Genomic DNA, 144179 nt, shown 5'->3' on the forward strand with positions numbered 1-144179 from the left:
CAACTCCTTTCAGTTTAATCTTTTGTTTGACGGTCTTTTTTTCTTGTTCTATAGGGATTCAGAAAGGTTGATCCAGAACAATGGGAGTTCGCGAACGAGGAGTTTCTCAGAGGACAGAGACAATTATTGAAGAATATTTATAGACGAAAGCCGATCCATAGCCACTCTGCAACAGGACAATCAGTGGCTCCATTGACCGATTCGGAAAGACAGGAATATGAAGAGGAAATTGAGAGGCTAAAAAGGGAAAATAACTTGCTTCATTCATCAGCTGAGAATCAAGAGAAATTTAATCAAGAATATGAGTTTGGAATTAAGTCTATGGAACAACGTTTACAGAACGTTGCTCAGAGACAGGGGAAATTGATATCCCTTTTGGCTAAATTACTCGAGAGACCTGAATTTTCATCTGATCTTATTCAATGCGCTAACAATAACAACAAAAAGAGACGGTTATTAGTGTCCAATTACTTAAGTGAGGAAGAGCATGCAACTACTAACTCAATAGTTGCACCAAAATTAGACTTTGAGATGGTTAAAAAGATGGATTCTTCAATCAATTTTTGGGAACGTTTTCTCTATGGAATTCGGACGACTCCAACAGAAGATCAAATGTTTGATTTTGAGCATACACAACCTTTACCTTCCCCGGTTGTTATACGCGAAATGGATAGTTCATCTGATGATTCTGGCAAATGTATCGATCATTCACCATCGCCTTCAAGGGATATCCTATCCTCGCCTGAGTTAGGAGGGGGATCATCGAGTCCTGTCATATCATCAATTTATGTCAATTTAGAATGTCAACTTAAGCCATCCGATCAGAGTAATTTGATTACTGATGTGACAAAAAATCAGGTTGAGGGTAATGCTACTAAAACATCTGAATCAGTGTCAAACTTGGGTAATGATGTTTTTTGGCAACAATTTTTCAGCGAGACGCCTGGTGGCACTGAGCCACAGGAAGCTCAGAGCAAGGACGTTAACGAATTAACATGTAATAGCAGGTTAGCAGAAAACCATAGATATTGGTGGAACCGCGGTTTTAATGTAGAAAATCTTGCTGAACGAATGGGGCATCTTAGTAGTCCAGCAACGGGAAACTCATGAGTTGATTCACTGTTTCCATTGACATGTATTACTATTGCTGGTTTATTTTTATTTTTTTCAGTTTTGATTATCTGATGTCACATAGCAACTCTTGCTGGTTTGTTGTGTAATAAATAACAGATAAGAGTTCCTAGTCCTGAGATCACTCACCACTAGAAGTTAGATGTTAGCAATTTTTTTGGCAACTTTTAGTGTAGACGTTACTTGTAATTATCCAGGGACTAGAAGTGTTTTTTGGGAGGTTAAAGCTTCATTTTGCAACTGATTAAGTCATAACCATATCCTTAGTTATATGGCATCGAGATCACATAAGAGTCTTGCATCATGTATATGTGTTCTACAAATTTTATACATCTGGAGGTAATTTAGTTGGCGGCTAGTTATATGATGAATAATAAGACTGGGATTATTGGAAATAATTACAAAATAAACAATCATATACATGAATTGTTACGTAAGGATTGCCTACTTTAAGATTATTTACACTTAAAAATTAATCTTATCCATTGATAATACACATTTGTCATATTATATTTTGTACAAAATAATAGACAGTTACTAAGTGAGGGACCAAAATGCAAAATTTAATAATTATTGGTTTCATGTGCCTTAACTAGCTATTGCAATGTTCAAAATCAAATGTAGTTGATAATTTAGGGACTAAAAGTGTAATTATACAGTTACTTACCACCACTTGTTTCTATAAATATTTAGGGAACCCCAGTGCATTCATTTTCAAAACAGAAATGTGGCACATACAGAATGAAAGAACATAAATATCATTCAAAATAATTTCTACCTACTGACCTTCTACGCAAGCAAATTAGAGTTATTCCAAAATATTGTTGAAACATTTCATAAGCAAATTTAACTAACAGCTTGATTTCTTATATAGGACAATCAAACTCAATTTTGATAGGAGCAATAAAAATCAAACCGGAGATATTACTTCTAATCAAATATTCGTGAATGAAAATCGAATGAATATAGGAATACTAGTCAAATAAAATAAAATAGGAATACTTGGAAAAAAAGAAGAAGGTAAAATCTATATCAAAGCTGACAATAGAAAATGGAGCACTCAATAAGGTCTTAATAGAAAAAGTAATAGATGCCAAGAGTTAGATGTAGAAAGTAATTGTTTACACTAGAAAGTAATTGTTTACTTGCTATCAAATTTCTCATAATGGGCTCGTTTGGCATGCAGGGTAAGGGATAATAATTCCAGGATAAAATGTGATATTATTTTATCGTGCGTGTGGTTGGTGGGATAAAGGATAACAATCTCGTTGAATATCTCGACCCATAGAATATCCTTATTTATCTCATCCCGCATACCAAACGAGTTCTAAGTGCAATAGGCGAAGAGAAACACGTGTACATTTCTCGAATGAAAATAATGAACAGGAAGAAAATTGGTTAATTTGACAATCCATATAAGAAATTTATCCTCTTAAGATAAACGTTACCTCCGAATACACATGAAAGAAAACTTTACCTCTAGATACACATGAAAGTACTTTTTAAACTTTTATTCCTTACGATATATTCTAAATTCGTTTAAGGTATTGACATCCATTAAGAAAATAATCTGATTGTATACGGGCAAAACCGAGGGCAAGGGTATCCTCGGTTCCCCGACTAGAAATTTAAGATCACGATGGTCGTTGCTGAATCGGACGAAATCCAATCGAGGTCAAGGTCAAGTGTTGGATCGTAGTAAGATCGAGCACATCTGATCGAGGGTCACTGAGTCCGGTTGGAACTGAATATCGAGATAGGATGAGAAGGCGGTTAACAATGATAAATGAGGGTCCGAAATATCCGCCATCAGTCGGATATGGCGGCGCCGATTTTGCTTGCCAGTAACAGAAGATTTTATACCTTATTTAGACTTGTAATAGGATTAGGATTCCTTTACTATATAATGAGGAGGACCCCCTTTTTCTTTGGACCAGTTCTTCATACGCATAAACATACTAAGCAATACAATTTGATTCTAAGTGTTTATCCATCTCTCTAAGTGTTCTATCATTGTTCATTCCTTAACCACTGTAACACGAGCCCGGTTCCTAGGGCCCAAGCCAACCGATTGATTAATATATCGTGGTTTGATTGTTTTTACTTGCACTATTATTTATTGCTTTATAGTCATTCGTATTAAATCAAACCGCATATTCTTTGCACCTTTTACAAATTTAATTGCTATCCATTTTAAGGGTAAACAGTTTGGCGCCCACCGTGGGGCCCAGGATAATAGGGGTGGTTTTATACGAATTTCAATAACGCACGTTATTTTACGCTTGCTCTTTGAAGTTTGCTTTCAGGACTATTCAATATGTCACACTCTCACTCTGTTAACTTTCATGCTGAATCAAGCCACCACGAGAAAAATGACAACGGGGTACTTCACAATGACGTGCCCCCAGTTGATCCAAACGAAGTTGATCCTCACTCTCAAAACGCTGTGAATACTGACCGGTCATCGGTACGTGACACGCATGCAGATGAAGGCAACGGAGCCACATTGTAGCAGCTCAGGAATCAGTTAGAACTGTCTATGGCACAATTGCAGGCCCAAAAAGCGGTCATAGCTCAATTACAAAGCCAGAATCGAGCGCCCAACGCTGTTCAGTCCGAACAGACCGAGGAGACAGTCCCGAGGGAGAAAAGGCCCATTGCTGAGAATAACGGGAACGGCCCCGGGCAAATCGCCGAACTGATGAGAAAGCTTGAAGAGTTAACAAAGCGGGTAGAGAGAAATGATAAGAAAATGGAAACTTATAATTCGAGGGTCGATCAAATCCCAAGAGCAACTCCGGTATTGAAGGGATCGGACTCCAAAAAGTTTATTTAGATGTCTTTCCCCCAAGTGTTGCGCCGAAGTCGATCCCGAAGAGATTCTGAATGCCTAATATTCCTAAATACAATGGGACCACCGACCCGAACGAGCATGTGGCCGCATACACATGCGCTGTCAAGGGCAATGACCTCGCAAAGGACGAAATAGAGTCGGTATTGCTCAAGAAATTCGGAGAGACCTTGTCGAAAGAAACAATGGTATGGTATCACAATTTACTCGAACATTCTATTGATTCTTTTGCTATGCTTGCAGATGCCTTTGTCAAAGCTCATGCTGGAGCCATAAAAGTGGAAACGAGGAAATCGGATCTGTTCAATGTCAAGCAGCAGGAGAACGAGACACTCCGAGAGCTTTTGGCCTGATTTCAAATAGAGCGTATGGATCTACCACCGGTAAAAGACGATTAGGCCGTTCAAGCGTTCGCTCAGGGACTCAACCTAAGAAGTTCGATCACATCTCTAGAATTGAAGCAAAATTTGGTGGAGTACCTAGCAATCACATGGGCCGATGTACATAATAGATATCAGTCAAAAATCAGGGTCGAGGACGATCAATTTCTGAGGAACGCATCGAAATCGTTACGACCGTATAGAGAACCCCAATGAAGGGAAATTGGGCCCAAATTGGGCAGGACCATGTAGAGTCATCGGCATAACTGAAGGTTCCTATCAGCTCGAGTCTGAAAATGGAAAACAACTTCCAAACGACTGGAATGTGGCGCACCTAAAACGATACTATTGCTAAGGTATGAACAATCTTTACCTTTCCATTCTTTTAAGTCTAACCATGAAAGCATACTTCGAAGTGGACATTGAAAGCAGCACAATGAAAGTCGAGAAGTCATAGACTTAGGACTGAAAGCACGTGTTGCACTCTTTTTCTCTTTAACCGGTTTTATCCGAAAGTGGATTTTTCGGCAAGGTTTTTAATGAGGCAGCGCCATACAACGTGCTACTAAAACTAAGAAGACCAATCAAGAACCGGGGACTGAGGACTGCCCATGTGATACGCTCAAATTACACCTATTAATGGCGTAAAGCGGACGTTGTCAAATATAGTAACCCAAACAAGGTTGGGGTCGAATCCCATAGGGAATATGGAGAGAAAAATGTACTAATTATTTATGTAACTAATCTCTAGAAACTTTAATTTTATTCTGAATAGTATAGAGGAGAGATTTGGTTTGTATTCGCTATTTTGAAGTATTTGGAATTTGTTTGGATTTGGAGAACCAAAGTTGTGTCCCCGCGGTGATTAGATGTTATGCTATGGGTATCAATATGATATATTTCTAATGCGTCGGGGTTTTGTATGCACTTAATCTCTAATGCACTTTCTAATATTTTTCAATAGTTAGAAAGTATTTCTTTTCATGATTTTCCCAAATGTAGAAAAGTTGTAAGTAAGATCGATTAAATATGTCAAGTAGAACTCATCTTATCCCTAAGTGAGTTCATTAAACGAGGGTTAGCGCCCCGAGTCCTTGTTATATTATTTCAAATCACACCCTAGTTTATCTTTCCAAATAAAATAGGGTTTGTGCATAAGCAAGTGTTTGCAACCACTAACTAATAATGAATGTGAGAAATAATAAAACACATCACAACCCATTATATATATATATATATATATATATATATATATATATATATATATATATACAATGTTAGACACCCATTACATAACACCCATCATTTGGGTCCACAACTTTGATTAAGGAAACTACTCACACATGATGGTCTCAAAAGTATTAAGCAATAAATGAGACATAAAGCTTACAAAGTATGATAAAGATGATGGAAAATGGAATCTTATTGTCTTCACTAAGCTCCAAAAGTGGAGTAATCAATGCTCACCCACCAATGGAACTTTGTTCACGTGCATAAACTAAAAACTGGCTGCTAAAAATAACCTAAAATGTTCTTTAAATAGGCTCCAAAAAACGCACAGCAGCGACTGACAAAATTGCCCCTATAGCAAGATCGACGGACCGTCGATCGTTCGACGATCCGTCGATTCCTCCGTCCTTTGTATCTTCAGCAATGTGATCCATTCGACGGTGTCGTCGACCAGTTCAACGCTCCGTCGAGTATTCCGTCTTGCTCTCTTCTTGTTGACAGATCTTGATTGACGACACAAACGACGAAGCGTCGATCAGTTCGACGCTTTGTCGATGTCTCCGTTCTTTGTCGTCTTCAACTAAGGTCATCACTGGAAGAGCGAGCATATCGACGCTTCGAAGGACGATCCGTCGGCTGATCGACGGGACGTCGATTCTTCATTTCTGGCCAATTTTTCCTTTGTTCTTTGTTTTTGCTTTTGGGCCATTGTTTTCCTAAAACACAACAAAAACATATTAACAAGAACCAGACTTACTTGAAAACAACCAAAATTCATAGTAAAAAGGCGTCGAATGTGCCACAAATCTGCGGCACATCACCATATCGGATCAATAGTAGTCGAGCCCTCACATTTCGGACTCCAGTACTAGCGGACTATCATACCCTGGGCAAATCGATACCTATTCAAAGCCAAGGCTTGAGCGATAAGATTCGTTTTGTAAGGGCCAAACGATCAATTGAATCATGCCTGATTAGTTCGTTCTTGTCACGACAACTATTGTAATCTTGTCTCCGGTTCAATTAATAAAGGAAAATTCTCGAAGTATCATTTTAGTTGTTACTATTCCTTTTGCATTAGAATTATATTTTATCGGATCCCCAAGAGTCCGATGTATAAAAACCGAAGGTTAAAGCCCAAATTATTAAAGACTACGGTCTAAAGTCTTAAAGACTACGGCCTAAAGTATTAAAGACTATGGCCTGAAGTTTTAAAGACTACGGGTCTAAATTATTTAAGACTATGACCTAAAGTATTAAAGACTACGGGCTAAATTATTAAAGACTAAGGGCTAAATTATTAGTTAAAATTAGTAAAAGCTGCAGTGTAAAACATCAAAGATTATGGTCGAACAATAACCGAGGCCTTAGAGACTTCGATCTAAACACATAGTGCAACTCGGAGACGTCTGAGTATGCAAACATGAAAATAAAAGCTCGTGCATATTCAACAAACTGCCACCGGTCAGAACTAAGAGACCACCGGTGTCAGAGTTATTTCTAAAACTTTTTGCCGAGGCAACATTACACATCAGTCTGAATTGAAACTGGATAGCTGATTGTTATAAATCCTAAGCAGAAAGGATAAATGAATATCGAACAAGGAAAGATATCGAATAAAGCCAAACAAAAACTTTTGTATATATATCCAAAATATTTACAAAGGCTCGGAAAACAGTCTTGAGCTTAAAATGGCCCAAAAATTACATATAGACAAAAAAAAAAGGAGTCTAAGGCTTTTAAGCTTGTTCTTCGTCCGAGTCAGCATCATTGCCAGACTCCTCGGGCTGATACTTAGCCTTCGCCTCTTTCTCGAGCCGCTTGGCCTCCTCGACCATGGCTGATACATCTGCTCCCCCAGCTTGGACTTCTTCTAGTGTCTCCCTCCGGGATAAGCACCGCACATATTCAGCCTTGGCGCTGCTCCGAGCCTCAGTCGAGTCAACATCGACCTTGTACTGAGCCAACACCTCATCAACATCGGAGAGTTTCTCAGAGTCCTGGTCGAGTTTGCGCTTCATCTCGATATTGTTGCAGCTAAGAGTGTCACACTCTATCTCGACCGAAGTAAGTTGTGACCGGAGTTCTCCATTAAGCCTAGACCATCTGCCGACCTTGTCCTCTGTTACCCGAAGCCTCTCTTTGATCGATGCCAAATCCTCCTTAAGGACATCTCTCTGAGGAAAAGGCGTCCGTCTTGCTTTTGAAGGCTTCAAGTTTAGCCTTGAGTCCGTCAAGCTCGGACCGGAGCTAGTCGATCAGGGTTGGTCTCTCCTGGGCCTCAGAAGTAGTGGCATTAGCTTCAGCTATTAACTGATTGTTGTAAGCTTCGAAAATCCTTACCTTCTCGGCTAAGAGGTCACGATCTTCTCGAGCCTTCTCCAATTCTGGTTGAAGGGTGGAGGGGTCGGGCATACCCCTGATATACTTCTCTCGTTATTCGTAGAGTCGTTTGTACAACTCTGTTTGTTGGGTCTGCTCTTGGAGCCTGACCTCGAGATGGTCCACCTCCATCCTCAATCGAAGGAAGCTTTCATGATGAAGCACGGAGGCTTAAAGTAAAAGAAGAAGTCAATTATCAGGATAAAAGGAAGAAACAAGAACTTAGCATAAAAATAAAAATAAGATGAGGCATACCCATTTAATGGCTTGCTGGGCCTCGTTAAAGAGACACAATTCGTCGACCTCGTTCATCTTCTACAGGTCCTCCTCGGACGCCAAAACGGGAAAATAACTGGGCACTCCGACTGGACCGGAAAACATATTCACATCTGCCGGCACCAGAAACATAACCTTCTTCATATGGTTAGGATTTGCACTCGGGGCAGGGAATTTCTTCTCTAACGGGGGTCTAGAGGTGACCCCGAATGGAGCGGCCCTCCTAGGGACTGTCAGGTGCCCAAACCCATAGTAGTCTTCTATAGCACCGACTTCCTCACTGTCGAACAGGTGGTCGATGGTTTGGTCGAAAGATCGGGATGGGTCCGTCGGTCTCTCTTCTACACCGACGCCCTCGGAACGGGCAAATGTTTGGCGAGGTGACGACTCCGGTTTGTGTGTTGTGGCCTCGGCCAATATAGATACATCCCCAGCCGAATGCAGTAAATCTTTCTTCGGAACAACAGCAGCAAAGTCTTCTTTGAGGCCCTGAGTCGGAGAGAGCACGATGACAGTGTCCTCGGGGACTTCCATTTCTTGGTCAGTAGTTTCCATTACTACCGATAATGGAGCAGTGTCCTTCGAACTTTTGAGCTCATTGTTGGTGTTTTCCAATTCTTGGAGGCCCAGATTGATATCTTCCGAGAATCTCAGTGGTTGGACCACAGAGGATAACATAATATCCTCGTCCTTGAGCCTACTCTCGGTGGTCTTTTGAAAGACACTCCTTTGGACCTTGAACACCATCCTCCTTTTCTTTTTGCCCTCAGTAAGATCATTGGAAGGATCAGGTGACCATCTTTTTCTCTTTACGAGTTTTTCCTCCTTTGCAGTAGCTTCACCCTCGGAAGATGAGCCTGATGCATCAGCATCGGCTCTTCTCTGAAGTATGGTGGTCTTCGGTAGGCCTGCAAAGAAAAAGAAAAAAGGTGCTCGATTACTAACGATACATTGAGCAAGGAAATAAGGAAGATGTTGACACCCAATTTTGTCCCGCCTCTCCTCCGAAATACCTATTTACGCTTCTAATATTTTGATAAAAAATTAAAAAATATATATTTATATTTTACTATAATTATTAGCCTCTTATTAATACCCACTTTTTATTATTCTATTACAGTTACTATTATTATTATTATCACTATTATTATTATATTTATTATTATTATTATTATTCACAATTTTTATCATTTCGGCATTTTACCAGATTACGCCCACGCATCGCATTTATTTCGCACAGTTAAACGACAACGTTTATTTATTTTTAAAATACTATTGCACGGTTATTACAACGCCATTTTTTATCTGAGCACTAATAATTGCATATTTTATATGAAGTAATATTTTAACACAAGTTATTTAAATAGGTCTTTTATTTAAACGTAGTAGCCCAATCAACTCATACTATTTTCGGAACAATTCACAAAAAAAAAGTCCACATTTTAATTTACCTGACACCATTTTAATTTACCAGCCCATTTTAATGCCCAATCCATATTTTAATTGCCCAGCCCATTACCCATTTAAACCCGGTCCAGCCCACACCAATACCCGGTCTAGCCCAATACACCACCCGACCCGACTGGCCCAAACCCATTTCTAAACCTAAAACGCCCCCCCCCCCCCCCCCCCCTTTTTCTTTCCTTTCTCATTTTCTCCGCCGCACACCCCATTCCCTTTCCTTCCTTCTTCGCTCCTCCTCTCTGTCTCATCTCCCCCCCCCCCCCCCCACTCTCCTTCCTCCCTCTGCTCCCCACGTTACTTCTGCCACTCCCACCATACCCTGTCCCCCCACGTTTCTGCCTCCCCACTTCTCTTGTCTCCCCCACGCCACTGCCACCCCCACGCCTTCTTGTTCCCCATGCCACTGTCACCCCCACCATGCGTTGTCCCCGCTTCCTCTTTCTTTTCTTCAACACAAAGGTCAAAAGACCTATAAAAATGGTGGTAGGGTTGAATCGAAAGGGGGGGGGGGTTTGGAAATCGCGGAAATTCCCCAAGAATCGAAGTTATTGAACCGTCAAATTTCCCTTGAGAATACGAGTCTTTGATTGTTCTAGTTCTTCTTTAAAACACTGGTTTGCAATTTTCTCGATATCGTCACGAAATATCAAATCTGGTTCTGTTCTTGCTTCGAGTGTTCGTTCAAATTTGAGCACACACGATTTCGAATTTCGAAGTGTTTCGAGGTATATCGGAAGCTCGAATCCCATTTCGCTGCACCCGGAGAAGGTAAACTTCCTTCCCCTTAAATTATTTTAATATTCGTTGTGAGCTGTTTTGCTTAGTTGTATTTCAGCTTTCGTTCGTAGTCATTTTAGTTGTATTAAGCATGTTTAGTTCTGTTGAGTTCAGTTCGGGACTGTTGCAGTTTTCATATTCAAGTGTGGATTAACCGGGTGCCTTAAGTTCATCTCTGTTTGTTTATATGTCCTTGAGTTAATCATGAGTTATACGTTTGCCTGGTTGGAACTGATCAGTTAGGGAGATTTTACCTGTCGTCGGGTCAAATGAAGTTAAACCTGCTATTGGTAATCTGTAGATCTTATTTGATATTGAAGTAGCCTGAGAAGGTTATGTTGGTTCTGTTCACTGAATCAGGATCCCATATCGACTCATAATTTATGAAACAGGGTTAGTTTAAACTTCAATAATGTAGGGGGGTTTGCCTAGTCCAGTCTAGTTTGCATATATCATTCTAAATTGGTCTCTGATATCCAAATTCGTATGATGAATCACTTGCAACTTTGTGGTATATTTGATTAAGACCTTCTGCCTGATATTTCAAACTGCGGCTGTTTCATTCTTATCATGTTATACTTTCCCCTTCTTTCTCTGATATTTTCCTCTGTTTTTAAGTAGCTGGTTCATGCTCCCTATTAAATAGGAGTCCAGTATGCAAATCTGTTTGTTTGTCTGTGGTGTGTTGTCTTTTGAGTGTTTGTCGCAGTATCTTAAAGTGATGTCTTAAATATGCCAACAAGTTCGAAATCTGCTGCTGTTTGAGTATTCTTTATCATCATAGATAGTGCATTATTGAACATTTTCTTAAGTCCGAATATGGGTTCAGCTGGTATTAGTGCGTTTAGGTGTATTGGTGCTCTCTTTGCTTTGTTTTGCTATTTGATCCTGTTGTCCCCTGTTTGGTTTATATTTATAATCCAAATGCTCAGTTGGTATTCAGTTTAGCTTGGCCCAGTAACCTTATGCATATTCCTATTTTTAGTTAGCTTAAGTTTCGTTTTAAAATACTTAGACATTCATGTTAATATGGTTTAATTTCCAGGCTGGTAGTCAGCAGAATCTGCCTATTCATGCCTTAATTCAGTTTCAGATGATTTTTAATCTTATTAACATGTTTGTGTTCATATGTAGTTCATGTGAATATACTAAATACTCATGCCTCTGTATGACTGCGATGCACATACCTATTGTTAGTTCCTTTGTCTTTCCCTTTGATAAGAATATAACTGTGGTGGTTGAATATTTTGTTGGAAGTTCCTAAATGAACGAAATTTGGTAATGACTTGAACATGTTTTCATTTAGGAATAAGAAATACTTTGGCCCTTTGGTAATCTGCATACATAAGTCTGAAACTGTCCGTTTAGGAATGTGTTTTTTTTGTCCTCTTAGATTTATGCTCAGTCTGCAAGGTGTCAAGCATGTGTAGATTGGTATGTTGGTTTGGTTTGAAGCACATAAGTTGACATGACAGTGCATGAATTTCCTTTCCTTTTGTTTGCATTTTTTGAAATGTGCCCATGTTGGCTTGTTTCCTTCTATTCCTCATCTAGTTTTGTTTGTGGTATGATATACCTCTAAGTATACATAGTATATGAGCCTTAGTATACACCGAGTGTATACTGTACATTAGTGTATACCTTTCAAGTATATCAAGTGTACTCTGAATATTATGTGTATACCAACCTTTGTATATGTCCAAATTCTATACACGTCTAAGAACAACGAATGCTACACTATTTGATTCTGCCCATGTTTGAGTATCGCCTGTTGATATGTGTGTGGTGGCTAATTTGTGTATGCATGGATTATACTTAAGTATACGTAATATATATATATATATATATATATATATATATATATATATATATATATATATATATATATATATATATATATATATATATATATATATATAACCTACGGAGTTGTTTGAATTTATACTTTTACATGTTTAACCTTATTGATCGAATACTAATCTTTCTTTCATTTTCTTTTCGCATGAACCTCGCATACGAGTCCAAAGGACTCATCTCCTTCCACATTGGGCGTTGGGCCAAAAGCCCAACGAAACCTCCCTCGCATCAGCTCTGTCCGCAGCAAAATAAAATGCTGGGCCAAAGCCCAAACGAAAAACAGCAGCAGCAGTTCTAAAAATGGGCTGACCCCCCCCCCCCCCCCCCCCATTAAATTATATCTACTCCTTTATTTTATTTTATTTTGTGCATCTAATTTGTATTATGCAACTAACCCTTTACTTTGTTTTATTCTCCTAATTTAGACGAATCTTAATGAATTAGTAGTTTTGATTTTAGTAAGGGTTAGTCAATCTAAGGAAAAACTAATAATTAGTCTCGTAAGTTTCATTTTCTTCTTTTATATTGAATTTATTCGAAGTATTTATAACATTTAGGATGATTAATTTTCAATAGCATGAAATTCACATTTTTTTGAGTCAAAGGAATCATGTTTTATTATCTTAGGAATTTCAAAACGTCACTAACACGCAAATAGGAATTAAAGAATATTTTGTAGACGTCTTAAAGTTTCATCCAAATTATGCATACTTTAGTCAAATGTAGTTAACAAAGCATAATCTCGTATTTCCAAAGCGCGAAGCCAATTAATACATAATCGTTAAAGTTGTTTCAAATAGTTATCAAAACATGTTACAAATTCGCATTTTTATATATTATGTATAAATTTTATTTCAAAGAGCATTATTATTTAAGGCCTTAGCAACATTTTATAAGTTTATCTTAAATGGCATCTGAAGTTTCCTTATGTAAATTACTATATTTTCTACAAATCTCATTCTAAATAGCATTCTTATTGAAAAACCGTATCAACTTCTATAAGTTTTAAAATAGCATTTAAAATCCCCTTTCATGTAAATCATTATATTTTACTTAAATCTTATCTTAAGCGTCATTATTATATTTTTATAAAACCTCAGCAACATTTCTTATATTTTATAAACTTCAGCAACATTTCTTATACTTTTTAAAATTTCAAGCATCTTATTCAATCTAATTAATTAACCTAAGTTTGGTCGGATAACAGTAAGTTAACGGATTCTAAAGGATGCCTAACCCCTTCCCTTTAGGATAATATAGAGCCCTTGCCTAGAATCATACTGGTTAAGCAGACCATTAACAGAGGTTTAGTTTTAACTTTACCTTAGTTAATGTTTAGGTGTCCTAATTCACCGTTAAATTAATTAGGTGGCGACTCCTTTAAACAAAATAAATAGGAATCACCAATACGTCATACTCCTAATTCAATCCGGTTGAAATGGGGTGTAACAGAAGATATTGGCCTAATGTACTCACCGTGATGAAGAGTCTCCCATCTGTTTTTTGAAACTAGCAGCCACTTGCACTCGACATAAGTAAGCTGGCTACATAAGCTCTCGATCCAAAGATTATATTTTTGAATAGCATTAAGAACTTGAGGAGTGGCTGCAAATAAAAGTAAAATTTACGGTCTTAAAAGCGCGGTACCGGAAAGGTTTTCATTTACTTGGAGGAAGATGCACTTACGCTTTGGGTTCCACTTCTCGAGAAATGAAAGCTGATCGGAGGGGATGAGGTCCTCAGTCCTCACACGGACGAACCTGCTTTGCCATCCTCGATCCCTATCCTCGTCGATGCACGAAAAGGGGCCTTCTTAGCTTGCCGAGTGAGCTTGATTAATCCACCTCGAAATACTCGGGGGCTGTATAATCGGACGAGATGGTTGATAGTGAAGGGCTGCTTCCCCTCGACCGTAAAGTAACGGAGAAGTGTTACAATTCTCCAAAAAGGAAGGGTGAATCTGACCGAGACAGAGGTTGTAACTCTTGCAAAATTCTACCACCACCGAATCGAGGGGGCTAAACGTGAAAGGATAAGTGTAAACACTTATATACCCTTTCATATACGTCGTGATATCCTGATTGGGGATCGGGAATGATAATGTCTTTCCCTTTCCAGCCGCAATCTTCCTGGACCCTTTCGAGTTTATCCGGGGTAATGGTGCAAAGATATTTCAACACTTTTTCACCGCAATCTCCTTGCGTCGAGGGTTTTTCAACTTTAAAGTCATTGTCCGATGAGTAGGTGCTGGGAATAATATCTGATATGGACGGTTCCGGTTTAGCAGCCGAGGAAGTTCCCTCGGTACCGGAGGCCGGAGCTACATCTTGGGGTTTAGTTTTTGAAGTCTTCGCCATTTTTCTAGAAAATAACAAGGATTTGAGATTGGAAGATGAAGATATAGGGAAGACTAAATGAAGATGCGAAGAAAATCTGGGCAAAAAGAATGAATGTATGAAGGTATGAAGATTTGAAGGTTTTGGAAATGGATTGAACAATGATGGTAAATTAGAAGAGCTTGAAAATAATAGTAAAAAGGTGAAAGTGAAAATTTTGCACTTTTATACAGTGGAACCGAGACGGTTCACATTCTGTAACTGTCGAGGTAGCCTATCCGGACTTGACGCGTGTCCGGTGTCAGAACGATGTGACTGATGCGACGTTTGGACTTATCAACTTGCCTGAAGCTTACAGAGGAAGGAACCGAATCGGATCAATAGTACTCAAGCCCTCGTACTTCGGCTTCCAGTACTAGGGGACTATTTGTATACTGGCAAAACCGAGGACAAGGGTATCCTCGGTTCCCCGACTAGAAATTTAAGATCACGATGGTCGTTGCTGGATCGGACGAATCCCAATCGGGGTCAAGGTTAAGCGTTGGATCGTAGCAAGATCGAGCACATCTGATCCCGGGTCACTGAGTCCGATTGGAACTGAATATCGAGATAGGATGAGAATCGGTTAACAATGATAAATAAGGGTCGGAAATATCCGCCATCAGTCGGATATGGCAGTGCCGATTTCACTTGTCAGTAACTGAAGATTTTATACCTTATTTAGACTTGTATTAGGGTTAGGACTCCTCTACTATATAAAGAGGAGGACCCCCTCTTTCTTTGGACAATTTCTTCATACGCATAAACATACTAAGCAATACAATTTGATTTTAAGTGTTTATCCATCTCTTTATGTGTTCTATCATTGTTCATTCCTTAACCACTGTAACACGAGCCCGGTTTCTAGGGCTCGAACCAACCGATCGGTCGCTTCCCAGGACCAATCGTTGCTTTATCGTGGTTTGATTGTTTTTACTCGCACTTGCACTATTATTTATTGCTCTATAGTCATTCGTATTAAATCAAACCGCATATCCTTTGCACCGAGTACAAATTTAATTGTTATCCATTTTAAGAGCAAACACTGATAATCGTAATTATAAGTTTTTTTTTTACTAAGCCGCTCTTCATTTCTTCTTAAAATGAGAATTTCTTAAAAATTGTATGATTCATTTAACGGAGCAATGGTGGATTTGATAAAAACAATCAAAGTCTACCTGGTTTCATAAAGCAACACTTACTTCGAATCAAATTTATTTTAATATATAAAAAAGATCAAAAGAAAAGATACAAAATATCAAATTAATGGTCATTGTCTCTTTGTGTCAATATTAGTGAGCGGCTGCTATATGCTAAATTACTCATTTTTTGACAGTCAAAGCAGTAATTGCAAGCATGCCATTAATACCACCCAACAAGAACATGATAAAATTAAAAAAATGGTACGTGATGTTTGATGGGGGTTCAAATATTAGTTTTTTAAGCATGCACTTAATAATTTTGGTCTTTTAAATTTGTCAAAAATTGGGTTTTAATCTCCTCAAATATTTAATAATTTATTGTCGTTAGATTTGACAAATTAGTACAAAAAAAAAAAAAAATTTAACCTAAACACAAAAAAGTCCCATCAAATCTTAAATATGCACTATACAAAAACTGTACTAAACAATAAAAAGGATGTAAACAAATATAATAAATTACATCTCAAAAATCTGAATCAAACTCTAGAAAAAAAAATGATAGAAAGTATAAAAATTGAACCTCTAAATGTGAGTTCCGCTAATTTTATTTTTATTCGAAATTACTGTTAAATTTAACAGGTAAAATTCGATAAATATCTAATGGAAACTAAAACTATCAACGGTTGACAAACTTAAAATACCATAACCATTCAGTACATGCTTCAAAAACTATTTTTAATCTATCCTCAAACACAAAAGACCATCTTTCTGTCACAAGAACAATTTAGGCATAACAGAAAAAAAAGAAAAAAAAAAGATGTTGGCACGTCTATCACAGAACTAAAATCTTATCAAAGAAGAAGTAGAGATCTAACAACCGAAAAATCTGGTATTAATAAATCCCAACACGAATCATATCTTAAAACTTTAATCTTAATAAACCTTTTCAGCATTTTAAAGAAAATTCAACCAAATTAACGACGAATGGGGCTGCTCCTCCCTTTACTTGAGGTCTCGAGTTCGATCCTAGATATGAAAAAAAAGGTCTCGGGTTCGAGCTCTTATATGAAAAAATTCTTGGTAGGGTTCCGAACGGAGCTTTAGCGGTGCGTCAGATATAGTCAGGCTTCAATACAAGTACAGGCATTGAGTGGGAAAAAAGAAAAAAGAAAAAAGAAAAAAAAATTCAACCAAAGTTACTTGATTTAAAAATTTACTAAGGGCCTGTTTGGAAAGCCACCCAAGTAATTAGAATTGGATGTAATTACACAGCTTGCCTGTTTGTTCGACCAAGTAATTACATAGTTAGGTGGGAATTGGGTGTAATTGAGAGAGTGTAATTATACTCTCCAATTCTCAAGGGGGTTGAGAATTGGGTGTAATTACACCCTGTAATTACAAGGTTACTTTTTAATTCGTTTCTTTTTTGTTTATTTTAATTTCTTTTGATTTTTTTTATTTCTATTATTTTTTTTTAATTTTTCATTATTTTTATTTTTTAAAATGTATTTTTCGTTTTCTTTCTTCTCATTCCCAACCTTTACTTCTTATGGTTCCATGTAATTTCTCATATTTTTATTTTATTTTATTCATTTAGCATAATCGTGTTATTATTCTAATTTTTGAAATTACACCTCTTAATATTAGAAAGAACGACTCATTAACAATCTTGACATATAACGAGAGACGTTATTAAAGTAGAATTTCGTTGTGAATGAGGTTATAGACTTATATTCCATTTCTTTAAATTATTTACTTAAGTTATGTTGAAACTTACTTATGTAAAGTTGGAATTTGACATAGAGCATTATGTTAAACTTTGTCTTTTGGATTTTGAATTTAGGTTGTATTTGAATTTTAAGTTAATTGCTTTCACATTGTATGTTGTTTATTTTTCACTTACATTTGATGAATTTTTTGTGTCAAACATTTGAATAATGTTATGGCATTATATTTATAATTTTTTTTTGTCAAACATCCAATCAATGACGTTCTCACCAAAAAAGTCTTCTTTTAAGTTTTACAATTAATTAAAATTAAATATTATTAATTTGAAAAATATATATCAATTATTTTTTACAATATTAGTTACAAATATATGATTATTAATTAATATATTTTCAAGAAACAATGTGTTATTAAAAAACTAATTTAATATCATTTATAAAGGCAAATATTTTTTAAATATTAATTTTAAATTTTCATAATTAAATTAAACTAACTGTGTTATTACACTTGTGCAACCAAATAATACGCTTGTAATTACACTGTAATTACATTATGATAAATTAAAAGATCGTTGTAATTACACTACTGTGTAATTACTACCCTAGTAAATCAATTCCAATTACCTGGTGGCTTTCCAAACAGGCCCTAAAAATAAATGCAACCAATGTAAGCTGTCGGCGGTAGTTGATTTTTGCTTCAATTTTACCTAACGTAACAGGCAACAACAATAACCCCCTAAACCAAACCAAACAATTTTTTTTTTCTTTATTCTATTTCTTCTACCTAAAGAAAAAATCCAAGATCAGATCACAATTTCTCTGTTAAATCTTGTATACTTGTGCTCTTCTACACCATTTGAATCTATTAACTGAAAAAAAAAAGCTCAGGTCAGTTTTAGTCTTCCTTGTTTGGCTTAATTGTTACATTTGACTAGTTGCTTTCTTGATTCTTCAATAATTCTTACTCTTCTTGATTTGACTTTCTTTTGGTCTTTTGGAATCTATAGACCTGAAATAGAAATGGGGTTCTTTTATTTTCCCCTTTATGATTCAAAGTTATGTTTTTTACTTTTTTTTTTGTGGGGGGGGGGGGGGGGGGGAGATTTTGGGGAGATTTACTTAATTCTTGTATTGGGGTTGAGTTAAATTTGAAGTTGGTTTAATGCAGATTGTTAAACTTATTTTGGCAGCTAGTTAATTGGATTGTTGAGCTCGCTGATGATTTCTATTACTTCTTAAGTGTGTTTATCAGATATAATAGCGTCAATTCAAAGTTGTAAAGGGTTCACTTTACTAGTTGCTTTCTTGATTCTTCAATAGCATTTACTCTTCTTGATTCAACTATCTTTTGGGTTTTTTGGAATCTATAGACCTGAAATAGAAATGGGGTTCTTTTCTTTTTCCCTTTTCTTGAAAATTTAATTACATAGGATTCAAAGTTGTGATTTTTACTGTTTCTTTTTGTGAGATTTTGAGAGAGTCTGAGTCATTTCCTTAATCTTGTAGTGGGGTTTGACTTAAATTTCATATTGCTTTAATGCAGATTGTTGAACTTATTTTGGTCATCAGTGAATTGGATTGGGGAGCTCACTTCTGATTTTCAATCACTTCTTAGGTGTGTTTATCAGATATTATAGTGTCGATTCGAAGTTCTAAAGGGTTCACCACAATAAGTTTGGTAAAGATAACTGGAAAATATAGTGCTATATAGACGACTGGGCGGATTCGCTTGGTTGTCGATGGGAGATTGATGGCTTTGATTGTGGAGGATAAAGGAGATGGTAGAGAGTGATTTGATTATAGAGAAGGTTGAGGAGAGTGCAACTGACAGCTTTCGGAGGGCGCCTTCTTTCTCGGGCTGGTGTGATGATAATGACATCGCCCATTCAGCTCAACTAGGGAATGCTCGTACACTCACTGACGACTTTGACTTTGAGCTGCCACTGGTTAATCAAAACAGTATAGGAAATGGATCTGTAAACGTAGATACGCAAGATTATAACTTTAAGCAGAGGATGAAAGGTGGTGGTGATTTGGGTGTTGCATCTACTGGAAATGGAAAAGATAGATATGTTCCGTTTGATGTGGAGAATGGTCCTACAAGTAACCATACATATCCAAATGCGTCACAAACAATTTCGAAGAATGTTGTTTCTGTTGCTGATGTGCTGAAGACACTGTTTTTAGTACTTGTATGGTACACATTCAGTACATTCTTAACATTGTAAGTCTATTTGGTCATAAGCTTATTATTTTACTAAGTGATTTGTTTCTATGTCGGTTCTTATCATGCATTCACCTGATCCAGGTATAATAAAACTCTTCTAGGGGATCATCTAGGGAGATTCCCTGCTCCTTTACTGATGAATACATTCCACTTTGCAATGCAAGCCATTTTGTCCAAAGGAATTACCTGGTTCTGGTCTCGAAAATTTCAACCCACTGTAATGATGACTTGGAGAGATTATTTTTTGAGAGGTAACTATGATTGTGATATCCTTTTTCTTTAAGCTTTACTCAGATGCAGGTTATATTTGTTTCATGCATTATTATGGCTTTTCAAGAGATTGTTCATTGTCTTCTACTGTATGATTATGAATAACTCTAGATGCAAGGGACTGTTCTGACCTTTAGTTCCTTCGGAAAGAAATTAGAAGAGAACAGAGTCCAGAGCGGGTAAGGTAGAAAGATTGACATATTTGAGAGGTTTATGACGAATGACTAGTGACACCTATCTATGATCTAAGGAGTCTATAAGTCCAACAAAGTGTCAGAATAATTTACATCAATCATGCATCTCCAAAGATAATGACGGTTAACATCTAAGCTTTATAGAATGAACTTGGAGTTCCTCTCCTTCCACCCTACCCATAAAATGCACAATTATAGAATTCCGTAGGACATTGAGCTGCTTTGGTTTCTTCGGGCCTCCCCTCCTTTAGATGGGTCTCGCTCTGATACCAATGATAAGAAATGGACTTTGGGCCTAACTCAACTCCATAAGCTAGCTGATGATGTGAATATTGTCCAAGACTATATAATGAGACCAATTATAACCTTTTAGATGAAATGATTACACACTTCAACATAGTTTCAGAGCAAGCAGGTGTCCTGGGTTCGCATCTCATCGCCACTCTTTATCAAAAAGAATTTTCACGTGCTTGGCTCATTAAAAGAATAAAGTCCCCACACGAGGGGAGTATTTTGATGATATAATTAAGTAAATAAACGTGTGCTTTATCTAATAGCTTAAGCTTTTAGATTCACACACTTAAACATGGTATCAGAGGAGGTTGAGGTCCCGGATTCAAGTCTCACCCATTATCAAAAAGAATTCACAAATGCTTGGACCAGAAAAAAGAACCAGAGCCGCACGTGAGGTATGTTGAAGACCTTATTAACTAAATAAAATTTGCTCTAACATCTTAAGCTTTTAGATGAATAGTCGCACAACTTCAACAAGCTGAATTTTCTTCGCTTTATTCACGGGAAACAAGAAGCTTTTAGCCATATCTATGACAACTAATACAACTCCTAAAACCACAAAGTCCCCATTAGAAGATTAATGTGTCATCAGTAAACAGAATGTGAGACACCTTTTTTTTTTTTTTTGAAACTGGTAAAGTTGAGAATGTGAGACACTTACTATGTTTCCAGCATTATTCCTACTTCAAATCCAAATATCCATCTTTATCTGTTGGTATCTTTGGCATCCGGTTTAATCTTTTCATTACTAGTATAAGTAAGTGATAAGAAAATAGACCTTGAGCATAACTCCATCCCAAAAGTTAGCTCATGTGTGAGGATTGCCTACTAGCACAAAAGGAGTCCAGATACCCATCTATAGCTGATATGGGAATTTTGACGAACCCCTCCCTGTTAGCACATGCCCGGACATTTGGAGGGTGGACAGATAACATGGGGGGCAACATCTGGTAAAACAATAATTGAGATGAGTCTAGCTTTGATGCCATGATAAGGAAATGGACCATGGACCTAACTCAACCTCAAAAGCTAGCTCATGAGGGTTACCCAAGGCTATATAAGGAGACCAAGTTTCCCCCCCATCCCCTCCACTACCGATGTGAGAATTCTAACACCCCTTTGCATGCGCAACTGAGCGTGGATAGAGCATTCGGAAGTCCCGAGTTCGAGTCTCACTACCACCATTATTAGAAAAAAAAATTCCACATGTTTGGTCCGATTAAGCTGGCATGTGGGGGGAGTGTTGAATATATAATTAAGTAATTTAAAGTGTGTTCTCACCAACAAATTAAGCTTTTAGATAAGATGGTCACAAACTTCAACAATAAGAAAGGCGATGGGAGGTCGCTCCAGCTCAATTCTCCTACAGAAGGGAAGAAACCTTCTTAGTAATCATTGATTATGATAGCTAATCTGACTGAAGAAGTGCAGAAATTTATCCACTCAATTCATCTATTGTCAAAGCCCATATCCTTCATTATATTCAGAAGGAATGACCAAATTTTGTGGCTTATGCTTTCTCCGAGTCTAACTTACACATTATTCCTGCTCATTTCTGGTACCATCTGAAGTACTCATTTGCAATTAATGAGTCATCTATGATTTTGCCTGTGCGAATGCATTTTGGCTACTCAGACCAGTTTCCTGATGAACCTTTTTCAATCTCCATTCAATACCTTGGCAATTTTTTTTATGTATATACCTTGATAAGCTGATAGGAGCATAATCTTTTTGCTTTTTAGTAACATTTTGGTCAAAGCATCAGATATTTCATTCAGCTGTTTGTATTGCAATCCTGAGATTTTGGTAATTATGGTATCGTCTGAACTTCAATGATTGTTCAATTTGTCTCATCTGCTTGAAGTTACACTACTTGTTCTTCGTTTATTTGAGGCATTTGATCTTACGCCTTTTTTATATGCACCTGTTCTGTGAAGTATAGAGCATTACTTATTGATATTGGCCTCCAATATTTTCCTGCAATTTTTATTAACTTTCCTGACAACTAATGCTACAGATGGCCTTTGCCTTTCACAGTTGTACCCACAGCTCTCAGTACGGCAATGGATGTCAACCTCAGCAATGCATCCCTCGTTTTCATATCAGTGACATTTGCTACTATGGTATGTATTCGCTCTCCCTATAAATTTTTAAATATCAATCAATATGATGGTCAACAGATTTGTTTAAAAAAATTGAGTCACTGGACAACATAAAAAAGGATTCTCACAACCCAATGTCCCTTTAGGTTTGTAGAAATTTCACTTACACCTGCTGAAATTTTAACAACAATTTATGACAACGCAACCCTTTAACAACAATGTTCAAAGACTTGAAGGGAGAGTGAGTGGAACAATCTTCCGCTTTTACTTGTAAAAAAGAGTAATCTTCTAGTTTCCTTCCCTTTCCTCCATAAATTCTTGACTCCTAAACACAAGTTTGTCATTGCAGTGCAAATCTGCAGCACCGATCTTTCTCCTGCTCTTCGCTTTTGTTTTCAGGTACTTTTTTTTAATCATTGCTCTATTTCTCATTGCCCTGTTGAACTATTCATCAATGTGCATAATAACTACTGAATCTGTCTTAATCGACACTATTTTCTGTTTAGTCTATGACAAAAGAAAAACACATTTTTTATTTGGTACTCTGTAACTTTAAAATTTTCATTTTACCTGTAATTACACACTCTTATAACCATAGAATTGTTATAACATGTTTAAGACAATAATTTCTAAGGGTACTGTTGGTATGTGCCAGAAGTCTTTCTTTCTTTCTTAAACTCTGTGCCAAATCAACACTGCCATATATGTCAGGTCAAACACTGCCAAATCAAAAGTTTGCATCCTAGTCAGACCAAAATCTCTTTTAAGGCTGTGGCTTGCCACAACATAATATTTCATAGATAAGTTGCTTTTGTTCATTGTCAATATTTTTCGAACACCTTCCCATGAGTAAAGCTCAGTCAGATCACATGACCTTAGAGGAAGCAGGATACAACCGTCACTAATTGATTTTCAATTAGTCCCTCTTTAGTGGGAACACATGCTGAGAAAGGAGGCCTTTTTCCATTCCATTGCATAAGGATCAAATTTATCATCCATCTCATGAATGATTTCATGTGCTATCTCTTAGAAATGAGTTCTTAATTTGTTTTTAACCTCGGAACTCTTTTTGAAAGGTTGGAGTCCCCGAGTTTGAAGCTGTTAGGGATCATGTTGATTATTTCTATTGGGGTATTATTAACAGGTATCCTGTACACTTACTAGCATCTCGCATTTTGTATTTTTTATTTTATTATTGGGAATATCAATTGTCCTGTACACTTACTAGCATATCGCATTATCGCTGCTGTTGTTGTTTCTTGTATTTTTTTATTTTATTATTGGGAATATCAATTATGCACACGCTAGGCAGTTTGTCCTGCTCACAAGCACAGTTGTGAAGGTAATCCTACCTACCAATGCTGGAACAGAGGGACTCACACCTAGTGTTGTAGGAACTCAAACTTGGGATCTCCAGGTTGGGCCTCAACCACTGGGCCATCCCCTGGCTTCTTAACTTTTAATAATCTCCCTATTTATCTGCCATTATTCTTAAAGAACATCAATAATTCTCATTTTTGTACTGGAAGTAGTACTTTGAGTTTACATGTCTTTTGGACTTCTTGTTTTCTTTCTTGTTTAAACCATCATAATCTACAAATGACTATCATTTTATGTTTAAATGTAACAAGGATGGGCCCGAAATGCTCCGGACTTAATATCAATTTTATTTGTTTCAATTACACTTCTCCAGTCTGTCGGCTGTAGCCTTTAAAAATCATATTTTCTATAAGTAAGTTTTTACTTTCTTAAAATTAAGAAAAGAGTATTATGGGGCTCGAGTTTCTAAAACTGCTATTTCATACTTAATAATCTCATTTTCTATTCTCTTTACTTTTCTTTTTTGCCATGACACATTCTCCTTTCAAGTATAAGGTGGCTGAAAATATATTCATACAATACCCACTGGAATGAGAAAATTGAGATGGATACCGTGTTGAACAAGAAGAGAAAGGTACAAAAATCCAAGTAGTGAAAATGATGAGGGTAGCGATAGAGTAGTGGCTCCACAAGGTTGTGTGAAGAAGTAGGTTAAACTTGTTTGCAATGTTTCTTATAATTCTGCAAGGGTGAAATCAATTGAAAGGAGCACTACTAGAACCGCTAATGCAAGGAGTAGAAAAAAGTCATAACAAATGATATGATAAGAGTAATTGCACCCAAGGGTGTGACCTAGTGATCAATGAAGTGGGTGCAAACCTTGGAGACCAGGGTTCAAATTCAGAAGCAAGAAATACTTGGTGTATTGGTGATTTCTTCATATCTGCCTCCCTTGGAGGGTTGAGTCACTTGGTACTTGTGTTGGTAGGAGGTAGCAGGTGCAGGGTGGAATAGTTGAGATGCGTGCCAGCTGGTCTGAATACCATTGTTATTACAAAGAAGAGATGAAAAGAGTGATTTTAGAGAAATGTCATGGCTTATTAATGAATAGTATAGCCATTGAATGTAGATAAAGAAAACGAGAAAAATGTAACTCACGCAGCATAGATGAATTTATTAGAAAAAAGCTGAATTAGTTTGTGTTATTCTCTTCAAAACTATCTCTGTCCATTTGACTACCACGTTATCTTCAATTTTTTGAATGCTTAGCCAACTCTATTACGTTGTTACTAATTCTGTTGTCTGTAGATCAGATATGTTCAATAAGCACATCTGACCTTTATTGATTGATAATGCAGTTGCAAAGGAAACGGAGTTTGAGTTTTGGGGGTTTATCTTTGTAATGCTAGCTGCTGTTATGTCTGGGTTCCGCTGGACTATGACTCAGATACTTCTGCAGGTAGGATCACAGAAATTGTTAGAAGTGAATTTGTTATTTTCAGTATATTCATCGTCATACTTGTGCTAACTTCGTCTATTTTGTGTTCATTCTCCTATACTCCATCCAACTGGTGCGCGCTGACAAAAAACTGTCATAAAGAAAGAAATCTATGGTAAGGACTATCAGCAAATTATAGCAAACTTCAAAGCTCTGAAAATGAATTTATTCATAGTGTAGCTTGTAAATACATTGTATATGACACTTGCTTCGGTTATTTCAGGTTTAAAAAATCCACTCACGCTAATGAGCTACGTTACTCCAGTAATGGCTCTTTCAACTGCTATGCTGTCTCTTATATTTGATCCATGGCAAGAGTTTGGAAGCAGCAGTTACTTCGATAGCTCATGGCACATAACTAGAAGTTGTTTGCTGATGCTTTTTGGTGGAACCTTGGCTTTCTTTATGGTATGCATGTATCTAACTCAAGATCAATCATTTCAACTTGTTGATAATCCAACATTCTAGTAGTAGATTTCTTTTATTGGTTCTTCTTCGTTGTCTACTAAACACCATAATATCTAAAAACTATAAACAAATTTGATAATTTTCTTTCTCTGTTTTTTTTTTTGTTTGCTGCAGGTATTGACGGAATATATTCTTGTCTCAGTTACTAGTGCAGTAACAGTGACAATAGCAGGAGTCGTAAAGGAGGCGGTCACTATCGTGGTATGAGCTAAAAACCAAGTTATCTCTATCTCTTTCTTAAGTAATGTAATGTAACTGACTGATCAAAGAAAAAGAGCATACAAGTAATGTAGCTGAATAACTGGTTTACTCTATGGAATTAGTAAGTTTTTCCTTCTTGATGAACATTAGGATTGCTAATTAAAAAGCCTGGCAATTTCTTCGTTGGCTCTGTATTGTGGTCCGCATGGTGTGCATTTGGGGAGGGGGAATATATGGATGGTTTGTCCAGAACATATATACGACGTTGGAAATGTATATTATACAGACAAAAATACTACTATTATTAAGAATACCGCAGAAGGGTTGAATACCCCTTCCATTCAAATATTCAAATAAGATTTAACTATTGCAAGGAGGTTGAGCTGTAAGACATCGCCATCCCGGAAATTAGGAAGAAAGTTTAGAATTGTGACCTACAACTGTGTGATTTTATAACAGACTAATCATGTTCCATGGAATGTCCATTTTCAAGTACATTCGGTGGCATATATATTTTTTTGAGAATGGAAAAAAAATATATATATGCCATGACTCTTTTATTGCTCAGAGACTTCATTTTCCTAGATATCTTCAGTTCAAGCCACCGTGTATCTTCAATGGCATTAGACTGATAAAATCAGTTTTCACTAGTTGAAAAGTTTCTCTGGTTTTTGGAATCCATTGTTTCTTCAGTTACTGAAACTAGTAATTATGTCGGTGGCATTTTCAGGTTGCTGTGTTTTACTTCCATGATAAGTTTACCTGGATGAAAGGGATCGGTCTCCTGACAATAATGCTTGGTGTCAGTTTGTTTAATTGGTACAAGTAAGTATACGAGCTCTCATATTTTGCAAGAAGTTATGTTGTGATTATTGTCTCCCAACTGCTGTTAAAATTAGATAAGTTTTTTGAAAGATGAGTTTCTTTAATAACCTACTGCAGATGTCTACCCTCATTTATCTCGTCAATTCCTCAGCCTTAGTTCGTATAAAGTTTTTGTTTAAACTACCGACTGCAGTATGTTTCCTCATTATATATTGTCAGTTCTTCAACATCTGTTGGTATAAGTTCACTTGTTTGTTGGTGACAATAAGCTTTTCCGTTGCTACTAGTTGGATGTTTTCTCGTTTGATTAATTTGATGCTGGAATTGCTTTTCTTATTTTAAGATGAGCCACATAGCCTAAGCTTAGTTGTACACTAAACTGGATGTTCACATTTTGAATGTGTGCCATATTAGGTGTTAGAATTCTAAGTGAATATATGTCCAGCTTCATGCACCTCTAGATTCATTGTACTCGAATAAGGGAATTCTTATCAAATATTCGCTGTGAATAATTTTTTATTTTTGGACACGGCTTTGCATTTAATTTCAATTTGTCTAGTATTTGTACTAGCTCTTCAATATTTCTTTCATAGCATTGCCAGGGTTTTACGGGAAACATGTCGTGATGTATTTCACTTAAGCAACAACAACTAGCCAAACCGTACTTGTTAATAACTGGTCTTACAAATCGCTTATAGGATAGGTTTGTCATGAGAAGCATATTGTATGTTAAATTGACAAAATAGTTGATCCTTGCTTATTTTTTAGATTGAATGTCCCTTCCTGCAAAACTAGTGTAGCAAGGGGTTGTCAAAGAAAATAGTTACTTGAAAACTAGTGTAGCAAGGTAGAGGTAAGGTCTGCGTACACTCTACCCTCCCCAGACCCCACTTTGTGGGATTAGACCGGGTATGTCGTTGTTGTTAATCGAAAATGGGTGATTTTATTGGAGACTTGGAGTATTTACTTTTGTATGACCCCCAGCTGCTAGATCTGTTTTGTTGGTCTATTATCACTTACTGAATCTGTTACTGTACTTCACTTTTACAGAAAACCGAATCGTGTTACATCATAAGACAAGACAATAAGATCTTTGTGCCTATGAGACCAAAGAAGTTTTGAATGTTAGATGGTTTTCGCTAGATATTAAATTTGTTTTCCGCTTCTGCTTCTCAGGTATGACAAACTACAGAAAGGTAACCTAAGTGAAGATGAAATGTCACGATCCTCGACTCAAAATGCAGCTGCAAAATATGTTATTCTTGAAGAATGGGAAGATCAAGATGATGATCCTTGAAGTTCCCATACTACGTTATCTGCATTTGCAAACCTAGTAAGCTTCTTAACTATAATGCTCTGATGCACTCTGTATGTTGTAGATGACGGGGGAATTGCTTTTTATTGTCGTGGCTTATTATGACCTTCAATATAAATATCTACACTGTTTTTTTTTTTTATTTAAAAAAAAATTGGGGGTAGGGGAAGGTGTTACAAGGTGGGGAATCGAACCCTCACCAACAAGGTGAAAGTTCATGTAGGAAGTTTATTCGACATCCTACTTGAGCTCTCTATCTATTCCCAGGAACAAGTTATGAACATTACTTTTGTAAAGCTATACATTCCTGGTTAACATTTTTTATTTTCCACGAACAATCTCTATCTTTGCTCGTCTCACAAGACATACCATCATAGTTCGAGGAAATTGGATACAAATCCTAGTTGCTTAATTCTTGTTATTCTGATTAACTAAGGATATGAGTTTTTATGAGTCTATCAAAGATATCTTGTAGTCTGCATTCTGTGATTTGACTGATAACTGTTTGATTGTGATATGATTACTAGATGATTGCTGGCAATGCTGATATCAAGAGAGGATGAGTTGCCATGTTTGAATTTATACCAAATGGGACAAAAATGGCATCATCGGTTTGGTCTTTATTGGGCTTGACCCTTCCGTGGACAGCCTCTGATCAGTTTGCTGGTGAAAGAAAGAAGCTTTTGTTCATCATTATTGTTGGTAAAAAGATTGATCAGTTTCCATACATAATCCTAAGGAGCTCATTTTTGTTAAAACAAATTTTCTTCACTGTTGTATTTCTATGAAATTTTCATCCTCATTTATTCAAATATTTTCCAGGTGTATCTCCTCGTTGTAATATGACCTTAGTACGCGTCGATTTTAGATCTTTAGTTCACATGTAAAACATGTTTGTCATTGTATTTTAAACGGGTTTTTGCTTTGATTTCAAGGAATTTTGTCAGCTAATCTCTTTTTAAGGTTCAGACATAGTTAGTTAGAAGTACCTCACACGTCTTTCTATTGAAATTGACTTACGTGAAGCTCTCTGCTCTTGCCCGTAAACCATATGTAACATCTGTCACATATACCTTCAGAAAAGCTGTCCGGTGTTGCTCATTTTCATTTGGAGTTTGCACAATTGGTCGGAAAGTACCTAATTCAATGACATAAATGGTGGAACCAGGAATTTTCACTCAAAATATAAAGAAATAAACACATGAAGAAGCCAAAGGGATATAATATCTACTATATGTACATAAAAAGTAATTTTGACTTGATATATACAGTGAAGTTTTCCAATTTCGCCCTCTGAATGATACCTATTGCCTGTGCTTTTCAAACGTTATTGGCAGAATGTGTTCAATCTAGTCATGTTTGGAGCAAGGAACCAATGGTCATGTTCAATATACACGTTTTGTATAACTTATGCTGCTCTCTTTAAATGAAATCTGGTTGAGCGATCTACTATAGTAAAGATACAATAGAGAGGAAGACGCATAAACAGAAGTATCATATCCCGAGTAGAACATAGTTTTCATGCTCAACAGTGTAAGCGAATAAACTGGTCAATTACCATTTCTGTTATAGGATTCTTTGACCTGGCAATTTTTTATCCAAGGAAAAGATGTTATTTAGTAGGATAAAACGACAACTTTATACAACTAGCAAGTTGATCTTTTAAAGGGAATGTTTTACTATACCGAAACAAACATTTGAACTAGGCACATTTTGGAATGTAGCCATATATTCTTTGCACATGACATTATAGCATTGACAAAGACTACTTCTTTCTCACCAGCAAACTGATTTTTCATAGTCTATCATTTCGTTCGACCAACTTCCAGCTGGCGTAATTTGGACTAGTCAATTTCAAGTTCTCCAAGTTGGCAAAACTAGGTGCTTGTTGCTTTCTTGATCATACTATATATAGATTTTGCATTAGAAAATGCATTCATCACAGGCTCTTAGACTTCTGTTAAATATTAAATTATCATCATCCAGTGTTCTTCATGGCTTTATGCAAGATTTTTCCTTTAGCCTTTATCCTCAGCCTTTATCCTCATTTGTTGTTCTTTTTATCTGATATCCGGCCAACGACAGTTTGATTACCCAACTGCAAATCTTTCTACAACTTGGGTCAACAGTGTTTCTGCAAACCATTCAGTGGATTTCACTGATGGCTCAAAAGTAAGGGCTATACTACTCAGAGGAACTTTAGGTCCAAGATATGCTTGTGGTTTCTACTGTAATGGCAATTGTGAGAATTACCTTTTTGCCATCTTCATTGTGCAAACCAACAGTGCCTCCTTTATTACTCAACCTGCGATTGGATTCCCACAAGTTGTTTGGTCTGCTAACAGGAACAATCCAGTTAAGATCAATTCTATGTTGCAACTTACAGCAGAAGGAGACTTGGTGCTCAGAGATGCTGATGGTACTTTGGTTTGGTCAACAAACACTGCTGGGAAATCTGTTGCTGGCTTAAGCTTGACCGGTGAGGGGAATCTCGTTCTGTTTGATTCCACGAACGAAACTGTTTGGCAATCTTTCGATCACCCAACCGATGCTTTGGTTCCAGGGCAGAAATTAGTATCTGGAATGAAGCTAACAGCAAGTGTTTCGAGAACAAACTGGACTGATGGAGGTTTGTTCGCCTTCTCTGCTACTGATGAAGGTTTGGTTGCTTTCGTAGAGTCAAATCCTCCCCAAAGATACTTTTCAAGTTCTGTTGGTGGATTGAGTCCCAGTGGAGGATCCAATTATGTTATGTATTTGAATGGAAGCTTAACACTTTTTGCCGATTCCATCGATCCGTTGATTCTGATTTCTATCAGTCCAGCATCCTCTGCTCAATATATGAAACTTGAGTCCAATGGACACTTGAAAGTGTACGAGTGGCGAAGTCAGTGGAATGAGGTGGGTGATCTCCTGACAGGTTTTCATGGCGAGTGCAATTACCCCACGGTCTGTGGAAGATACGGCATTTGCACAATGGGACAGTGTAGTTGTCCCACGAGCTCGAATTCAACTACCTATTTCAGACCGATAAATGTTAGGCAGCCTGATCTTGGTTGCTCTGAGGTTACAAAGCTGACTTGTAATGATTCAAATACCCAGAGACTTTTGGAAGTTGAAGATGTGGACTATTTTACGTTTACTTCAGATATTAAAGACACAGATGTCAATGCCTGTAAAGATGAATGTTTGAAGAACTGTTCATGCAAAGCTGCGTTCTTTCGTAGTGCTTTAAATTCTTCCAGGGCCACCGCCAGAGGGGAGTGCTACTTACCAACCGAGATCTTTTCACTGATGAATAATGAGAAGGACAAAACAAGGTACGAGTCCGTTGCGTTTATAAAAGTACAGGTTGAAGCTGAACCAACTGCTGCTAAATGGAAAAAGGCATTGTATGGAAAAAAATTAGCCAGTGGGAGGAAATGGACGGAAAATTAGAAATTTATGCGTGGGATCCGGAATAAGAGCATGAAAGACATGAAATGTGTGAAGGTGGAATTAAATAAATAAATAATGGTTGGATAAGCTTAGGCTATTGTGTTAAGAGTTCTCAGTTACTGTTTCATTTCCCATTTTCTATCATTATCTGTAATTTCAATTCCGCAGACTATAAATAGAGACTATCTATTTTTCTCAATTGTTTGGCGAGTTGAGTGTTTGTTATATTGGTGCTTTCATTGTTCATACTTCAGTCACTGAGATGCAATTAAAATGCAAAATCAAGAAAATTCTGCTCAAGTTTGCTGGTAAGAAGATTAATCAGTTTTCCTACATAAATCCTAAGCGCCCCATTTTTGTTTAACAGATTTTCTACATTGTTCTTGTTGTATTTCTATGAAATTTCATCCTCATTTATTCAAAATATTTTTCCAGTTCTATCTCCTCCTCCTTGTAATGACCTTAGAACGCGTCGACCTATGTTATATATCTTTAGTTTACTTGTAAAACAGGTTTGCCATTGTATTTTAAATGGGCTTTTGCTTTGATTTATGCGTTGAGTTTCATCAATAAAGTTTGTCAACTAATCTCTTTTATCGTGTCCTGTGAATGCTTTTATCATGAAATAAATAAATATTACAAGGTATCAAAGAAAATGTTGTCCATTCTTTTCTATCAATATTGACTTGATGTGATGCCCTCTCCTCTCGCCTATAAACCATATGGAACACAGATACCTCAAAAAAGCTGGTTCGGGTTGCTCATGTCCATTTGGTGTTGCACAGTTGGTTGGAAAATACCTAATTCATTGACATCAGTGGTGGAGCTAAGATATTTATTAAGGGAATTCAAAATATATAAACACGTGAAGAAGCCAATGAGATACAATACCTATTATATAAACATAAAAAATAATTTGAACTTTATACATACAGTGGGGAGCGGAAAACGGCCTTATATAGAAGTTTCGTATAATATATATATAAAAGGAGGCAATAGGCCGGTGACGTGGGCACTCACAAGCCAGAATTGCTATTTATTTTTTCCTCTTTTTTTTTTTTTGCCTTTTTCTCACATTTTCCAATTAAATAAATATTCATTTTCCCCTATATCAAAAATGAAGAAACAGTTGCACCTCTTGATCAGCAACTGATATGAATGGTTACCAATAGTAATGACCTGCATTTAAAATCTGTTTAGATTAAAAAAAATTAGTTACAGTTCCACATTAATTCCCTTTTCCTATTAAGATCAATTTTCGGTTACAAAACAATTTCTCCCCTACAAATCTTCTTATTCCCTCAGCATCTTCTCTCAAATTCTTTGCCATCCAAAACTTTCTTCCAAAATTTCACAGCAACAGCGGCGACGCCAATTCTGGAGCCAAGAAGAGCAGTGGCTATTGGGGTCGTGCAAAACAGAGTTATGGCGGTAAGCCGGAGATCAATACGAATAAGATGATGAAGCAGGAGCAAAGGGGACTTATAAAAGTTAGTTACAATATTACATAGAAGTTGCAAAATTCTACATTCTTGTCTTATTAAATTATCACTTTAATCTCACTTTTTGTTACCCATCTCAGTCCATTATAAAAGAGGCATCACCAAGAAGTTCAAACTTTAAAAATTCTTCTGCTATAGATTAATAATTGTTTCTATGAATTAAAATATCAATATTATTTTTTATTATTTTAATTGATTAACTGAATTTGAAGATATGATGTATGCTGATTGACTTAGTTTTGGAGTATTACGGAGAAATATTTGATGGAAGTTTGAGTATTTGTTAGTAATATTGTAAAGTTTGCTTTGGTTTTGGAAAAAAGTTGTTTCACCATGTTGAAGTTTATTCACTACGATTTTTCCTGTCATGTCATCTATCATTTACCAAAACGCCAAACAACTTCTTAAAAACCCTTCATGGATTTAGGTATTAAGATTTGTGCATTTTTGGTTGAATCGTTATCTTTTGGATGTTTAGAAATATTAACAAACTTCATTTAATACTTGTTAAAAAATTTGATTGTTGCGAGAAAAATACATTGAATGCTTTTGACAGTTATGCTCTTGATTTTTAATTGTCTCATCGTGATCACTTTCAGAAATTTTAATTTCGATTAATGGTATGGTTTGATTTGCCTTTTTTAGTTATTAAAAATTTAAGTTTCGCAAAGTACATTTACGATAATGTTATAAACTTGTATGCTTCCATTATTTTCTAGGAAAACAGTGAAAGATATTCTAATTTTACTAAAACCTGTTGCTTTGTTATTTTAAGATTAGAGTATTAGAAAAATATCATTTCATAAATTAAATTGCTGAAATTATTAAATTGGTAATTATGTTGTTATTTCAGATATCTTTTCGGTATCATTATGTTGTTGAGGAAATGTTGTTAGGCCTTTTTGTGATATTGTTCCCTTCAATCTACCAAATGTGTATGCCCTCTTTTGTAAGATATTTAATTGTTTACTAAACAATTTTATTTTTTAGATACTTGAAGAAATGCTATCACTATAATCAGCTACTAGCCCCTGAAACAATACAATGCAAGGGAATCAAAGATGGGTCGAGATTTTACAATCTCAAATTTTCTTCTTATAACCCATGCTTCAAAAGAGAAGAATTCAATGAATAATGACAGTGGAAGAGAAATCGCTCAAATTGTGCGAGGACATGAGCAACAAATTGGTGACTAATGAAGAACATGAAACCCTCATTGACCTTAGAGTAAGCGATTGACACTATGTACATAGCAACGAGCTAGAAATGGGAGGACATCAAGCAAAAAGTTTGTTGAATAAATATTCTTATAACTAATTAGTTATGCTCATAAAGTTAACTAAATGCATTGAAAATCTTTGGTTTTACCTCTAATATTACTCTTTTTATCTCTTTATCGTGTGAAAGTAAAATGGAAACTTGAGTTTAAATTTAGATTTTTAGTATGAAAAATGTATATGTTTGTTTTACTAATCGTTAGTTCATGCGTTAATAAAATCATTATGTTCTAAAGGTATTAAGTAAATATAGTTTCACATCTTTCTTACCATAATCTTATTACAAGATTGATAATAATATTTCTAAATAGCGTTTAAATAGGAGAGAAGGGTGAGAAGATAAAAATTACATAATTTTCCTCTCTATGAAATAAGAGTTAGCTTCCCTTCACAGTAGGAAATTTTATTTATTTTATTTTTTGCATATGTATTTTTCCCTGCAATTGATTTATTATCTTATTTATGTTTGTCTAAGATTAAATACTTTTATATTTTGTATTATAATCTTTATAATCTCTTTTACATCAATTAAATTACAAAATGCATTGTCTAACTGCGCGAAGCGCGAGATTAATTAACTAGTTAAGGTGTATAGATGAGTTAGCACCCATTGACATAAAGAAGTGCTGGGTGCTATGGCCAAATGGTCTTTTTTGGTTCCAGGGTCCAGGGTTCAATCCTCCTTTTCAACAATATCCGATAATTGATCACATAATATTATATATTTCCCTTTCTTTTTCAGCCGAGTCCCACTTTCACATTAATGTTTATTTCCTTTTTATTCATCTCATTAACTCCTTGCACGCGCTCTCTCTCTCTCTCTCTCTCTTTTGTTTTAAACGCGGTATATTACTCCCTCCGTTTCAATTTATATGAATTTTTTAGGAGTACGAGGGTCAAACTTTATAACTTTGACCTTAAATTTTGACATAGATTTTTCAAGTTTGTAAAAATGAAATTTATATATTTAGAAATTACATAAAAAGTATTATAAATCATGATAATTCATAATTCAAATAATTAAGAAAAAATGGAAGGAAAATATGATCAAAGAACTATCTCATAGACCCCCAAAATAGTAATATGTTCACATAAATTGAAACAAAGGAGTATTATATACTAAGGAGGATCACACATAGGTGTTACATTATCACTATCATTGATAGTGTTGATACTAGTTAAATTAAGTCAAAATAGATTTATCTTTCTCTCTCATTTTCTTTTCACTTCCTAACAAGTTTGTGCAGAAACAAGAACAAAATCCACTAATGATATCAAACTTATGAGAAAACCCTTCTGAAAATAGGCCAGCAATTTAATACCTAAGAATTCTTTTGTTTATCATATTCACGTTTTGTTTTCTTTGAGTAGCTTAATATTTATGATGAATAGTTTTTAGAATAATTTTAAAATATTTTATTTTTTTAAAGTAATTAATAAATTTAAATTACTTTACATTAAATTTTAGAAAAATAATAGGTGAAATAATAAAAACAAAATATTAAAGTATGGCATTAATTTACGATAGTTTTAAATGTCATTAATCAGATGTGTACCTTCTTACTATGATAATTTCGTGATTAGTTTTAGCCTTTTAGGTTTATGCTTAACGCAGAGAGCACCCATTAACTTTAAATTCTGGATCCGCCACTGGCCAAAATAAGCTTACACTCTCAGGAAAAATATAAAAAAAATGAAAATAGAAGACTCTTAAAAAGCAAAAACTGATGAAAAATAACAAGATGGATACCCATGGATTATCCATATTTTATGATGGATAATATGGATTGATCGATATTTGACCTAGTTTTGAAATGAGCGGATACCCAACCCATTTTGGGTCTGACGGATAACCGTAAATTTTAATCATTTTGCCACCCCTATATGTAGTGAAATTTTAAGCGGGAGTGGTTGGTTGCACCGCCTAGTGCACCCCTGAATGACACCTATTGCCTGTGTTATTCAAACATTATTGGCAGAATGTGTTCAATCTAGTTATATTTGAAGAAAGTTTGAAGAAAGGTACCAATCGTCATGTATAAAATACACAATTTGCAAAACTTATGTTCCTCTCTTAAGTGAAATCAGGTTGAGCGATCTACTATAAAAATACAATAGAGAGGAAGATGTGAAGAAAGAGTTCTATATCCCAAGTAGAACATAGAATTCACAAAAGGGTCAATTACCACATACATTATAGGATTCTCTGACCTGTTAATTGTTTATCCAAGGACAATAATGTTATTTTAGTAGGATAAGCATGACAATCTAGCATGACAATCTTTATACAAGTAACAAGTTGATCTCGTAGCGGTGAATATTTTATTATACCAAACACAAAATCTGAACTAGGCTCATTTTGAAGATTATACGTCAAAGATCATCATTTTGCCATTTATTCTTTGCACATGACGTTATAGCATTGACAAAGTCTACTTCTTTCTCACTTGCAAATTAAATTTCATAATAAATTATTTCGTTCAACACACTTCCAGCTGGCTTGACTTTTACAAGTCAATTTAAAATTCTCCAAGTTGGCAAAACTAGGTGCTTCTTGCTTTCTTGATCACACTATATATAGATTTTGCATTTTGCATTAGAAAATGCATCCATATGAGGCACTTTGCCTTCTGTTAAAATTTTAAACCATCATCATCCAGTGTTCTTCATGGCTTTATCCAAGATTTTTCCTTTTGCCTTAATTCTTTGTTGTTCTTTTTATCTGATATCCGGCCAACGACAATTTGATTACCCAACTGCAAATCTTTCTACAACTTGGATCAACAGTATTTCTGCACCCCATTCAATTGATTTCACTGATGGCTCAAAAATAAGGGCCATACTACTCAGAGGAACTTTTGGTCCAAAATATGCTTGTGGTTTCTACTGTAATGGCAATTGTGAGAGTTACCTCTTTGCTATCTTCATTGTGCAAACCAACAGTGCTTCCTTTATTACTTCTCCCTCGATTGGATTCCCACAAGTTGTTTGGTCTGCTAACAGGAACAAGCCGGTTAAGATCAATTCTACGTTGCAACTTACAGCAGATGGAGACTTAGTGCTCAGAGATGCTGATGGTACTTTGGCATGGTCAACAAACACTGCTGGAAAATCTGTTGCTGGCTTAAGCTTGACCGATGAGGGAAATCTCGTACTGTTAGATTCCAAGAATGCAACTGTTTGGCAATCTTTCGATCACCCAACCGATGCTTTAGTTCCAGGGCAGAAGTTAGTGTCTGGAATGAAGCTAACCGCAAGTATTTCAAGAACAAACTGGACTGATGGAGGTTTTTTCTCCTTCTCTGCTACCGATGATGGTTTGGTTGCTTTCATAGAGACGAATCCTCCTCAAACATACTTTTCAAGAAATGTTGGTGGATTGAATCCTAGTGGAGGCCCCAGTTATGCTATGTATTTGAATGGAAGCTTAACTTTCTTCACAAATTCTAGTGATACAACTGAGTGGATTCTGGTGTCTATTACTCCAGCATCCTCTGCTCAATATATGAAACTTGAGTCAAACGGACACTTGAAAGTGTATGAGTGGCAAAGTCGGTGGAAAGAGGTGGATGATCTCCTGACAGGCTTTCACGGAGAGTGCAATTACCCCACGGTCTGTGGAAAATACGGCATTTGCACAATGGGACAGTGTAGTTGTCCCACAAGCTCTAATTCAACTACCTATTTCAGACCGATAAATGTTAGGCGGCCTGATCTTGGTTGCTCTGAGGTTACAAGACTGACTTGTAATGATAAGAAAAAACACAGACTTTTGGAAGTTGAAGATGTGGACTATTTCGCGTTTGAGGCTGATATTAGTGACACGGATGTGAATACCTGTAAAAATGCATGTTTGAAGAATTGTTCCTGTAAAGCTGCGTTCTTTCGTAGTGGTTTAAATTCTTCCAGGGCCACCGCCAGGGGGGAATGCTACCTACCGACCGAGATCTTTTCACTAATGAATAATGAGAAGGACAAGACCAGATATGAATCCGTTGCGTTTATAAAAGTACAGGTTGGAGGAAAAAAAGATGGCGTTTATGAACAAAACTTAGCCCGTGGGAGGACATGGGCGGAAAATTAGCAAATTATGCGCGGGACAGAATAAGAGCATGTGAGGCATGAATTGGGGGAAGGTGGAAGTAAATAAATAATTGGTTCGATAAGCCAAATTAGTTAGGTTCTTGCGCTTAAGAGTTCTCTGTATCCCTTTTTCATTCTCAGTGTCTCATTTCACTCTTGCTATCATTATTAGTAATTTCGATTTGGCAGCCTATAAATAAAGACAATCTATCTTTTTAATTGTTTGGCGAGTTAAAGTGTTTGTTACGTTGTTGCTTTCGTTCGTACTCCATGATAGAATCACTTTGGCAGCTTTGGTACTATGAAAATCTTACACCAACATTAACACTGTCAAAGATTGTTAAAACTTTTATCTCCTTCAAACAAAAGTTAATTGATGGACAAAGTTGCTCGGATCCCCATTCATGTCCATACAAAACATACACGAGTACGCGACCTTTACATCTATGAAAAAAGTGTGCATTTCATATTTGCTCAAATGATTTCTTCTTTTTTATGTATCTCTTCTTTGTCTCTTCAAGCTTCAGCCCTCCTTGGTGGCAGGTACTAGCTTCTTCCCGACATATTCTTTTAATTGCCCAACAATATACTTAAGGCGGATTTAGCATGGAAAGTACAGGTTCGGCAGAATCCATTAGTTTTGGTCCAAACCTGTATATGTGTTGAGAAGTTCATGGAATATGCATATATAATGAACTTTAGAACTCATAAACTTCAAATCCTAGCTATGCCTTTGAACTGAACATACCCATCAATTGCATCAACGCGATGAAGGCCTTGCCTTTAGCTAATTCCAGTGAAGCTGGCTATAGTACTAACTCACAAGTTGGTAATTTCAGTCACTGAGATTCAAATTGAAATGCAACTAAGATGCAAAGTCAAGATAACTCTGCTTAAGTTTATTAGTGTTTCTTTTCCTTGAAGTAATAAAAACTTTATAAGTTTAATACATAAACAGACTCTCAAACTTGGCTGACAAGTATGCCCTCCAACTTTGGGTGTACAAGGGTAGGCACCTCAACTTGTATGAAGTTAAACACGTAACACAAATGTTGATGTGGTACATAAATTTTAAAAGTGTCACGACCCAGCCCCGTAGGCCGTGACTGGTGCCCGAGTTGGGCACCCAAACGTACCTGTCCATATATGCGGCCATAAATACTATAGGCCGTCTCAAATTATACCAAACTATTTCAAACGCATTTCAGACACAACCATATGCATACGTATATATATCAAAAGCCGACAAGGCTATCAAATGGCACCACGGCCCCAAAACATATACAAATTGCACGCCGACAAGGCTGCCATAGCGAATAGGATCATACGAACACATCTGAACAGAAGTAGGCACACACACCCACAAATACATCTACAGACCTCTAAACAGACCAACCGAATCATATGGCGGGACAGGGCCCCGCCGTACCCCTGAACAAATATATACATATGCAACGAACGAATATATACCAACATGTAGGCTCCGGAATAAGAAGAGCACTCCAAACTGCAGAAGAGGGTGTCCTAAACTGGTGGATTACCGAACTGTGCATCTGTACCTGCGGGCATGAAACACAGCCCCCGAAGAAAGGGGTCAGTACGAAATATGTACTGAGTATGCAAAGCAGAATATACAGAAGATAAATCTGAGGCATAACGAAACCGAAATACAAAAAATAAGTACAAGTTCAAAATATCAAAATATTTACTTTCAAAATATAAGTCATGCATAGGGCACAGGAAATATGGTCGCCCGCCCGTCGATGGCGCCATAACACAGCATAACACCAGAAGGTTTCAAATCTCCGTATCCCCGTCACATATCACATCACAACATAACGCCATACACAGCATAACACCAAATATATGTGGAACCCGACCCTCTTTTGCGAGTAGCTCGGTGAACCATAAACACAGCATAACTCCGGAGTATATCAAAGTGCGCACGACAACAGAACCGGCCCGGAAACCGGCGAAAGATATAACAAAACGCACGAGCAGAGTCATGAGTAACCATATGCATAAAATCATTATCATAGACTCAAATATAAGTAAATGACCATACTTGAAATTCGAAATGATAATCATACCAAATTCTTTCAAAAGTCGTCCGAATTACATAAAGGAAAGTCGCGGGACCCACGGACGGGTATTGACCCGAGACGGGCCCGCCTATGGAAAACATACTTATCATACGCCATACAAACTTCTACGAACATATCAAAGCAATCCGAGCCGTTCTGTGAAAGATATGGCGTTCAAAAATTTCGAAATTCCTTAAAGTGAAATCTTTTTATGCAAAGTTCGGAAAGCGATTATTTCAAAGACATAATGGTTCATATTTCATCAAATCATACATAAGAGTGCCAAGGAATACATAAGGGTCATAACATGCTCGGATTTTGAATCTTAGAATTTTCTTCAAAGCTTATAATCTAGCCTATTGAAAACTAAGGCATGCCAAAAGAAAGAAAGGTTGCGCTTTACATACCTTTTGCGTTTAGTCGTATTATAACTTGTACTTGCCTCCCAAAAACACTTATCCTATATCAAGATATCAAGAGCTACAATTAGTCTACAAAGGAATTTAATACGTATTTTGACGCTCACAATCCCTTTCTAACATTTAAACGACGTTTCGTTCGCATTCAAACCAACTAGTGCTACAAGCTAACATTGCTAGTCATTCTTTCATGTATCAATCCAAACTTGTTTGAACATGATTTAAGGGACTTTGGACAGTCCATACATCATTCAAAATTGTCCCATACTCACGGCCAAACAACACACACAACACTACAATTTCTATTTCGCAATTTTCCAACTTCAATTACAACGACAACAACACGTTTACAACATTACTTATGCAATTATCGGAACTGTTTCAACATCATATTTATTCTTATAACAGCCCACTATTCGTCTCCAATTTTTAACCATCAATGTCTTCATTCTTATTTTAGAACCCATGACAACAACAATCAACATGCAAGATAAATTAGCCCATCCTTTTACACAAAACAGTCCACGGTTGGACTGTTTTTCCCACTTCCACATATATCACTTCTTTTACATCTTAACTCACATATTTATAATTCAACAACACACTACCATGTCCATAACAATCAACAACTAAAGTATCACATAAAACAGTCCATTAATTCCCTAAATCATCTCCTACGCGGCTTCAACACAACTATATATAAAATTCCATAATTTTCATTCCTTTCATACACACTACCATATTCAAACCATTTTTAATTCATGTACAAGAAATTTAAACATTGGTTTACATAAGCCTATCATGCACGACTAACTTCAAATTTCAACAACAACATTCAATACCAACATGCACCATTTTATACATATTCACAATGCATCCAACTCATTCTAAAATGTAAAAGAAATGACCAATCTTACCTTGAATACTTGGATCCAATTTGTGTCTTAAATTCTTATACTTATTCTTGCTTCTCTTCCTCCTTATCCTTGTCTTCTCCATAGAATTTTATTGAACAACAAAACTGAATTATTATTTTTTTTCCTTCAACTTGGCCGTGACTTTCTCCTTCAACAACTCACTCTTCTTTTGGTTTGTTTTGTTCTTGCTTCTCCACCAACTACTACACATTATTGAATGTCTTCACTCTAGAATCTTTTTATTAAGCACAAAAATCAGTTTTTCTCCTTGAAAAACCAACCTGGCCGAAAATCCATACATTGGTTTTCTTGTTCTTGAAAACTGATTTTTCAACAAATGCATTGGGAGAATGTCTTTTGCACTATACCTTATTATATAAGTATAGTTTCCAAGGGTGATACACGTACACCCCTCCTTGTGAGTCATCTTTGCACTATGTTTTGTAAATATTCAGATTTTTGATGCTTTCATTTTTTTTTTTCGGGTGGGGCCCACATTGCCACTATTGAAAAATTTGTGAACATTTAAGTCTTAATCCCCACTTAATAATCCAACTTGCATCGTTCATATCTCCTTACCCCGATATCATTTTGACGAGCGGTTTGTTGCGTTGGAACCTAGACTCGATGAACTTCATTTTAGGCTTTTGAAACACCTTAAAACTCCTTATATACTAGGAGATATGCCTCCAACAATATAGGCTAAAAATCTGGTCCGAAATTTTACTGAAGTTGTTCCGATTCATTTTCTTTAACTTCTAATCCTCTTCCAACCTCATGTGACCTCTTATACATGCATATACACACTCATATACATCCATAACAATTCATATACGCGCCTCGAAGGGTCCGGAGAATCACAATAACCTTAAACGTAACTAGAGAACTTACGAATCTTCGACGAAACTCCAATCGCAAAAATATATTCATATCTTTTGTCCATCTTCTATATCATTACTAAATATCTAAAGTACTTTAAAAGGTCACTCACATTACCTCATATACATACTCATAACGCGATTTCAAATCCTTTAGGTTACCATGTCACATCGGGATACTTAAGGCAATCACATATATAACGATATTCTTGCTAACTCGATTAATTTTCCTTGAACCTTCTTAACTCATTCTTTCTTGTTTTAATTCAAGTAGCAAGGATTATTATGGGGTGTAACAAAAAGTGTCTAAATGATCATTTTGTAAGTTGGAGTGTTCAACTGAAAAAATGGAGACAAGTTGAGGTGCCTACTTGTGCAAACCCAAAATTGAAGGACTTGCTTGCAAGCTGAGACCAAGTTTGAGATCTATTTATGTATTATTTCACTAGAGCCTATCATTTTAAGCTCTATGAAGATGTTGAAGCTAAAAGATTCATCCATCAGCCTGCAAGTTTCATCTGCCATATGAGTTTTTTTTTGCGTTGAGGTTTCCGTGCTGATAAGATTATTTACTGAAATTGAGTGATATCATAAGGGTGTTTAGCGTAATTTATTCTCATATTAATTTTCATCTGCATAAACTTTCAGACTTTCTGAATCCATTTTATTCCAGAAATATTTGTGAAAAGCTTGGCTGGAATCTCATTTTCCCCGTGTAGCTACAATTTTGTTCTTACTGGCCAGATCTGTAACAAGATTGTTCGCAGTTCTATTGTATTTTTGTCATAAAAAAAGAATACTTATATTATCATTTTTGTCGGACTCGGCATTCTAAACAAAAAGAAGAATAAATAATGATTAAAAAAAAGGTAAAAAAGCAAAAAAGAAAAGACATATAATTAAAAAAAAAAAAAAGTCATTGTATATACTGTCATGAGTTGCTTTCCAGCTATGCCCCTTGACCCCTTGGTCGCCCCATAGCGCCCTGACAATTCTCCAGGCACCTATGACAAGTGCGCCTGTACTTTTGTCGCCTGAATAGTAGCGCACACTTAGCAACAGGCAATGCCAACATCACCCGTAAGCGGCCACAACCAGTGCCCTAGAAGCCAAGCCATGCGTGCAACGTGCACACGCTGAAACTGAGTGTGCCGCCCACTGGACCAACTTGCTATTTGTTTGAAGTCTGGATCCTTTTCCATGTAAATATAAAGTTGCTTCATTTGCTGTATTTACATTTTGCATTTCTAGCTTATTTATGTTATTTGAGTTTTTTCTTTTTATGGCATATATAGCAGGGATCTAGTGGTTGAAGTTTCCAACAATCAAACAATTGTGTATTGGTTTCTCCTCCCGCTCGGCACCACGTTCGCTTTCTTGTTCTCTTTAATACAAGCAAACTTTTGATCTTGATATTAGCTTTCGGATTTCCCATATAGCAGTTAAATTGGTAGGGTAATACAAACACTAATATAGTTTCGAATTTAAATGTACAAGTTATAAATCGATCCAATTTAAGGATGATCTTTATGTACTAACCCGAAATAATATTATTAAGCGGATAAATAGGTCTAATGACCATGTGTTATTCTACTATTCTAACCTGTTATTGTTCATATCACTTTTCAGACGTTTGACATAGTTAAAATTTAAAATAAATTAAAAAGGAACGTTCTTTTTCCCCCTTTCATGAGTAATATGCAGAAACGTTTAATGACGTGCATTATCCTATGTGACAAATTTGACAATCTTGTTACGAGTTGATTTAGTTAGGGTGATTATTTTATTAATTAAACCTAAAATGAACTAGACTTATTTTGAAAATTGTAAGTGGAAACATTTGTGATCCAAAATTGAACTTCTCGTCAAATACTATTTCCATATCCGAATAATAGCATTGACAAAGCTGCTTCATTCACACCTGCAAATTGGTTTCACATTCTATAATTTTATCCAATAAACTCCCAGTGGACATGAACCTTTTTTTTTTGTTTGTTTGAACGTTTACAAGTCAAGGAAACCCATCAAGGAGCTCTTCTTTTCTTTTTATTAAAAAGGTTAATAATACTTGGTCCATCAGTTATTGATAAACTCTGATTTTAGTCCTAAATTGCTTGAAATATACAATATTGATCCTTTTCGCTTGTGAATATTCACCATTTGATTGTCCAGTGTTATCTTAACCTTGTACTATTTAGAGTACTATACTTTTAAAAATAGTCCAAATACAACATATTTCTTACACAAATGGACCAAAATCACACATTTTAATTAATTGAAGGTTAAATGTGTCGAATCATGTATTACAAGGACTAAAATAAGGATTTACCAATAATTGAGGGACCAAATTTGCTGTTGCCCCTTCCTTAAAACTCTTTTTGGGTCAAAAGAGAAAAAAAAGAGGAAACTTCCATAATTAATGAAGAAAAATTGAATATTATCAAAGGGAGAAGGAGGCAAATTTGGACGACATGCATAAGTCAACGCGTTCCTTTAGTCATCCACTTCTCCAAGTTGTAAAAAGTAGGTGTGTTGCATTTTGGACCATATTATAATTTTGCATCAAACATTAGAAAAATCAGTCATGGGTCAATAGTAAGCAAATAATAGCTTAATGCACTAATCTTAGACTCTTTTAAACAACCAAAGATCTTACGTTAAACTTCAATGTGTTTTCATCTCATGATGAACTAAAGGCACTTTTGTGAAAGTTTTATTTATCCTCCATTGTTCTTAATGGCTTTATGCAAGATTTTTCCTTTCTTCTTCATTCTTTGTTGTTCTTTTCATTTGATATCCAGCCAACCTTTTGATTACCCAACTGCAAATCTTTCGACAACTTGGGTCAACCGTATTTCTGCACCCCATTCAATTGATTTCACTGATGGCTCAAAAATAAGGTCCATACTACTCCGAGGAACTTTTGGTCCAAGATATGCTTGTGGTTTCTACTGTAATGGCAATTGTGAGAGTTACCTCCTTGCCATCTTCATTGTCCAAACCAACAGTGCTTCCCTTATTACTTCTCCTTCGATTGGATTCCCGCAAGTTGTTTGGTCTGCTAACAGGAACAATCCGGTTAAGATCAATTCTACTTTGCAGTTTACAGCAGATGGAGAATTGGTGCTTAGAGATGTTGATGGTACTTTGGCTTGGTCAACAAACACTGCCGGCAAATCTGTTGCTGGCTTAAGCTTGACCGATGAGGGGAATCTCGTTCTGTTTGATTCCACAAATGCAACTGTTTGGCAATCTTTTGATCACCCAACCGATGCTTTAGTTCCTGGGCAGAAGTTAGTATCAGGGATGAAGCTGACAGCCAGTGTTTCAACAACAAACTGGACTGAGGGAGGTTTGTTCTCTTTATCTGCCACAGGTGATGGTTTGGTTGCTTTTGTAGAGTCAAATCCTCCCCAAACATACTTTGAAAGTGAAAGATCTACTGCTGGATTGAATGCTAGTGGAGGCTCCAATTATGTTATGTATTTGAATGGAAGCTTAGCTTTATTTGCAAATTCTAGTGATTCCAATGAGACACTGGTTACTATACCTCCAGCATTCTCTGCTCAATATATGAAACTGGAGTCTGATGGACACTTGAAAGTGTATGAATGGCAAAGTGCATGGAACGAGGTGGAGGATATCCTGACAGGTTTTAATGGTGAGTGTTATTACCCCATGGTCTGTGGAAGATATGGCATTTGCTCAAGGGGGCAGTGTAGTTGTCCCAAATCAAGCTCTAATTCAACTACCTATTTCAGACAGATAGATGATAGGCAGGGTAATCTGGGTTGCTCTGAGGTCACAAGGCTGACTTGTAATGCTTCAAATAAACACAGATTTTTGGAACTTCAAAATGTGGACTATTTCACATTTACTACAGATATTGGAAACACCAATATGAATACCTGTAAAGATGCATGTCTGAGGAACTGTTCCTGTAAAGCTGCTTTATTTCGTAGTGCTTTAAACTCTTCCACGGGGGACTGCTACCTACCATCCGAGATCTTTTCACTAGCGAATAATGAGAAGGACAGGACAAGGTATGATTCCCACGCTTTTATAAAAGTACAGGTTGAACCTGAAACAGCTGCTGATAAGGGGAAAAAGAGCGTTAATGGTGCTATACTGGGCTCTGTCATAGGACTTGCCATCTTAGGCATCATAATTGGAATTGCAGTTTTCATAGTCTGGAAGAAGAGAAAGGCCAATGAAGATGAAGAAAATTATCTAGATCACATGCCAGGAATGCCTACTAGATTTTCTTATGATAATCTAAAGCTTGCAACGGAGAACTTCACCAAGAAGCTTGGTCAAGGAGGATTCGGGTCAGTTTTTGAAGGGTGCTTAGAAGATGGCACAATGATTGCAGTGAAATGCCTTGATGGAATAGGGCAAGTTAAAAAATCATTCTTAGCTGAGGTTGAAACTATTGGCAGCATACATCATGTAAACTTGGTGCAATTAATTGGCTTCTGTGCAGAGAAATCTCACAGGCTTTTAGTATACGAGTTCATGAGCAATGGATCACTAGAGAAATGGATATACCATGGGAAACAAGAGCGAACTCTTGATTGGAACTGCAGGAGGAAGATTATTCAAGACATAGCCAAAGGATTAGCTTACCTTCATGAAGAATGCAGGCAAAAGATTCTGCATTTGGATATTAAGCCCCCAAACATACTACTGGATGAGAAGCACAACGCTAAACTCGCTGACTTTGGGCTTTCAAAGCTAATTGGTCGGGATCAGAGCCAAATTGTGACTACGATGAGAGGCACTCCTGGTTATTTGGCTCCTGAATGGCTTAGTGGAGCTATAACAGAAAAAGTAGATGTCTACAGCTTTGGCATCGTGGTCTTGGAAATTTTGAGTGGAAGAAGACATTTTGAGGCCTCTGAGTCTGAAGACCAACAGGTAATGTTGCACTTATTCAGGAAAAAGGCAGAGGAAGGGCAGTTGGTGGATCTTATTGATAAGCACAGTGAAGATATGCAGTTTTACAAAGAAGAAGTGATAAAGACGATGCAGATTGCTGCCTGGTGTTTGCAAAGTGATTACACGAAGAGGCCATCAATGTCAACAGTGGTCAAGGCCATGGAGGGTGTTTTGGATGTTGAAAGGGATCTAGACTACAGCTTTAGGCCACAACCTGTGAACGGTATACCAAATATCACTTTTGCAGATTCAACTCCTTTATTGCCTTCAGTCCTATCAGGTCCAAGATGAGGAGAAAGTTCCATGTAAATTTTGTTAATTTCTAGTTTTTATGCAGTTGCAGCTTGCTTGCTGCTGTGTAAATTTCTTCTCCAATGTTCACAAAGTTAGTTTTTTTCATGAAAAATTTGTCCTTTGAGAACTAATCAACTCATCAATGTGGATTTGATAAGCTTGTTAGCACGACAGTATGTATAAAGCTCCTTTTTTTTTTTTGTTTTGTAACCCTCATCAGTCAATGTAGGTACAAAGATATGTTGAGAGTGAAAGCATTGCTCAGTAATTAGTTTGTCATCTGAAGAGAAATATCTGAGGATTAAACAGGAACAAGGAGGGCTTATCCAACTGAGAGAACATTCCAAACCCAATACTTCAAAGGGATTAAAAGCAACATTTTTGAAATTGCATCTTGTCTAAATACTTACATGCACCCACTGTTTGCTCCAAAACCAAGCAATTTAACCATGGCAGTAAAAAGTTAATGTGAATATACATATTACTAAATCATAGTTAATGTTAGAAAGAAAAGAAAGAAGAATTTGAAAGGTAAAAGGAGGAACCACAGAAAAATTGCAGCTGTAAATTGCTACAAGAATTTTGAAGATGAAGAAGGAGAAGGCTAGAGAAGTTTCTGAATTTTTTTTTTCCTCTTGCTTTCTCATTTGAGATGGTTCTCTATATATAAAGTGTGAGTATTATAAAACACAAAGTAAGCAATTTCTCACACTAAACTAAGTACATATGTGGCTCACTAACCACCACTCATTTTAACCCAAAAGACTAGTCTACTACTCTTGGAGTTTCTAGAGAAATCTTAATTTCCTAACATTCCTCCTTAAGATTTTTCATTGAAGCTCCTTGCAACATTCTTTGACACTCAAACTTCTTGGTGGGAAGAGCCTTGGTTAGAATATCAGCTTCTTGTTCTTCACTGCTGCAATGCACTAGTTTAACTTCACATTCTTTTCTGCATCTCTTAAAGCATGAAATCTGATGTTGATATGCTTCGTTCTTCCATGCTGCACCGGATTTTCAGCCATTGAAATGGCTGATTTATTGTCCACATAGATCACCGTTGGTTCTAGTGGCAATAGATCCAATTCAAACAAGATCTTTCGCAACCAAATTCCTTGATTTGTAGCAGATGCAACAGCCACATACTCGGCTTCCGCTGAAGATTGAGCTACAATATCTTGCTTCTTTGTGCTCCACGAAAAAATGCCAGAACCAAAACAAAATGAGTAACCAGATGTGCTTTTGTAATCATCCAAACATCCATCCCAATCGCTATCAGAATAGCCAATAAGAACTCCATTCTCCACACTTATATACCAAATTCCATAGTCAATTGTCCCTCTAATGTACCTTAACACCCTTTTTGCAGCTCCAAAGTGTTTAGTGCTTGGACTTTGCATATATCGGGACAACAAACTAGCAGCGAACATTACGTCTGGCCTGGAAGCTGTAAGATACAATAGGCTTCCAATAAGACTACTATAAATTTTTGGATCTGCCCTTTCTTCACCATCATCCTTCATCAACTTTTCATTCACAACAAGTGGAGTTGCAACAGGTTTGCACTTGTCAAGCTTAAATTTTTTTAACAAATTCAAAACATACTTCTTTTGGGACAAGAAAATTCCTTCACGAGATTGAGCAATCTCCATTCCGAGGAAAAACCTCATCTCTCCTAAATCAGACATCTCAAAAGCTTTTAACATTTCATTTTTAACTTCTTGAACTGCAAGAGGATTTTCACCTGTGATCATCAAATCATCAACATAAACTGATATCACAATCAACTTCCCATCAGCTTGCTTTTTGAAGTACAAAGTAGGTTCATTTAGGCTTCTGTTGAAGCCTTAAGACAACAAATGAGTATTCAGCCTACTATACCAAGCTCTTGGAGCTTGTTTAAGACCATAGAGTGCCTTTTTAAGCTTATATACCTTGTCTTCTTCACCTGCAACTGTAAAACCTTCAGATTGTTCAACATGAATGTCTTCTTCAAGCAATCCATTGAGAAATGCAGATTTGACATCCAAATGAAAGATTTTCCACTTGTATTGTGCTGCAAGAGCGACTAGAAATCTTACTGTCTCATGCCTTGCAACAGGAGCAAACGTATCTCCAAAATCTACTCCAGGCTGCTGAGAATAGCCTTTAACTACAAGTCTAGCTTTATGCTTGAAAATGGAGCCATCTGCATTGAACTTTGTTCTATAAACCCATCTGACACCGATAACGTTCTTCTGTTTTGGCCTTTCAACCAACTCCCAAGTGTCATTTTTATTGATCATGGCAAGCTTCTCCTCCATTGCAGAAATTCAAACTTCCTGACTTGCTGCTTCTTCATAGGAGGACGGTTCAACAAGAGCAAAATTGCATTGCTCATAAACTTCAGCTAGTGACCTGGTCTTCAAAACGGGAGAATCTGTAGTCAATTCAACATTTGAATTGTGTTTTGTTCCAGCAATAGGACTAAAGGTAGTATCACTCTTGTGCGGATTTGGAGTTGCAACTGAAGTACTCCCACCTTGATTCTTTACAACCATATCTTGATCCCAATCATAGTAGCTGGACTCGTCCATTACAAGATCTCTACTGACGAACACCTTCTTGCTACTAACATTGAACACTGTATACCCTTTTGAAACTGTGCTAAAGCCCAACAGAATGCAAAATTTTGCCTTGCTATCTAATTTGCCTCTTTTAGCAACAGGAACATGTGCATAGCACACCGAACCAAATACCTTCAAGTGTCTTGCAGATGGCTTTATACCCCTCCACGCTTTAAAAGGCGTCATGCCTTGGACTGCTCTAGTTGGCAATCTATTTAGCAAATAGACTGCGGTATTGACTGCTTCGGCCCAAAAATATTTAGGCATCTTTTTTTCTGCCAACATGCATCTTGCCATCTCCATCACCGTTCTGTTCTTTCTCTCAGAAACCCCGTTCTGTTCTGGAGTGTAGCTAATAGTGAATTGTTGTTGAATGCCCAAATCTTTACAATACTTGCTGAACTGATATGAAGTATATTCAGTTCCATTATCTGACCTGATATACTCCAAGCTGCAGTCACTCTCCCTTTCTACCATAGCCTTGAATTCTTTGAAAATAGAAAACACTTGAGATTTGCTGCTAAGAAAGTAAACCCATGTCATTCTAGTTAGATCATCCACAAAGAGAATAAAGTATTTGTTTCCACTCAAAGAAGTCGTCCTCATTGGTCTACATAAATCTGTATGAACCAACTCTAGCTTTTCCTTAGCCCTCCAAAGACTTCCTTTAGGAAAGGATCGTCTATGCATTTTACCAAATTGACATGACTCACAAACATCTCTGCACATGTCAATTTGGGTACATCAAGCACCATACCCTTCAATTGCATATACACCAGTGAACCAAGGTTGTAATGACCAAACCTTTTGTGCCAAAGCCAAGTGTCATTCAATTCAACATTAAAAGAGCAAGTAGCAACAGAATAGCATGAAATTGAAAAGGCATTGTCAATCATGCTAATTTTAGCTACTTCACATCCTTTAGGATCATAAATGACACATTTTTTATTCTTGAAATTAAGAGAATAATTTTTATGAAGCAATTGAGCAACGCTCAACAAGTTTTGAGTCAAGCTTGGCACATAAAGACACATCTTTAATGATTTTCATACCTTCGTCAGTAGAAAATTTTACTGACCCTCTACCTTGAGCTAGCACCAATGCACCATTTCCAAGCCTCACTTTAGTTCTGTCAGTTCTATCCAAGGTAACAAACAGATTTTCATCAATCGCCATGTGCCTTGTGCACGCGCTGTCAACATACCAGTTACATCCATCAACATGTGATGTGTGCGAGGCAATGAAAACCTCCTCCTCTGATTTTTCAACTTGGTGATCATCCGCGAAATTTGCTCGTTGGGAAGATTGACCACTTTGATTTTGCTTTTGCCTGCAATTTCTCTCGATGTGCCCATACCTTGTACAATATCTACATTGAACTGGAGGCCTTTTTGGCTTCTGCCAACAATTCTTCTCTAAGTGGTTTGTCTTCTTACAAATACCACAAGGTGGAAATTTTCCTTTTCTTGACGAATCACCTTGGTTTTCACCAGATTTTACCTCTGTAGAGTTATCTAAGGATGCCTTTCTGGCTTCCTTCCGCTGCTTGAATTTATGCCTTACTTGAAAGGCATCTCCTACTATCCCTTCACTTCTCATAGTTACCCTTTGTTCTTGGACTTGCAATTTGGAGATCAATTCAGCTATTGTAAGAGTAGTCAAGTCACAAGACTCTTCAATAGCTGAGATTTTTGATTCAAACTTATCTGGAAGGCTAACCAATATTTTTTCTACAACTTTCTGATCTGGGAAGTCTTCACCAAGTATCCGTATCTGGTTCACAATCTCCATTAGCTTGGAACAGTATTCTTTCACACTATCTGAGTCCTTCATCTTCAAAAGCTCAAACTCCTTCTTCAAAGTTAAAACCCTAACAGACTTTACTCTGTTATTGCCTTCAAACTCCTCCTTTAACTTATCCCAGGCCTCTTTAGCTGTTTCACAAGCCATAATTCTTGTAAACATCACTTCTGTAAGACTTGAATGTATGCAAGTGAGAGCTCTTGGAGATCTAGTCACCAACTCATCATACTTCTTAATTTCATTGAGAGTTGCATTAACTCTCAAAGGTTGGACAGCAGGTTCTCCTCTCAACAACTTCCCATAAGTTGAGAGCCTTTAGATAAGCCTTCATCTTGATGGCCCAAATGTGATAATTCTCGCCGGTAAAAATCGGAGGACCCGTTGTTGGCTGATTTGCAGGTGCCATGAGTTTACCCAGCAAATAAATCCAAGAAACAGGAATAAGATAAGCCAAGTAACAAGATTTGATTCAGATCCCTTAGGAAATAAGCTTGGATACCATGTTAGAAAGAAAAGAAAGAAGAATTTGAAAGGTAAAAGGAGGAACAACAGAAAAATTGCAGCTGTAAATTGCTACAAGAATTTTGAAGATGAAGAAGGAGAAGGCTAGAGAAGTTTCTGATTTTTTTTTTCTCTTGCTTTCTCATTTGAGATGGTTTTCTATATATAAAGTGTGAGTATTACAAAACACAAAGTAAGCAAAATATCTCACACTAAACTAAGTACATATTTGGCTCACTAACCACCACTCATTTTAACCCAAAAGACTAGTCTACTACAAAGCTCAAAATATCTACTACTCTTGGAGTTTCTAGAGAAATCTTAATTTCCTAACAGTTAACTCATAAATGTACGTAAACACCCTTTTCGTTATACTTCGGATGAGATTATAATATCATAACATCTAGGGAAACAAAATAAATGATCATGCACAAGACCAGTTTTAGCGAAAGCTAAAAGAACCCTCTTTTTTCCTTCTCTTATAATAGGTATAAGCTAAAAACATTCAAGTATAGCAGGGTAGTAATATGTAACTAGATTTATAAAACATCAATAAGCGCTAGAGTAATATTTTAACAGTGTGTCTATAATTCTGAAAGTATTCCCAGTATGTTGCAATTATTTAGCTAATGCGAACATCAATAACAAGTAACTAAAGTCAAAGGACGACAATTTTTAATTCCATATACACAAGTATGAATATTCGCAGATTGCTTATTATGTACAATAAGCAGAATTCATCATATATATACACACTACTACTATTTACATATCCACAGTTTCCAACAGAATTAACTCAGTAATAAATTGAGCTTACAGATTCAATAGACAGATGTGAGTCTCACTGGAACCTTGTCTCTAGTTGGATCACTGAATCCATCAGCCACAATTCTCACCATTTTTTTAAAAGCAAAATGCAAGCAATTCGACAAAACCGCCCAACACATCAACTCGTATACAAAATCAAAAGCCGGATCCGAAAACGAAGAAGATTCTTCCCAATTTGCCCCTCCAAATCCACCATAATTCCATCCCTTACCACCACCACCACCACCACCACCACTCCAGCTGCTACCACCACCACCACCAAACGGACCATCATAATCACCACCGTCAAATAAAACTCCGTTTCCATCATCTCCGTCATCGCTTAACAACTTCCGTTTAGTACGCCTCGTCTTACGTGTCAACCTACGTGGCGCGGATTTGACTTTATTGTATTTAACAGGCGGCGGCGCTAAGGCGGCGGAGATTTGACGAACTCCGGCGGCGGCGGCGGAAGGAGGAGATTGCTGATGCTCCGATGAGAGAACGTTGAAATTGCGATTTAGAAGATATTTTGAAAACCCTAGGCCATGGCTTGTGACCACTGTTGTTAACGTATCGGAGATCACAGATAGTTCCATAGATGATTGCTTCGATTTGGATAAAAATAGGAAAAATCAATTTTGGGTTGAAAGTTTTGAATAGGGAGTTTGATTTTTTGGGGAAGAGGACAATATATATGGGGGATTCTTTGGAATTTTCAAGCGGCACGAGAGAGAAACGTGTGATTCTCTGCAATATGGTTATTCTTGCAAATATTACGTTTTTTTTTTTTTTTTTTTGGCCTTTTTCTTTCCTCTTTGCTTTTTTGTTTCAACTAGTTTCTCAGCATGCTTTGCACGCGTATGTTGACTCTGGCATATATAATCATATATCCTCCCTCCGACGTCGTCTAGTTTTGACTTTGCATTGAATTTAAGAAAATAAAAAGACTTTTAAATTTTGTGGTTATTAATTAAAAATTTATAGAATGTGTCAAAATATTCTTTAATCCTGTGGTCTTAAACATGTCACGTTGAAAGTTGAGATTAAAGAAACAATCATTTTTTTTAAACAGATTAAAAAGAAAAGTAAGACAAATAAATTAAAACAGAGAGAGTAGTGTAATATTAGTATCAGAAAAATAAAATTTTGAGTAAATAATTATATATGAAATTAATAAAGTAGAAGCTTCTATGGATCGTTGTATCTCATATGATGATTTGTTTGTCGAGATCAATACGATTGGATGTCATCTGAAGCTACAAAGATAAATAATTAAAATTTGATTAAATATATGTGATATTTATTTTATTTTATGAGTACACACATGTAATGAAGTGTATCTCACCTAATACTTTCTTTTTGTCTGTTTCAATTGCTCTATCATAGTCAGAACTCTTGTTATCGACATTGATATCCCTTTAAAAGGGTAACGTGAAGCTGACCATTGTGAGAAAACCAAGTAAAGTGGCTTCTCAAATGTGTTGACCTCTTTAAATTCTGCCAGCACCACGAATCAATTCGAGCACACAAGATCGAAATAACACATGATATTGTCCGAAACATGTATGACGAACTTATATATTTGGGGCAATGCAACATCCATATTGAAAATGAACTGCAAGATAAGTATATACCACTTATATAAACAATCCTAAACTGATTCACCGTAACGTATCTAAGCTCTTCATATATAGCAAAAGGAAAATGATGCATTGGTCACCATTATCTACTAGAGAAATGTTGTTTTGGTTAGTCTAATTACCTTATTGAGTCTTATGAGCCATTTAATTCTGAACAGCTGAATGGATTGCCTCCTCTGTTTTGATTAATTAAATCTGATTCCTTTTTTCTGAGCTCTGATTCATCAATATGTCAGTCTGTTTTAGCTTTTCATTTTGCTTAACGTTGTCTGATTGTCTCAGGGTGTTCTTTGGTCCGATCACACGTGAAGACATTTGAATCTCTAACGATATGCCAACTAAGATGTTTTACTTCAGTTTTTGCTGTTGTAAATAGAATAAGTAGAGACCCCTTACTCTTAGAAATACAAATAACGTGCTGCATATGAAGATGTACTGATACACAAACATGCAAATTGGAAAAAAAAACTGTATCCAACTGCCATGGAAAAGTTAATTGTTTAGCTACTTTAGTTTTCCTTTTACATTATACCATCTACAAATTTACCTGATAGCCAAATTGAGATGCTAACAAACCCAAAGCTAAGGGAAGAATTTTTGGGAAATAGTATGTACAAGAGAAAGATGGATCTGGTGATAAAACATGGAAATATAAAGGTAGATATAACCATTCCTCCATTCTTTACAAAGAGAGAAATAGAATAGGGAAAAGAAAAAACACAACCTCTTGATCTTATTGTTCATCTTGGTCCGGATAAAATTGTAGGCAATATTGAACTGATAGTGGCTTCCCTCTGTTGGTTTCTTGCCCCAACCACAGTTAGGTATGTGAATTTGAACTTTGAAGTCCAAGTTGGTTTCAACAGACACCAAACCTTCCAGTGCTTTAACCACCAATGTCATGGAAGGCCTCTTGGTGAAATCTCCCTGTAGACACCACGCAGCAATGCTCATCATTTCTGTCACTGCTTCTTTGTGGACCTGCATACCCTCATTGTTTTTGTCAACCATATCCATGAGCTGTTGTTGTTCTGCTTTTCTTTCAAAAACACTTAGCAAATGGACATCATCTTCATCAGCCTGGGATAAATCCAAATTCTTTCTCCCACAGAGAATTTCCAAGAGCACAATTCCAAAAGCATACACATCAACTTTCTCAGTGATTACTGAGCTCAACCATTCAGGGGCTAGATACCCTGGTGTTCCTCTCATTCCAGTCAGAACTTTGCTTTTGTCTTTCTCAATTAGCTTCGACAACCCAAAATCAGATATCTTAGCATTGAAATTTTGGTCTAGAATGATGTTTTATGGTTTGATGTCCAAATGAATTATCTTCTGGCTGCATTCATCATGAAGATAAGCTAAACCTTTTGCAATATCTGATAATATCCTTTGCCTTGTATGCCATGTAAGCCCATTTTGTTTATTTTTATGAGAAATCCACCTATCCAATGATCCATTTACCATGTGCTCATAGATCAGAAGCCTGTGGCTCTTTCGGCACAAAATCCGATGAGTTTTACCAAATTGACGTGGTGAATGCCACCGACTATCTTTACTTCTGTTAAGAATGATTCCTTCACTTGACCTAGACCATCCAGATGCTTCACAACTATTTTGGTGCCATTACTCAGTGTTCCTTCATATACAGAGCCAAATTTTTAACTCATTGTAAGAGAACCGAGTTAGCAGCACCGGTAAGATTGGTTCAAGATCCAGAAAATCCCCAGCCTTGCTGGACTCGTATGCCCTCTTTTTGAAAAGAACAAAGCAAGCAGCGATACTTAAAATTATCCCAAAGAAAGCTGCAAGAGTAGATCCTATTATCACTATGCGATGTCTTGATTTTTTTCCTCTAGAAATGGTTGGAGACTGATTCTGTGCTTTTGAGGAATTCTGCACCTTAAGAAATACTCTCTTGTCCATTCCGTCCTCATTGCCTACGAGAGAAAAGACCTCACTCAGTAGTAAACAGCTCCCATTTCTAGCCCCCTCCAAGTCATATCTGAAAACAACAACTTTGCAGGAACAGTTTCTCAGACAGGCCCTTTTGCAATTTTCCAACTTTTCCCCCTCATACCATAATATGCTCGAAATTAGTTCATGATTGAACTCAAATGCAAAATATGTGGTATTCCTGAGCTCTACGAAACTATGATACTGCGAAGAGTTGCAGTAAATGGATGTCAATTGTGAACATCCAAGATCTTTCTTCCTGTCATTAAAAGGCCTGAAGAATTTTTTCCTCTGGTGGACAACTACATTGCCCGTTACTTGTACAAATACCATGTCTTCCACACACCATCGGGTAAAACAGTTCCCTTCATATGGGATCAAAAGATCAGATATCTCTTTCCAATGAAGTACATTCTTGTCCAATTGGTATACCCCTAAATGTCCATCAGGCCCAAGCTTCATGAATTGAGCTGGTGATGTAGGAGGGTCTTGCAGAGCAGTAAGTGTTTGACCATCAAAACTGTAATAAGGACTATCCATATAAGTTGGAGTATAGTAATACTGAGGTGGATCAGAATCGATGTAAGTGGCCCAGGTTCCATTGAGAATACTTAAAGCAATCAAACCTTGACTACGATTGGTTGCTGAAACGCTTGCTATTCCTCCCAGAAACCAAACTCTGGCTGGGGAGCAAAGAATCCATAGGATGATCGAAAGATTGCCAAATTGTGCGATTGGATCTATCAAAGAGCACGAGATTCCCCATTTCTGTCAAGTTTAAGCCAGAAACAGATTTGCCAGCTGTATTAGTAGACCAAACAACAGTGCCATCAGAGTCTTCCAAGACCAAGTTACCATTTTGGCCTAGTCGCAAGGTTGCATTGGCTTTCACTGGATGGTCTCTGTTAGCAGACCAAACTACCTGGGGATTCATCAACTTTGCGTCTCCGCTCTCACTCTTATGGAACGCAAAGAAGATACCGAGAAGGCATTCGGCGCTTTGCTCATTACAGTAGAAGCCACAGAAGTGGTACTTAATTCCGTCATTTCCACTCAGAAGGATTGGTATAAAGTGAGATAAGCCGAATGTGGAATCAGTAAACGAAAACGGCATGTTGGTCCAGGAAGTGGAAAGTTCAGAAGTAGAATTCAAAAGACTGGCATTTAGGTACCACGAAATCTGTAATGAAGCAAACCTGGATGACAAAAATTGGAGATAAACGAAGAGTAGGATAGAAAAATACAATCTATGTTTTGCAAACATTGCTTTGTAAACGATGTTAAAGATCAGAAAATGTTTTGAAATGACTAAATTTGCTAGCTACTCCATCTGTGTTCTAATAGACTGATGTGAGCCCTTTTTTTTTTTCGGGGAACGTGTCTCTTTTGGTCAATACAAGACAGGGAACTCATAATTTTTTTTTATTCCATGTGTATTTTAATGTTTTCCAAACGTTTGTCTACTTTCAACACTCATTTTATATTTGCCACAAATAGAAAGCAAACATACCCTGGAGATTCCCTTTTACATGTGAACCTGAACCTGAATATGATATAATTATTTGCAGTGAAGGCTACACAAAATCACTTGTTTCCTTTCCATTATTTTAAAGCAAAGTGGGAACACAGACAAGGGTCTTCCTTTTTCCTATTATTTTAAAGGACCTGGAGACTAGAGACTCCTCTTTCTCTTCTTTATTCTTACAACTTCCAGGTAGCTTCTTTATTAGCATAAAATCTATATCTATATATCTATATAAAGCAGGGACAAATGCCCGCTGATATGGCAGCCTATAAAACCAGAATTCACATTTATCTTTTTTCTTAGAATTTTGCAATTTAACCTTTTATTTAAGTGCCCAAATAAGTAAAACGGAAAAGGGTCAAAAATACCCATAAACTATCATAAATGGATCACATATATCCTCCGTTTGCATTTGGTATCAAACATAGCCTCGCCGTTACAAAAGGAGACCACTAATACCCCTCCATTTAAGCTGACGTGGCAGCGCCACGTGGAAAAAATGATCCACGTGGACGGCCACTGTTGACACCCAATTTTGTCCCTCTTTTATTTAATTTTATTTACTCGGGCTTCTAAATTTACTGACGAGCTAAACACTTTATTTTCACTATTTTTTATTTTATTACTACTACTATTAATATCGTTACTTTTATTTTCAACATTACGAGCATTACTTTATCACAAATAATTTTCGGGTTTGGACTCGTTAAATTAATTACAAGACAACACTTTGCAAAATCTTTATTCTTCTACATATTAATTATTAATTGTCTTTACATAGTATATATTGTAGCAGTTATTAAATTAGAAGCCCAAAAATAATTTAAATAAAGGAAGAAGGATCCATATTTTCATCCAATTGCTGGCCCAAACAACAAAGCACAATATGCCAAATAAATGGCTCAACCCATGTTTTTAATTTCATCAGACCAACCCATTTCCTCACTTAACCGACCAGCCCAAATCACTCTTTAACAACTTACCCAACAAATCAGCCCACTACCTAATATTACCCGGTCCAGCCCACACATTTCATACCCGACCCGGTCCGTCCCACAACATGAAATGAAACCAGTAGGGTTTCATTTCATTTTCTTCTTCACCTCACCCGCCGCCTCTCTTCTCTCTCTCTACTCTCTCTCTCTCTCCCTTCTCAGCCTCCCTTTTCTCTCCCACGTTCCCTACGCTCCCTCCACTCACCCTTGTCCCCCACGCCTATCTCCTCACGTTCTACTGTCCCCCACGCCTGTTCCCCGCTCCTTCGTCTCTCTCATACGCTCCTCTCTTTCTTCAATACAAATGAAACCCTATAAATACAAGGCGAGTTGAATCGTTTTAGGGGGGATCATTTAGTTTGGGAGGGGACTGAACATCGTTTTAGAACGGAGAGGATTTGATGAGTAAGAAACCCGAATCAACAAGGATCTGGAACCCGAAATTTTCAGTACTTAGGGGAATTTTCAGATTTTTGAGGGATTTTTCTTGAGCAAAAAAAAACCGAATCAACTTTAGATAAATAGATCGGAAAAACGCCGGAAAATCCCCTGAAAAACAACAATCGGGGGATCACCGAATACTTTACTACATTTCACATTTTCTATCTCTCCACTGCTTTAAGACTTAGCTTGTTCTAATTCCATTCTGTTTCGGGGGAGATTCAACACTGATCGGACACGGATTGGTGATACATGAGTATTTTCTAAAAGTCTTGAATTCTCTTTCATTTTCAAAAATCGGGTCTTGCACTTTGTTTCAAATCAGAGAATACTCTCTGTTATGAAATTTGTGTCGAAAAGTTAAGTTTTCATGATTCAATCAACTTTCATCGCTGTTCAGCAAAAATACTTTAATTGCGACAGAAATACTTTAATTTTGACTCGAGTTTCGAATCTGTCAAGACGAGAGTAGATTCGAGACGTCGACGCCCAGTTCACTGTACCCAAAAAAGGTCTGTGGATTCCCTTTCCTTTCTTTATTTTAGCATTTTTAGTTTCTTAGTTATCATGTGTTAGCTAGCTTACTGTCTGTATAATTTAGCATATTGTAGTGTTAAGTTTCAGTTGGCGGCTCTGTGAAGTGTGTTTATATACTAGTATAATTAAATGACTGTGTTTGTTTAGTAGTTAAGTGTGCTTTAATATGTTGGGGGTTAGCTGCTAGTATTGATAGTTTCGATTTTTCCTTATTCAGGACTAGGCAGATCAATATGAATCTTGTTGGTGATTGTTAATACATTAGCAGCATGCTCGGTTGATTTAGTTTGTTATAAGAGAAGAGTGTTAATTCGGGTTAAACTGTGTTAAGCTGGGTCAATCTGACTAGGTATTGCATTATGCTTCAGCAAGCCGTTAAATGTCCTTATTAAATAGTGCTGATGCCTCAAATTTTGATATATATGTGTGTGTGTGTGTTTTGACTTTCTGACTGGTCTTGGCTTCAACTAAGTTAAGTATTTGTCAAAGTAAAATAGCAAAGTTCTGGAAATCATATGTGGTCATTATTTTGATAACAAGAATGATGGGAATAAACTCTCTTTGCATTCAATTAGCAGGTCTTAACTTGTACGTCTTTGCTTAAAAATGGGTAGTGTATTTACATGATTTTACCTCTGTATATTTGACAAACTAGTTTGGCGAGGCTATAAGCTTGAGAGGTCGTTTGAAACATGCTTAAACACTTTGAAATTTTCCTCAAACTCATTTTCTTAAGAATACATTCTTCTCTCCGATACTTTACGCAATCAGTCAATCAGTTCAGTTAGTTAAATATCTTTCAAGGATAATTTAAGGACCTCAAACTATAAGCCTTCAAACATTTGCCTTTCATTTAGAATCTCTATTTGAGGACTGGATATGTAAGCGTTAAGTGTTTCATTTCCTAGTTCATACTTCGTGCCTTAATATGTATCATGAAAATATCAACTGTTTTCTGGTTTTGAAGATTTAGGTGTCGGAAAATAGATATTACGCAGATCCTGTTTTGTTAATGTTATTTCTATTGAGCCAGTTTTTGATACATCAGTTCGTTAAAAGAGCACGAATTCGGGATTTTATATTTGGTACAAAATCTGGTTGTATGATTTATGTGGAAAATGTCCCTGTGAACCTCATTCTTTACAACTGATAAGATTGATTCCAATTTGAATGACAAAGAGGTAGGAAGAGATGTTGATAAGCTGGTCTTGCTAAATAGAATCCTGTTTGTCGGACTACTTCCTGATCATATTCATGCTAACACTTGCCTATAAAAATGAACAGAAGCAAAATCAGTGAATAAAATGCGTGTCTTTTGCCAACAACAGTGATAGTAATAACTGGTCAACACTTGTCTACTTTATTTGTTTTTCTTCGCTTTTGAATCATGAGTCTAAAAGGAAATAATAGGTGCTTTGTGTTACGGGGTGGTTCTCTTATATTATTATGATATATTAGTGGGAGAAAATCATGTTTAGCCTCTGTTTGAACAGCCATTAACGACTTTATTTCAGTGTTGCGATTGAAAATTTTGAGTTTATATTCGAATGAGGTTGTGTAAAGCTGATAATCTTGTTTGGATAAATGTCTTTCAGGGACTTGAATCAAATCAGAAATCGTGTAAGGTGTCCGTGAGAAAAATGTTTCTTTGATTCTACTCTTGTAGTATGATATAAGGAAATTGATGTGTGCTATGTTTCGGTATACGAATATCGGCTTTGAATTTGTTTGTTTTCTTCGGGTGACTTGATATTATGGCGAATGTAGTGTTTTGAATTTGTTTGGCATAAGTTCTTTAACTTTCTTTTTTATCCTCCATAATGACTTTAATTGGGTTTTTCTTCTAATCCTTTTCATTCTCTCTCTTGCATGAACTGGGAATTTCGAATCCCAAACATCCTCGAGTTGCTTCGACAACCTTGCTGCCACATTAATGAGACAATGCTGCGTATCGCTGTTGTTCCTTTAAGACCAATCGCCATGACAGCTTAGGCAAACAGTTGACGTTTTAAGGCCAAGCTTACTGCTTGCCATCAGCTGCTGTTATGCCTCTGTTTCCCTCCATAGTCGAGCTAAACAGGAAACATTATAGCTCGGCAGAACATCCTATTGATTTGTCCCGTTGGTTGTTTCGTTTGCTCTATTTGCTTGTGTGATACTTGTTGAACAAAAGACTAGTAATTGGTTTTATTTAGTCATGCTAAATTCCGTCTATAGCTAGTGATTAAAGGAGTAATTTTAGCACATATTGCATTACACGTCCTTGAGGGCAATAGCTATAATAATTTTCTTTCTCACATAGAATATGACTTGAGTTTAAAGACTAAAACTAATAACTCAACGTCCTTTCTCTCATTTCCAGATTCAAATGGCCTTTTCATCATATTTAAGAATATAAGTCTAGGCATTTCTACACCACCATATTCATATAATATCATTTTTATCTAAAGATCATATTGTCAAATCATCTTTTAAAAGGCTATTATTCATAGGCAAATTATCCCATTTTCTACAAATCCTATTTTGAATAACATTACTATATTTTTCATTTAAGGCCTTAGCAATATCTTTAAGTCTCATTAAACATTTAGAATCTTCTTTTACGCAAAATATTATGTTTTTCTACAAGTATTATTTTAAATAACACTATTATACTTTCGTTTAAAACCTTAACAACATTTATGAGTCGTGTCTTCAAAATAGCATTAGAAGTACTCTTTTATACAAATTATTATTTTTCTACAAGTCCTATTTGTTGACACCCAATTTTGTCCCTCCTTTATTTAATTTTATTCACTCGGGCGTCTAAATTTATTGACGAGCTAAATACTTTGTTTTTTTCACTACTATTATTTTCGCTACTTTTATTTTTAACATTACAAGTATTGCTTTATCACAAATTTTAAATGTTCGTCATTTTCATTTTTGAGTTTGGAATCGATAAATTAATTACAAGACAACACTTTGTGAAATATTTATTTTTTACATATGAATTATTTATCATCTTTACATAATATATATTATACCAGTTATTAAATTAGAAGCCCAAAAATAATTAAATAGCGGAGGAAGGATCAACAATTTTCAGCCAAATTAATGGCCCATTAATACAAATACAATATTATCCCCTACCCAAATAATCAGCCCACAATTTTTAATACCCAACCCACCTTTTAAGTCCACTACTTATCAGCCCATACTCTAATTAATTCACCCCAACATTTCAGACCAGCCCATATATTTAATTCACCTAGCCCAAACCATTCCCCTACCCAAAATAATTCAGCCCATACCCGTGTCATACCCGGACCAGCCCAACACCTCACCCGACCCGGTCCAGCCCAATTTCCTTATTCTTTTCCTAACCCTAACCCCTTTCCCCTTCCCTTTTTCCTCTTCTTCTTTGCCGCCTCCTCCCTTTCCCTCATTCCCTCTCCTCCTTTTTATTTTCCTCGCCGCCGCCTCATCTCCCTCGTCTCACTCCCCACTACCGCCGCTCCTCTTCCCTTTTCCCCACACACGCTCCCCTCCACTCACCCGACATCACTCCTCTCTTTCCTCTTCCTCTCCACTCACCCGACATCACTCCTCTCTTTCCTCTTCCTCTCCACTCACCCGACATCACTCCTCTCTTTCCTCTTCCTCTCCACTCACCCATGCCTCTGCTCCCTACTCCATCTTGTTCCCCACGCTCCTCTCTTCACTTTAACACAAACGAAACCCTATAAATGTGATCCGAAGTTGAACGGTGAAGGGGGGAATTTTTTTTATTTTTTTTCAGTTTTGAGGAACACGAGTGTTTTGTGACAAAGTTTTGATTTTTTTTCATTTAGTCTTTAACCCCCTTTGAATCAGAAGAACATTTTTGTTGGAAAGGGAATTTTTTGGTCTGTAGCTTACTCCTAATTTCATACTGTTTGATAAGGGCTTTTTCACTCAGCGTTTCCCAAAAAATACCCAACTATTTTCAGAATTGGTTTCCTCTCTGGTGAACTTTAGCCGTGGGGGACTGATTTTGGGAAAAAATAGAGATGAATCCCTAATCTCTACGTTTAGTATCTAATTCGATTCATCTAAAAAGAAAGAATACGAAATTTTAGTTCGCAAAAGATCCTCAATACTTTCATTCGAATTCATTTGGCTCAAGGTTCGGATCTGTCCGTAACGGAGGTGTAGATTCGAGGCCTCGACGTCCTCAGTTCACTGCACACAAAAAAGGTGAACCTCGACACACTTATTGTTATAGTCGTTAGTTTCTGTTTTAGTTAAAATCTTAGCTTGTTCTGCTATTTTTTTTGGTAGTAGTTATGTAGTTTGCTTATCGTCATGTTATTTGTTTGATGTTTGGGAGCTGTTAGGATAAAACATTAATTGCCAAAATGAATTTGAAGGACGTATATTGTGGTTTGGAGGTTTAGACTAAATTTCCAGGACTTAGAATCTAGATGAAGTTGAATATACATAGGATATACAGTGGGCTATCAAGGTAAGAAGAAGATATACATTTGATATACATATGATATACACACCATGGTGTGTATATCTTAGGTATATCGTGTATGCAATTAAAACAGACCGACACTGAACCATTTCTATAATTGTCTATCAACCTGTAGGTTTAGGTGTTCTGTTTTGATTAACGCTGTTATGAAAACAGTAGCAGTGATATGGTTACTGTTAGTTCAAGTGGAGTGCATAATGTAACCAAATCTAGTTTTGGTTTAGTTGATTAGTTCGCTGTCAAACATGTTTAAATTTAGACTAGGATAATTATATTCAACTGCTCTTTGAGGTATGATTAATGCATTGCTAGCTTGTCAATCATAGGAGATTAATACACATGCATGTTGGACTGTTTGAAGATCACGTATGCCTAAATGTTTCTTTAGAAAGCTCAAGTCTGGATGTTAAAAAAGGAAATTTCGATCTGGTTTGAGCTAAACTAACTCACACTTTTTTTTTCTCCAAAAATAATTGTGAATGCCTTCGAGCATGGCTGCATTATCCTTGCTTGTGACAACACATTAACTTTACCATTAGCATGTTTTTCATTTATTTGAGGTGTCATTCCTAAGTATTCCTTGAATTTGGCTATTAGTTCTTTAAAACTGTGAGACTTCGACTCTTTATCATTTTAATTTGTTTCCACCAGAAGTTAAACTAAATGATGATATTGTGTCTTATAGAGTTTAGCTACAACCTTTGTGTCCAAATATTCCCTCATTCCACTATGCTGTTAAATAAGACTAAGCATAAAATTGCCTCAAACATAAATGATTAGTCAATCTCTGAGCACTTATCTGATTTTTTGGTGGTTCATGATATATCAATGATAGTTTAAAGTCTGGCTTGTGCCTGAGTGTTGTTTGAACTGCTTTATACTTGTCTTGAATTTTCAGTAACTACTTGAGATTAAACATCTGAGTCTTATGAGCTAAGTGCTTGCCCTGCTTTAAGTCAGGAAATTGTAGTTTAGCTTGAGTATTGTTTAATCATATGCTTACAGATGCTGTCCATGTGCTTACAGTTTGAGTCTTGCTCAACTGTTGTCATTTGATGTACTATATGTTTAATAAAAAATGATTATGTGGTTCCTCATTTGTTGGTTCATTGATATATCTAGTCTGATCAATGATTCAAGTGTGAATTAGTGGTTACTAGGCTTATGAAAATGAAATGAAAGACAGTCTACACTAATTCCTCAGGTAGGTATTCTGCCTATTTTGATCCACATGTTCCTATCTAAACTATTAAATAAACCATATAGCTTAAATATCCTCTGCATCATCACATGACTGTTCGCTTATTCAAAACAACGACGAACTTGATTTAGCTTTAACTGTTGTGTTCATGGACTGTTTTACGATAAGTTTGGTTGGGGTTGTTTGTATGATACAATTTGTTTGTATTAGTCTAATCTGTATATTTTAAAAGTGAAACTCAGCGTGTTAACTGTGCATGTTCAGTCTACTTGGTTCCTTTCTAGTTCAAACTACTTATATGTCGGTCCATAAAGTGTTGCTTTCTAGCCACTTTTCACTTTATTTATGGTCATGAACTGCTATAGTTTTAGCTACCTTGTTGCTGCATCTGAATCTCCCTTATTGCTACTCTTTTAGTTGAATTAATTTGCTACTGTTTTTGAGCATTTTTTATGGGTTATCTGCGGCACATTAAGGCTGCCAGTGGCTGCACGTTTCGACCAAAACATTGCTGTGTCTTGTGGCTGCAAGATGTTGCACTTTGAGACAATATTAAGAGCAAAATACTTACTGCTATAACTGCTGTACTCATGCAGATTTTATGTTGCATCTTTTGATTGTTGACCAAACAGTCGCTGCATATTTGGGAATATTATCTACTCCATTTGAAGCCAAACATTTACATGGTCTGGCCGCTCAAATATGAAAGTTTGCCCATTGTATAAAATACAAAAGTTATATTCAGTTTGGTCCGGGTTACAGCAGCTTACTAACGGGCATAAAAGAAAGATCACAGTCTTGTTTTATTCAATCGAATGTTGGCTATTTCGTGTCTAAATTTGTTCCTGTTTAATGACACATTTTTTTGATATTCTGTAACCTTCTAATAAAAAATGAAATAGCTTATATACCTCACTGTTTTGGTTAAAATGACTGGCAACTTGATCTTGAATGCGAATAGACTATACATTACTTATAATCATAGTAGAGATTAAATGGGATCTTGTTTTCTTACTGAATCTGTTTGCAACATGTTAAGAATCGATTCCCTTTTTCTAATCCAATCTTCTTTTATTTTCGCATGTACCCGGAGTCGAAGAGTCTTACTTTGAGACTCGACGTCATCCTGCACAGGCTGGGAATGCACATTTACTCCGTCATTCACATCTTCCACATTCGGTGTTGGGCCAAAGTCCGATAAAATCCTCTTCTTGAGTCAGCCCAATAGCAAACAGATCGCAGCAATAGTCCTTAAAAAATGGACTGGTCCATTTGCTCCTCTTTCCTTCTATTTCATTTTTTTGTTGTGTATTTTTATTTACTTTGTACGACTAACATCTTATTTTATTTTATTAACTTAGATAAATTCTAGTATATTAAGGGTTGTAGTTTAATAACGGGTAGTTAATTCCACAAATTTATATTCACTTCTAGTTATGTTCTAAACTATTAATGGTATCTATAACATTTATTCGAGTAATTGATTTTCAAATAGCACGACTATATATTTCAAGTCAAAGGAATCATATTTTATTTTACTATCTTAAAATTCTCAAAACGTCATTAATATGTAAATATTAATCCGAGTATTCTTTATAAACATTATTTTTAAGATGTATTCAACTATGCATACCTTTAGCCGAATTAGTTAAATAAGTTAATAAAAAATAAAACTCACCTCCTTTGCATCCTATTTATAAAATAAGTCTAGATTTTTCTACACCATCGTATTCATATAACATCATTTTTTATCTAAAGATCACATTTGACGAATCATCTTTTAAAAGGCTACCAATCATAAGCAAATTACTCTATTTTTACGAGTCTTATTTTTGAATAATATTACTGTATTTTCAATTTAGGCTTTAGCAATATCTTCATGCCTCATTTAACATTTAGAATCTTCTGTTACACAAATTATTATGTTTTCTATAAGTATTATTTTAAACAATACTATTATACTTTCGTTTAAAACTTTAACAACATTCATAAGTCATGTTTTCAGAGTAACGTTAGAAGTACTCTTTTATACAAATTATTATTTTTTACAAGTTCTATTTTAAATATCATTCTTACATGTCTATCTATAACTTTAGTCATACTTACAAAGCTTTTTTTTTTTTTTTTATAATACCGTATTTACACTTAGCCTAATTAATTATAAGTCCGGTCAGTTAACCATTGTTAATGAGTCTTAAAGGGTGCCTAATACCTTCCCTTTAGACTAATTGAACCCTTACCTAGAATCTTAAGTTTCGGAGACCTTAAACAGAGTTAACTTTAAACATAACTTTAATAAAAATTTAGGTGTCCTAATTCACCATAAATAATTAGGTGGCGACTCCTTAACATAAACAAACAAAAAACAGGAATCTCCAATATGTCGTACTTCTAACTTTAACCTCCCGGTTAAAATGGGGTATGCCACTATTTTGAACAGCATTCTTACATGGCTATTTACAACTTTAGCCATATTTACAAAGCTATTTTCTTTCCTATAATACTATATTTACACTTAGCCTAATTAATTGTAAGTCCGGTCGGTTAACCATTGTTAATGGGTCTTATAGGATGCCTAATACCTTCCCTATAGACTAGTTGAATCCTTACTCAGATCTTTTGGTTTCGTAGACTTTTTAAAACGGAGTTAACTTTAATAAACTTTTAGGTGTCCTAATTCACCATTAATAATTAGGTGGCGACTCCTTAAAATAAACAAAAACAGGAATTACCAATATGTTGTACTTCTAATTTAACCCAGTTAAAATGGGGTATAACAACCACGACAGCCTCTCTCCCTCTTCAGTTCAGGGGTATTTTTGACCCCTTTTTTTGTAGTTGGATTCTCTACACCACCACATAACCGCCCCCCCCCCCCCCTTCACACCCCCACCCCCAATTTTTTTTTGTAGTTTTAAATTTTTTTTCTGGATTTTCTACACTACCACATACTCCCGCCCCCCCCCCCCCCCAAACAAAAAAAAAAAAAAAAACACCCCCCAAAAAAATCTTTTTTTGAAGTTTTAAATTTTTTTCTGGATTTTCTACAGCACCACATACCCGCCCCCCACCACCCACCCCCATGACCCCCCAACACCCCACCACCCCCTCCAATAAATTTAATTTTTAACCATGCAAACTTTCAATTTTTATAATTTTTTTTTATAAAGGTAAATTAAATATGAAGTAGAAAATTCGGGAGGGGGTAGGGGGTGCGTGCCGGGGGTGGGTGTAGAGAATAAAAAAAGAAAACTTTTCAAAACTTTTTTTTGGAGGGGTGGTGGCGTGTCGGTTGTGTGTGGGGGGGGGGGGGGTCGTGGGGTGGTGGTGGTAGGGTGAAAAATAAAAACTGTTTTGATTCTACTTCATATTTAATTTACTTTTTATAAAAAAATTATAAAAATTGAAAGTTTGCGTGGTTAAAAATTAAATTTTTTGGACGGGGTGGTGGGATTGGGGGGGGGGGGGGGTCATGGCTGTGAGTGGTGTAAGAATCCAAAAAAAGTAACTTTTAAAACTTTTTTTAAGAAATTCTTTTTTGGGGGGTGGGGGGTGGGGGGTGGGTATGTCGTGGTGTAAAAAATCTAGAAAAAAAAATAAAAACTTCGAAAAAAAAGGTTTTTTTAGGGGGTGGGGGGGGGGGGGGGTGTGCAGGGCCCGGGGGGATATGTGGTGGTGCAGAAAATTAAAAAAAATTAATAACTACAAAAAAAATAAAAAGAATTAGAGGGTGTGGGGTGTGGAGGGGGGGAGGGTATGTGGTGGTGTAGAAAATTCAGAAAAAAAATTAAAAACTACAAAAAAGGGATCAAAAATACCCCTGAACTAAAGAGGAAGAGGGAGAGAGGCTGACGTGGCCGTCCACGTGGATAATTTTTTCCACATGGCACTGCCACGTCAGCTTAAATGGCCAACCGTTAAGTGGAGGGGTATTAGTGGTCTCCTTTGGTAACAGCGAGGGTATATTTGTTACCAAATACAAACGGAGGGTATATATGATCCATTTCTGATAGTTCAGGGGTATTTTTGACCCTTTTCCGTAAGTAAAATATAAAACCCAAAAGTTTTTTTTCCATCAAAATGAAACCCAAAAGTCACAACTATTAATTCTCTTCAGTTTTTACTAAAAATTTCAGTTAATCGCTTAAGCATCCCAACGATTCTTTTCCCCATTCTTCATTTTCAAAATTTTCCCTACACCAATTCTTTCTGCATCATTCTCGTTCCACCCTGTCTTTATTGTTCTTCCCTCTCTATCTTTTTTTCCCCTATAATTCCTCTACAATCTTTCCTCATTGCCATCTCCATTTTATTTTTCATGTTCCAATTACTTGCGCTTTGATTTGTTTAATTTTCTGTGTTTCTATTACAGCAGTGAAGAGGAACTACGTCACCAATGGTACCCTACTTAATTGTGAGGGTGAAAAATCGGGTGCTTTCTTTGACGTCCATAAACTGTGCAGTGCAGAGACACCACGGCTTGAGGAAATAGTGTTAATTTCTCAACAGATATAGGCCAGTAATTCTTTTAAAGTAATCTTTACTGCATATACGTTACTCCAAATTTCACAAAAAAAAAAGAAAAAGTTCTGCTGTACTCATTCACTATGTCTAAAAAAGAAAGAATTTTTTGTTTTTACATTGTTTGCCTTGAGTGTGGATTTATTTAAAAGAAAAAACTTTAAAAAGAAATAAAAAATTTGCATAGGATCTGCATTTGGTATTTGCAGCATGTATTGGTTCTATAATTATACTGAAAGTACACTTATACTAATGTTCAATATAATATGATTTTTTAGTTTCTTTGTGTAAAAACTTTCCAGTAACGTTGACGTATCCAAATTTTGGGAACAAACATTATTTTGTGGTATGCATATTGAAAGTTAACGTTATCTATCAACTTTGTATTCAGAGGTTTTCTAATCAGTTCACTGCTAAGAGTTTTTTTCGTAAAATCCATTACTTTTAGAGATCAAATTTTTCTGATCTTCTCTTATTTTACGGAATCACTTCAGAATTGAATTGGTAGCCAACTGTGATCCAGTTGTCCTCATTGCCTGCGACTTTAGGAAAGGGTGTTATTTACTCAACAAAGGCAGGCCAGTAATTCTTTGAAAGTAAATCTTTAGCGTTCTTTTTGTTATATCTCGTATTTTTTTTTCGTCAGATTATTTGTAAGCTGAGGTGGGGCCCACACATCGAGATTTTTTTTGGACATCTGAAAAGTCATATGAATCACATATGTGAAGTTAAACACAACTCAAGAAGGACCCTTGGGCCAAATCAAAGTGGAAGTCCTCCAAACGAATATTTTTAAGAAAACGTTTTCGGGTGATCTGACTTCTAGGGGCAAAAACGGTATTATAAGTTTGGAATTTGGAAAATACCAAGAAATAGAAGTTGTAGATAATTGAATTAGCTTTCCAACCATAGGTCGTGGGTTCCCAGGTGACATCGGTACAAGGAGATATGGACGTTTTAAGGTCGAAAGGTCAGTGGGCTAGGCCCAACTCGGGATTAACCGAGTTGGCCCAAAAAAAATGAAGAGAAAAATCAGGCCCAATAGGGGACATCCGGCCATGGTCCATAAAAAGGACCCAAGCCCAAGTGAATTATCCATGTGATAATTAAATAAAAGGGACCATTTAATTGTCTTGAAACATATAGAAGTTTCAAGACAAATTGAGAAAGAGTGAACAAAAGAAACAAGAGCAAAAGAACTAAAGGCCATACGGCCATGGAGAAAAAAATTGACCCTTTGAAATTTTATCCCAAAAATTATTTTCTTGTGGTATTTCTACTAATTCAAGGGTCCTTTACAACTTGGTGTAATTATTTTGGAAGAAAGAACACTTGTTTCTTCAAGTTGACAACTTGGTCAAGTGAAGAAGATTGTAGAAAAAGGTAAGAATTAATCCCTTTTTATTATGTTATGAAGGTTGGTTTATGTTGTAGTATGTAGAAATGAGTAGAATTTATGGAAATATGGAAGTTTACAAAGTGGGTGTGCATATATGTAAGTGGACATATATGTATATTGTTGTATAAATAATATGAGTTGAATTTTATGTTGTATTCTAGTTGTGGTTATGGTGAAATTTATATTGGAAATGGAAGAAAATGGTTCAAGTTGGCATGGAAAATTATTGGGAATAGTTATAGGAAATTATATGATTTTAATGAAGTTTTTATGTAATTATAGAAGTGGAGTTTTAAATGTGAATTATTATGTTAGTTGGTGAATTTGGAAGGATAATAGTCCATATTGGCATGAAAGATTGGTTGTTAAGTGGTTATGAGAAGTTTTGTGATTTTATGGTAGATTTATGTAATTATGAAAATGAAATTATTAAGGTGCAAATTATGATTATGGTTGATGAAATTGGAAGATGGAAATATGTTATGAATATGTAGATTGAAGATTTGAAGTTTTGGATGGATTATGGTTTTGGTGGAAAGTTTGTATATTTTGTGTATCTTGTGAATATTTGGTAGAAATGATATGAAATGCTTCCGAATTATATTGTAATGATCTTGATTAGTAATGAATGTAAAAGCATTGAGAATGGTTTGGAAATGTGAAGTTGGAATGAAAACTATTGCATTATGTTGGAAAGAAGACTAGTTGTGTTATATTGTGTTTTGTAGTCATGGTTGTTGTCATTGTGTTGATAGTTTGGCCGGGTTGAATTCCCGGATTGATATTGATTAAAAAATTGGCTAAGTTGAATTTTGGGGATGGTGTATTTATAGGGGAGATGCTGCCCAAATTTTTGTAGACAAGTATTGGTTAAGATTGAAATCTTAAAGCCTTACAATTAACATTTGGTAATTGTGACCAAATTGTAGATTTTGGCGAACTTGAAACTTGATTTTGGAGACGTGTATGAATCGGAAAAGGTATGTAAGGCTTCACCCTTCCTTCTATGGAATGTCTTAAACGTAATAAGTTGGGTACGAGCCTCGGGGACAACTCTATTTCCCGGAATCCGCACTTAAAGTTTCCCCTTTTTCATTCAGTAGAATTGAATTAGAAATTGTGTAAAATATTGGAGAAACTTCCTAAACATCTAGAACTGGCATAAATATGACCCGACTACCTTAAAACCCTCACAAGTGACGTCATGAAATATAATGTACGTAAATTTGGTACGCCGCCTCATTTGACCCGAGGTGGGCCCATTGTTCCCGGATTTTCCCTATTGCTCCGTTTGACTTATTTTGGGAGTAGAATCCAAAGGAAACTTTTGATCCTCGTTCCGATTATCAAACGATAAGTACTGTACCATTCTAATGGAAATATGTATATGTATATAAGATATGTAAAAGTATATAAGACATGTATATGTATATAAGATATATATATATGTTTATAAAATATGTACCTGATATACGTATATGTATACGATGAAAGATCCAGAGCGCTATAGACGCTGATATATGTATATGATACACGTATATGTATATGATAAAAGATCCAGAGCGCTATAGTCGCTGATATACGTACATGATACCAGTATATGTATATGATAAAAGATTCAGAGCGCTATAGACGCTGATATATGTACATGATGTATGCATATGTATACGGGGAAGATGGGAATAAGGGCAGAGCGTTATACACGCATATCCACCTGATCAGTTGGCATTACATGACATGATATCGTCCCGGACACGGGATGCCCGGACGCGGGATGTGTATTTATGGCTAAATGGATCGGCTGCCGACGCCTCGGCAATATGACATGTTCTATTTTTATATATATATGAACAAGAAAAGATTTTCAACGGAAAGCTAAGCTATGATATGATACGCTATGCCATGATATGATACGCTACGACAAGCTATGCTATGATATGATAAGCTATGCTATGATAAGACACGATAGGATACGACCTGATATGCCACGATAGGATACGACCCGATATGCCACGATAGGATACGATAGGGCACGATAGGACACGATACGAAAAGATACGACATAATATAAGTTCTATTTTCTACGTTCATGGAGGGGAAATGTTTTTAAAAGGGAAAGACAAGCCATGCATGATAGCCGCCCAAAAAGGGGCCTTCCTATGTACAGGTTACTTTCTTGCCTCGTTATATGTCCTGTGACTCCATGATATTATTAATCGCACTCTATGTTATTGCTTGCATTGTCTTCCATGCCTTACATACTCGGTACACTATTCGTACTGACGTCCCTTCTTGTGGACGCTGCGTTTCATGCCGCGCAGGTCAGCAGACAGGTGGACTTGATCCTTAGGAGCTCTACCAGCGGTACTCTACAGTGCTCCAGTTGTTCCGGAGCCTCACTTCCGCGGTACTATTTTGTGTATGTATATTCGGGCACGGTAGTACCCGGCCCTTTCTATGTATAAGTGTACTATGTCTAGAGGCTCGTAGACAGATATGCCCAGTCAGTCAAGTACAGTTAGATATATGGTGTGTTGGCATTTTAATGTTGTTGTATAAAGTGATAACGAAGTTTACTAGTCTATGTTCATAATGATGCTGCTAATGTTAATGTTAAAAAAAAATATATGGCACAGTTCCTACGGCCCGCTGAGAAGTAAAGGTAAAACGATAGATAAGGGGTGCTCGGTACAAGTATCGGGTACTCGTCACGGCCCCTAGTCGGGTCGTGACACTTTTGATATATTTGCAACATGTAACATCTTCACAACAACTAATGTTTTTGTTCAATTTATATTTTCGAAATGGTTCAACCAACACCCTAATCTAATTGTGTGGGCGTGGACAAAAGAGCAACAAGTACCTTGAATAGTTGGGAAGGATGGCTTTCTTCTTTTGTTGTCTTCAATCTTTTTCCTTCTTCTTTTTTCTAAAACCCTTTAATAGACAAAAAAGGAAAAATGAATATGTTGTGATCGCTAACTTGTATAGTCGTCCTCTTCTTTCTTTAAACCCTTAAACAGGTAAAAATAGAAATTGAATATGTTGTGATTGTTCACTTGTATAATCTACATTTACAGTTTCAAGCTCAGTCAATGACATGATTTTTTTTTGGATGAAGATGGACTTGCAAAGGAACAAAAGGGCATGAAAACATTGGGCAGTGAGTTTTCTCCATTCATTATTTCTTCTTAATTTTTTCCCTTCCAAAGGAATAAAATTACTCTTGCATTTACCAACAAATTCACATATACGTGTATTTCTTCCACTTTTGTCATTGAGTTAGTTTTGCCTGCTCAATGAAGTGTAATCCATAAACGTGAAAGTAACCAACGAGACAAGAAGTTATATGCCTAAACCGTAGTCTCCAGGCCCCAAAAATCCTATAGGGATCTGATCCTATGAAGTGTTTTCTTAGTTGAAAATGAGATGAGAGAACAAAATGAAACCCCTTTTTTGAATTCTTGTCTTTCTTTGTGAATCAAAATTAGGATTACATACTATCAAATATAAATTCTTTGCTTGCTATAGTTATTTCTAGAACTCCACAAAATTAAGAATAACTTCCCTTTTAAGAAAATTCAAATGCTCTAAATGAAATTGAAGTATTTGAAACTACATAATGAACATCATGTCAGAGTAAAAGATAGTATTCCCTTCGTCCCAATTTATGTGATATAGTTTGACTAGGAACGAAGTTTAAGAAAAAAGAAGACTTTTGAAACTTTTGGTCTAAAACAGATACTGTAGTCATTTCATTAAGGGTAATAGGGGAAATTTTAAAAAAAATTATTTCTAAATGTAGAAATGTATCATTCTTTTTGGGACAGATTAAAAAGGAAAGAGTATCACATAAATTGAAACAGAGGGAGTAGCAATTTTTGTAAGTGTTAATGTCGTGTTTGGTATTCAGGCTTCAGACGGGCAATATATCTATTAATCCGACTGGTCATGTCAGGAGTAGCAAAGTCGAATCAGTATGATCTTTTTTAACGATACCACACCTCATTTGCATTAGATTTTGATTAGGACAAACAAACTATAAGCAATTTGCTTAGTTGTTTGAAGAACTTAATTCTTGATAGTAGCATTTTTTGTAAGTCTTAATGTCGTGTTTGTGATTCAGGCTTCAGACGGGCAATATATCTGTTAATCCGATTGGTCATGTGAGAAGCAGAGAAGTCGAATCAGTATGATATTTTTTAATGATACCAAACCTCCTTTGCGTTAGATTTTGATTAGGAGAAGCAAACTATAAGCAAATTGCTTAGTTGTTCTAAGAACTTAATTCTAGATGAGGTATTTCGTTACCACATGTTGTGGCTCTTAGTATTCTTGATATGATTTTCATTAATCAAGATTGCAACATCCATAAGTCAAGTTGTCATCTCCATTAATATTTTATCCTTTGTGTGTCTCCAGGTTAATAATGTCTAAGCAATGGTCTAATTCTTTTGTTCCCTGTGGACTATATTGTAGTAATGGGCATTTTTTAGTTCTGTCATATCTTAATCAATGTAAATTATGAATTGTTATGCGTTTCTTCTTATAAAAATTAAGTTACAAATCCTAGTTATTTATTTGAAGTCATACTTTAGAAAGAGAAGTTGTCGCACAAGTTTAGTCATTGCTTGAAAAATCTTGAACCTTTTGTTCTGGACTTTAAAGGATTCTCCTTCCGTTACCTTTTATGAGTTCAAAAAAGGTTTTTACGTTTTCCTTTGTGCAAGGGGAAAATAAGGTATAGTAACACATGAAAATTCTTTCCTGTAAGATATGTTCAACAAAAGGATGGTTAACTCTCTGTATGTTTGTGATGTATCAACATTGTTTTGGGTCTGGAAAGGTGGTGACGCAAGAATAAAAGGACTTCTTCGGTTTGTGGATCACGCAATATATCTTCTTCCAATCGAAGCACAAGTTTGTAAATAAGAAATAAAATAGAAACAACTGTTGTTGGTCATCCCACCCTTGAAGACATTTTGGAATTTCATTAATCATCTTAATCACATGACCTCTTTTTAGTCATTGTCGTAGTACCAAATCGACTTTCACTCTTTAATTTTTTCCTTCTTAAGGTTGTGTACTGGTGTTTAGATGTGGATTAACAACAATGCTTTGAGTTCGAATTCCTTACAGTGTCCTCCATTTACTTGTGCAAGCTTTTTAGAAGTATGGCTTCCATATTCTGATCATATTTGACAATTCTTATCTAAAGAGAAAGTCACATCTTTCTCAGAGTGTGGGTAGAGGCTGAAATGAACTTTCTAAGTTAGACATAAGATTGAGCCTCTTCATTATAGGCTACATCTTTAACGACACAATTTTGTGGGAAAAAAGCTTCTTCAAGGATTGTCTGTTCTTTAAAAATTTTCATCAAAATATCTTTTTCTTTTGTCCAGGAGTGAAGAGAGTAGGAGATGAGTAAGAGGACGAAGAGAAATATGAAAACTCCTTAAGAAGAACGATTGTTTTGTTTTCTTTTGCAATTATATCTAAGTTTCAAATATAATCATTGAATTTGAAGTACACTTCAAATATCTGAATTACTTTAATGATCGCAAAATTGATAACTAAGAGTGTAAAGATTCCGAAATACTATAGCAGTGGCAAAATTGACATCTAAGGGTTTGTCTAATATGGAATACAAAAATATTATTTCTGATATTCTAAATAATCTATCTATATATCTATATAAAGCAGGGACTTCGCCCCGGTGACGTGGCGCTCTCTCTATGAGCAGAATGCCTATTTATCTTTTTTTTCAAATTTTTACCACTTTTAATTTAAAAAATCAACTATTAAGTTAACTAAAAGCATACCTTCGGCCTTCGGTTGAAAAAACCCCAAAAGCCTTTTCCAGTTAAATAAAACTCAATGGGCGCTGCCTTTCTCCCATTCACTTCGCTTACAACAAGTCTTCCCTTCAATCATCAAGTCAATCTTTACGATTTTTTCCCTCCGTTCGTTTGTTACCCAGCAAAAGCGGCAACTTCCCGCCGTTTCAAAACAAACCCTGTGTCTTTTATTTCTTTCAATGTTAAGCGTTCTCTTAGAAAATTCTTCATCCAACTCGTAATGCCAAATCACATCAACTTTTTCAAAAACATAAACCAATCAATAGACGAGAAGAATTCTGCCCATCGAACAAATAAAATTCAGAATTTCAATTCCAATAGCAGCAAAGGCGCAGAAGAATTCAATAGAGAATAAGAAGTTTACCGTTTGCATTTGTTGTGTCCTCTGCATATTCCCTAACATTTTCAGGTATGTTTACAATTTATGAGAGAGGTTTGCTTGAATAATATAGTAACAGTGTAGTTTTACAATTCTCTCTAGATTAACAATTGTTGTTGTGGAATTTTTCGTTCCTTATGGTTATACTATTGATACTGTTATAATTCATGAGCTACTGATTTTTTTTCTTTCACAACGGTGAGTACTTATCTCTTTTTCTCTCGCCACTTCTATTAGCATTTAATTTGTTCTTCAATATTCAAGAGAAATTGCATTATCTGTTTTTATTTTACTTTTTTGTTCAAATCTTTTTCCAGGTTTTATTGGTCGACTTTGAATAAAATTATGTCCACTTCGAATAAAATTATGTTCTGCTATGTGATGTGATGATTTCACAATAGAAATTATGTGATGATTTCTTTTTCCTTGCTGTCTACATTAATCTCATTCCTCTTAAGAAATATACTCCAGGAGAAACAAGGGCGACAAGCAAAGAAGAAACAGACAAACCAAAGAGCTAACTTAGCTTTCTTCTCACCCTATGCGTTCTTAAATAAATTAGTTACATTCTTTGTTACCTCAACCTACATTATGAAAATTATTTGTTCATCGCAATCTTCCGTCTTAGTTTATTCGAAGTAAACTATCTCCTTATATACATCAAAGTTGCAAGATCTAAATATAGATGCAGTATGGATCAATGATCTAAAATTCAAAAGTGAAAGGACCTCTTGGATCCATAAACTATGCACACCAACTACTTTCTTAGGTTCCTACTTGCTACTATGCTACTTTATGCACACTTAGGATAGTAGGAGGCACTTTGCTAATCCTCTTAATCCTTAAAAGTGGAAATGATTTAAAATGGGAACTTCATGGATCTACTTTTGGTGTTAGCTATTCTGCAACTCCCAGCATATATACCTTCTGTTAAGCGCAGCTTCTGAAGAACTGGTCCCTCCTATGCCTATTCGGTCATCTTTCTTTCTAATAATTAAACAGCCAGAAATATGCCTGTTCATATCCTCATTCCTTCCTGGTTTTTGCTTTGTGTATGTACGTATGCTTCATTTGAAATTTTTTACTTATATTTCTCGATCATTTTTATTGAATAATTTTTAACTTTATTGTACTGTTTAACAATTTAACAACAACAACATACCCAGTATAATCCCAGTAGGTGGGGTCTGGGAGGGTAGAGTGTACACAAACCTTACCCCTGTCTTGAAAGGTAGAGTGGTTGTTTCCTATAGACCCTCGGCTCATTTTTTTGAGCAAAAGAATAGTACTTAGGAAATGAACAGGCATGCCAGGCAAATCAAAAAGCCAAGAGTTTTTCCTATTATCCTGCAAGACTAAACACAGTGAGATTCGGCAATGTGAATAGCTTAAATTTTCTTCACCACTTCACGAGAATTATATTTGAGTTTAACTTTTGCGTTTTGAATGAGTTTTGGTGTAAAACAAGATAAAATCTTGATCCTTCCTTGGATGTTCTTTAAGCTTTTCTTTCACTTTTTCCCATTTTGCTTCTTCCTTCTCAATCATCGTATGAATTTTAACGAGCAAAAAGGCTGCTAGAGTTATGCACAGGAAAAGAAGCTGCAACAGTTTTGCTTCAACAAGCCCATGAGAAATTTCTAAACAACTGGCTAGGAATACTGCTCCAACCCAAGTAAGTTAGGAGCCTTTCGAACAGTTGAAAAGTTTTATTTGGCTTATCTTTTTTACTGATTGCGTGGAGTAATGACAGAAGTTTCGAGGTGATTAGAATGAGGAGTTAAAGTGTGTGTTATGTTGATAAGAATATTCTCTTTCATTCATGATTACTAAAATGAACAAAGAGAGAAGCTAATGGCCTATAATCGACAATTTCCGTTGCTCCTTTTACAATTTTTATGGCTTTACCTGCCTTGTCTGCTAGAACTAATAGCAGTATTACTATTAAATACAAAGTTAATTGGAACGATGAAGTCAAATTTTAAAATATCTAAGGTTCTGTTTAGCTTTAATTGAACTTTGGATAATAGTTCTCTTTAAATATTTGCCTCTGCTTCAGTTAGAGCAAGGAAAGAACAAGTGATAGTAGCGAGTTATGGCACAACTATCACTATTGTGATATTGACTATAAAGTAAAACTTCACGCTAAAGTTGACAATTTAATTCTGACCTTTCTATTACCGTCTATATTATTGTTGGTGAGCAGATTAACGTGAATGTTTTCTTCCCAGTCAATAGGATGTTAATTCACAAAGGATCATGTGGAATACGCTACCTGACCCATTGAATTTGATGTTTTCTTTATGAGCACTAAGTTCTATTAAGCATTCTTAATATTCTAATATATTGTTTCAATGCTCTCCAGAAAATTGCTATACAGGTTATTCCTGGATCAACTGTGTATTCATTTACTAACAATAACTTCTAAGGTGCTGTAAGTTTTGCATATGAACATTTCTTTAGATCATACAAAGTGTTTTTTAATACAATTTTTGCAATGAGAAACAGATAGAGCATAGAGCCTGCCTGTCCAAGAGCAGTTTATATGCTCTCAATATTGATGATTACATAATGAAGTTTTTTGAGATATTGGAAATTGGTAAGTTCCAACATCTTATTCGGGCTCTACCTTGGTGCGAAGTTGAAAGATTGTAGTATATGGCACGGCATCATTAACAACTGTGAAAAGACATTAATCCCGTTAAAGTACAACAGTTATCTCCTTATAGGTAAATTGACATTGACTAATAGTATCTTGGATGACATCCCAGCATGTTAAATATCTCTCAAATTCGTCCTTGCAGGAGTAGAAAAAAGAACAAGAAGTTGAGAAATGACTTCCCAAGGAAAGTAACTCTATAAAAAAGAAAATACATTTGGTGAATTGGAATATATTGATGACCTACAAAGAGAAAAAAAGAGGTAGACTGGGAGTGAAGAACCTTAAACACCCTAATAAAAGTATACTCTGTAAGTGGCTATGATTAATAAAGATGAGCTTCGGGAAGAAGTCAATGTCGCTAAGCATGGAAAGGAGAATCACTGGACTGCCAATCTTGTACTTATGCCTAATAAGACAACTTTACGAAAATAAATTTATAATCTATGGGGGATTTTCAGCAGATATAAGTTCGAAAATGGGAAGCATATTGAATTTTTGTTAGATCATTGGCTTGAAGTTTGGAGTAATCGACGACCAATCTCCTGAATTATACAGTTTAGCAGTTAATAAAGGTATTTTGGTAGCTGATTTTTTTTCTAAATCAAGCTGACATCTTCAGTTTAGACTGAACTTTAATGCGGAAGCTTGGATAATATAAATCTTGTACTGGAAACTCTACATTATGTGGTGCTGGATGAAAACGATAGATTTCAAGATTTGGTTAACAAGTAAGCCTTGATTTTATTTTATTTTAGTAGCTGATATAAACTTGTTACGTCCCGTATTTTTATACATTGGGACAACCCGGATTAACTATGATAATTCAAGGCCAAGACCATTCCGGGAATTGAAGTCGGGACCATTTGATTTTATTTTGAGATATAAGTTATATATGAAATTGTTGGCATTGAACACTTAGGGAAAATTGGGACCACAATTCATAAATTTGGAATTAAAAATCTTGTGCAATAAGGCCATGGTGGCCGTGTGAATAAAAAGGGGTCCCACACATTGTGTGGCCAATTTTAATTGGTCCAACACATGGTGTGGGCCAAGGGCAATGTGGATATTTTGTGGACACTAAAAGATGAATAACTAAGTCATCTTCTCACCACTCTTCAACACTTAAAAAAAAAATATATATCAACTTGGACAGCTCCACACCCCACTGTTTTCGGCCAAAGAAGGGAAAAACCAATCCCATTTTTAGCTTCTTTAAAATTATTTCCTTGGTGTTAACCCACTATTTGGAGGTCCCTAAGTAGCGTGGAAGTATTGTTTGGATCATCCAACTACTCATTTTGCCCATTTGCAAACCCTAGCCTATTGGTGGATTGAAGAAGAAAGGTGAGTTCTAATCTTGTTTTTGAGTTATAAATGTTGTATGCATATTGTAGTATGCTAAAATGGATAAAAATCATGAAATATGGAATGTTGGAAGTGGGTTGTGTGATGGGTGTGCTAGCCGTGTAGTGTGGGTGTGATTGTGTAAATGGGTGTTGTGATTGAATTGATGAATTAATTCTTGTATCGTGATTAATTGTTGTAGAGTGGAGAAGAGAATACGAATCATTAATATATGTATATATGTGTGTAATGTAGCCGTGTATAGCCCCCAAATGTTTGGCAAAGAATGAATTAGTATCGCTTAACGTCTTAATCGTCGTCGTTATGAATTCTAGTTGGAAATGAGCAATTAATAACTCAAGATTGATGTTGAGATTTTGTGGGCTGATTTGAGTCTTATTGTGCGTTTGATGTAAGTCGTATATTTGTGAAAATGACCTCGATATATTGTGGATTGTGATACAAAACATGACTTAAAAGTATGGAACGTGAAAAGGGGGCTGCTCACGGTTTAGGGGGCTGTTTTTGGCCACTTTTGGAGCAAATTGTTGGATTGTTGGAAATATTATGTGACTTGTTAGAATGCCCTTGAATATTGTTGGTAAGGATTTGGGTTAATAATCGAATGTACGAACGATATTGTGGCTTGAAAGTAAGCCATTGAATTGAATATTTGGAAAGTTGTCGAATGGTGTAAAAGAGAGCTACTAATGTTGTTTTGCCTTTCGAATTGATTATCGTTACTAGGTTGGTTATTGTGGTTGTTGTTGTTGATTTTGAGCGAGTTAAATTCTCGGGTTGGCCTATTTACAGGGGAAATGCTGCCGAATTTTCTGTAGAATTTAATGAATAGTTGGAATGAATGACTTAAGTGCCCTTAGCTAATGTTTGGTATTCGTTGGCGTATTTGTAGACCTTGGGGAGCCCGAGGCGTAGATTGGGATTTACTTTAGATTGGCTATTTTGGAGTGCGTACGAGGTATGTAAAGCAACCTTCTTTTCTTGGCATGCCTTAGTTTCACATAGGCTAGATTAGAGCCTTAAGGAAATTCCAAATCCGACATCCGAGCATGATATGATCTATATATTCCTTGACACTCCTATGTATGATTTGATGAAAAATGAACCATTATGTTTTTGAAAGAAGGGATTTCCAAACTTTGTACAAAAGGTTTCACTTTAATGAATTTTGTAATTTTTGAATGCCATATCTTTCGCATAAAGGCTCGGATTGTTCCAACATTTTCATAAGAGTTTGCATGATGTATAATGAGTATGTTTTCCATAAGCGGGCCTAATTCGGGTCTATACCCGTCCGTAGGTCACGCGACCTTCCTTTATGTAATTCGGAGAATCTTTGAAAGAATTTGGTATGACCATTATTCAGATTTCAAATATGATCATTTTACTTATGTTTGAAGTTATGATAATGATTTTTTTTATGCATATGACTACTCACGACTCTATTCGTGCATTCTGTTATTCCTTTCGCCGAGTCCCGGGCCGGTTCTGTTATCGTGCGCATTTTGATAAACTCCGGAGTTATGCTGTGCTTATGGTTCACCGAGCTACTCGCAAAAGAGGGTCGGGTTCCACCTATATTTGGTGTTATGCTGTGTATGGCGTTATGTTGTGATGTGATATGTGACGGGGATACAGAGATTTGAGACTTTCTGGTGTTATGCTGTGTTATGGCGCCATCGACGGGTGGGCGACCATATTCTTCTGTACCCGATGCATGACTTACATGTTTTTGAAAGTAAACAAATTTTGATATGTTGGATTTGCACTTATGTTTGATACTTCCATTTCGTTTATATCTCAGATTTGCTTTCTGTACATTCTGCTTTGCATACTCAGTACATATTTCGTACTGACCCCCTTTCTTCGGGGGTTGCGTTTCATGCCCGCAGGTACAGACGCACAGTTTGGTGATCCTCCAGTCTAGGACACCCTCTTCTGCCGTTGGAGTGCTCTTCTCATTTCAGAGCACATATTTTGGTATACATTTTGTTCGTTGTGTATGTACATATTTGTTCAGGGGTACGGCGGGGCCCTGTCCCGTCATATGTTTCGGTGTGTCTGTTTAGAGGTCTGTAGACGTATTTGTGGGTGTGTGTGCCTACTTCTGTTCAGTTGTGTTTATATGATTCTATTCGCTATGGCAGCCTTGTCGGCCGGCGTTTATATACGTTTTGGGCCGTTGTGCCATTTGATAGCCCTGTCGGCTTTTGATACATTTGATAGCCTTGCCGGCTTTTTGACATATATATATATATATATATATCCGCATACGGTTGCGTTGAGATGTGTTTGAAACAGTTTGATATAGTTTGAGACGACATATAGTATTTATGGCCGTATATGCTATTTGTGTGTGATTCGATTGAATAAGTGCGTCAGGTTGCCCAACTAGGGCGCCAGTCACGGCCTATGGGGTTGGGTCGTGACAAAACTATTTTTTAAGCAGGTTGGGTCTTTGGAAGGTGAATGGCCATGGAAATTGAATTGGAAGTCAAATGTTTCACCTAAAGTTTCATGTTCCACTGTGCAACAGATGTCTCTTTGGAGGTAATTTTGTGGAGAACTACAACCATATATTTATGCACTGTGGGTTCACTTGACTGTTGGTCTCTCTTGTTTAATTTGGTTGGTGTAAGCTCTGCCAAATGCCACAAGATACCAAGAAACTTTAGTTATGTTGGATGAGACAGAAGGTGAACTGCAGAGGCAAACTGATCTGGAAAGACTATCCCCATGTGCATCATTTGAAAAACACGACTTTGAAAGAAACATGAGGTACTTTTGAAGAGAAAGTTGAGCACATTTCTTTTGTTAAGTTTAAATGCTCACAAAAGCTGTACTTCTCATTAGATAGTATGATGTAGTTTTTGGATTGTTTTGGTCTGTTTGTGTCTAGCTATAAAATTCTACTACTTTTGTACTGTATTGTGCACCGTCTCTTGGTATTGACAATAATATTCCCATTTTTTAATTAAAAAAGTATAATATAGCCTTTCAATACCAAATGTTGGACTGCATCTTCGCAAAAATGCTTTGAATCTCTTTGCTTACCTATCTTTCTTCTTTCTTTGAGTCTCTTTACTTACCTACTTTTATTACTTAGAAGTTAGAGAGGAAGAAAGCAAAGAGAGATTTTACATTACCCAAAAAAGAAAGAACAGGTGGTGAAGTAAGAATTTTGAACAAGAATTTTTATTTTCGTTATTTTTGATATTCGGATATTGGAAAAGATCATTCGTAAATCTAAAGAGTCATCCATCACCGTGCGAAGCGCGGGCAAATTACCTAATAACTACATATTTTTAATGAAAATATGTAGAAGATGAAACTGTCGAATGCTTAATACTTTTGCAATTATTCGTTAGAGCTTCTTGAGACATATTACAATGCCAAATCTTCTAATTTATGTTCGAAAATATTGTTCTAAATAATTTTAATTTTTTCAAGAATGTTCCTTTACGTTATGTTTCTTTTTCGGATATTAGGAAGCACTGTTCCTAAATTTAATGAGGTTATTTATGACCGCGCGAAGCGCGGGTATATTACCTAGTAATAAATAAAATAAAATAAGGAGAAGACCACCTGGAGAATGTCTACCCTCATGAGAAGCAACTGCAATTTTTTTTTTTTTTTTTTTTTAATTTCAAAAAGTTCCATTACTAAGCAGCAAGCGCGGGCATTTAAAACCCATAAAATTCAAATCTTGGTTCCGCCTCTTAGAGCAAGTCGTGAAAGGCACTGCAATTTGGTAAGAGATTTCAACATCACAGATATGAAACATTAATTTTACAAATCTATCATGAAACCTTATGCATGACTTGAGTATATACAGAACTTGACGAATTTCACTGGTCATATTTAGAAAGAAGGTACCTTGATCCATAACTATCAATGTAGAAGCATGGGAAACTAGCATGAGTATATTGAATTTACGGAAAAGGCTCAAATATACCATCGAACTATCGGAAATGGCTCATTTATGCCACTCGTCAATAGTTTGGCTCATCTATGTCATTGAACTATCGAAATTGGCTCGTTTATGCCATTAATCAATAGTTTGGCTCATTTATACCATCGCCGTTATCAAAATGATTCATCTATGTCATTTTTCATTAACGCCGGTTTTAAAATACCACATATGACACTTAACCTCCAACTAGATTATGGTTGTGGGTGAGTCAGGTGTATGGGTCAGATTTTTTATTAATTTGGGATTTAAAATTGGGTTGGTTTAATTAAACGACGTAGACCTCTAATTGGCCACATGTCATATTTGGTATTATAAAATTGGAGTTAATGAAAAATGTCATGGATGAGTCATTTTGGTAACGATGATGGCATAAATGAGCCAAACTATTGATGAGTGGCATAAATTAGTCATTTCCGATAGTTCGATGGCATAAATGAGCCAAACTATTGACGAGTAGCATAGATGAGCCATTTTCGATAGTTCAATGGCATATTTGAGCCTTTTCCGCTGAATTTATACCCCTGCACATTCTTAGGAGGTGGGTTATCGTGGTCATAATGAGTTTGGTTATACTTATTACCCTCATAAGTGTATCCGACTAATCTCAAAATATACCAAAATGAACGAAAAATTCTACCAATCTGTAATACTTCTGTATCAAAATTAACATTGCTTTGTCCACATTCTTCTATCTACGTAACCTTTTCAGATATTTATGTCAATTGATATCGAATGATTTATTTTTTAAAAAAAAAAAAAAAAAAACTGTACAGGCATACCAATATATGTTGACTTCATGAATATCTAGAAGGTTTGTCATATAACTCTCTTTTCCGGCCAGTATAATTAATTTATCTTTCTTTTCCAAAGTTTTTCTTTGTCGGCCTACATAATTAGACTAAATGGAAGCCCTCCCACATTGCACCATTTAGGTCTTCTGTAAATCCAAAAGAAAAGGACAAGAATTGTATCATCCCAAATTTTAATTTATTGTCCATGTTAAGTTAAACAGGATTTATATTGGCATAATACATAAATAGGTCATCAAACTTGGCCTTAGCTGGTGTGTACACCCTCCAACTTTGGGTGTGCACGCACCTCAACTTGTATAAAGTTGAACATGTAAACACAAATGCTGATGTGACACATAAATTTTGGAAGTTCTAGATGATCATTTTGTAAGTTGGAGAGTTCAACTGACAAAGTGGAGACAAGTTGTGGTATGCTTGTGCACACCCAATGTTGGAGGACATACTTGGTAGCTTGATGATCTGTTTATGTATTACGCCATTTATATTTAAAAGCTAAACCTCCTTTATGCCAAACACTAATTGTTCATGTTTAAAAATAGAGAAAACGACAACAACGGTCCCTTATGTTTGAGGATAGGTTCAAGATAGTCCCTTAAGTATGCACTCACTAGTTTTGGTCCTTTGTGTTTAAAAGGTGACAACAGGAAGAGGCCATCAATGTCAATGGTTGTCAAGGCCATGGAGAGTGTTTTGGATGTTGAAAAGAATCTCGACTACAGTTTCCTTAAGCCACAAATGGTGAGTAGACTACCAAATATCTTTGTTTTGGTACCTTACAGTTTGACTGGAATACATAGGCCACAATTTTCTTTGTTTTGGTAGCTTATGTTGGATCATTGGACTGGCTTTTGGGAGTTGATTTCCACTTCAATCGAGCAGAGCCTTCTTTCTGAAAACAGTCTAATGGTTCTTGATTATATTCTATTTCGTGCCACTCTTTTCATGGCCAGTCTCCTCCTCCTTTTTTCATAACATCTGATTAATGGGCAACCTCCTGAAACTTTTATTACCAATTCCTCCATTTCCTGGATCAGTAGCCCATCCTTTGTAGTGGATTCCTCAGATGGAGCAAAATTGACACCCATACTTGTAAGAGAAGGCGATGCGACAAGGTTTGCCTGTGGTTTCTGTCACGCCCCGAACCATGGCCTGGACGTAACACGGCACTCGGTGCCTGACTACATGTGACCGAGCGAACCACATGACTTGCTAAATCATCATGATGCATAACATAAGCGGAATATAACGTGAATGCATGATGAGCCTTTGTAAAACGTAATAATTCATAATACTTAATAAAGTACTTGTTTAAAACATGAGTGAGCCAAAATGGCTATACGACTCCAAATGTCTGACATAACATAACTGACTGGTCTAGTCTATGAAACCTCTATCATGAGTCTGACTGGAAAACATAATTACTGGGACAAGGCCCCCAGCATACCTTTACATGCAAAACTAAACAGAGATATACAATGTTTAAACCCCGAATGAGATGGGGCTCACCGATAAGCTGGTACGAGTAAATCCTAATGATCAGAAGCGTCGTCCTGTAACTCCGTACCTGCATCGTGAAATACAGGCCCCCGGGCAATAAAAAGGGGACGTCAGCACATTGAATGTACTGGTATGTAAAGCAACCGGAAGAAGCAACATGGGACATGGAATAACATGATAAGAACTGAAACTGAATACTTGGACATGAACATGAGCATGAGCATGAGTACATATATATATATATATATATATAACATGAGTAAAACATGATAAGTAGGGAGAGCATTTCATAAACCGACACATGATATCACCACGTGGATACGTGGAGTCTGGTACCTCGCCGGACCAGCAGAGCCCCTATACCTTGCCAGGGTATAAGGTAATAACGTACCTGATGGAACCATTCAGTGTGAAATTAAGGTATCGTCCTAACTGGGCGGAGCGATCCTTGTCCTATGGTGGCTACATAGTTTCAGGCTATCTGAGCCTTCTCGGTAATTCGTGCAACTCCCAAAAACATGAACATAATATAATTGGCTAAGAAGCCCATGATTTTCGTGAATTAACTTGTAATCATGATTCCACGAAATAACTTGTAACATGATTTCGTGAATTAACTTGTACTTGTCTTGTAATCATGATTTCACGAAATAACTTGTAAACATGGTTTCATGCAATAATTTTGTAAACATGGTTTCATGAAATAATCTTGTAAAATAGTTTCATAAGATAACTTGTCATAATCTTGCAAACATGTTCTTGATTCATGAGTAATAAGAATATTTTGAAATCATATATATAATTGACTTGAAAACATGCTTGTAACTTGCTAGATAAAATCATAAAGTTTCATATGAACATAATGAGAACACATGAGGAGGAATTCATGATTCATGGATTAAGCTGGGATTCCTAATATCAATAATGGAAGATTAGGAATACAATAACGAACATAGATACGAAATTCGTGTACATACATACATAATTACGGGCTACCAATATGTTGGATTTAATGCCCTAGGATTTGAACTTCATAGATTTTTACGAAACGGATCATGGGGAAGAACGTAGAGATTCCCACATGTGGATGGAAGTTCTACATACCTTAACTTCCCGCTTTTGAGCGTATCACAATGTCCTTCAATCCCTTCAACTTCAATCTATAGCAATACAAGCCATAGGGATTCTATATTAGCAACAATATCCATGTTTTGTTCATCTAAGCATTTTATCAAACACTTAGTGGGCATGAAGCTCTATAACCCTCATTAATGGTGTTTTCTTCACCCAATCCCCATTCTATTACTCCTAGCTAATTCTACAATCTCAATTAGATGTAATTAACATCATTCTTCATCAACCATATGAATACAACAATCCCAAGTCAACAATCCAACAACTCTAACATAGTTCATATAATTCTCTTCATCAAACCCAATTATTATTCTCCCAAGAATTCATCAATTCACAACCATAAATGATTAGGGAGTAGAAATATTACCTTTCAAGAGTAGTAATCACGAAATCAATACCCCCAAGTCCGATCTTGGGCTTAAAATGACGACAACGACTTGTACTACACTTTTTCCTTCACGAGCTTTGGGATTCGGGGCCTTAAACTTGGTTGATTCTCTACTTTCTCTCTCTAGTTTCCCTTCTCTCTCACTTCCTCTCTCTAAAATCTGAGTTTTGGAGGAAAAATGGGCTGTTAGGGTAATATTTTCTTTATATACCAAGGGGAAAATGGGTTGACCCAACTTGAAAACGGGTTGGGACCTTGCTGTCTTAAAACGTCCATATCTCCTTATCCCGACGTCTCCTGTGAACCCACAACCTATGGTTGGAAAGGTTTTTCAATTATCTACAACTTTCGTTCTTTGCGTTTTCCCAAATTCCCAAGTTATGATAGGGTTATGGCCTCCCGAAGTCAGGTGACCCGAAATGTATATACGGACCAAGATACGGTCACTATTACGGTCCCGTAACACGAGATACGGACCGTAACTTGGTACCGTACCTTGGTGAAAATTTCCAGTGAGGTTCTGGAAATTTTCAGGACGTTACGGTCCACTGTTACGGACCGTAACACGAAATACGGCCCGTAACGTCACCGTTACGCTGGCAGAGTTTCCAGCGAACAGGCTTCAGTTAAATGGGCATAAATCTTTGCACAGATGTCTGTTTGACCCCTGTAAGATACCGTTGGAAAGCTATTTCAAAGGGATACAACTTTCATCAAGGAAGGTTTCTCAAATTCCTAACGGATTTTCATGACATTTGACTGGAAGGCAGACGTATCAAAAACTTAACCGATTCTATAGGATTTCAAGTGCCTTACTATTAGCCATATTGAGACGATCATATCTCCTTGCTCCGATCTCTGATTGGCTTGATCCTTATATCGTTAGAAAGGTATTTCTACATACTACAACTTCATTGATAGTACCTTCCAAAATTCCAAACCGATCAAGGAGTTATCGCTGCCCGAAATAGGCCTATCAACCATTTTCGCAAAACGTTCAAACCTTCCATGTTTCCACTAGAACTTTAATGATATGAGCTTAAACTCAGTCCCAAAATGCGGGGTGTTACAGTTTCTTATGTGATTACAATAGCACTGCTTGCGTTTTTGGTGTCCTTTTATTCGCAACTTTCTATAATCCAAGATTAGTATGGTCAGCTAATCGGAATGATCCAGTTAGAGCTAATGCAACCTTGCAACTTCGGCAAGACGAAGGGTTGTTCTTGATGGACTCAAATGGCACTTTGATTTGGAATACAAACACAACTGGTAAGCTTGTTTCAGGCTTCAACTTGACAGTAATGGGAAATCTTATCCTCTTTGGCAAAAGTAACGACACCATTTGGCAATCTTTTGATCATCCTACAGACTTTGGATTCCTGGACAAATGATGGTTGCTGGACAAAAGCTGAGATCCAGTATATCAGCGACAAATTGGAGTGAAGGTTTGTTCACATTTGAAGTTCAACGTTTCAGCTTTTTAGCATACATTGAGTCTAATCCACGCCAATCTTATTTCTCAATGCATATATATATATAGGGATGATTTCACGTCTTCTCTACTAAACAAGTACATGAGTATTAATGTGTCCAAAGGGGTGTTATTCGAACAGAGAGACGTAAAAACTGGAACATGAGATTTGGGGCTGATGGGCATCTAAGGGTGTATTACTGGGATGGATCAACTTGGACAAAGGCTGATCTGTTGACAGCCTCCATTGGTGATTGCGGGTATCCAACGGTCTGTGGGAATTACTCTGTTTGTGGAAATGGGCAGTGTAGTTGTCCTCAAACTGCAGTTGGGCAGACTAATTTCCTCCAGCAAATCAATTACAGGCAGCCAAACCAGGGGTGTGTCCTAGTCACACCTATTTCTTGTGAACATTCCCAGTATCATGCTCTTATGGAACTTAATGGCACAACTTATATTACCATCTATTTGCAATATGGTACCCACAAAATAGAGTTAGAAAATTGCAAAAGATCATGCTTAAGCGACTGTTCTTGCAAAGCAGCTCAATTTCGATTTAGTGGTCCTGGTAACACAATGGGTGACTGTGTATTGTTGAATGAAGTGTTTTCGCTTGCAAACAATGATGGATCACTCAATAAGACCACTCTTTTTATCAAGGTGCAGCACTCTTCTAAGAAGAAACCAAAGCGTATCACAAAGATAATAGGATCCACCATTGGAGCTTCATTTGGTGTGCTTTGCATGGTTTTCACTTGCTTTGTCTTTCTTTTCATTAGGAGGAAAGTGCTCGAGGAAGCTGAGGAGGAGTTCCTTGACCAAATACCAGGAATGCCTACTAGATTTTCCTATGAGGAACTAACTGTTATGACAGAAAATTTCCGTAAGAAACTGGGGGAAGGAGGATTTGGTTCTGTATTTGAAGGAATAATGACCGATGACACCAAAATAGCAGTGAAGCTCCTCCAAAGTTTCAGTAATATGAAGAAATCATTCTTAGCTGAGGTAGCAACAATAGGTAGCATTCAGCATGTCAATCTCGTAAGACTTGTTGGATTTTGTGCTGAGAAATCACATAGACTTCTGGTTTATGAATACATGGCCAATGGCTCTTTAGATAGGTGGATTTTTCATGGAAAGCAGGAACAATCTCTCACATGGAATGTCAGGAAAAAAATCATATCAGACGTCGCTAAGGGACTAGCTTACCTACATGAAGACTGTAACAACAAAATTATCCATTTGGATATTAAACCTCAGAACATTCTTGTTGATCATAATCTCAATGCAAAAGTATCAGATTTCGGGTTATCAAAGCTCGTGGGGAAAGATGAAAGTAAGATAGTTACAACAATGCGAGGAACACCAGGCTATTTAGCACCAGAATGGTTGAACTCGGTCATTGCTGAGAAAACGGATGTTTATAGCTTTGGGGTTGTGATCTTGGAAATCATCTGTGGCCGAAAGAATTTGGATCGTCTTCAAGATGAGGATGATATGCATTTGCTTAGTTTGTTCAAGAGAAAAGCAGAGGAGACACAACTCTTGGAAATGGTGGACAAGAACAGTGAAGATATGCAGCTTAATAGAGAAGAGGCTGTGGATATGATGAAGATTGCGGCATGGTGTTTACAAAGTGATTATACTAAGAGGCCTTCCATGTCATTGGTTGTTAGGGTATTGCAGGGTTTAGTGGCTACTGAAACTGACTTGGATTACACTTTTCCGTATCCACCAATGACTACAAGAGTTGCCGGAGCTAATCAAGAAAGGGAAGCTGTGGTTGGTGTCAGTTTACCATTTCCATCACAACTGTCAGGACCTAGGTAAATTTCTGGTTAAGTTCCAACAGTGTGACTGCATAAATTGCTGGTTAAGTTCCAATAGTGTGACTGCATAATTGCTCCTCCATCACTTGCTTTTAATTCTCTGTTATATTATCGTATCTGTAATGGTAATGTAACACTCTGTACCTTTAACGAAAGTTTTGACCACGATCCTAGACTTAGAACATCAGATAAAGAATGTGGGAATTGAATTTTTTCCGTTCAGTTGTGATATGGTGGTTTACGCCCATGAACAGTGGTCGTATTCCAATTTACGACCATGAACAGTGCCCGTAAACTGAAACTAAGAATTTCTTAACATTCTGGAATTTGACATTTTGAGGTCATATGGTTAAATACGGACCGTATTTTACTTTACGGCCCGTATTTCAAAACTTGTTTTGAATTTGGGAAAACGTCCTTGATGAAAGTTGTAGAGCATTGAAATACCTTTCCAACGGTATCTTACGGGGGTCAAACGAACATCTGTGCAAAGAGTTATGGCCATTTTACTGAAGAGACGCAGTGCAGTCCGTATTGCAAAATACGGCCCGTATTGCAGTTTACGACCCGTAAACTGAATTTACGACCAGCACTGTTCAGAACGTAAATTGCAATTTCACAGGACAGTATATATTCATCCATATCAGTTCAAGTCATTATTTTTCATTCCTTCAAACCCTAGAACGACCTCCTACTCTCCTCCAACATCAAGAACACCAAGGTAAGTCCATTCTAATTATTCCAACTCAATTCTAACATATCCTTGTAATCTAAACAAGAAATCATCAATCCTAATCTAGGGTTTTCAAGAAAACCCATCTCAAGATTCAAGAATCAAGATTTAGGAAATCTTCTCCAAAATCCAAGTCTTTAATTCAAGTTTTGGAGCAATTAAGGTATGTAGAACTTCCATCCACATGTGGGAATCTCTATGTTCTTCCCCATGCTTCGTTTCCTTGATATTCATGAAGTTCAAATCTTAGGGCATTAAACCCAACATATCGGTAGCCCGTATTTATGTATTTATGTACATGAATTTTGTATCTATATTCGTTGTTGTATTCCTAATCTTCTATTACGGTTATTAGGAATCCTAGCTTAATCCATGAATCATGAATTCTTCCTCATGTGTTCTCATTATGTTTATATGAAACTTTACGATTTCATCCAGTAAGTTACAAGCATGTTTTCAAGTCAAGTATATATATATATATATATGATTATGAACTATTGTTATTACTCATGCATCAAAAACATGTTTTGCAAGACTATGACAAGTTATCTTATGAAACTATATTTACAAGTTATGATTTATGAAAACCATGTACAAGAAAGTTATGATTTATGAAAATCATGTACAAGCAAGTTATGATTCATGAAAACCATGTACAAGCAAGTTATGATCATGAATACTATGTACAAGCAAGTTACGATTCATGATATACCATGGGCAGCAAGTGCCACTATTTTACATGTTCATGTTTTGGGAGTTGCATTAATTATCGAGGAGGGCTTCAGATAGCCTGAAACTACGTAGCCACCGTAGGATGAGGATCGCTCCACCCATGTCCCGGACGATCTCTCATAATGACTGGATCCTTTCATATTTTATTAAATCTCATGTTCCCTGGCAAGGACTGAGTGTTCTGCTGGCGGGACGCAAGCACCAGACCATGGATCGGTTATAAGTTATTGCTCTCCCTACTTATGATATTTTTACCATGTTTTATATATATATGTATGCACTCATGTTCATGTCCAGGTTTTCAGTTTCAGTTCTTATCATGTTATTCCATGTCTCATGCTATTTCTTTCAGTTGTTTTACATACCAGTACATTCAATGTGCTGACGTCCCCTTTTTATTGCCCGGGGGCCTGCATTTCACGATGCAGGTACTGATATACAGGACGACACATCTGCTCAGTAAGATAGCATTCGTATCAGCTTATTGGTGAGCCCCATCTCATTCGGGGTTTAATCAACTTTTGTTTTATGCTTAGTTATGCATCTGAAGGTATGTTGGGGGCCTTGTCCCAGTAAGTATGTTTTCCAGTCAGACTCATGATAGAGGTTTCATAGACTAGACAAGTCAGTTATGTCAGGTCAGACATTCGGAGTCGTATAGCCATTTTGGCTCATTCATGTTATTTCCGCACTCATGTTTAAACAAGTATTTATATTTAATATTATGACTTACTATGTTTTTATAAAGGCTCATCATGCACTTCACGTTATATTTCCGCCCATGTATGCCTCATGATAGTTCAGCAAGCCATGTGGTTCGCTCGGTCACATGCAGTCAGGCACCGAGTGTCGTGTTACATCCAGACCATGGTTCGGGGCGTGACAGGTAAAGTGCTGTAATTTCAATTTTTTAATGGCTGGTGTCTTGATTGTTTGTAGTAGTATTTATCATCAAGATTGAACAGCTTATTAATGAATCACATACATCCATACCTTTATCACCTATTATTTGCAGCCCAAAGCCATTTTGTGTTTGCAGTAGCAACCCTTGATGTATCATTGGTTTGCCTCTTCTTAAACCACGGTGCACACATGCTTTCCTACGAGAAAAAGAGTTTGACCAACAGCTTCCAATCAGGGGAGTCTATGAATTATTCAAAACTTCAGCATGATCTGGAGTGAACTGGCAAATCAGAGTACTGAAAATCATCACGAGTCTTGGAGTTCTTCTTGGAATATTTATTGATTTCTGTAAAAATAATTGGTGCAATGCGTAAAGCAAGGCATGCTGCCTTACTTTACTAGGCTAAACATAAGAAAGCAACCCCTCCGTTTACACGATGTAAAACATTAGAAATGGAGAAAATTAAGTAAAACAAAAAGATGTTGTTAACCTTTATCTTCTTCTGAGTGGAACAGTATTTGTCTTGGAAACATATCAAGTTCCCCTCATTCTGAACTTTCACCAAATGCAAGTGGTGGTATGGTATTCCACTATTTCCTCCTTCCTTTTTCAGGTTTAACACTGATCTTACTATTGCAAGACATTGTCCATTGAGAATAGAAAGAGAAAACAAACCTTGACTCCAATTGGATACTGAAACGCTTGCTTTGAGCTTCTGCCCTGGGGAGCAAAGAATTCGTAGAATGATCAAAGGATTACCAAATTGTGCGATCGGACTTGTCAAAGCACCAGATTTCCCATAGCCGTCAAGTTTAAGCCTGAAACAGATTTGCCAGTAGTATTAGTGGACCAAACAAGAGAGCCATCAGAGTCTGCCAAGACCAAGTTGCCATCGTGGCCTAGTTGCAACGTTGCATTGGCTTTCACAGGATGGTTCCTGTTAGCAGACCAAACTAATTGGGGTTCATATATATAATCGATATCACTAGTGGAGCTGTGTTGGAATATTATTAAGAGGATCCGAACACATTCCTGTTAGAAAAATGAGATTTTTCTGGATAGTCGTTAATTTAATATTTCCTATTTTGATATTTTGTTAAGTTTGTAAAGGAATGGTGGTTCTTGTTTTGTGGAATATGTCTTGTAAGAAAGGACAATAGTGGTTGGATAAGTAAGGTAACTTTTGAAGTGTATTATGTAGATATATGTGTGTATGCCTTTTGGAATATGAAATGAGTGAAAAAGTTTATGCTGAACCTTATTTGTTTTGTTGTAGTCTCAAAAGCTAACAATTCCGTGGCACTGTAATTGCAGTAGAAGCCACAAATGTGGTACCTAGGGCCAGCAGTTGAGCTCAGAAGGATGGGTGTCAAGGCATAGAAGTTGGTGGTGGAATTAGCAATAAACAACGGTTTGTTGATCCAGGAAGTGAAAATTCCGGCAGTAGAATTCAAAAGACTGGGATTTAGCTTCCACCAATGTAGGGAAAAAACAAACCTGGACGAAAAAAAGTGGAGATAACTGATGATAAGGGTAGGAAAAATCAGTCTTTGCACAGCAATCATTGCTTTCTAAAGGAAAACAAAATTAATAAAGCATATGTGGAACCTAGGGTACTAGTTTGCTTGTCTCTCTATTTCCTGCTAATGGCTGGTGTTGTGCCTTTTCTTGGACATGCACCTTCTTTTTGTTAAAGTTGAAGAAACAAAACCATTGCCCCAGGGTTTAGCTTTATTGGCAAAAGTTGAGGGAGCATTTAAGAGGGTGTTTGGCTAAATTTATAAGATCAAACTAGTTTATAAGCAGTTTTTAGATCTAAATGTTTGGTAAATAGTAAAAGTGCTTATAAGTCAAGTATTTATAAACCAAAATAAGTCATAAGCCATAAGTTGGTCACTCCCAACTTATAATTTTTTAGTTTTTAAGCACTTTTAGCTTGATCAATGATTTTACTATTCTATCTCTAATTATTTTATGTAATTCCTAAAACACCTTTTTTAAAAACAAAATCCGAACCCTCCTCGTAATTTTATTCCTCCTCCAGTTCTTCGAATCAATGACTTTCGTAACCTCTTCAACATCAACGGCTTTATTCTACAAATTTTTCTTGGTATTATTTGGGTGAGAAAGTTCTCTTTTACTTTGTTAATTTGCATATTATTTAAAGCTACATTATGATGTATTGTCTAACTTTTTAATTTTTTTGGATCTCCAATTTGCTACCGATTCCCTTCTACCAATTGGAACTCAATCCTATTCCTCTACGTTCTCGGAGATTCGTTGTTGGTTTCAAAAACTTATCAAATCATAAAAATAAATATTATTGGTAAATACAAAATATGAAAATTAAAAAAATAAGTAAATTGAAAACATGAAACCCTTTAATTTAATATTTATTAAGAATAGTATTATCTAATCATTTTTGATGTAAACCTAAATTGACACATAAATCATTTTGCATTTGAATCATACAATTTTTTCCTAATTTTTATGAATTATTCGAATAGGGCAACTATCAATTTGGAATTTAAAATATTGTAATAATCATATCCTATTAGTATAAACAGCTTCAAGGGCATTTAAGTCATGTTAACACAAAAAATTTGCTTATCATCACTTTTTTACCAAACACTTCAACTGCTTATTATTAATTTCAGCACTTTTATCTAAACACCTTATTTGTTAAATCAGTTTCAGCACTAAAAAGTGTTTATCAACACTTAATGCTTATCAGCTATTTTGAATCAGCTAAGTCAAATGAGCTCTAAATATAATATTTAAGTGGAGAAGAGTAGAGTAGTGAGTCCATTATCCTAAGTTTTCGAGGTTGTAATTGATCTTAAGAGTTGACTGCCGACCGGTTTCTCCTCATCAAGAAAGCATAACCATATTCCCAAAGTGATAGCTAAATCTAATTATTTAGCTTCATAAATGAGTTTACTTTTCAGTGGGTCTCCCCCTTTCCATCTTTGCCTAGTCATTACGGAAAGGGACATCACAAAAAAATCTTCCTTATGCTATCATTTTCCAACTCAATAATTCTCTTTTCAATCTTTGCCCAGTAAAAGGGCATGTGCTAGTGTCATTTTCCAAACTTCTGTTGACTTCCAACATTTACCAAAATTGAGGATCATATATTCAGTTTATGAGTAAAGCTTGTATATGATTACTGCGTCCATTCCCTTTTATATTGATCTGACATTCCCATTAAGAAACTAATTAATAGAGGTTTGTTTTACTAAATTATCCTTAGTAATTATGCCTAGGAAATCTAAATTGACCGGTACGTAGTACTTTATGTAGTTACTTAATGATAAGGGTGATATTTGAAAAAATAAATAAAAAAAATCTCTCTTAATTTGCTAAAATGGAAAAGCGAAAAGGAAAATTTATTTTTAGTATAACGACAAGTAAAAAGTAACGGAGAGAGTATTAGTTTCAATTTTCAAGAGCGTTAACGAACCATTGAAGTTCATTTTGTTTGTATCTGATGTATCATGTATGTTGATGTGGGGAAGCAAAGGAAATGAATATATCAGTTCTTTATGTTTTCTGTGGTGAAGATGTTAAATTCCAGCTTTACGTTTCTATTCTCTTCTCGTTGTGTCAAATACAATTCTCTTCCCTTGAATGATTTTTGGGTGAAAACAAATTAATTTACACTATTTGTCACTCTCCTCCTCATTCAGGCCAAGTAATTCATTAGGGGCTCATTAGCAAAATTCGAAGTCAATTAACGTTCAGCTGTACAAGCAAATTATGAACTACTGGAAAATGTTCAACTCCGTTGAACGAAAGCTGCAGAAGATTGTTTTATCTGCATATTAGCATGAATATTATTACTTATTTTTAAATCAATATAACTAGAACATAGATTTTTATTTTTTTTTATTTTTAAAAGAAGATATTTAAGTACTACTGAGAGAATCTTTGTGTTCTTTGTTTATATTTATGCTTGCGCTTTGCTTTTTTTGGATATGCACCTTCTCATTGTGTACAGTTGAGGAAAGAAAACTATCACAAAATTCCCTACTGTGTGTCTCTTTGTCAAATTTTGCCCAGTCAATAAGTTGACTTCTTCAATGTGCTATTATCTACAAAACTTCTGTTGACTTCTACACTTTTTTCAGCAGCTGACTATTCGCTAGAGATGGAAAACGGAGCCCGTGGTGAGCAGGAGTGGCTCAATGAAATTGGTGGCCTATAAACCACACTAAGAGTTCTATGTAATAAAATAAAAGGCGAAAAACACAAACTCACAAACACCTACATGTACAAGAACATACTGATACTTCCCTGTTATGAGTAATAACAGATGATTACCTTATGTCCCTAGATACCTTACTAATCCAGATTTATATTTTGTGTAGTTTCTAATCTTAGGAATATGTTGTAACTTTCTCATCCTATTTAGGCTCTGTTTTGATATAATTCTTTTTCAGATTTATCTTTGTTGATACGGTCATTGTAAAAGATTTTTTATACATGCCACCATACGATTAATAATAACCACACATTATTTTTCCTGTCTTCTATTCTCTTTAATGAGGCCATGTGGATGACATATTTTTCCCTCACAATAAAGAGGCAAACTTTGCATTAGTTATTTAATTATGACATGATCAGTTGTTAAATAGAGAAAACTCTAAACTTGCTTTCTGGACCTTTTCCGATGGCATATTAGAATACCAGTTGAAGTCCCTAATGCAAATGCCAGCACTTAAAACACATGTTCAGTAGCTGCACTTACACAAAATTATACTTCCTGTTGCACATGAATTGAGGAGCCTCAACATGATAATATCATGAAGCTCAAAATCTAATGTGGAAGTTAACGAACTGTCACGACCCAACCCCGTAGGCCGTGACTGGCGCCCTAGTTGGGCACCCTGACGTACTTATTCAATCGAATCACACACAAATAGCATATACGGCCATAAATACTATATGCCGTCTAAAACCATATCAAACTGTTCAAACACATCTCAACGCAACCGTATGCGGATATATATATATATATATATATATATATATATATATATATATGTCAAAAAGCCGGCAAGGCTATCAAATGTATCAAAAGCCGACAAGGCTAACAGATGTATCAAAAGCCGACAAGGCTAACGGATGGCACAACGGCCCAAAACATATACAAAGTGCACGCCGACAAGGCTGCCATAACGAATAGGGTCGTACAAACACATCTGTACAGAAGTAGGCACACACACTCACAAATACGTCTACAGACCTCTAAACCGACCAGTCAAAACATATGGCGGGACAGGGCCCCGCCGTACCCCTGATCAAATATATACATACACAGCGAACAAAATATATATACCAAAATGTAGGCTCTGGAATGAGAAGAGCACTCCAAATAGCAGAAGAGGGTGTCCTAGACTGGTGGATCACCAAACTGTGCGTCTGTACCTGCGGGCATGAAACGCAGCCCCCGAAGAAAGGGGGTCAGTACGAAATATGTACTGAGTATGCAAAGCAGAATGTACAGAAAGCAAATCTGAGATATAAACGAAATGGAAGTATCAAACATAAGTGCAAATCCAACATATCAAAATTTGTTTACTTTCAAAAACATGTAAGTCATGCATCGGGTACAGAAGAATATGGCCGCCCACCCGTCGATGGCGCCATAACACAGCATAACACCAGAAAGTCTCAAATCTCCGTATCCCCGTCACATATCCCATCACAACATAACGCCATACACAGCATAACACCACAATATAGGTGGAACCCAACCCTCTTTTGCGAGTAGCTCGGTGAACCATAAACACAACATAACTCCGGAGTATATCAAAATGTGCACGATAACAGAACCGGCCCGGGACTCGGCGAAAGGAATAACAGAATGCACAAATAGAGTCGTGAGTAGTCATATGCATAAAATCATTATCATAGCTTCAAACATAAGTAAAATGATCATATTTGAAATCGGAATAATGGTCATACCAAATTCTTTTCATTCAAAAACATAATGGTTCATTTTTCATCAAATCATACCTAAGAGTGCCAAGGAATATAAATAGATCATATCATGCTCGGATTCCGGATTTGGAATTTCCTTAAGGCTCTAATCTAGCCTATGTGAAACTAAGGCATGCCAAGAAAAGAAGGTTGCTTTACATACCTCGTACGCACTCCAAGCTAGCCAATCTAAAGCTAATCCCAATCTACGCCTCGGGCTCCCCAAGGTCTACAAGTACGCCAACGAATATCATACATTAGCCATGGGCACTTAAGCAATTTATTCCAAACTAACTCTAAATTCTACAGAAAATTCGGCAGCATTTCCCTTGTAAATAGGCCATCCCGAGAATTTAACTCGCTCAAAATCAACAACAACAACCACAATAACCAACCTAGAAACATCGATAATCAATTCAAAAGGCAATATTACATTAATAGTCTCTTTTTCATCATTCAACAACATTCATAATAACTAACTCGACGGCTTACATTCAAGCCACAATATCGCTCGTACATCCAATTATCAACCCGAATCTTTACCAACAATATTCAAAGACATTCTAAACAATTCACAAATTTTTTCCAACAATCCGATAATTTAATCCAATGTGGCCGAAAACAGCCCCCAAAAACCGAGAACAGCCCTCCTTTCACATTCTTCAATTTCAATTCATGTTTTGTATCAACAATCCACAATATAACAATGTCATTTTCACAAATATATGAATTACATCAAACGTACAATAAGCCTTAAATCAGCCCCTACCATTCCAACATCATTTTTGAGTCATTAAATGCTCAATTCCAACTAAAATTCATAACAACGACAATTAAAACGCTAAGCGATAGTAATGCGATCTTCGACATATTATAGGACTCACATTCGTCCACACTACACATATACATATGTTCATGGTTCTCATATATAAAGATTGCATTAATTGCACAAAGTTCTCCAAATCAGTCCGCAACACTCACCATATCAATTTGGGACATTTAACTCTTATTTCCAACATAAAAGTCATCACAATAAGCATTACGACGCTAAGCGATATTAATTCATTCTTGGCCACACATTAGGACCATATATACGGCCACACCCACATATGTACATATAGATGGTTCTAATTTATTTCTTCATCCTACCACAATCGACATGCTACAAGGAACTAATTCATCAACTCAATACCACACAACACACATATACTTCACACGGTCAACACACCCATCACACACCCCACTTCCAACATACTATATTTCATGATTTTCACCCATATTAACATACTACATGGTGCACAAAACATTCACAACTCATAAAACAAGAGCAAAACTTACCTTTCTTCTTCAATACCACAAATGGCTAGGGTTTGCAATTGGACACAATGAATGGTTAGATGACCCAAACAACTCTTCCACGCTACTTAGGGACTTCAATATAGTGGGTTTGTATCAAGGAATTATTTTTGGGAAGGCTCAAATGGATTTGTTTTTTTTTTGGTTGTGGCCGAGAGTTATGGGGGAGTTGTGCCCTCCAAGCTCTTGTTTTTTTTCTTTTTCTTTTTCTCTAAGTGTTGAAGTGGAAATGAGAAAAGATGACTTAAGGGTCATCTTTTAAGTCCCTAAAATATCTATATTGTCTTTGGCCCACACAATGTGTTGGACCAATTAAAATTGGCCATACAATGTGTGGGACCAATCAAGGACCTACACGGCCAAGGCCTTGTTTTGCACAAGATTTTTTAATTCCAATTTTATGAATTGTGGTCCCAATTTTTCTTAATTGTTCAATGCCCACAATTTCATATATAACTTATGTCTCAAAATAAAATCAAAGGTCAAAAGTCCCGACTTCAAATCCCGGAATAGTCTTGGCCTTAAATTATCATAGTTAATCCGGGTTGTCCCAATGTATAAAAATACGGGACGTAACATCCTCCCCCCCTTAAGAACATTCGTCCTCGAATGTTGGATTTAATGCTACGGATCTTACTCAAATTCGGGGGAGTTTCTTTTATAGTCATCATATACAATTCACTCACAACTCAACATAGGCAAACAAAGAACTTGGATTACCTTAAGGTGCCGGAAATAGGCGAGGATACTTTTTCTTCATCTGCTCCTCAGCCTCCCAGGTCATTTCTTCCCGGTTATTATTCTGCCACAGCACCTTAACGGAAGCCACCTCTTTATTCCGCAACTTTCTTACCTGACGATCCAATATGGCTATAGGTTGCTCTTCATAAGATAGCTCCTCTGTAACCTGCACATCACTTGTAGGAAAGATTATGGAAGGGTCACCAATACATTTACGAAGCATAGAAACATGGAATACCGGGTGAGCCGCTCCCAAGTCAGCTGGCAGATCTAATTCATAGGCCACCTTGCCTATTCTACGAATAATCAGATAAGGCCCAATATATCTCGGACTGAGCTTTCCTTTCTTGCCAAATCTCATGACACCTTTCATAGGTGACACTTTCAGGAACACCCAATCGCCAATCTGAAACTCTAACGGTCGACGTCGTTTATCAGCATAAGATTTCTGTCGATTCTGGGCCGCTAATAGTCGCTCTCGAATCAGTTTCACTTTATCGACCGCCTGCTGGACCACATCTGGACCAATTAACTGAATCTCACCCACATCAAACCAACCGATCGGAGATCTGCATTTCCTGCCATACAAAGCCTCATAGGGTGCCATCTGAATACTGGAGTGGTAGCTGTTGTTATAAGCAAATTCGACAAGCGGCAAATGATCGTCCCAGCTACCCTTGAAATCAATAACACAGGCCCGCAACATATCTTCCAATGTCTAAATAGTGCGCTCGGCCTGTCCGTCGGACTGAGGATGAAATGCTGTACTCAGACTCACCTGGGTCCCCAATCCCTCCTGAAATGATCTCCAGAATTTAGCTGTAAACTGGGCACCTCTGTCGGAGATAACAGACTCTGGATCCCCGTGCAGTCTCACAATCTCCTTAATATATAGCCTGGCATAATCTTCAGCTGTGTATGTAGTCCGAACTGGAAGAAAGTGGGCTGATTTTGTCAGCCGATCAACGATAACCCAAATGGAGTCGTACCTCCGTGGAGTGCGAGGCAAGCCTACAATGAAGTCCATATTAATTATCTCCCACTTCCACGTTGGTATCTCCATCTCCTGCAATAACCCACCGGGTTTCTGATGCTCAATCTTCACCTGCTGACAATTGGGGCATTGGGCAACAAACTCTGCTATGTCCTTTTTCATACCGTCCCACCAATACAGGCATCTCAGATCGTGATACATCTTCGTCGACCCTGGATGAACAGAATACCTGGCATGATGTGTAACACCTCGTAGCTTCGGGCGAAAGTTTGACTCATAAGATGATAATATAATGGAACCAATATGAGGGGTATAGGAAGTGTTTTGAAAACCAATTAAGTCATAAGAAAGGTCTTTGGGCAAAGAAAAGTGGGAAGCCACTCTACGGGGCATGTTTGCATGTGAGTTTATAGAAGGTCTTACTTCCAACGACCATAACCCCTTTATTAATTGATAATTTGGGAAAACTTCCTTGATGAAAGTTGTATCCCTTTGAAATAGCTTTCCAACGGTATATTATGGGCCTTAAACGGAGCTATGTACAAAAAGTTATGGCCATTTTACTACAGACTGTTCGGCAGAATATCACCCTCTGTCACACTATGCGGCTCAAGATGCGTCCCGCAAACACGACATGCGGCCCCGCAGTTCCGCCGCAAAGTGTGCCAGAAAGATTTTGTCCAGACTTTTCTGGACTACTTTAAATAAGACCCAACTCGATCAAAATCATATTTTTCATCATTCTTGGTCAATAAAACCTCTAAAATACTCTCTAACATTCATCCACAAGAAAATTCAAGGGAAATCCATAATCAATAACATCAAATCCATGAACCCAAATGTATGAAACCTAGCCAAAGTTCATCTAATTCAAGAAAACCCAAGGGAAGTGAAGTAGGGTTTTGGTGCTAGAGGAGTAACTCCACTCAAGACTTGTTCAACCACTATCTAAGGTAAGTTTCATGACTTTCTCATGATGATTAAAGTGTTGATGAGTTCTTGGGAGAATAGTAAATGGGTTTGATAAAGAGAATTATATGAACTATGCTAGGGTTTTTGGATTGTTGACTTGGGATTGTTGTATTCATATGAGTGATGGAGAATGATGTTAATTACATCTAATTGAGATTGTAGAATTAGCTAGAAGTAATAAAATGGGGAATTGGTGAAGAAAACACCATTAATGAGGGTTGTGGAGCTTCATGCCCATCAAGTGTTTGATAAAATGCTTAGATGAACAAAGCATGGATATTGTTGCTAATATAGAATCCCTATGACATGTATTGCTATAGATTGAAGTTGAAGGGATTGAAGGAAATTGTGATACGCTCAAGAGCGGGAAGTTAAGGTATGTGAACTTCCATCCACATGTGGGAATCTCTACGTTCTTCCCCATGATCCGTTTCGTAAAATCCATGAAGTTCAAATCCTAGGGCATTAAACCCAACTTATTGGTAGCCCGTAATTATGTATGTATGCACAAGAATTTTGTATCTATGTTCGTTATTGTATTCCTAATCTTCCATTACGGATATTAGGAATCCTAGCTTAATCCATGAATCATGAATTCTTCCTCATGTGTTCTCATTATGTTTATATGAAACTTTATGATTTCATCCACCAAGTTACAAGCATGTTTTCAAGACAAGTATATATATATGATTTCAAACGATTGTTATTACTTATGAACCAAAAACATGTTTTGTAAGACTATGACAAGTTATCTTATGAAACTATGCAAGCAAGTTATGATTCATGAACACTATGTTCAAGCAAGTTATGATTCATGATATACCATGGGCAGCAAGTGCCACTATTTTTCGTGTTCATGTGTTGGGAGTTGCATTAATTACCGATGAGGGCTTCAGATAGCTTGAAACTACGTAGCCACCGTAGGATGAGGATCGCTCCACCCATGTCCCGGACGATCTCTCATAATGACTGGATCCTTTCATATTTTATCAAATCTCATGTTCCCTGGCAAGGACTGAGTGTTCTGCTGGCGGGACGCAAGCACCAGACCATGGATCGGTTATAAGTTATTGCTCTCCCTACTTATTATGTTTTTACTGATGTTATATATATACATAAGTACTCATGCTCATGTTCATGTCCAGGTCCAGGTTTTCAGTTTCAGTTCTTATCATGTTATTCCATGTCCCATGTTATTTCTTTCAGTTGTTTTACATACCAGTACATTCAATGTGCTGACGTCCCCTTTTTATTGCCCGGGGGCCTGCATTTCACGATGCAGGTACGAACTTACAGGACGACGCCTCTGTTCATTAGGATTTGCACGTACCAGCTTATTGGTGAGCCCCAACTCATTCGGGGTTTAGACATTGTATTTCCTTATTTAGTTTTGCATCTAAAGGTATGCTGGGGGCCTTGTCCCAGTAAGTATGTTTTCCAGTCAGACTCATGATAGAGGCTTCATAGACTAGACAAGTCAGTTATGTCATGTCAGACATTTGGAGTCGTATAGCCATTTTGGCTCACTCATGTTTAAACAAGTATTTTATTAAGTATTATGACTTACCATGTTTTATAAAGGCTCATTATGCATTTATGTTATATTCCGCTCATGTATGTCTCATGATGATTCAGCAAGCCATGTGGTTCGCTCGGTCACATGTAGTCAGGCACCGAGTGCCGTGTTACGCCCAAGCCATGGTTCGGGGCGTGACATGATGTGCCTCACCCATAACCTGTCGTCTCAGTCCCGCAACGTCAGGTACACATAATCTGCCCTTGAATAATAGTACTCCATCGGATGTAATCTCAAACGGGGTCTGCTCTTTCTCACGGACTGCATCTCTATACTGAATCAAAACAGGATCCTCATACTGACGCCGCTTTATCTCACCCAGAATAGAGGACTCGGCCACTCCTCGAACAGAAATCCCAGTATTTCCAGAATCGAGTATGCGGACTCCAAGACTGGCTAACTGATGAATATCACGAACCATTTCTTTCTTACCAGACTGTACATCGATCAAACTGCCCATGGACTTGCGGCTAAGCGCATCTGCTACAACATTAGCTTTCCCTGGATGGTATAGAATATCAACATCATAATCTTTCAGCAACTCTAACCACCGCCTCTGCCGCAAATTCAATTCTTTCTGTCTAAAAATATACTGGAGGCTCTTATTGTCCGTATAAATATCAACATGGATCCCATATAAGTAATGCCGCCAAATCTTCAAAGCATGAATCACCGCAGCTAACTCCAAATCGTGAGTGGGATAATTCTTCGCGTGCGGTCTGAGCTGCCGAGAAGCATAGGCTATGACTCGACCGTGCTGCATCAACACGCAACCCAAACCCATACCAGAGGCATCACAATAAACCACATACCCGTCTGGCCCTTCTGGGAGAGCTAAAACTGGAGCTGTAATTAATTTTTGCTTCAACATCTGAAAGCCGCGCTCACATGCATCAGTCCACTGAAATTTCGCTGCCTTCTGAGTTAACTTTGTTAATGGCGCCGCAATAGAAGAAAAATTCTCTACGAGTCTTCTGTAATAACCGGCCAACCCCAAAAAGCTGCGTACCTCAGTAGGTGTAGTAGGCCTGGGCCAATTCTGTACAGCTTCAATTTTCTGCGTATCAACTTGAATACCATCTGCCCCGACAATATGCCCCAAGAATGCCACAGAAGTCAACCAAAATTCACATTTAGAAAATTTAGCATATAATTGCCGCTGCCGAAGAGTGCCCAGCACTGTTCTCAGATGATCCGAATGCTCCTCTGCTGATCGTGAATAAACCAATATATCATCAATAAACACAATCACGAACATATCAAGGAATGGCCGAAATACCCGATTCATCAAATCCATGAATACCGTTGGAGCATTAGTCAGCCCGAAAGACATGACTCTGAATTCATAATGCCCGTACCAGGTCCTGAAAGCAGTCTTCGGAATATCTGCCTCTCGTACCCGTACCTGGTGATACCCCGAATGCAGATCTATCTTCGAGAAATATTTGGCACCCTGCAACTGATCAAACAAATCATCAATCCGGGGAAGGGGATATTTATTATTTGTGGTCACCTTATTTAACTGCCTGTAATCAATGCACATCCGGCGCTCCGCAGTGACCTATCTTTCTTTCTGACGAATAATACCGGCGCTCCCCAGGGCGATGTACTGGGTCTGATAAAGCCTTTGTCTAATAAATCTTTCAACTGCTCCTTCAATTCTTTTAGTTCTGCCGGTGCCACTCTGTACGGAGGAATAGATATTGGCTGCGTATCTGGCAACAAATCAATAGCAAAGTCTATCTCCCGTTCCGGCGGAAGGCCCGGAAGCTCATCTGGGAATACATCTGAAAACTCATTGACAACCGGAACTGACTGCAGAGTAGGGGTCTCGGCTGTAGTATCGTGCACACGGACCAAGTGATAAATATAACCCTTCTGAATCATCTTCTTAGCCTTGAGGTATGAAATAAACTTACCCCTCGGCGATGCTGTACACCCGGACCACTCTATAACTGGTTCCCCTGGGAACTGGAAACGAACTACCTTCTTTTGGCAGTCAACATTAGTATAACATGAAGCTAACCAGTCCATGCCCATAATAACATCAAATTCTAGCATATTTAACTCTACCAAATCAGCTTTAGTGCAACGATCATATATAATAACAGAACAATCTCGATAAACCTGTCTGGCTATAACAGAATCCCCTACAGGTGTAGCTACCTCAAAAGGCACTATCGGCTCAGATTCTATCCCAATTTCATTAGCAACAAGTGGAGCGATATATGATAAAGTAGAACCAGGATCAATCAGTGCATATGCAGATCGGGAGAAAACCAGTAAGGTACCTGTAACAACATTTGGCGAAGCCTCCTGATCCTGGCGGCTAGCCAATGCATATATGCGGTTCGATGGACCGCTAGAACCTGAACCACTGCCACGGCCTCGACCTCGACCCGCCTGTGCCGGCATACCTCGCCCCACAGGGCGCATAGCTGAGCGCGTAGAAGATGAACCTGCGGCTGATCCCGTCGGCTGAATTGTACTACCAGAACCACTCGCCATCGGACAATCCCGCATAACATGGCCCTGGCGGCCGCAAGAAAAGCAGGCTCCAGTAGCTCGATAGCACTCCCCTGGGTGCGATTTCCCGCAATAAGAACAACGGGGCCTGGGTGGTCTGGACTGGCTGGAACCTCTGGCTGTCTGGAAACCTGATGCTCTGGAACTCTGACCGGCCCCAGATGGTCCTGCACTGTTAAATCGTCTGCTGGCTGACTGTGTACCCCGGCCTGACGGATGAAAATATCTGCCTGACGATTGTTGTTGCGGCTGTCCGCCTCGAGAATCTCCAGAATACCCCGCGGACCTGGCCCTCTTGGGCGGCCTCCTGTCACGATCTCTGCCCGACCGGTCCTCTCTGTGCCGATCCTCCATACCCTGAGCATAGGCCTGTAACCGGGCGATGTCCATATCAGTCTGCGATGCCACCGCCATGCAGGCGTCAACTAAATAATAGTCCAGCCCTATCACATACCGGTGCATCCGGTCAGCCATCTCAGCCACTATAGCAGGTGCATATCGAGCCAGAGAATCGAACTCCAAATTATACTCACGAATACTCTGATCTCCCTGCTGCAACTGTAAAAATCTATCAACCCGCGCCCGTCGTAACTCCGGGGGCAAAAAGTGGCGGAGAAAAGCGGCCACAAACTCATCCCAAGTAGCTGGGGGAGCACCCTCACCTTTGGACAGCTCCCAAGACTCATACCAATTGGCAGCAACATCTCGTAATCTGTGCGAGGCCAACTCGACGGACTCGGTCTCTGAAGCCCTGACCAAATCTAATGAACGCCGCATCCCCCGAATAAAGTCATGGGGGTCCTCCTCGGGCTTAGACCCGAAAAACTCTGGGGGACCGCAATTCAGAAAATCACGAACTCTCAGGCTATCTCGCATGTCATCATCATCATCAGCTCTCAGCCCGCGTTTGCGAGCCTGTCCCGCTACCAAAGTAGTCAATAACTGTACGACCTCCCTCAACGTCCTATCCTCCGCCCCTGGCTGAGGAGCTGGAGGCGCGGCCGCTGGAGCCTCTGGAGCTAATGGTGAAGCTGCCCCCTGATCCATAGTGGCAGTGGCTGGTGCTCCAGACTCCTCCGATGATGAAGACGTAGCAGAGTCTGTTGGCCGGGGCGCAATATCACGCATCATTTGAGTAAGGGTCCGAGTATCCTTCCGAGCCCGGCTAGTCTCTCCTACCACCGCCTTTTTCTTCTGGGCAGCCGTTGCCTTTTTCGGAGATATCATTGAAAGAAAAACACAACAACTGATCAGAACAGAGTCATCCTAATAGCACAGCTCTATCGCACGATCTAAGATTCAAAGAAAGGAAACACCCTAAATGTCCTGTAGCTTCCTGTTTATAGATGTGGTGCACAACACACCGATAAACAAGACTCTACTAGACACGGTCTCTAGACATTCCGAGGACAAACCGCTCTGATACCACTTCTGTCACGACCCAACCCCGTAGGCCGTGATTGGCGCCCTAGTTGGGCACCCTGACGTACTTATTCAATCGAATCACACACAAATAGCATATACGGCCATAAATACTATATGCCGTCTAAAACCATATCAAACTGTTCAAACACATCTCAACGCAACCGTATGCGGATATATATATATATATATGTCAAAAAGCCGGCAAAGCTATCAAATGTATCAAAAGCCGACAAGGCTAACAGATGTATCAAAAGCCGACAAGGCTAACGGATGGCACAACGGCCCAAAACATATACAAAGTGCACGCCGACAAGGCTGCCATAACGAATAGGATCGTACAAACACATCTGTACAGAAGTAGGCACACACACTCACAAATACGTCTACAGACCTCTAAACCGACCAGTCAAAACATATGGCGGGACAGGGCCCCGCCGTACCCCTGATCAAATATATACATACACAGCGAACAAAATATATATACCAAAATGTAGGCTCTGGAATGAGAAGAACACTCCAAATAGCAGAAGAGGGTGTCCTAGACTGGTGGATCACCAAACTGTGCGTCTGTACCTGCGGGCATGAAACGCAGCCCCCGAAGAAAGGGGGTCAGTACGAAATATGTACTGAGTATGCAAAGCAGAATGTACAGAAAGCAAATCTGAGATATAAACGAAATGGAAGTATCAAACATAAGTGCAAATCCAACATATCAAAATTTGTTTACTTTCAAAAACATGTAAGTCATGCATCGGGTACAGAAGAATATGGTCGCCCACCCGTCGATGGCGCCATAACACAGCATAACACCAGAAAGTCTCAAATCTCCGTATCCCCGTCACATATCCCATCACAACATAACGCCATACACAGCATAACACCACAATATAGGTGGAACCCGACCCTCTTTTGCGAGTAGCTCGGTGAACCATAAACACAGCATAACTCCGGAGTATATCAAAATGTGCACGATAACAGAACCGGCCCGGGACTCGGCAAAAGGAATAACAAAATGCACGAATAGAGTCGTGAGTAGTCATATGCATAAAATCATTGTCATAGCTTCAAACATAAGTAAAATGATCATATTTGAAATCGGAATAATGGTCATACCAAATTCTTTTCTTTCAAAAACATAATGGTTCATTTTTCATCAAATCATACCTAAGAGTGCCAAGGAATATAAATAGATCATATCATGATCGGATTCCGGATTTGGAATTTGCTTAAGGCTCTAATCTAGCCTATGTGAAACTAAGGCATGCCAAGAAAAGAAGGTTGCTTTACATACCTCGTACGCACTCCAAGCTAGCCAATCTAAAGCTAATCCCAATCTACGCCTCGGGCTCCCCAAGGTCTACAAGTACGCCAACGAATATCATACATTAGCCATGGGCACTTAAGCAATTTATTCCAAACTAACTCTAAATTCTACAGAAAATTCGGCAGCATTTCCCTTGTAAATAGGCCATCCCGAGAATTTAACTCGCTCAAAATCAACAACAACAACCACAATAACCAACCTAGAAACATCGATAATCAATTCAAAAGGCAATATTACATTAATAGTCTCTTTTTCATCATTCAACAACATTCATAATAACTAACTCGACGGCTTACATTCAAGCCACAATATCGCTCGTACATCCAATTATCAACCCGAATCTTTACCAACAATATTCAAAGACATTCTAAACAATTCACAAAATTTTTCCAATAATCCGATAATTTAATCCAATGTGGCCGAAAACAGCCCCCAAAAACCGAGAACAGCCCTCCTTTCACATTCTTCAATTTCAATTCATGTTTTGTATCAACAATCCACAATATAACAATGTCATTTTCACAAATATACGAATTACATCAAACGTACAATAAGCCTTAAATCAGCCCCTACCATTCCAACATCATTTTTGAGTCATTAAATGCTCAATTCCAACTAAAATTCATAACAACGACAATTAAAACGCTAAGCGATAGTAATGCGATCTTCGACATATTATAGGACTCACATTCGTCCACACTACACATATACATATGTTCATGGTTCTCATATATAAAGATTGCATTAATTGCACAAAGTTCTCCAAATCAGTCCGCAACACTCACCATATCAATTTGGGACATTTAACTCTTATTTCCAACATAAAAGTCATCACAATAACCATTACGACGCTAAGCGATATTAATTCATTCTTGGCCACACATTGGGACCATATATACGGCCACACCCACATATGTACATATAGATGGTTCTAATTTATTTCTTCATCCTACCACAATCGACATGCTACAAGGAACTAATTCATCAACTCAATAGCACACAACACACATATACTTCACACGGTCAACACACCCATCACACACCCCACTTCCAACATACTATATTTCATTATTTTCACCCATATTAACATACTACATGGTGCACAAAACATTCACAACTCATAAAACAAGAGCAACACTTACCTTTCTTCTTCAATACCACAAATGGCTAGGGTTTGCAATTGGACACAATGAATGGTTAGATGACCCAAACAACTCTTCCACGCTACTTAGGGACTTCAATATAGTGGGTTTGTATCAAGGAATTATTTTTGGGAAGGCTCAAAACGGATTTGGTTTTTTTTTTTTTGGTTGTGGCCGAGAGCTATGGGGGAGTTGTGCCCTCTAAGCTCTTGTTTTTTTTCTTTTTCTTTTTCTCTAAGTGTTGAAGTGGAAATGAGAAAAGATGACTTAAGGGTCATCTTTTAAGTCCCCAAAATATCTATATTGTCTTTGGCCCACACAATGTGTTGGATCAATTAAAATTGGCCACACAATGTGTGGGACCAATCAAGGACCTACACGGCCAAGGCCTTGTTTTGCACAAGATTTTTTAATTCCAATTTTATGAATTGTGGTCCCAATATTTCTTAATTTTTCAATGCCCACAATTTCATATATAACTTATGTGTCAAAATAAAATCAAAGGTCAAAAGTCTCGACTTCAAATGTTATATCCCGTAATTTTATACGTCGAGTTATTCGCAAAAGAATCGACTCAAGTTAAAGACGGGATCATTTTCAGGCACGAAGTAGAAATCTTTAATTTCCGGTTTCTATTAGAACATGAATTGTTTATAAATTTTACTTAGTGTAAAAATATTAATGGAAAGTTGTGATTAATTTACCATGATTAGATTATTAAGTGGGGATTAGTGATTAATTAATCTAATTATCGAAAAGTGAGCCCCACGACACGTGGCGAGATTTGGTTAGACTTGAATAAAGATGGACACATGTCATGAAAATTGACACATGTCCACTTTTTAAAGATATATATATATATAAGTATAAGTGGATGACTAAGTCATCACATATTCCACAAATTAATCTTGCAAATTAGGTCTTAGAGAGAGGGGCTCTCAAGCTTAGAGAGAGAGAAGTTCCCGGAGCCACTATTCACGGGCGGCGCTACTGTTCACGGCGCCACTATTCACGGCGGCGCTATTGTTCACGAGCCACTGTTCACGGCCAGCTGCTGTTTGCTTCCATTAAAATACCAAATCCTACCTTGAATTGAAGGAGAAGAGATGACTATCCATGGCTGCCAAGTTCTCGGCCATGGCAGCCCTTGATTGCCTCAAGTATTGCAAGGAAAAATCAAGGTTTTAAGGTAAGGATTGATTCCATCTTGCATGTTTAGTGATGCCTTGATCCTTGCTCAATTTGCTGGAAGTGAAATCTGTAAAAATGGAAGCTCAAATCATGCTAGAATGTATATTAGTTTCATGGGCTGTTTTAATTAAAAATGGTGAATTAATTTTGGTTGTGGTTGTCATGGAGTTATGTGTGTTGATGTTGAAGCATGGTTGAAGCCATGAAATTATGTATCTTGATGTTGAAGCATAGTTGTAACTTGGTGAACATGAATTGCATGAATGAAATTATGTATGTTGGTGTTGGAATGTTGTTGAATGTCGTAGGGGCTGTTTTAATTGAAATTGATGGACTGATTTGAATTGATATTTTTGTTGTTGTAATCATGGATTATGTGATGAGAATGAAGGAATTTAATGGTTAGAGTTGGAGTTAAAATTGTTGTGGGTTGTTGTAAGGATTATAGAGATAATAATGTGATTTTTATATAATTGTGAGAGTGAGATTCTAAATGTGAATTATGGTTGTTGTTAATGAATTTGGAAGAAAACAATGTGAGTTGATAGTGTTGTTGCATTCGTTGAAGTTTCGGATAGAATATGGAATTGGCGGAATTGTTTAAATCCTTGGGTATTGATTGGAGTGGTATTGAACTATGTTGGAAATGAGAGTCTAATGTCCCAAATTGATATGGCAAGTGTTGCGGACTGATTTGGAGAATTTTGTGCACTTAATGCAATCTTTATTTATGAGAACCATCAATATATGTATATGTATAATGTGGCCGTGTATAGCCCTCAAATGTTTGGTAAAGGATGAATTAATATCGCTTAATGTTTTAGTTGTCGTCGTTATAAATTCTAGTTGGAAATAAACGTTTAATGACTCAAGAAAGATGTTGAGAATGTGTGGGCTGATTTAAGGCTTATTGTGCGTTGATGTAATTTGTATATTTTATGAGAATGATATCGTTATATTGCAGATTGTGATACAAAACATGACTTGAAAATGAGGAAAGTGAAAAGGGGGCTGCTCTCGGCTAGGGGGCTGTTTTCGGCCATAGATGGAAAAATTGTGGATAGTTGGAAATATTATGTGAATTGTTTAGAATGTTCTTGAATGTTGTTAGTATGGGTTTGGGTTAGTATTTGAATGTATAAGCGTTGATGTTGGCTTGAAGGTAAGCCGTTGAATTGAATATTTGGAAAGTTGTCGAATGGTGTAAAAGAGAGCTATTAATGTTATTTTGCCTTTCGAATTGATTATCGATGTTGCTAGGTTGGTTATTGTGGTTGTTGTTGTTGATTTTGAGCGAGTTAAATTCTCGGGTTGGCCTATTTACAGGGGAAATGCTGCCGAATTTTCTGTAGAATTTAGAGTTAGTTTGGAATAAATAATTGCTTAAGTGCCTATGGTTAATATTGGATATTCGTTGCCATATTTGTAGACCTTGGGGAGCCCGAGGCGTAGTTTGGGATTAACTTTAGATTGGCTAGCTTGGAGTGCGTACGAGGTATGTAAAACAACCTTCCTTCTTTTGGCATGCCTTAGTTTGGATAGGCTAGATTACGAACCTTTAGGAAAATCCTATGATTCGAAATCCGAGCACGATATGATCTATATATATTCCTTGGCACTCTTATGTATGATTTGATAAAAGTATGAACCATTACGTCTTTGAAATAATCGCCTTCCGAACTTTGTATAAAAAGGTTTCACTTTAAAGAATTTCATAAATTTTGAATGACATATCTTTCACATAAAGACTCGGATTGCTTTGATATTTTCGTATGAGGTTGCATGGCTCATGATGAGTATGTTTTCCATAGGCGGGCCCGACTCGGGTTAATACCCTTCCGTGGGTCCCGCGACTTTCCCTTATGTAATTTGGAGAACTTTTGAAAGAAATTGTTATGTCTATTATATGGATTTTCAATTATGATCACTTTACTTATGTTTGAATTCATGATAATGATTTTATGCATATGACTACTCACGACTCTACTCATGCATTCTGTTATCCCTTCGCCGAGTTCCGGGCCGGTTCTGTTGTCGTGCGCACTTTGATATACTCCGGAGTTATGTTGTGCTTATGGTTCACCGAGCTACTCGCCAAAGAGGGTCGGGTTCCACTTATATATGATGTTATGGTGTGTATGGCGTTATGCTGTGTTATGATATGTGACGGGGGTTCGGAGGATAGAAACCTCCCTGGTGTTATGCTATGTTATGGCGCCATCGACGGGCGGGCGACCATATTCTTCTGTACCTTCTGCATGACTTACATATTTTTAAAGTAAACATTTTGATACGATGGATTTGTACCTATTCTCTGTACTACTATTTCGTTTATGTCTCAGGTTTGCTTCCGTATATTCTGCTTTGCATACTCAGTACATATTTCGTGCTGACCCCCTCTCTTCGGGGGCTGCGTTTCATGCCCGCAGGTACAGACGCACATTTTGGTGATCCACCAGTCTAGGACACCCTCTTCTGCCGTTTGGAGTGCTCTTCTCATTTCGGAGCATACACTTTTGGTATATATATATTTTGTTCGCTATGTACGTATATATTTGCTCAGGGGTACGACGGGGCCCTGTCCCGCCATATGTTTCTGTTGGTCTGTTTAGAGGTCTGTAGACGTATTTGTGTGTGTGTGTGCCTACTTCTGTACAGATGTGTTGGTATGACCCTATTCGTTATGGCAGCCTTGTCGGCGTGCACTTTGTATATGTTTTGAGCCGTTGCGCCATCCGTTAGCCTTGTCGGCTTTTGATACATCTGTTAGCCTTGTCGGCTTTTGATACATTTGATAGCCTTGCCGGCTTTTTGACATATATATATATATATATATATATATATATATATATATATATATATATATATATATATATATATATCCGCATACGGTTGCGTTGAGATGTGTTTGAACAGTTTGATATGGTTTTAGACGGCATATAGTATTTATGGCCGTATATGCTATTTGTGTGTGATTCGATTGAATAAGTACGTCAGGGTGCCCAACTAGGGCGTCAGTCACGGCCTACGGGGTTGGGTCGTGACATCAAATCCCGGAATAGTCTTGGCCTTAAATTATCATAGTTAATCCGGGTTGTCCCAATGTATAAAAATACGGGACGTAACACGAACATTGACATTTAGTGACTATAATCTCACATACCATAGTTATGCTACAATTGGAAATATTACAAGATTTGACATTACGAACCATAAATTGGTTCTTTCGAAGGCTAAAAATTTTAAGCTTATTGTTTACCTGGGTCCCGATAAAATTGAAGGACATTTTGAACTGATAGTGGCTTCCCTCTGTTGGTTGCCTGCCCCAACCTCAGGTACGTTTGTGAAATCATAATCCAAGTTGGTTTCAACAGACACTAAACCTTCCAGTACCTTAACCACCAATGACATGGAAGGCCTCTTGGCAAAATCGCCCTGTAGACACCATGCAGCGAGGCTCATCAGTTCTGTCATTGCTTCTCTATGGAGCTGCATATCATCGACTTTGTCAACCCTATCAATGAGCTGCTCTTGTTCTGTATGCTTTTCTACTAAAGACACTTAGCAAATGGACATCTTATTCATTAGCCTGAGACCGATCCAAATTCTTTCGCCCACAGAGAATTTCCAAGAGCACAATTCCAAAGGCATACACATCAACTTTCTCAGTGATTTCCGAGCTCAACCATTCAGGGGCTAAATACCCTGGTGTTCCTCTCATTCTAGTCACAATCTTTTTTCTTTCTCAATGAGTTTTGACAACCCAAAATCAGATATCTTAGCATTGAAATTTTGATCTAGAAGGATGTTTTGTGGTTTAATGTCCAGATGAATTATCTTATGGCTGCATTCATCATGAAGATAAGCTAACCCTTTTGCAATATCCAATATTATCCTTCGCCTTGTATGCCATGTAAATCCATCTTCTTGATTTTCATGAGAAATCCACCTATCCAATGATCCATTTATCATGCACTCATAGATCAGAAGCCTGTAGCTTTTCTCGGCGCAAAATCCAATGAGTTTTACCAAATTCACATGGTGAATGCTACCAACTATCTTTACTCTGTTAAGAATGAACCTTTATTTGTCCTACATCATCCAGACGCTTCAAAGCTATTTTGGTGCTATTACTGAGTTTTCCTTGGTAAACTGAGCCAAATCCTCCTTCTCCGAGCTTTTTGCTGAAACCGTCTGTAATTATTTTCAACTCATTGTAAGAGAATCGAGTTAGCATTCCCGGCAAGATTGGTTCTAGATCAAGAAAATGCCCAACCTTTCTGGACTCATGTGTCTTCTTGCTGAAAATAATAAAGCAAATAGCTATGCTTAAAATTATACAGAACAAAACTGCAAGAGTTGATCCTATTATCACTTTGAAAGGTCTTGATTTCTTTCCTCCAATAACGATTGGAGACTGATTCTGCGCCTTTGAGGAATTCTGCACCTTAAGAAATATTGTCTTGCCTCTTCCTTCTTCATTATCTATGAGAGAGAAGACTTCATTCAGTAACAAACAACTCCCTCTTTGAGCCCCATCCCAATCATATTAAAAAACAACAGTTACTCAGACAGGCCCTTTTGCAATCTTCCAACTTTTTCCCCTCAAGCCATACTATGCTCGAACTTAGTTGATGATTGAACTGAAATGTGAAATAAGTGGTATTCTTGAGCTCTACGAAACTATGATACTGCAAAGAGTTGCAGTAAATGGATGTCAGCTGTGAACATCCCAGATCTGGTTTCCTCTCAGAAAATGGCCTGAAGAAATTTTCCTCTGGCGGACAGGTACACTGCCCGTTATTTGTACAAATGCTATATCTTCCACACACCATTGGATACCCACAGTTTCCTCCATATGGCATCAAAATGTCGGATACCTCTTTCCAATCAATGACGTCCCATTGGTGTACCCTTAAATGTCCATCAGGCCCAAGCTTCATGATTGTGAAGCAGTAAAGGTTTCACCGTCAAAACTATAATATAGACTAGCGGGATAATCTGAAGTGTAGTAAAACTGAGGTGGGTCAGAATCTATGTAAGCGGCCAAGCTTCCATTGAGAACAGTAAGATAAAACAAACCGTGACTTTGATTGGTTTTTGAAATGCTTGATATGAGCTTCCTCCCAGAAACCAAATTCTGCCCTGGAAGCAAAGAATCCGTTGGATGATCAAAAGACTGCCAAATTGGGCGCTTTCTCTTATCAAGGAGCACAAGATCACCCATTTCTGTCAAGTTTAGGCCAGAGACAGACTTTCCAGTAGTATTAGTGGACCAAACAAGAGTGCCATCAGAGTTTGCCAAGACCAAGTTGCCATCTTGGCATAGTTGCAAGGTTGCGTTGGCTTTCACAGGATGGTTCCTGTTAGCAGACCAAACTAACTGGGGGCGATTTATCCTGTCATTCTGCCCGTCGGATCTGTCATGGTACAAAAGGATACCAAGAAAGCATTCTATGGCATTGTAATTGCAGTAGAAGCCACAGAGGAATCGTGGGCCGGCATTTGCTCGATGAAGTATGGGTGTCAAATCATAGAAGTCAGTGGTGGAATTAACAATGACAGATGGCCTGTTGATCCAGAAAGAGGAAAGGCCGGCAGTAGAATTCAAAAGACTGGCATTTTTATTCCATGAATATTGGGATATAGCAAATTGAGACGAATAGAAGAGGAGATAAATGAAGAGGACAGTAATGTGTTGTTTCTGTTCTGCAATCATTGCTTGCTGTTCTATCTATTATGGGGATATGACGAAAAAAAACATACAGAATTCCAAACATGAATCAGTTTCTATTTGCTTGGGTCTCTTTCTCAATCTTTGCCCATAAAAGGGCATCACATTTAATTTCTTCCATGTGCTAGTGTATATATTCCAAACTTTGTTGACTTCCAACATTGTTTTCAGCAGCTGACTTTGACTGTAACAAATGACTTCCATTGTCTTTACCAAAATTCCAAACGTATCATGTTCGTCGATTCAGTTTATAAGTAAAGCATGAATATGATTATGAAATTCAATTATCAAGAGTGTTGACAAACCATTAAAGTTGAAAATCTTCATAACTCTACTTTTTGCAATATGCACCTTCTTGTTGTGTACTGTTAAGGAAAGAAAATAACAAAATTCCAACACGTCTGTGGCTCTTTCTCCTTCCTTTCCCAGTCAACACGGAGAGGGGCCTCACAGATACTTCTTTAAAGTGTTACTGTTATCTTTTTACTTTTTTGACTTCTACACTCTTTCTAGCAGTGACTATTGAGTCAGAGATGGCAAATGGGTAAGTCACTCTAGTGAGGCATTACCTAGCAAAAAGTTTAACGCGTCCCATTGACATCTCTACTATTGACTATAAAAAAGTTTAACCCTCCATCTCTACTATTGACTGGAGTACAAGATTATAAAATAACTGATCTCTCAATGCTTACTGTTGGATGAACGAAAAAAAAAAAAAAACAAGATATATGCAAAGGAATAAAGGAGATAAGAATTTGCTTCTGTTATATATTTCTATTCAATGATCAAAGCCATATTTATAATTGAATTTGTAACAAAACACTCTAAAGAAAAGCAGCAAACCCAGCTGCATACTATCTCTAACAGCTATATCATACAAACATGAAAACCAACCTATAAAATAAACCGTAGAAAAGGAATGAATCTGAATGACGTACTGTGCCTTCATGTACAGGTATTTATGCAACTGTTCACTATCTAAGAATCTCCTTCAGTTCTTAACCTTTTACAATTACTTTCCTACTTCTCAGAAAAAAAAAAAGATAAAAAAAAAGTAGAAACGTAAAACTGCATCGCATCTTAAATCCCCATAGGAAAGAACGAATACAAACTGATATCTTCATCTTGTGGGTCTTCCATATTCACGTAAAGGAAAATAAAAAACAATTGCTGTCAACTTAGTTGTTACTGCAAATTGAGAAATCCAAAGTAAAGTAATTTGAGGATTTAGAATTGAATGGTTTGGAAAAGCTCTTGAAACAAATAATCATATTCTTGCTTTACTTGTAAGAGCTATGAGTGAGCATGATCAGCTTTCAAAGTTTGGTAAATTAAAAAGAAAAGTCATTTGTTAGAGTGGTAACACCAGTTGCTGCACTGCAAAAGGATATGAAAGTGCGTCGGTTAATACCAGCCTGTCTCTGAACCCTGTTCCATATCTTGAAGAAGGTATCCCAAAATCCATTTGACAAAAAAATTCTGGACCCCCTGTTTAAAATTCTCCCTTTTGTCTGGTGGCTGGTACACAACTTAGATATCTTAATTAAAAGTAAATGATGTCAAAAGTGATATCTGTAGTTCATTTTTTATTAATTAAAAAAAAAAAAAAGTTGTTGTCTTTCCCTCTCTCACCAGGATTAGTAAAGTAAGGTTTAGCTCCTTGAACTTGATATGTTTCGAAGACAAATATTGTTCCGCTCAGAAGATAAAGGCTAAAAATAATCTTTGGTTTTACTTAATTTTCTCCATTTCAATGTTTTTCATCGTTTAAACGGAACGGAAAGGGGGAGGGGGGTGGGAGTGTTCTTTCCTATGTTTAGCCTAGTAAACTATGACATCATGCCTTGCTTTACGCATTCACCTATTATTTTCCAGAATTCAATAAAATATTCCACCAAGAACTCAAAGACTCGTGATGATTTTCCATACTCTGATGTTCACTCAAGATCGTGCTAAAGTTTTACGGCATAATACATAAGCAGACCCTCAAACTTGGCAAGTATGCCCTCCAACTTTGGATATGCATAAGTAGGCACCTCAACTTGTATAAAGCTGAACACATAAACACAAATGCTGACGTGACACTGATGTGAAAAATAAATTTTGGAGGTGTCTAGATGATCATTTTATAAGTTGGGAGTGTTCAACTGACAAAGTGGAGACAAGTTGAGGTGCCTACTTGTACACATCCAAAGTTGGAGGGCATACTTGTCAGTTGAGCCCAAGTTTGAGGGCTTGTTTATATATTATGTCAAGTTTTAAATAATACATATGTCACGACCCAACCTCGTAGGCCGTGACTAGTGCCCGAACCCATCTATCAAATATTATCTCAAATTCTATCAACTCATTCTAGTATATGGCGGAAGCCAACAAGGCTTTATTTCAGATTTAGGTAATTTTCAGAAAAATTTCGGCAGAGTTTCCTTTGTTTTACGGACTATCCAATATACCCTGCACGCAGAAAATACCAACAAAAGCCACACAGGGCTAACCAAGCAATATATAAACATATGCGGACCGGCCGCCTCGGCGTATAAGATCGCCCAAACAACATATGCGGACCGACCGCCTCGGCGTATGGGATTGCCCAAACGACATGTACATACATCCATACAGAAAGACCCTAACCGACAAACATGTCCACAGACCTCTAAACAGACCGACAGAATCATATGACGGGACAGGGCCCCGCCGTACCCATGAACGAATATATACAAATGCACTAATAAATATATATACCAAAAGTATAAGCTCCGGAAAGAGAGGAGCACTCCGAATAGCAGAAAGGGTGTCCTAAACAGGTGGATCACCAGGCAGTGCGTCCGTACCTGCAGGCATGAAACGCAGCCCCCGGAGAAGGGGGTCAGTACGAAATATGTACTGAGTATGCAAAGCAGAAGGTACAGAAATAAATCTGAACAATAATCGAATCAGATATATAGAAAATAATACATATCAAAAAGAAAATATCAAAATGTTTATTTCCAAAGTATAAATTATGCATAGGGCACAGGAAAATGTGGTCGCCCGCCTGTCGATGGTGCCACAACACAGCATAACACCAGAAAGTTTCAAATCTCCGAATCCCCGTCACACATCACAACACAGCATAACGCCAAACACAGCATAACGCCAAACATAAGTGGAACCCGGCCCTCGAGCGAGGCGCACGGTGAACCATAATCACAGCATAACACCGGAATGTATCACAAAGTGCACGACAACAGAACCGGCCCGGGAACCGGCGAACGATATCATAGTAGGCACGAGCGGAGTAGTGAGGAATCATATGCATAAAATCATTATTATAAATCCGAAGGATAAGTAAAATAGTCATATTCGAAATCGGAATAATAATTATCACTTTTTGATTCAAAGTTGTCGGATTTACATAAAGGGCGTCGCGGGACCCACGGACGAGTATAGACCCGAACTGAGCCCGCCTATGAAAAACATACCCATTATACATCAAGCAAACTCCTATAAAAATTATTGGAGCGATCCGAGCCTCTATGCGAAAAAATATGGCATTCAGAGATTACAAAATTCCTTAAAGTGAACATTTTCTATGCGAATTTCGGAAAGCGATTACTTCAAATACATCATGGTTCATATTTCATAAAAACATACATAAGAGTGCCAAAGAATATATATATGGATCATAACATGCTCGGATCTCGAATTTGGAATTCCCTTAAAGCTCTAATCTAGCCTATGTGAAACTAAGGCATGCCAAAAGAAGGAAGGTTGCTTTACATACCTCAAACGCTCTCCAATATGATCCAACTCAAGATAAATCCAACCTATGATTCGGGCTGCCCAAGGTCTACAAACAAGCCATAAAATGCCAAACATTAGCTAAAGACTTTTTGGGCATTAAATTCCAATTTCGCCCTTAATTCTACAGAAATTCGGGCAGCATTTCCCCTGTAAATAGGCTACCCCGAGAATTTAACTCGCTCAAAATCAACAACAACAACCACAATAACCAACCTAGTAACATTGACAACCAATCCGAAAAGCAAAATAATAATGGTAGCTCTCTTCTACGCCATTCGACAACTTCCCAATTATTCAATTCCATGGCTTACTTTAAAGCCACAATATCGTTCGTACATTTGATTATTAACCCAAACCCATACTAACAACATTCAAGAACATTCTAAACAATTCACATAATAATTCCAACAACCCACAATTTTTTTCCATTTTTTTTTTGTTCAAGTGGAGAATGAAGTAAATGAATTGTGGTCATCTTTTTATCACTTAATGAATTGCACAATTGTCCCTTGGCCCACATTAAAGAGTTGTTCCACTCAAAAGATGACACAAATTGTGTGGGCACCACAATCCACTATGCTCGGCCCACATGGAATTTGTGGATGATTTTCCACTTTCAATTTATCACCTTTTGGTCCCAAATTTTTCCTAATTGTCCTATACCAATAAATTCATGCACAACTTATATCTCAAAATAAAATCGAAGGTTAAGAATCCCGACTTTGTATCCCGAAAAAAAAAAAATTGTCCTTAGCTTATGATAAATAAATCCGGATTATTCCACTGTACAAAAATACGGGTTCTAACAACATAGTCTGTTATGAACCACATTATGGGCGTGGTAGTAGACCAAACAAAGTAATAACACACTCAATGAAGAACTTGGGCGTGACGTGAAGTTGAGGCTAAGCAAGAGAACTAAACAGCCCAACGATAGAGTGAATATCCTCTGGGATCCGGGTTAAGCAAAGTTAGCACGTTAAAAGGGAGTAGTGGCCTATTGAAAGGGTTATGCGAATTGTTGAGTAAAGTGTCTGATTCCTCACATCTCTATTCTTAGTCTGAGCTTCTCATCCCCTTCTATCTATCCTTGTATTTTCAATTCAATCTTTCCATTCCAGTACTTAAATTTGATATTGAGTTGATTTGTGCTTTTCACTTTTCAAAGTAATAGAAAAGGTATTTTTGGGAGTCCCTTGTTGCAGTCTCCTCATTGGAAGCTATTGGTCATACTCCTTTCTCCTAGGAAAGCTTGTGTGCACCATGGTTTAAGAAGAGGCAAACCAATGATACATCAAGGGTTGCTACTGAAATACATAAAATGGCTTTTGAAAACAAATAACAACTGATAACTCAAAGGAATGGATGTATGGTGTGATTCATTATCTATTCAATCTTGATGATAAATACTGCTACAAACAATCAAAACAACAACAACATACCCATGAAATCCCACAAGTGGGGTCTTGGACTACAACAATCAAAAATCCAGTCAAAGAAATTGAAATTATAGTACTTTAATATTACATATACAATTTATAACAGAATGAAAGCAAGTGATGGAGGAGAAATAATGCTGTGACACTGTTGGAACTTAACAAGCTGTTTATCTAGGTCCTGACAACTCTGATGGAAATGGTAAACTGATACCAACCACAGCTTCACTTTCTTGTTTAGCTTTGGCAATTCTTCTTGTAATTGGTGGATACTGGAAGCTGTAGTCCAAGTCGGTTTCAGCAGCCACTAAACCCTGCAACACCTTAACTACCAATGACATGGAAGGCCTCTTAGTATAATCACTTTGTAAACACCATGCTGCAATCTTCATCATTTCCACAGCCTCTTCTCTATGGAGCTGCATGTCTATACTGTTCTTGTCCACTATTTCCCAGAGTTGTTTCTCCTCTGCTTTTCTCTTGAACAAACTAAGCAAATGCATATCATCCTCATCTTGATGACGATCCAAATTCTTTCGCCCACAGATGATTTCCAAGATCACAACCCCAAAGCTATAAACATCCACTTTCTCAGTAATGGCCTCATGCAACCATTCAGGTGCTAAATAGCCTGGGGTTCCTCTCATTGTTGTAATTATCTTACTTTCATCTTTACCCACAAGCTTTGATAACCCAAAATCTGATACTTTTGCATTGAAATTGTGATCAAGAAGAATGTTCTGAGGTTTAATATCCAAATGAATAATTTTGTTATTACAATCTTCATGTAGGTAAGCTAGGCCCTTGGCGACATCTGACATGATTTTTTTCCTGACATCCCATGTGAGAGATTGTTCCTGCTTTCTATGAAAAATCCACCTATCTAAAGAAACATTGGCCATGTATTCATAAACCAGAAGTCTGTGTGATTTCTCAGCACAAAATCCAACAAGTCTTACCAGATTGACATGCTGAATGCTACCTATTGATGCTACCTCAGCTAAGAATGATTTCTTCACATTACCGAAACCTTGTAGATGCTTCACTGCTATTGTGGTACCATCACTCATTATTCCTTCAAATACAGAACCAAATCCTCCTTCCCCAAGTTTCTTACTGAAATTTTCTGTCATAACAGTTAGTTCCTCATGGGAAAATCTAGAAGGCATTCCTGGTACTTGGTCAAGAAACTCCTCCTCGTCTTCCTCAAGTCCTTTTCTCCTTCTGAAAAGAAAGGCAAAGAAAGTTAAAACTAGAAAGAGCAAACCAAATGAAGCTCCAATGGTGGATCCTACTATTGTTGCGATACGCTTCGATTTCTTCTCTGAATAGACAAGTGATGGAAGGGCTTGTAGGGGAGAGGAGTTCTGCACCTTGATAAAAAGAGTGGTCTTATTGAGTGCTCCATCGTTTTCTGTGAGAGAAAACACTTCATTCAACAATACACAGTCACCCATTGTGTTACCAGGACCAATAAATCGAAATTGAGCTGCTTTGCAAGAACAGTTGCTTAAGCATGACTTTTTGCAATTTTCCAACTCTGTTGTCATACCATATTGCAAATAGCGGGGAATATAAGCCGTGTCCTTAAGCTCCATAAGCACATGATACTGGAGATATTCACAAGAAATAGGTGTGACAAGGAAACACCCCTGGTTTGGGTGCTTGTAATTTAACTGCTGGAGAAAGTTTGTCTGACCAACTGCAGTTTGAGGACAACTACACTGCCCATTTCCACAAACAGAGTAATTCCCACAGACCGTTGGATACCCGCAATCACCAATGGAGGCTGTCAATACATCAGCCTCCTCTGACCAAGATGATTCCCCCCAGTAATACACCCTTAAATGCCCATCAGTCCCAAATCTCATGAATCGAACGTTTGAAAATTGGAAAGACACTGTATAAATCCCTTCGGAATCACTTATATTCAAAGTGAAGCCTAGTCCAGGAAACTGGAAAGGTTTATCCAAACCAAGTGTTGAGCTATAAAGTTGGCGTGGATTTGACTCAATGTAAGCAAAAAGGCCAGAACTTTTAACATCAAGTGTGAACATACCTTCATTCCAGTCTGATGCTGATATGCTGGATATCAGTTTCTGTCCAGGGGCCATTATTTGTCCTGGAACCAAAGTGTCTGTTGGATGATCAAAAGACTGCCAAATGGTGTCGTTACTTTTGTCAAAGAGGACAAGATTTCCCATCTCTGTCAAGTTGAAGCCTGAAACAATCTTACCACTTGTGCTTGTATTCCAGATCAAAGTGCCATTTGAGTCCCTTAAGAACACGCCTCCGTCTTTCCTGAGTTGTAAGGTTGCATCTACTCTAACTGGATTGTTCCGATTTGCTGACCATACTAATCTCGGATAATCGAAATAAGAATCATGGAAATTTGGGTATAAAAGGATACCAAAAACGCAAGCAGTGCCATTGTAATCACATAAGAAACCACAGACAAACCGAGTCTCATTGCCTTCTCTGAGAAGGATGGGTGTCACTTGGGCTCCGTCTGTGGAATTCACTACATAGGAGGGGCTATTGATCCAGGAAATGGAGGAATTGGTAATAAAAGTTTGAGGAGGTTGACTACTAATCAGATGCTTTGAAGAAAGGATGAGGAGACTGGCCATGAAAAGAGTGGCACGATATGTGCTGTAATCAAGAACCATAGGGCTGTTTTCAGGAAGAAGGCTCTGCTCAATTGAAGTAGAAATCAACTCTTTTCAAACGAATAGAAGGATAGGAAGAACCAGTCTATGCTCTGCAGTCGTTTCTTTTTCACAATATGTGAAATCTTGATTAGTTGCCCCCTCCGTAAAGCATATTGTTTTGGCCTTTGACCCCTTGTAAATAACAGAATAGATTCCAAAGTAATAGCTGTAATTGTAAAAAGCTCCACAAATTAGTTTCTTTTAGCTTGGGTTTCTTTTTCAATCTTTGCCATGTCCTATCATTTTCCAAACTTCTGTTTGACTTCTAACACTATTTTAAGCAGCCGGCTTTGACATTAACAACTAGCTTTTCATTTTATTTACTACAAGTTTGAAATCAGCTATTGATCATAGATGCCTTCTACAAGTAAGCACTCATGCGATTATTAATTTCAAGAATCATTTATCAACCTACATATCAGTGTTTTAAAAGACAGTACCAGGCCCCGAGGCCCGACACAGGCAAAACGCCTCGGGGCTTACGTGTGGGGCTTAGTTCTGTAAGGCTTACGCCCTAAGCACTCAACTGTACGTTCTAAACACGTCTAACGCCCCGGTTAACATTATTGACCCTTATAATTCTTTATTAAATGAATAATGCTTAATAGTTTGCTTCATCTATAGAAATAAGACGATTGAGAATAACAAATAATGAACCGTAGCATTACATATTTACTATTTGAGAACACTGCGAGGGTGAACATCACTTAATATTTCTTTTAAAAATATATAGCCAAATTTTTCATCTTCACTTGCCATTAGTCTTCACGTTTTTGTCATGTGTCTCAAAATTATCATAGTTTATTATTTGCTATTTGAAAGTAATTTTATTTTTATTCATGAAGGAGTGATGTTTTAATTATAGTTCGATAAAGCTTATTGATTATTTTCTTTTAGGGAGGTAAATTGCATAGTATATATGATAGTAGTGTGCTTTAAAAATTGTGCCCCAAAGATATTGAACGACTTTTTATGCTCTTAAGATTTTAAGTCAAGATAAAATTTTAATCATCTTTAATATATTTAATTTTTAATTAACTAATATTAAGAATTTTGAATCCAATCAATATCAATATATATTATAAAGCTAGACATAGGTAAGGTGATGTGACACCTCTCAATGGCCAAGGATTGCATTTATCTTTTTTCTACTTTTTTTGAATTTTTTCTTTTATTTTTTTTATTCAATTTGTTTAATAAGTGGAAATTGATCATAGTCTATTCTATCCATCTCAGTTACAAAAGACCTCTTAACTACTACTTATTGGTTTTCACCATTATAGTGCACATCATGCTTAAGAGACGTGTTCACACTGCATTTATTTTTTCATTCATTAAGGGGAAACGTGCATGATTTTAAAATGCTACCTTTAATATGCTTTTTGGAGCAATTTGAGTATAAAATACCTCTACATGGAGGATTTTCTTTCTCATATTTCCTTGGTATATATCATGCCCGAGTGCAATTTTTGCTACAGTTTGACAGTGAGTGTCTTGCTAATTTATCATTTTGAAAGTTGGATGGCTTAATTTTATTTTAACTCGATAGTTTATTTGCTCCTTTTACTTTCCAGGCTTTGATTTTTTCTTTATTTATTAATTTATGTAAGGATTTAATTGTTTTATCACATTGCTGGGTGATTACGGTCATTTGATAAATTCTTAAAGAACATGGATGTCGAGAAGGAATTGTCTCATCGTATGTAATTAGTTGATCCTTTCATTTCCGTTGTTTCTACATATTGAAGGTTTAGTTTTTGTTTTTGAAAAATAAACCAGTAAAATTATATTTGATCTGGATGGAATTAATTGACTTAGAAAAAAATATTGACCTTAATTGTGTCTAATTTGGGTGTTTGAGATTTAGTCCCAATAAAAAAGCGTGAAAATTGTGTTCGTATAATTTACTCAAAAAAACTCATTTTGTTACGTTTTTAATCGTATTTTAAATGTATAATTTGATTACAAGGAGAACAAAATTATTTCATGCATATGCTCTCGCCGGTAAGGAATATTGAGAAATTTTGAAAGCTCTTCAACCCTATTCTATTGCCTAAAAGACTTTTGCAAATCAAAAGTTTAAATTCATTTATATAAAATTCTATTTTCTCAATATACAATGATATGTATGTTAATTAGTAATTTTTGAAATTTATGTATTTTAATTTTAATTTACCTTATTGTTTTTAATACACCTTAAATCATTCCTAACTGTGTAATACATAAACAAGCTTAATTTGAAAATGTATAATTAATTATATATTATATAGAAACATATGCTTTAAATTACCCTAATGTATGAATTAGCTCAAAATGTATGTTGCTTATAAAGGTTTTCTCTCTCACTGAAAAGAGAAATAGTATAGATTTGTATTTATTATTTATTTATTGATCACTTCATAGATATAATAATATATATAATTTATAATCGCGCGAAGCGCGAATATGTTTACTAGTTATAAATGTGTCGATCCTATTGGAGTCATCTAGAAACTAGCAAATCAAATCCTACTTGGATTGTAAAGGAATCCCTATGATTTTCTTTTTAGAAAAAACGTTGCAAGTGCAATTAAGGAGTACCACTTATATGAAAATCAATGTACCGATCAAAATTGTATGCTATTGGGTAATTATTGTGTGATTTTTCCTGGAAAGAGGGTGAAGTTATTAAATACTAATAAAAGCAACAAATTTTATTACTACAAGATTGTTATAAAATGTGAATTTAGTCCTATTATGTGATAAAGCTTTTCCAAAATTACGTATTTTTTTCCATTATATCAAACCCTTAGTTGAGCAAGTGCCACTGAAATCTGCAAAGCTTTTTTGATAATGTTTTTCCCTAAAAGGTATTGATTAATTTTTAAAAGGATGAATTGGTAATATTTGTCGTAATATTAAGATTTCAGAATTAAATAAAATTTTATTTAGTAGAAGTGGCTAATGGTTATAGGATTCTTTGTATATAGTTTGTATACAAGTGCATTTTATACTCCATTAGGCTTACCGTTTTCTATTGTTAGCCTACGTATTCTACGGATGTGTGGTAGCAAGCAGATCTTTGTAATGCAAAGAGTAGGTAAGAATTTCAACCAAACACTGAGTAATTCGTGCATAAATTCTTCTCAAGAACTGGTTTTAGAGTTTATAATTTAAGATCTGTTCATTCTTCTTTTACTATAAGGATTTATCGATGATTATTAAACTTTTGACCCGTTTGGCCATGAGAATTATTCACTTTTTTCCGGATTTTTTTTTCACTTTATGGTGTTTGGCCATAAAAATTCCATATATAACTTGAAGTTGTATTTGAAATTTGGAAAACAATCAAAACCTTGTTTTTCACTTTTTCCATTTTCTGTTTTGGACCTTTACTTTTGTTTTTCTGTTTTCAATTTTTACCCCAAAAGTTTTTTTGTTGCTAAATTTTTACCCTAAAAGTTCATACAACTTTTTTCACTGGTCAGAGGCAACTTATGTTGCTCAGTTACTCTCCACTCCAACAAACATTGAACATCATGTGCTAAAAAGCCTTTAAAAGAAAAGAAGTGGGTGGGAAATTTGCAACAAAGCCATATTTAGAGATGTTATATTTTCTGTGTACACCAGTAAGCTTTTTAGTTGCAGCTTTTTGACGGAAATAAACCATCAGTCTTGAGCATTCCATAAGCTGATCTCGAGTATAGTTGCTATATTTCTTGCAATAGTTATGTTTATTAATTGCTTTGGGTGGTTTTGCTAGTTATATTAAAAGTGGGAAGTCCATATATTCAAATTTAGTTTACCATTTTATCCCACACTAAATTAAAATCTAATTAAATAGTAGTATTATTTGCCCCTAAGTTAAGTAACTATAACATTCTTGGAAAAATAGTTACCTTCTTCATAAAACTGGTACGTTAATCAACGTATTCTTTGTTGTTACAGAAAATCTAATGAATTTGAAGGGTTACTTTGAATAATTAATGCACTAAATTCAGTTACCCAAAATTTTACTACGTATATGGACCATGTTAATCTATTAAATGCCCATACATGGTGAAAATTTGGAGATAAAATGACGTTTGGAGACCTTTTTCACCCATTCACTTTTCTTGCATAAAGTTTAAGTTACAATTCTGCAATTTAATTAATTGTCATTCTCCTATTTAAGATTGATCTTTACAGAAAAAATTAACACAAACCTTCATAAACAAAAAGAGGGTATTTGGTGATTTCCTTGGAAAGAGAAGTCGAAATGGCACAGAAATTAGTCTCCATTGCATCTCACCTGATATCTGTTAGATCTGCGCAAGTTTTTGTATCTTTCTCCCTTATCAATTACTGTAATTTATAATTACGTCTTTGTTGATCTATTTTTGTTCCGTTAGTACGTAGATCTGTAAATCAAAATGTGAAAAACCAATATTTATCACATGGTTAGTTTTCTTTCATGATATCTGTTGGTTTCTTTGCCTACAGTATCTTATGGATTTTAGTGCTTTTTATCTATCTCCGACAAGTTGCTACAACAAGACTGTCTGCGATTGTGATTTATATGGCTTTTCGCGGGTTGTTTCCTAAATTCTGTTTGTAACTTCTTATTAGCAACTTTTGGTAAACATTTGATATAATTGCTTGATTTTTCGTTCCTTTTTGTTCCTTCCATGAACGTATGATAGGAGGAGTTTTAAATATTTTGTTTTTGAATGAGCGTATGTGATGTTGACTTCTTAAATTTTTAATTTTAAAATAAAAATAAGTTAACACTGTTAATAAAGAAACCTAAAAAGGGCAATTTTAGTCGTAGAAAATGAGCCTACAAAGATCTAAGGTGGTTTATTTACAATTTTTTTTCTTATTCATTTTTTGTAGAAAATATCATATAACTAAAATAATATTTTATAATATAGTAGAGAGCCAAATCTCCAAAAGCAACAGAATGGAAGAAGACTTACATTTCATAATTTTTTTTCTTATAAAATAAAGATGAACTTCCCAATTGAGAACTCTTTCCTTATAAACCTTCAAAAAGGTACTATATTTATTTGGATTTATTTCTCTTTAACTTTTTCACCAAAAAATGAAAGATATCTTTTTAAATTCATTACAATTTAGCTTTGCAATGATTATTTATATACGTGCGTTGATGTGTAACTCACATTATTTTGATACTATTATTTATACAATTTTAATGTATTTGTACTTATTAGCAAGGGATACACGTGCAACGCACGAATATATATGATATTGACTTCTTAAAATTTTGAATTTAAAGTGAAAGAAATTTAACCTTGTTAAAAGACTAGTGTTGATAAACCTTTCAGGAATTGTTGGTGAAATATACCACAAACTACAATAAATTACCTTTGAAAAACAAAATGAAAAATGAAGAACAAAGTAAATAAATATTCTTTAGGCTGAGACGTGGATATCTCGCTCTCTTTAAGGAGATTCAAGTCCACTGCGGTATAATCTTCACCGGTCCAGTAATACTCTGACTTGTCCCCTCCAGGATACAACAGCCCGTCAACATCGTGTGACTCAAACAACTCCGGACAAGTTGAAGAGTCCAAAGCTCCACCAAGAAAACACCTTCCTTCAACATAACAAAATACTCTCTTTTGTAGTGAATTAGTTGGAGACTTACTCTCAACTCTCTCTTTCACTACACTAACCTCACTTTACAAGAACTCTCCAAGGTTTTTCCTTATTATCCACAAGGTTAGAATGACTAACTACTTATAGTAAAAGAATTCATCCTTGAATTGAATTGGATGAAAAATGGGGTAATAAAATGAGTAGAAAATGGGTGAATTATGATTTGTAGGTTACCTGAGTTATATACATAAAGGGGATGAATATGGATGAGTAATGAGGTAGTAAAAGAATAAAAGATAATGGTCAATTAAGCCACCAAAAACGTGTGAATTGGAGAGACCATTCTCAGTCTCTTAATGGCCACAAACGTGAATGAGTTGGCATGTACAATAGGACACTTTAATATGTCTAATATTAAAATGTTAATAACATTAAAATGTTAATAACCCAACAGGAATCAAATCCTCAGAATTCCATTGGTTTCGATTTCTCAATGCGCAGCGCTGATTTTCATGCATATGCTTAGGGAGGACACACGAAATGAATATATCAGCATGACTATATTTATTTCAACAGCGAAATGAAATTGGAGAAAGATATATAAGTATCTAAACATGACACTATCTATGTACTCACTTTTCATGGGAGTGCAAAGTTTTCATCCAAATTCAAACTTGAGAATGTAAAAATGCTAATCACTTCTAAGAAAGTTCTTTGATACTTAATTTCTTTGTTTCTATTAATGCCTGATCTGTTGCTTTTCTTGGATATGCACCTTCTCGTTTAACAAAATTCCAGCATGTCTGTGTCTCTTTCTCAATCTTTGCCCAGTCAACACGGAGAAGGGCCTCACGGAAATTTCTTCAATGTGCTATTATCTTGCAAACTTTGGTTGAATTATTCTTCCCAACGGCTGAATATTGACTAGAGATGGTAAACAAGGTGGGCCAATGGACGGCTCAATGGAATTGGTGACCTAAAGTCAAATTCCTATAAGAGACCTTAAACTTATAAAAAGGGTAGCCCGGTGCATTAATCTCCTTCTATACTCAAAGTCCGGGGAAGGGCCAGACCACAAAAGGGTAGGCCAATGGGCGGCTTGAACCCGTGACCTCCTGGTCACATGACAGTAACTTTACAAGTTACGTCGAGGCTCCCTTCTAGAAGTAACCATATACTTAGTTAATGAAATTTATATATTAATGAGACAAAGGACTTCTAAGCTACAGACCAATATTTGCCCAGTAAATACGGAAAGGGGCCTCACAAAAACTTCTTCAATGTGCTATTATCTTCCAAACTTTGTTGACTTCTACACTCTTTCCGGCAGCTGACTATTGACTAGAGATGGAAAATGGGGCCGATTAGCGGGGGCGGTTCAATGAAATTGATAGCCATAGCCGAAAACACTATAAGAGTTCTTAAACTTATTTAATAAAATAAAAGGGAAAAGACACGCTTACAAAAGCCTACCTGCACAAAAAGGAGGATTATTGATTTACAAGAATATACAGATACTTCCCCATTATGAGGTCATTTGGATGATTAATATTTTTCCCTCACAAAAACAGGGAAAATTTGCATTAGTTCTTTCATTAAGAAATGATCGGTGGTTCACTACAGAAAACTCTAAACTTGCGTTGTGGACCTTTTCTGATAGCATATCACAATAAAGCTTACTATAAGCTACCAGTTGAAGTTGTGAAGTTGAGAAGATATTCAAGACAATTCCTACTTAAAAGCGGAAAGAAATAAAAGGAAACTTTTTTCTTTGTTGGTTTTCGAGTGTTATTGGGAGTTAGATCCTTTGTATGAAAGGATTAGACCTAGTATATAAATACATGCTAGCTAAATTTATTAAGGACGGAACATAGAACCTAAGAGTATTCAATCTTGTAACTTACTTTATCCCTTGATATTAATAAAAGTGTCGGCAGTTCTCCGTGGACTAGGATCACATCGATCCGAACCACGTTAATTACTGTGTTTTTATCGTTTCCGCGCTAACAATTGGTATCAGAGCCTACAGGTCATGAGATCTAGGAGACGAGGAGACTATGACATCTATGAAGTTTGAGGCAGCGAATTTTGATGGGCAAAGTAATAACTTCAACATCTGGAAGATCAAGATCATGGCGTTGTTACAGAGAGAAGGATCAGTCTACGTTTTGGACGACTCGTAACCCCAAAATACAAAAGAGGCCGAGAAGCAGAAGATTGAAATGGATGTGTTTAGCGCAATTGAATTATCCTTATTAGACAGCGTGCTATGTGAAGTCAGTACCAAGAAAACAACTATGAGTTTGTGGAAGAAACTTGAAAATCTCTACCAGAAGAAACAGTAACAACTAGAATGTTATTAAGGCAGCGTTTACACATCTTCAAGATGAAGACAAGTACAATTTTAAATGATCATCTTGATGCTTTTAATAAATTGGCTATGGATCTTACTCATGCTGATATTAAAGTGGGAGATGAATAACTAGCGTGCACTCTACTGTTTTCATTATCATCAGCGTACAAAAACGTAGTTAATTCAATGATATACAGTAAGGCATGCATTGAATTCGGATGAATTAAGAAACCATATCAACAATGGTGAGAAAGAGGACCATGGTGAGGATTTGACGGTTAAAGGTCGCTCGAGCCAAAGAGGGAGAGACAAATCAATAGTTAGGTCAAAGTCTAGAAAAAAGGTGAGTAGGAAGGATGCTGAATGTTGGGGTTGTCATCAAAAGGGTCACTTTGAGAGGGATTGCCCGAATAAGAAGATTGATAAAACATCAGCTAGTGCATCTACGGTTCAGGTAGCTCAAATATCTGGAGAAGATTATGTGCTAACTGCTTCAACAGATGACATTCAGACACACAAGTGGATTTTAGATTCAGCTTATACCTTTCACATGTGCTTCAAAAAAGATTGATTTACTAGCTACGAGCAAACGAGTGGGACTGTACTTATGGGTAACGATGCAGTATGTAAAATAACAGTCATTGGTTCAGCCCGTATACGGTGTCATGATGGCATCATAAGAACACTGTCTAATGTTCGACATGTTCTTGATATGAAAAAGAATTTGATCTCTCTTGGTACTCTTGATAAGCTCGGATATAAACATGCGGGTTAAGGTGAAATCTGCAAGGTGATCAAGGGTTCTCTGGTCATGTTAAAGGCCAAACTAGAGGGTGGTCTTTATGTACTTATGGGCAGCACCATTCTAGATACTGCGAATGCTGCAACCTCACAATTATCAAATGATGACAAGGCTAAGATGTGGCATATGAGATTAGGTCATATGAGCAAGAGGGGGTTGGCAATTTTGAGCAATCGAAACCTTTTGAAAGGTGAGAAAATTAGTACACTTGATTTTTGTGAGCATTGTATCCTTGGAAATCAGAAACGAGTCAGTTTTAGCACGGGCAAGCGCAAAACCGAATAGGTACTTGACTACATTCATTCAGATTTATGGGGTCCATCTCAGGTTTCATCTAAGGGTGGAAAGAGGTATCTTCTTACTTTCATTGATGATTTTTCACTCAAGGTTTGGGTATACTTCTTAAAGGCTAAAAGTGATATCTTTGAGAATTTCAAAAAATGGAAGACATTAATTAAAAATCAGTGTGACAGAAAAATTAAGTGTCTTCGAACAGATAATGGCTTGGAGTTTTACAATGAAGAGTTTGACAATTTCTGCAAGATTCATGGTGTATTGAGACATAGAACTTTTAGGCATACACCACAACAGAATGGAGTAACTGAAAGGATGAACTACAATTTTCTTGAGAAAGCATGATATATGATCTCTAATGCCAAGGTGCGTTAGGAGTTCTGGGCGCAAGCAGTAAATACTGCTTGTTATGTTGTTAATCGTTCTCCAGCATCGGCGATTGACTTCAAAACTCCAAATGAGGTATGGTCAGGTAAACCGTCTGATTACTCGTACTTAAGAATCTTTGGATGTCTCACATATTATCATGTAAATGATGGAAAACTAGAACCTAGAGCTCGAAAAAGTTTATTTATGGGATATGCTGAAGGGGTAAAAGGATATAGAATATGGAGTTTAGATCCTCTTAGGTTTGTAATCAGTAGAGATGTTACTTTTTATGAGGCCTCTATGCTTGATCCCGGAAAGACTTCTATTGAGTTTGCAGGACAGAAAGTTCTTATCCTTATTAGACAGCGTGTTATGTGAAGTCGGTACCGAGAAAACAGCTGCGAGTTTGTGAAAGAAACTTGAAAATCTCTACCAGAAGATACAATAACAACTAGAATGTTATTAAGACAGCATTTACACACCTTTAAGTTAAAGATAGGTACAACTTTACAGAATCATCTTGATGCTTTTAATAAATTGGCTATGGATCTTATTCATGCTGATATTAAAGTGGGATATAAAGATACTAGAGTGCACTCTACTGTTTTCATTATCACTGGCATACAAAACGTAGTTAATCCAATAATGTACAGTAAGGAGGTGGTCACGTTACAGATGGTAATACATGCATTGAATTCAGATATATTAAGAAACCATGTCAACAATGGTGAGAAAAAGGACCATGGTGAGGGTTTAACGGTTAAAGGTCGCTCGAGCCAAAGAGGGAGAGGTAAATCAATAGTTAGGTCAAAGTCTAGGAAAACGGTGAGTAGGAATGATGCTGAGAAGATTAGTACACTTGATTTTTGTGAGGATTGTGTCCTTGGAAATCAGAAACGAGTTAGCTTTTGCACAGGCAAGCGCAAAACCGAAGGGGTACTTGACTACATTCATTCAGATTTATGGGGTCCATCTCAGGTTTCATCCAAGGGTGGAAAGAGGTATCTTCTTACTTTCATTGATAATTTTTCACGTAAGGTTTGGGTATACTTCTTAAAGGCTAAAAGTGATATCTTTGAGAATTTAAAAAACCGTAGGACATTAATTAAAAATCGGTGTGATAGAAAGATTAAGTGTCTTTGAACAGACTTTGCTTGGAGTTTTGCAATGAGGAGTTTGACAATTTCTGCAAGATTCATGGTGTATTGAGACATAGAACTATTAGGCATACACCACAACAGAATGGAGTAACTGAAAGGATGAATCACACTCTTCTTGAGAAAGCATGATATATGCTCTCTAATGTCAAGGTGCCTAAGGAGTTTTGGGCGGAAGCAGTAAATACTTCTTGTTATGTTGTTAATCGTTTTCCAGCATCGGCGATTGACTTCAAAACTCCAAATGAGGTATGGTTAGGTAAACCGTCTAATTACTCGTACTTAAGAATCTTTGGATGTCCCACATATTATCATGTAAGTGATAGAAAACTAGGAACCTAGAGCTCAAAAAAGTTATTTATGGGATATGCTGAAGGGGTAAAAGAATATAGAATATGGAGTTTAGATCCTCTTAGGTTTGTAATCAGTAGAGATGTTACTTTAGATGAGGCCTCTATGCTTGATCCTGGAAAGACTTCTATTGAGTTTGTAGGACAGAAAGTTCTTACAATAGAAACAGTGGAGGAAAATGTGAAACTTACCGAGCAGGAAGATCAAGTGACTCAGGTGGAGTCAGATAATGAAAAAGCTCACATAGTAGTACCTAAAGATGAACCATACAGTATAGCTTCTGGAAGAGAAAAACGAACTCCGAAGCCTAATCCAAAATATTATCCTCAGCCTTCGTAAGCTAATATTGTGGCATATGCATTAGCTACTGCCGAGGAGGAAATAAAGGCTCTGGAATCCTTAAGCTATACAGAAGCTACTATGTGTGGTGAAGCTGATCAATGATGTTTAGCCATGACCGAAGAGATGAAGTCTCTACACAAGAACCAGACATGGGATTTGGTGAGCCTGCTAAAGGGGAAAAGAACTGTTGATTGCAAATGGGTCTTTAGAAAAAAAGATGGCTTTCCTGGTGTAGAAGATGCTAGATACAAAGCGATATTGGTTGCTAAGGGATTTTGTTAGAAGGACGGAATCGACTACAATGAGATTTCCTCACCAGTCGTGAAGCACAACTCAATTAGTTTGTTATTAGCTTTGGTTACCCATTATGACTTGAAGTTTTATTAACTTGATATCAAGACTGCATTCTTACATGGTGGACTTGAAGAGGTGATCTTCGTGAATCAACCTGCGTGTTTCCTTATTGAAGGAAAAGAAGAACAGGTTTGTCAATTGAAGAAATCTTTGTATGGTTTGAAACAGTCACCACGACAGTACTACAAGAGATTTAATGCATTTATTATTACTAAAGGTTTCTTGAGAAGTGTATTTGATAGCTGCGTGTATCACATGATGGTATCTGGTAATTCAAATATTTATTTATTGTTATATGTTGATAAAATGCTTATTGTTGCTAATAGTATGACAGAGATAAATGATTTGAAGAAACTGCTATGTAAGGAGTTTAACATGAAAGATTTAGGTGATCTTGGAATGGAGAATCACAAAAAGATGGTGAGGTGTATCTCTCACAGAAAAAGTATATTGAGAAGGTAGTTCAGAGGTTTGGTATGAATAAATGTAAACCCGTTACTTTACCGTTAGCACAACATTTCAGACTTTCTTATTTGATGGAACCCCAATCAAATAAAGAGGTGGAGTACATGTCAAAAGTTCCTTATTCTAGTGCAGTTGGTAGCATTATGTATGCTATGATTTGTACTCGGCTTGATATTGCTCAAGCAGTAGATGTGGTAAGTCGATTGATGTCTAATCCGGGCAAGACATATTGAGAAGAATTAAGTGGACATTGAGATATCTTAAAGGTTCTTTGAATGTTGGTCTAACTTTTTGTAGGATGAGAAATGAAGGCTTCTCGATCCTTGGTTACGTGGATTCTGATTTTGCAAGTGATCTTGATAGAAGAAGATCAATAACGGGCTATATCATTACTCTTGCAGGTAGTGCCATAAGTTGGAAGGCAACTCTCCAGTCTATAGTTGCTTTATCCGCAACAGAAGTTGAATATGGCAACAGCAGAAGCAGTAAAGGAGGCTATATGGTTGAAAGGTTTGGTGTTAGAATTGGGTAGGGTTCAACATGAACCAACTCTAAAATGTGATAGCCAGAGTGTTATTCACTTGATAAAAAATCAGAGATTTCATGATCTCATCAAATACATTGATATTAGATTCCATTTTATTCATGATGTTGTTGAACAAGGCACAATTAAGGTCTTAAAGGTTGACACAAAAGAGAACGCAGCGGATATGTTAACCAAGGTGGTTCCTCTTGTCAAGTTCAGTCATTGTATGAATTTGGCAGGAGTTCGCATCAACTGATACGTTAGGATGGAGATGACAGGGCAAGGTAGAGCTATTAGTATGTACAAGGTTTCGGTTAGTGTCTCTTGTTTCCTAAACGGAGTTAGCTCACGTAGGCTTAGAGACATTGGACTGAACGACGTTCATATGGAGGCTCGAAATTCATCTCAAGGTGGAGATTGTGAAGTTGAGACGATATTCAAGCTAATTCCTACTCAAAAGAGTAAAGAAATAAAAGGACACTTTTTTTCTTTGTCGGTTTTTTAGTGTGATTGGGATTTAGATCCTTTCTAGGAAAGGATTAGACCTAGTAGTATAAATACATACTAGTTAGGATTTATAAGTAGAACATAGAACCTAAGAGGATTCCATCTTGTAACTTACTTTCTCCCTTGATATTAATAAAGTGCTGGCCGTTCTCTGTGGACTAGGATCAAATCGATCGGAATCACGTTAATTACTGTGTTTTTATTGCTTACGCGCAAACAGCTGGCGATGGGGCGGGTGAAACTTTTTTATTGTCAATAATAGAGATGGTGATGGGCAGGTTAACTATTTGTTTGTCAATAGTAGAAATGAAAATGGCACAGGTTAGATTTTTTCATAGTCAATAGTACAGATGGCAATGGGGCGGGCTAAACTTTTTGCTAGATAAAGCCTCACCACAGTAATTTTGAGATTCAAGGTACGTTACTTTTATCCAGTTTTAAAGAGTCTTAATTTAAAATTTTAAGTCAAAAAAAATGTTTTTAAATCTGGATTCTTATAATATGTGGATAAAAAATCCCAAAAACTGCACCAATAAGGAAGATGCAAAGCTCTGAGTGAATTTCTATAGGTATACAATATAAGGTACAAAAGAAGAAGAGACAACAATTGGCTTGGACTTTGGAATTATTAGCCGGTCCCACTCAGTAGAAGACTTGACTTGAGTGAGGAGGAAAGTGCCCACCAATTCCAAATTAATTGCTGGTCAATTGTTAGTAACAATTTGTAATATTGCTTACTGCATATCCTCCAAGTACATGGGATTTTTTGTAGAGAAAATGATCAGAATGGTCCTTACTGTGTGGACTTTGGTTCCATTTAGTCTTTAATATATACACATGACGGAAATGCTCCTTAATGTATACCAAAAAGTGATCAATTTGGTACCAAGACATATAAGTAAAGATAATAGCTACTTTTGATGTCAAAATAAACAAAGGCTCTCGGCATCTTTAATGTTACATGATTATCTGCTTACGGATTGTTCCGCCTGCTATAATAAAAAAAATGGTCGATAAAACTTCTTATTTATAGTTTTAAAGTAGGGATCTTAATAGCTCAGTTGGTTGATTACCTTAACTTTCACTTTGTTGGTTAGAGTTTGAATCCTCACGTTAAAACTTCAGTCCCCAGCCTTTATATACCCCCCCCCCCCAGCCCCCAAAAAGTTATTTAACAAGTTAAAAATGGCCCCTTTAGTTCAAAACGTAATTTAAAAGACCCCTTGTACATAAATTAAATAAAAACACACAATTTTCGTGAAACTACGTATTTGTATAAAACTAACACGTAAATTCGTATTTTATAAAAATAAAGTTCACAATACGTCGTTTTAAAATATGAGCTTCGATATGAACCCAATATTGACATAGTTTTTGCAATATTTAAAAAATGCGAAAATGCGGTCAAGAGTACCGTAATTCATATGTTGTTTAAATCAACAATTTTCCCGAGCTAAACGGAACGGGATGCGTATCTTCTTTTCAAATCACATTTGTGAAAGTAAATAACTCGTAATTTCTCGTAAATTGTTAATTTTTATGAAAAACAATGATTAAACTTCAATTTTTGCCATTTTCACGGGATCTTTGAATTTTCAATTTTCTAAGGGCATCCTCACCCCGTCTTGGACTCAAGAAATATGGAAATAAAATATACATTTTATGCGGTGAAAATTAGGTGTCAACAACATCAATTGACACTCTTCATTCCTATAAATATGGAGCCCTTGATCAGTTTATAGATACACCAAGCTCAGACAAATACATCTGAGTATTTAGAGAGCGGAGTGAGGTATACCATAGATTGTGTAAGAAAATAGTCTGTGAAGAAAAATAGAGTGTGAGAGATATTGTAGTGAGGTGGAAAAACC

General features: G+C 36.8%; 8 protein-coding genes, 4 long non-coding RNA genes and 3 pseudogenes across 13 annotated transcripts in view; 10 read left to right on the forward strand and 5 right to left on the reverse strand.

The window, feature by feature from the left end:
* The window catches only part of LOC132618677 (heat stress transcription factor A-4c-like), a 2067-nt gene extending 820 nt beyond the window's left edge, over window positions 1-1247 (forward strand). The window contains exon 2 of the mRNA XM_060333696.1: window positions 55-1247. Coding sequence (XP_060189679.1) covers window positions 55-1110 — 1056 coding nt within the window. The 3' untranslated portion in view covers window positions 1111-1247. The remainder of the gene's footprint in view (window positions 1-54) is intronic.
* Window positions 1248-18291: 17044 nt separating this feature from the next.
* LOC132620317 (probable sugar phosphate/phosphate translocator At1g06470) lies at window positions 18292-29257 on the forward strand. 2 transcript variants are annotated; one of them, XM_060334982.1, is made up of 13 exons: window positions 18292-18480; window positions 19136-19816; window positions 19901-20070; window positions 22615-22700; window positions 23029-23078; window positions 23756-23823; window positions 25358-25458; window positions 25600-25612; window positions 25721-25905; window positions 26080-26166; window positions 26897-26991; window positions 28168-28324; window positions 28834-29257. In XM_060334982.1, exons 2-12 carry the CDS (start codon window positions 19371-19373, stop codon window positions 28286-28288), a joined length of 1422 nt encoding a protein of 473 aa, XP_060190965.1. In that variant the 5' UTR covers window positions 18292-18480; window positions 19136-19370; the 3' UTR covers window positions 28289-28324; window positions 28834-29257. The 2 variants fall into 2 exon arrangements, with proteins under 2 accessions (XP_060190965.1, XP_060190966.1); XM_060334983.1 differs by having other exon boundaries at window positions 19208-19816.
* A 1028-nt stretch (window positions 29258-30285) lies between these two features.
* On the forward strand, window positions 30286-31943 carry LOC132620316 (EP1-like glycoprotein 2; annotated as a pseudogene).
* Window positions 31944-37114: 5171 nt separating this feature from the next.
* On the forward strand, window positions 37115-38825 carry LOC132618445 (EP1-like glycoprotein 2). Its single transcript, XM_060333501.1, has one exon. It carries the CDS (start codon window positions 37192-37194, stop codon window positions 38605-38607), a length of 1416 nt encoding a protein of 471 aa, XP_060189484.1. The 5' UTR covers window positions 37115-37191; the 3' UTR covers window positions 38608-38825.
* A 1118-nt stretch (window positions 38826-39943) lies between these two features.
* Window positions 39944-42453, reverse strand: LOC132617986 (uncharacterized). The gene is made up of 3 exons (XR_009573908.1): window positions 42027-42453; window positions 41098-41150; window positions 39944-40165 (listed from the first exon to the last, which is right to left on the reverse strand). It is a non-coding gene; the product is annotated as an uncharacterized LOC132617986 (long non-coding RNA).
* Window positions 42454-43310: 857 nt separating this feature from the next.
* On the forward strand, window positions 43311-44492 carry LOC132618644 (uncharacterized). The gene is made up of 2 exons (XR_009574238.1): window positions 43311-44106; window positions 44200-44492. It is a non-coding gene; the product is annotated as an uncharacterized LOC132618644 (long non-coding RNA).
* Window positions 44493-45345: 853 nt separating this feature from the next.
* Window positions 45346-48302, forward strand: LOC132619284 (G-type lectin S-receptor-like serine/threonine-protein kinase SD2-5). Its single transcript, XM_060334233.1, has one exon. It carries the CDS (start codon window positions 45641-45643, stop codon window positions 48131-48133), a length of 2493 nt encoding a protein of 830 aa, XP_060190216.1. The 5' UTR covers window positions 45346-45640; the 3' UTR covers window positions 48134-48302.
* Window positions 48303-53699: 5397 nt separating this feature from the next.
* Window positions 53700-54598, reverse strand: LOC132619285 (uncharacterized). Its single transcript, XM_060334234.1, has one exon. It carries the CDS (start codon window positions 54450-54452, stop codon window positions 53868-53870), a length of 585 nt encoding a protein of 194 aa, XP_060190217.1. The 5' UTR covers window positions 54453-54598; the 3' UTR covers window positions 53700-53867.
* A 1638-nt stretch (window positions 54599-56236) lies between these two features.
* LOC132618647 (G-type lectin S-receptor-like serine/threonine-protein kinase SD2-5) lies at window positions 56237-59094 on the reverse strand (annotated as a pseudogene).
* A 12705-nt stretch (window positions 59095-71799) lies between these two features.
* LOC132617827 (uncharacterized) lies at window positions 71800-75201 on the forward strand. The gene is made up of 3 exons (XR_009573847.1): window positions 71800-72556; window positions 73502-73552; window positions 74894-75201. It is a non-coding gene; the product is annotated as an uncharacterized LOC132617827 (long non-coding RNA).
* Window positions 75202-82446: 7245 nt separating this feature from the next.
* Window positions 82447-85852, forward strand: LOC132617799 (uncharacterized). The gene is made up of 3 exons (XR_009573837.1): window positions 82447-82818; window positions 83732-83797; window positions 84732-85852. It is a non-coding gene; the product is annotated as an uncharacterized LOC132617799 (long non-coding RNA).
* A 7069-nt stretch (window positions 85853-92921) lies between these two features.
* On the forward strand, window positions 92922-93944 carry LOC132619413 (G-type lectin S-receptor-like serine/threonine-protein kinase SD2-5). The gene has a single exon (XM_060334327.1). The coding sequence runs from the start codon at window positions 92946-92948 to the stop codon at window positions 93942-93944; it is 999 nt and encodes a 332-aa protein (XP_060190310.1). The 5' UTR covers window positions 92922-92945.
* Window positions 93945-118666: 24722 nt separating this feature from the next.
* LOC132617899 (G-type lectin S-receptor-like serine/threonine-protein kinase SD2-5) lies at window positions 118667-121352 on the reverse strand (annotated as a pseudogene).
* A 5076-nt stretch (window positions 121353-126428) lies between these two features.
* LOC132618975 (G-type lectin S-receptor-like serine/threonine-protein kinase SD2-5) lies at window positions 126429-129441 on the reverse strand. Its single transcript, XM_060333963.1, has one exon. The coding sequence runs from the start codon at window positions 129164-129166 to the stop codon at window positions 126668-126670; it is 2499 nt and encodes an 832-aa protein (XP_060189946.1). The 5' UTR covers window positions 129167-129441; the 3' UTR covers window positions 126429-126667.
* An 11126-nt stretch (window positions 129442-140567) lies between these two features.
* LOC132619415 (G-type lectin S-receptor-like serine/threonine-protein kinase At5g24080) overlaps window positions 140568-144179 on the forward strand; it is a 14343-nt gene continuing 10731 nt past the window's right edge. The window contains exons 1-3 of the mRNA XM_060334328.1: window positions 140568-140717; window positions 140979-141268; window positions 141573-141785. Coding sequence (XP_060190311.1) covers window positions 140568-140717; window positions 140979-141268; window positions 141573-141785 — 653 coding nt within the window. The remainder of the gene's footprint in view (window positions 140718-140978; window positions 141269-141572; window positions 141786-144179) is intronic.

Source organism: Lycium barbarum, chromosome 11 (assembly GCF_019175385.1).
Source record: "Lycium barbarum isolate Lr01 chromosome 11, ASM1917538v2, whole genome shotgun sequence".
Taxonomy (NCBI): Eukaryota; Viridiplantae; Streptophyta; class Magnoliopsida; order Solanales; family Solanaceae; genus Lycium; species Lycium barbarum.

Excerpts from the sequence above, each read along its gene's own strand:
- LOC132620317 (XM_060334982.1), top strand. The coding sequence starts at position 19,371 with ATGGTAGAGAGTGATTTGATTATAGAGAAGGTTGAGGAGAGTGCAACT. Across the intron at positions 23,824-25,357 it reads TATTGGGGTATTATTAACAG|TTGCAAAGGAAACGGAGTTT; the intron begins GTATCCTGTACA and ends TTGATAATGCAG. Across the intron at positions 26,992-28,167 it reads AGTTTGTTTAATTGGTACAA|GTATGACAAACTACAGAAAG; the intron begins GTAAGTATACGA and ends TCTGCTTCTCAG.
- LOC132618445 (XM_060333501.1), top strand. The coding sequence starts at position 37,192 with ATGGCTTTATCCAAGATTTTTCCTTTTGCCTTAATTCTTTGTTGTTCT.
- LOC132619284 (XM_060334233.1), top strand. The coding sequence starts at position 45,641 with ATGGCTTTATGCAAGATTTTTCCTTTCTTCTTCATTCTTTGTTGTTCT.
- LOC132619285 (XM_060334234.1), bottom strand. The coding sequence starts at position 54,452 with ATGGAACTATCTGTGATCTCCGATACGTTAACAACAGTGGTCACAAGC.
- LOC132619413 (XM_060334327.1), top strand. The coding sequence starts at position 92,946 with ATGCCTACTAGATTTTCCTATGAGGAACTAACTGTTATGACAGAAAAT.
- LOC132618975 (XM_060333963.1), bottom strand. The coding sequence starts at position 129,166 with ATGGTTCTTGATTACAGCACATATCGTGCCACTCTTTTCATGGCCAGT.